The sequence below is a fragment of the Chlorocebus sabaeus genome, chromosome 17 (genome assembly GCF_047675955.1).
Source record: "Chlorocebus sabaeus isolate Y175 chromosome 17, mChlSab1.0.hap1, whole genome shotgun sequence".
Taxonomy (NCBI): domain Eukaryota; kingdom Metazoa; phylum Chordata; class Mammalia; order Primates; family Cercopithecidae; genus Chlorocebus; species Chlorocebus sabaeus.
In genome coordinates, this window is record NC_132920.1 from 44,556,214 (window position 1) to 44,700,392 (window position 144,179).

At 42.1% G+C, this 144,179-nt stretch overlaps 2 protein-coding genes across 2 annotated transcripts; both read left to right on the plus strand.

Moving 5' to 3' along the window:
- The first annotated feature begins 3,341 nt into the window (after window positions 1-3,341).
- Window positions 3,342-35,741, plus strand: SPATS1 (spermatogenesis associated serine rich 1). The gene is made up of 7 exons (XM_038006138.2): window positions 3,342-3,922; window positions 12,940-13,087; window positions 19,672-19,796; window positions 21,071-21,232; window positions 27,463-27,583; window positions 29,102-29,164; window positions 35,600-35,741. Exons 1-7 carry the CDS (start codon window positions 3,784-3,786, stop codon window positions 35,739-35,741), a joined length of 900 nt encoding a protein of 299 aa, XP_037862066.2. The 5' UTR covers window positions 3,342-3,783.
- An 11,283-nt stretch (window positions 35,742-47,024) lies between these two features.
- On the plus strand, window positions 47,025-108,943 carry CDC5L (cell division cycle 5 like). Its single transcript, XM_007972376.3, has 16 exons — window positions 47,025-47,327; window positions 49,708-49,811; window positions 51,850-52,011; window positions 52,613-52,740; window positions 55,483-55,582; window positions 62,505-62,723; window positions 65,022-65,166; window positions 67,120-67,308; window positions 76,531-76,679; window positions 80,244-80,406; window positions 82,025-82,189; window positions 83,707-83,787; window positions 84,409-84,651; window positions 87,598-87,795; window positions 104,166-104,378; window positions 105,118-108,943. Exons 1-16 carry the CDS (start codon window positions 47,283-47,285, stop codon window positions 105,220-105,222), a joined length of 2,409 nt encoding a protein of 802 aa, XP_007970567.1. The 5' UTR covers window positions 47,025-47,282; the 3' UTR covers window positions 105,223-108,943.
- The last annotated feature ends 35,236 nt before the right edge of the window (window positions 108,944-144,179 follow it).

Genomic DNA, 144,179 nt, shown 5'->3' on the forward strand with positions numbered 1-144,179 from the left:
ATGAAACCTGCTAGAAGTATTTGTCTTTCATGATTAAGTCGAATAACATACATTTGCTGATATGCAACTATGTTTCACCTACATATCCAGAAATTTTATATAGTTCAGTGAAATACTCCACACGTAAGCCCTGTGTGTGTGTGTAGTGGCCTGGAGTCCCAGGTTTCCTGAGCTCATTCAGACCCATGAGGACCAGGCTTGTGGAACATCAGGATCCTGGATTGTAGAGCTCAAAGGAGGGCCCTAAAGCTGGAGAAACAGTTGAGTTGACCTTAAGGACCTGGGACCACCGCCCCTCCCCACATCAGGCCTCCATGTTCCTGCGCAGGTTCTGCGGTAACCTCCAGACTGGGCTTGGTTTGGGGTGCTCAGCCAGGGGCCGGCAAGGGAACACTGAGGAAGCCTCCTTCTTGCCCAACTGTGCTCACCCTCCCAGCTCTACGGGCAGGATTTTCTGGGACCTTCAGGATCCTCAGCCTTCTGGGAACACCCAGCATCTGTCCCTCACCTGTGCTGCTGAGCTCTGGTTGTGGGGCTGCTGTGCACAGGAAGCTTCAGGTGCAAATCCTGGAAACACACCGGCTGTGTGGGGGGGCCAAGCTGATCAGAGGCAGCTCCGAGGGCCTGAGAACCCCTTAGCTGGCTCCAGTGCCTTGCCAAACCTTGGGTACAGCTGCCAGGGCAGGCCTGGTGCAGCAGGCATCTAAAACTTGCCCAAGGAGTGAGGGCAAGGTGGCCTGGGAGGTTGTAAGCTGCAGAGTAAGGGAAGGTTTATGAGTCACAGTTCACAGGACTCACCAAGGATGAGAAAGTTTTCCTTCTGTGACTCACTCACCTGCCTAGCAAAATCACCTGACCAACAGATAGATCTTGATATCTTGGAACCTGGTGGTTCAGGTTAGAGACCTGGTCTCTTTCCTCCTAGGAGGATGCAAGCAAGAGAGGGAGGGGCTCAGCTCAGACCATTGTAATCATCCATCCATCCACCCACCCACTCACTCATTTATTCATTCGTTAAACAAATGGTTATTGAGCATCTATATGTGCCAGGCACTGTGCTAGTAGCAGTGGATAAAACAGACAAAAATCTCTGCCTTCCTGGTGAGGCAGCATCTTGAGTCAAGCCGTTAATACTCACCTAACTATGCTGTTGCCCAGCTAACATTTCTATTACAAAACTATTACCTCTTCTACCATGGGATAAAGAGATAACGTGTTTTTTAAACTTTGATAAGGGGAAATGCTCAGGATATGCAGCCATCCCTCTGTATCCCTGGGGGATCGGTTCTAGGACTCCCCTCCCATACCAAAATCTTGAGCATATCAAGGATGTTCAAGTCCCTTTTACAAAATGACATAGTATTTGCATATAACCTATGCACATCCTCCTGTACAGTACTTCAAATCATCCCTAGATTATTTATAATACCCAAAACAATGTAAATGCTATGTAAATTGTTGCTATACTTTGTTGTTTTTATCTGTATTATTTTAAATTTTAATATATTTTTTGAATATTTCCAATCTGTAGTTGGTCATATCTGTGGATCCAAAACCCTCAGATATGGAGGGCCAACTTTTTTTTTTTGAGATGGAGTCTCACTCTCTTGCCCAGGATGGAATGTGGAGTGGCATGATCTCAGTTCACTGCCACCTTTGCCTCCTGGGTTCAAAGCAGTTTTTCTTCAGCACTCCAAGTAGCTGGAATTACAGGTGCCTGCCACCACACCTGGCTAATTTTGTGTGTGTGTGTGTTTTTAGTAGAGACATATTTCATCATGATGGCCAGGCTGGTCTTGAACTCCTGACCTCAAGTGATCCACCCACCTTGGCCTCCCAAAGTGCTGGGATTATGGGATTATAGGCGTGAGCCACAGCCCCTGGCCATCAACTGTAATCTTAAATTTTAAAAGCCCAATACAAGATATATATATATACACACACATATATATATACACACATACACACACACACACACACACACATAATGTTAACACATTTGTATACAGAAAAAGGGCAGAGAGGAAGCAGCCCCTAAATATCAGCAGGGGTGTAAATCACTAGCGGTATATGACATACACGTGCATAGAAAAAGGGCAAGGAGGAAACAACTCCTAAATATCAGTAGAGGAGATTGTGTTTTCTAGGAGGGCCACAAGCTCCCCTGTCCCCTGTGCTCTTCATACCGTATGACCATGTTGGAGAGGTGTGATCTAAGTTCCCTCTCCATGCATTTGTGACTGTGGAGGCAATACAACTTCTGCCTGGTCCTCCTGGGATGCTCACATTGGAAACTCAGACACTGGTGTTAGAAAGCACATGGAAAGGCCACACATGGGTGAACTGGCGCTAACCCTGCTGACCTCAGCTGACAACCAGCATGAATCACCAGACACATGAGTGAGGAAGCTCTTCTGTGACCTCTGACTGAGACCCTGTGAGAGACCTGAAGCATAAGCAGCCTAGCTTAGCCTAGCCAACCACCAGAATCAGAAATTAAAAATGAATGTTGTTGTTTAAAACTGTTAACAGAGTTCGGGGGTGATTTGTTATACAGCAATAGCTATCCAGAAAAAAAGTATTTAACTTCTATGTTGTGAGATCATGGATATTAACAATACTTTTCCATATTTTCCAATATTTCTATAATGACCATTTATTTCTCTTATAATCAGTAATAAAAAAGGGAAAATTTGGTCTAAACACGAATTTAGGGACTTAAACTAGACTTGGAGAAAAGCTTTCTATGCAAGATTTATTAGATACTGGAAAGGATGAGGAAGATAAATTTAAGTCAATATGATGGAAAGAGTGGTGGATTTGGAATGAGGAAACTTAGAAATGAATCTGTTTTCTGGGTGACCTTGAGCAAGCCTTTGCTAAAATTTGGTTTTCTATTTTGAAAAATGCAGCTGGCTGTTTAAAGAAGATAACATCCACCAGGGCGCCTGGCCCAGAAAAGACGCTCTGTAAGTGGTAGGTGGATCCTGTCTAATCAATGCCAATTATAACCAGGCATCTGCAAGCTTTGTGGAGGGCGCATCTTTCACTGCTACCAGAGCCTACAGTTCTAATAATGATAATTGCCTGGAAAAGAACCACAACTCTTTAAAAAAAAAAAAAAAAAAAAATTCCAAAACCACAAAGTGGCTTTTGCAGCGGTCCTTGCCTGTGACGCCGGGCCATGGCTGGAGCCCCTAGCTCCTCATCTCTCAGGAGTCTCCATCCCGTATCAATGGCAAGAGAGTCCGGGGGTGACAGACAGTGGGGCCGGCAGCCGAGCCAGGCAGGACGCTGCGCGCCGCGTTGCTGGAGCCGGTGTCCCGGCAACCCCGGAACGCGCCTCCGTGGGAGAAGCAGACGGACGCAGCGTCCCTTTTGCCCTCGGCTCTCGGTTCCTCGGCCTCGGCGTGCGTTCGGCAGGCAGTTCGGCTGCCAGTTGGTTTGTTGGTCCCGGCCGCATGCTCCGTGGAGGCCTCTGAGCACAGACCCGGGCCTCCCCTGGGGAAGGGGGTGGGAAGACTCTGAGGTGGAAAAGAAGGAGCTGGATGGGGGGTGCAGCAAGCCTGACTCGGGATGGGGGCGGACTTGCTGGAGCTACTAGGGCTTCCAAACCACGCATCGCCGGGGTGGAGGGAGGGAGGCTCCGGTTTAGAGGCCAGTCCTGCCCGCCTGACTTTCGGTGGCTTGTGGAATTTGTTTGTTTTAACTGATACCTTTCTCAAGAGGTTCTTTTCTTTGTCTCTGGGTTGCTTCTAATATTTAAAATCAACATGTGCACAGATGAGTCCATCCATGATCACTGGAAACGGTCCACGGGGCTGCCGTCTCCCCTCCATCTCAAGCGCGACCCGCGGCAGAGAGCTGGAGAAGGTTCCAGAAAAAAGGGACTCTGGCATGACCAAGGTGGAGAGGATCTACAGTTGAGTTCTAAGAAATCCAGAGCACTCACTGGGTGTGGAGTTGGTGGCCACATCCAAGTATACTACATCCGGGGGCGGGGGCAGGTGGAGGGCACCATCTGAAATTTAGAAGGAAGCTAGTTTGGGGGCATGTAAAAAGAGCTGCTTGAATAGTAGCTTATGTCTGTGCTAACCCAAGATTTGATTAGGCAGAGAGCACCACCCAAGCAGAGAGTCTCATACATTACCTCACTGGATCTCACAACAGTGGAGAAGTATATTACCTATGAGTAAAGGGAGCCAGAGATTTGACCTTCCCAGTGCTTGGGTTAATAAATGGTGAGCCTGGGATTTGACATGAGCCTGAGATTTGACGTGAGGCTGCCATACTCCCGAGCCTATGTCTTTTCATCTTTGCTCAGCTATTAGTAGGTTTGTGTCACTGTTTATTGGATGGGACAGTTTAGGTGGGAATTATGAACACTTTAAAAATTAAATAATGGCTGGTAGCTCCATAATTGGTTAAGGCCAAGGAGGATATTCAGGGGCACGTTTGCCTTTAGAGAACAGTGTCATGGCGCCTGAACAGCCACAGTCGTCCAGAAAAGCTTAGAGTGCGCCTGCGCTCAAGTTGTCATTTACTTGTTATTGGGTGAGTGGCCTGAGTGCTGCAAAAAGGGATTGTGAAATGTCCAGACTTTGCTGGATCATATCTTAGCTTTCTCCCTGGTCTTCTGTATTCTGGGTCTGTGATCTCATTCTCCTTCACAGTGGGGAGAAAGGAGGGAGGTACAACTCATTCCACCCAGCTATTAATATAAGCTGGGACCACAGAGAAGGAGGAGCTGGAGGAGTTAGAACTATTAATTGTCCAAGTGTGTCTGGAACAGCAAGGAGAAAAGGGTTCTGGGATTCTAACTTTAAGCTCCAGACCTTCCTGCAGTTTCCAGTTTGGTTTGGGGTAAAGGAAGAAGCTGCTGTTTTAAGGATGTCCTAGGGAGGATCCATGTTTTTGAGTTAGGGGTACCAGAAGGGCACCAGGTCCCAGACCACATTAATGAAAGACCCATGGTGTCCTTTCCTGCTGTGTAGGAGAGTCTATTCAGGAAGACACATCTGAGTTTAGCTTAATATGGAATCTATGGATTTCAGGAAGGAAGGGGCTCCACAAACCAATTGAAGATACGTGTGTGTGTGTGTGTGTGTGCATTTTTCCATCAGAGAACCGATTGCTTTCATTACTGCTTATGGGGGAGGGGATATAATAAAAAAACGGGTTAAAATTTTCTGTCCTTGATCCTTAGGCCCATTATGAAACAGATAAGCAGGGGTGGGAAATAGTGTTTGGTTAAATGAATATCCATGTTAAACAAACATGGCTTGATGTATTATTTTTCTCCCTGCCAGACAGAGCTATTGTGACAATCAGCTGAGATGACAAACATATGAAAGTGCTTTGGTTATGTAAGGTGTTATTCCTGCCTTAAAAAAATGGAAATAATTATCCTGAATTCCACAGATGGCAATAAAGAAACAGACTTTCTTCCAAATTCTCTTTTTTCCCTTGAATTCCTTTCTGGTTACAAAAACCTTCTCTTGGCCTTTAATTACATCATTTCTTCTTATTTTGTGGTGTTTTAGAACTTGTCAGAATTTTCTGGCTTCTGACTTACTTGACATTTATTGCACTTGAATAACAATTTTCATGATAAATGGTGAACCTTTCAAGCAGGGTGTATCTCCTTAGCGTGTTTGTTTCTCCCTACAGCCTTCTGGGCTATATGGGGGAGAGGGTAGCCATTGGGAGCTGGGCGTGGAGAAGTAATTGACTTGCTTGGAGTAGCTGGATGGTACTCTATGCAGTGGGAGCATCAGTATTAGTATTAGCATCAGTATTAATAAGTATTCAGGCTTGCAATTCCAGCTTCTCTTCCAGCTAATCTTCTTTTACCAGGGGAAGGGCGGGGAGGCATCTTGAGGACATGTTTAAGTGTCTCCAGCTCAAGTTTGAGGTTGAGTTACTCTTAGGAAGATCCTGTAGTCAGCTTGATCTAGAGAGTGTGCTGTTGGTCAGTTTAGCAAGAGATTGTTCTTCCCATCCTTGCCCATCAGATAAGCGTTCCCCATTATAGTGGCCACAGGCCACTTTCTAGATTGCTGCTGCCACAAAACTTTTTAAGCAAGCAAGGAAGTGTGCTAAAGTTTTAGGTGTGATTTCACTGCTCGCTGCTCAGGGACATGCAGTACATTTAAATTTTGCTCCTAACGCAAACAAACAAAAAACTTGGGAAAGGGCCCTCTCCGATACCATCCATAGAGCCAACCAATTCTTGCTTGGGTGAACTCTCAAGTCCTATAGTGGCAGTATACAATTACAATGTTTACATGCTATGAAAGGCAGCCACTGTTAAAACCTATGGGCAAAAATTACCATAAGTAAATCTTACCATAAATACCTCAGAACTCACGTGCAAGTATTGACATAGAGGACGTCTTTGGCCTTGATTTCATTTCTTCTCCACATAGGTGAATCCATTCTACATCTCCAGACATGCATTTCATGCCTTTTTCATAGATACATTTCTAGAAGTAGAACTATTGAGTCAGATGATGTGCACTTCTCATAGGCTTCGGAAGTTACACATGGCCAAATTGCTCTTCAGTAAGATGGGGACATTCCCACCGGCAATGATAGGAATTCCATTCCTCCAAGCTATGCCAACCTTGGGTGTTTGCAAATGGATAACAAATAATGGTATCTGATTTTAAGTTCAGTTCTTCAATTATTCGGATGGGGCCAGGTACAGTGGCTCATGCCTGTAATCCCAGCACTTTTGAGGTGGGCGGATCACTTGAGCTCAGGAGTTTGAGACCAGCCTGGGCAACATGGTGAGACCCCATCTCTACAAAAAAATACAAAAAAAAAAAAAAAAAAAAAATAGCTGGTCATGCTTGTGCATGCCTATGGTCCCAGATACTTGGGAGGCTGGGGTGGGAGCATTACTTGAGTCCTAGGGGCAGAGGTTGTAGTGAACCGAGATCACTCCAGCCTAGGTGACAGAGCAAGACCCTGTCTCAAAAAAAAAAAAAAAAAAAAAAAAAACCACAAAATAAACAACCACCCACTCCCCCAAATCCAATTATTAGGATGGATGCAATTTCCCCCAAACATATATTGGCTGTTTGTATGTGTTATTTTATTTTATCTTATTTTGAGATGGGGTCTCACTCTGTCACCCAGGCTGGAGTGCAGTGTCCATTCTACTATAAAGACACGCACACATATGTTTATTGCGGCACCGTTCACAATAGCAAAGACTTGGAACCAACCCAAATGTCCGTCAATGATAGACTGGATAAAGAAAACATGGCACATATACACCATAGAATGCTGTGCAGCCATGAAAAACGATGAGTTCTTGTCCTTTGCAGGGACATAGATGAAGCTGAAAACCATCATTCTCAGCAAACTAACACAAGAACAGAGAACCAAACACCGCATGTTCTTACTCATAAGTGGAGTTGAACAATGAGAACACATGGACACAGAGAGGGGAGCATCACACACTGGGGCCTGTCAGGGGGTGGGGGGCTAGGGGAGGGATAGCATTAGGAGAAATACCTAATGTAGACAACGGGTTGATGTGTGCAGCAAACTACCATGACATGTGTATATCTGCACATTTTACACACATACCTCAGAACTTAAAGTACAAAAAAAAGCTCGTAATTTGTCATGACTACTCTTTTTTATTTCTATCATGTATGTTACAGATTTTCCCCCAGTTTATAGTTTGCTATGCAAGTTTTAAGTTTATATTTAAAGAGGCATATTCAAATCTATGCCTCTTTTCCTTTATTTTGCCTATATTTGATATCTTTCTTGGCAATAACTTCTTCACTCTAAGATTATATAAACTTTCACTTTTTTTTTCAGGTACATCTTTAATTTCAATTTTTACATTCAAATCTGTAAGTCATCTGGATTATTCCAGTTTGGGATAAGAAAGGTTTACTTTTATTTTTATTCCAAATGGTTAATTAGTTGTTCCAGCAATATTTTTTGAATAACCCATCCTTTCTTCACCAAGATAAAATGCCACTTGTTTTCATATAAAATTTTATTCTACTTATGTTTACTATTTTGTTCTATTGATTTGTCTGTTAGGGTTTTTGTCAGTACCATCTCGATTATTTGAACGTTAAACTACATTTTATAAATTATACTCCATAGCTATGTAACCGTGAACAAGTTATTTGACATTTCTGGAGCTTAATTTCTTTATCTGTAAGTTTATCTCATTTTAATTATAATTATGGTCTTCTTTTCATTTCTATTATTATTACTATTATTTTTGTTTTTTGGGGGATGGAGACTCACTCTATTGCCCAGGCTGTAGTGCAGTGTGGCGTGATCTCAGCTCACTGCAACCCCCGCTTCCTGGGATCAAGCGATTCTCCTGCCTCAGCCTCCTGAGTAACGGGGATTACAGGCATGCACCACCATGCCCGGCTAAGTTTTGTATTTTTGGTAGAGGCAGGGTTTCACCATGCTGGCCAGGCAGTCTCAAACTCCTGACCTCAGGTGATCTGCCCGCCTCGGCCTCCCAAAATGCTGGGATTACAGGCCAGGCCCTAATATTACTTGTATTTAAAATTTTTTCTTGAACCTTGTTTATCACATTATTAGCTTTTGCATGAAGCCAAAGTTCTGATAATCTTTATTTTAATCTTTTATGATTTTATTCCTTAAAATTTTTTTTTGGGGGAAGGGTTACTCTTTTTTTTTTTCTTATTTCTTAAATTGACAATTTATCTCATTCATTTTGGAATTTTTTATTTTGAACACTATAATCCATCAATTCTTGGATAGACAGTTTGCATCTTTGAAGTAGGGACTGGATGTTACCAGGTCTGTGAGCCGAGCAGCAGGTAGGATGTGGTTGTAATAATTTTTGCTGTACGAGCACTGAAGCATGTAGAATGTGTGTTCACAGCTTGGAAGAAAACTCCAGAGACAATAGAGAAACACTTTTGCGCGGTGTCTGATACCTGTAATACCAGCACTTTGGGAGGCTGAGGCAGGCAGATCATGAGGTCAGGAGTTCCAGACCAGCCTGGCTAAGAGACCAGCCTGGCCAAGATGGTGAAATCCCACCTCTACTAAAAATACTAAAATTGGTCTCAGCGCCACCGTGCCTGTAATCCCAGCACTTTGGGAGGCTGAGACGGGCGGATCACCTGAGGTCAGGAGTTTGAGACCAGCTTGGCCAACATGGTGAAACTCCATCTCTACTAAAAATACAAAAATTAGCCAGGCATGATGGTGGGCACCTGTAATCCCAGCCACTTGGGAGGCTGAGGCAGGAGAATCACTTGAACCCAGGAGGCACAGGTTGCAGTGAGCTGAGATCGCACTACTGCACTCCAGCCTGGGGGACAGAGTGAGACTCTGTCTCCAGTAAATAAATAAATAAATAAATAAATAAGCAAGCAGAACGCCGTGGCATACACCTGTAATCCCAGCTACTCGGGAGGCTGAGGCAGGAGAATTTCTTGAACCCTGGAGGCGGAGATTGCAGTGAGCTGAGATCACTCCATTGCACTCCAGCCTGGGCGACTCGGCTCAAAAAAAAAAAAAAAAAAAAAAAAAAAGAAAGAAAAGAAAGAAATGCTGCATCACTCAACTCACATTTTAATTGAAATCTTAGGTCAGTATTAGGTGGAAAATGTGGACATTAGTGATTGAGTTGAAAGTGATTTAGTAGTCAGACTTCTGAATGTGCATAAGATTTAAGAATGCCTTAACCAGTCTATTTTGCTTATAATTTCCTTCTTTATACAGTGCATGAGTGATATGTGATTAAAATCTATAAGTAAATCTAAAAGAATGCCTCAATAAGTATAAAATAAAAATTCTAAGTGATGAAAACGTGTCATAGTTTAATTGGCAGCCTTTGTTCTTTGTGATACATAAAATAACAATGCTATTACAATTGATGATGCCTTATATTCAGTGAAATACAGCATGTGCATTTAAGGTTTCAGATTTCTAATTACCGCTTTAGTTGAATCCCACAAGTTTTGATATACAGTACTTAATGTTCATTGATCATTAGGCACCTCATGATTTCCATTACAATTTATTCTTGTATGTGAATTATTTAGAAGCGTGGTTTGAGTTTCCAAGCTTATGGATACTTTTTGGCTGTCTTTTTATTATTGATTTCTAATTGTATTGCATTGTGGTCAGAGAGTGTGGTCTATGTATTGTTGATACTTCTTTTGTGGCTTTGTATATGGGTGGTTCTTCCTTTGATTACTGGGGACCTGTCCTCACGTCCTCACAGCTCTGCTGCTTTCCTGCCACCTCCCCTGGGCTTGGCTCTATCCCAGTTACACCTTAAGCAACCAGTTGGCCCTCACTGTGCTGGGGGCTGCTCTAGGCTCTGGGGCATATTCCAGAGCAGCACTTCCCACACTTGGCTGACCCTAAGAATCACCTGAGGTGCTTCTTAAATATCCTGGCTCCCAGACTGTAGGTCTGAGTCAGAGGCCTGGAGTCTGCATATTGAACAAGTTGCCCAAGGGGATTCTCATGACTGGGCAAATTCAGGAAGTTCTGTACAGTTGGGAATCTGGAAGTGGAACGGGATAAAATACAGTGATGGAACTAGACTTAAAGAAGGAGATCACTGCCAAACGTGAGCCTAAATGAAGAGCAGGGGTGAGGGTAGGGGCTTATTCAAAATGCAGGTTCCCAGGCGTCACTTGGAGAGATTCTAATTCAATAAGTCTGCGATGGAATTTGGGAATCTGTATTTTAAACAGGCTTCCTAGGTAATTCTGATGCAGATAGGCCTCGTGCCATGTCCTGAGAAGTCCCAGAGTGAGAGGATTTTGAAGGGAGGAAATAGCTCAGCTGAACTTTAAGCTTTGTAAAGTCACAGGCAAAGTCCTCTTAGGAGTGAAAGGTTTGGTGATAGATTGGGACTTGATAAGAGTGGGAAAGATATTATTCGCTTGTGATATGAAATTTGAGAGGAAATGGATAAAAAACTGTCTGAGTAGCAGTCCTGCTGCTAGATGGTGGGAATTTGCATCGTTTATAGTATACAGTCATATCAACAGGTTCTGCATCAGCAGATTCAACCAACTGCCCATAGTAAATATTCAAAAAGGAAACAACAAGGCTGGGTGTCATGGCTCACACCTGTAATCTCAACACTTTGGGAGGCTGAGGCGGGTGGATTGCTTGAGGCCAGGAGTTCGAGATCCGCTTGGCCAATATGGCGAAACCTTGTCTCTACTAAAAATACAAAAATTAGCCAGGCGTGGTGGCAGGTGCCTGTAATACCAGCTACTTGTGAGGCTGAGGCATGAGAATCACTTGAATCTGGAGGTGGAAGTTGCAGTGAGCTGAGATCGTACCACTGCACTCCAGCCTGGGTGACAGAGTGAGACTCAGTCTCAAAAAAAAAAAAAAAAAAAGGAAAAGAAAAGAAAAGAAAACATCAGTATAACAACAAAAATAATACAAATAAATATATAACAACTATTTACAAAGCATTTGCATTGTATTAGGCATTACAAGTAATCTGGAGATGATTTATAGTACAACATACAGGAGGATGTGCATATGTTATATTCAAATACTACACTGTTTCAGATAAAGGATTTGAGCATCTTTGCATTTTTGTATTGCGGGGGTCCTGGAACCAATCCCCTGTCAATACCAAAAGATGACTCTATATGTGTGAAGCATGATACTGTGTAGGTGGAATAGTAGTCAGTCTAAAAATGTCCTCAAGAATCAGAGAAGTTTGACTCTTATTTCTTACAATTTTCTCATTACTAGAGGTTACATTGCCATCTATTGAGCTTCAGTGCTCTATGAAATGATGCATAAAGAAATATGCATAATCTTTTCATTGGACTTTTTATTTTTGTGGCTGGATGAGGTACATAACTGTAGGAAATGATAACAGAACAAATTGACTTTCATGACGTGTTATTAGTATAGGCAGAGTGAAGATAATGGGTACTCGTCTCTGTCTGACACTCACTGGTTTTCAGGACTCCCTTACTTGTAACTGTGGGTGGCTGGGGAGTTATAATTCTTTTTCATTTATTCACTCAAACATTTATTGAGCACCTGCTTTGTGCCAGGCACTGTTATGGATGCTAACAAGATGAATAAGAACTGTGAGGGGAACCCACAGAAATTTTTGAGGGCGTTCTTTGGGTTGTGATCACCATTATATTCATCAGTTTTTCTATGAACAAATCCTTTGGAAAATTATATTGAGATGCCTAATACAATGTACAGTGCTATACAGCTCACTTCAGATCCTAGGTCTTCCACTTAGTTCACAGAATGTGAACTGTGGGTAGGGGCAAGCAGTCTAGTACAGGGGTTAGGATCTCAGGCTTTAGTGTCATAGAGCTGTAATCAAATATGAGCCTAGATGTTTTCTTTTTTCTGAGACAGAGTCTCTGTTGCCCAGGCTGGAATGCAGTGATGTGATCTCGGCTGACTACAACCTCTGCTTTCTGGGTTCAAGCAATCCTCCCACCTCAGCCTCCCAAGTAGCTGGGATTATAAGAGTGCACCACCATGCTCAACTAGTTTTTGTATTTTTGTAGAGACAGGTTTCACCATTTTGACCAGGCTGGTCTCTAACTCTTGACCTCAAGTGATCCACCCACTTTGGCCTCCCAAAGTGCTGAGATTACAGGCATGAGCCATCGTGCCCGGCCTAGATGTTTACTTTTTATGTGATCATAGGCAAGTTTAACCTTCTCAGCCTCAGTTTTCTCAACCATAAAATGGGGATAATAAGGAATACCTATGCCTGTTGATTGTTATAGGGATTAAATGGGATAACATGTATAAGGTGTTGACATAATCCTCAGTGCAAGGTAAATGCTCAGTAAATGTTAGCTGTTTTAAAAATTTATTTATAATCTAGAAAACAAAATAGGGCAGGATGTATTTTCAATAATATAATTAGATGGTGATATCTCTGTGTTGCAGGTGCTAACTGCAGTGATTTTCTGGAATCTAAGGGATGTTTTGCCAAGACAGCATCCTCTGGCAAAAGTGTCAGTTCCTCATCTTCTGTGGAAACAGGCCCAAGTGTCCGTGAGCCTCCAGGCCTCCCCAGAGTGTCTGCTTACCTAGAGTAAGTAAGGGTCTGGTGTAGAGCTGTCACTGTTTGGGGGATATTCTGACCAAGAAGCCAACAGTCTGAGAGGTAGCATGGTATGCTTGGCAAGAGCATGGATTCTGGAGCTAGACTGTGTGGGTTCAAATCCCGGTTCTGCCACTTAGTATCCGTGTGAATCTGAGCAAATTACTTCACCTCCCTGGGCTTCAGTGTTCTTATCTGTAAAATGCTGATGATAGTTTATAGGATTGCTGTGAGGATTAGTTGAGTTAATACCTGGAAAGAGCTTAGAAGACTTCCTGGCACACAGCAAGTTCTGTGTAAGTGCTTGCTATTATGAAGTTCAAAAATAAGTGAAACTATGTATTTTTGGGATATGTACATATATACATGGGTGGTAAAACTTAAAGAAAAGCAAATAAATGATTATCGTAAGAGTCACAATTAGGATAGTGGTTACTTTTCCTGGAAAGGGACACACACAGATGGTTTCTGGGGAGTGGGGAAGAGAAGGACTGGCAATGTTTTGTTTCTTTTGTTTGGATAGAGACAGGGGTCTCGCTCTGCCACCTGGGCTGGAGTAGAGTGGTGTTATCTTGGCTTACTTTAACCTCAAACTCCTGGGCTCAAGCGATCTTCCCTTCTTGGCCTCTCAAAGTGCTGGGATTGCAGGTGTGAGTCACAGTGCCGGGCTAACGTTTTGTTTCTTGACCAGGATGTTGGCTTTGTATTTAGTTGTAAAACTGTCTTTATGCTTTATGTACTTTCCCTGTTTATATTTCTTTTCCAATAAAAGGTTTGAAATGCTTTTCTAATAATTTTTGTTACAATGAAAGTAATTTAAGCTTATTGTAGAAAATTTGAACAGATGAAAACAGTATTAAAAATAAAAGTCACGGCCAGGTGCGGTGGCTTGCACCTGTAATCCCAGCACTTTGGGAGGCCGAGGTGGGCGGATCACGAGGTCAGGACATCGAGACCATCCTGGCTAACATGGTGAAACCCTGTCTCTACTAAAAATACAAAAAATTAGCCGGACGTGGTGGCGGGTGCCTGTAGTCCCAGCTACTCCGGAGGCTGAGGCAGGAGAATGGTGTGAACCTGGGAGGTGGAGCTTGCAGTGAGCCGAGATCGTGCCACTGCACTCCAGCCTGGGCAACAGAGCGAGACTCCGTCTCAAAAAAAAAAAAGAAAAAAAAAGTCACATGGCCGGGCATGGTGGCTCACACCTATAAACTATGCCCAGCTAATTTTTAATTTTTTTTTTTTTGTAGAGAAAGAAAAAACTATTATAGTTTCATACAGAGTAGTTTCACTGTCCTCAAAAATCCTGTGTGTTCCATCTATTCATCCCTTCCCACCCCTCCCACCCCATGGCAACCACAGATATTTTTACTGTCTCCATAGTTTTTTCTTTTCTGGAATGACATATAGTTGGAATCGTATAGTATATACCCTTTTCAGATTGGTTTCTCTCAATAATATGCATTTAAGTTTCCTTCAGGTCATTTCACCCCTTAATAGCTCATTTTTTCAATGCTGAATAATATTCCATTGTCTGGATGTACCATAGTTTATTTATTCATTCACTTACTGAAGGACATCTTATAAAGGCAGCTTTTTCACTGAGCAATATGTGGAGAGAATTTTCTCATACCTGTGAGTGTTTTTCAAGAACACAGTTTTCAATGACTACAGCGCTGGAATGTCAGATGAATAGACCACAATCTAACCAGTGACCTATAGTTTTAAAGAGTTGCTATTGTAAATAGTGCTGTAATGCATATCCCTCTACATTCGGCTTTTGCCCATCTCTGGTTATATTATAAAAGTAAATTCCTAGAAGTGGATTTATTCAGTCAAAGTTAAGGGAAGTTGCTCAAGTGATTCTTTATATAATAAAATCTGCTCCAAGTGGACTTGCTGCCCCCAGCACTAGACATGGAAGAGACTGGCATAATCCTTAAGCTCTGCCTCTTTAGGTCCTCTGCAACAGATGTATACCACTAGCAGCAGCAGTGGGTCCATGTGTTGGGAGGGAAAGAAAGCCCAGACTGTGAAGTTCACATCCTGTGGGATGGGGAACTGGGTGATTGCGCCAGTTCTGCATTCCTAATTCCCACCTAAATAAGTCCCCTTTATCGCTCATGATACCTGGGTTATGGAGGACCTAACTCAGTCAAAGCGTGCGTAGCCAAATCTAAAGCTCCAATCTAGACATAGCCTCAGGCTTTAGGTTGATAAATTGAACTGCTTTCTAGATATCTCCACCTGATGTCCCACAGGCCTCCAAACTCAACGTGCCTTGACTGAACTTCTCATCACCCATCCTCACAAACTAAATCCTTCTGTGTTCCTTGTCTCAGTTGATAATCTCGGTATTCATACAGCCCCAAAGGTGTAGATTGACAGGTCATACTTGTCTCCTCAGCTCATCCAACTGGGGATCAAGCCCTGAAACACCATATAAGTCCATCTCTTCTACTCCATCTGTATTACCGTGGTCCCACTCAAGGCCCTGATCATCTCTCACCTGGACCACTGTAATACCTTCTTGAATAGTTATTTATTGGTGCACAACAAGTCACCCTAACTTAGTGACTTAAAACAACAAACATTTATTATCTCACATTTTCTACAGGTCAGGAATCTGAGTATAACCTAGGTGGGTGCCTCTGGCTCAAGGTCTCTCTCACAAGATTGCAGTCAAGGTGTTGGCCAGAGCTGTGGGCTTATCTGAAGACTCAACTGCCGGGGGTGTGGATCCATTTCCAAGCTCACTCATATGGTTGGTGGCAGGATTCACTTCCTCACAGGCTGCTGGGGCTGATAGTTCAGTTTTCCACTGGCTGTTGCCCACAGGCTTCCCTCAGTTCCTTGTCTCTGCAGAGGGCAACTCACAACATAACAGCTGTCTCTCCTCACAAGCAAGCAGGAGTGCACACAAGAAAAAGCCACAGTCTCTTTGTAACCTAACCTGGGAAGTGACATCCCATAACGTTTACTATTTTCTCTTTGTTGAAAGTGAGTCAGTAGGTCTAGCCTATACTCAAAGGGAGAAGATTACAGGAGGGAATAAATGCCAAGAGGCAGAGATCATTGGCAGCCATGTCAGAGGCTGCCTGCTACACTCTCCTAAATGGACTCCCTGACTTAAGTTTTATATTCTCAAAGTTCATTCCTTTTATAGCTTCTAGAGTTTTCTAACCACATGTGACCATGTCATGTTCTTGCTTACTATTATTTAATGATATCCCATTAAAGTTTGATAAAAAAGAGTCCCCCCTCATATGAACTGCAAGTTCTCCAGATCTGTCTCCTTCTCTTCTCCAGTTTTATCTCCAATACTCCTGCCACAACCACATCAAATGTCATAATTTCCCTGATGTTTTTTCCTTCTATGCCTTTGCTCACATTGCCTCCTTTGCTTGAAGTGGCTTTCTCCAATGGCTTGCTGTGTGCACATATTGTAGAAGCCGCTCGGCTTCCACTGACTTTCCAGTGGCGTCATCTATGCTATTCTCCTTTTCCTGGGGAATTGATTTTCACTCCTTCCTTACCAAGTTTTTTTTTCTTTTTTTTGGATGGAATTTCACTCTCCTGTTGTCCCGGTCGGAGTGCAATGGCACCATCTCAGCTCAATGGAAACTTGGCCTCCTGGGTTCAAGTGATTCCCCCTCCTCAGCCTCCTGAATAGCTGGGATTACAGGTGCATGCCACCACACCTGGCTAATTTTGTGTTTTCAGTAGAGTCGAGGTTTCACTATGTTGGCCAGGCTGGTCTCGAATCCCTGACCTCAGGTGATCCACCCACCTCGGCCTCCCGAAGTGTTGGGATTACAGGTGTGAGCCACCATGCCCGGCCCTTCCCTACCCAGTTTTTAAATATTTTAACACAAGGTCTTGCTATGTTTCCCTGGCTGGTCTCAAACTCCTGCCTACCCCATTTTAATGAGTATTCTGAATAGGAGCTACCATCATCTTACTTGTCTCCACTTCCTGATTGTGATTGATTTAAGGGAGAACGTGTGATCTAAGCTGAGCCAGTGAGTCCTTCCCTGAAATTTTTCACATTGGAGATAGGGGTAAAAATTGGTTGGAAGACATGAGAATTTGAATCTGGGCTGTCAGTGGCCTTTTTGCTCTCGTGAAGAAGCTCGTCTGCAATTGGCAAAAATGAAGCCAAGGTGTCAGGATAAGCAAAAGAGAGTGACAGTTATGAGACATTGAACCCCAATTCCAGTTGTCCTCAGCTGTACTCTCGTGATGGAAACTAACACACCTCCAAAATTGCTTATATTCTGAATCAGGGGTGGGGGCACTGAGTTATTGGTCCTACCTACATCACAGGATTGTTAGCAGGGAGCAGACAAGACGAGCAATATGAAGTTGCTTTGATGCCATTTAAATATGAGTGATGCATTGTTATGAAAAAAGATCCTTTGACTTGATAACAGATCATTGTACCTGAAAACACTGTCCAAGGCCAGGTCTCAGACACAAAGCCATTTAAACCAGAAGTGATTGCATTTTCTGCTGACACCTATAAAAGTTTGTTGTGGGTCTTTATAAACTGCTAGGAAGTTCAGCGCTAAACATAATGCTCTATTATTGTAATCATTTCAGTCTAGGTTTGTTTTTGATTATTTATTCATCTTATCTATATACTTATTGATTTTTTATTTACATTTAATGGTTTTATTAAACATGCCTTTTTGGTAACAGATTTATTTAAACATAATTCACATACCATAAAAGTCACCCACTTAAAGTGTGTACACAACTTGATGGCTTTTAATGTATTTGTCAAGTTGTGCAACTATCACCACAATCAATTTTAGAACATTCTCATCACCACAAAAAGAAATCCATACCCTTTAGCAATCATTGCCCGGCACCCCCCATCTTTCTGTCCCTCTAGTCTGAGACAACCATTAATTTCCTTTTTGTCTCTATAGATTTGCCTGTTTTGGACATGTAATATTAATGGAATTATCAATATGTGGTCTTTGGTGTCTGGCTTCTTGCACTTAGCATAATGCTTTCAAGGTGCATACATGTTGTAATATATATCATTCCTTTCTAAAAATTGTGGTAAAATATATATGGCACAACAGTTGCCATTTTATCCATTAAAAAAACGTTTTTAAAGAGATGGGATTTCACTCTGTAGACCAGGCTGGAGTGCAGTGGCATAGTCACTGCTCACTGCAGCCTCCACTTCCTGGGCTCAAGTGATCCTCCCTCCTCAGCCTCCCAAGTAGCTAGAACTACAGGTGTGCACCACCACACCTGGCTAATTAAAATTTTTTTTGTAGAGATGAGGTCTCACTATTTTGCCCAGGCTGGTCTCAAACACCTGGGCTTAAGTGATCCTCCTACCTTGGCCTCCCGAAGTACTGCCTGCCTGATTTTATCCATTTTAAGTGTACAATTCAGTGGCATTAATTACACTCATAGTGTTGTGTAACCATCACTATTGTCTATTTTCAGACATTTTTGTCACTCCAAACGGAAACTCTATGACCATATAGCAATAACTTGCCATTCTCCCCTCTCCTCAGCCCCTGGTAACCCGTAATCTACTTTCTATGAAATTACCTATTCTAGATATTTCATATAAGTAGAATCACATAATATTTGTCCTTTTGTGTCTGGCTTATTTTACTTAGCGTAACGTTTTCAAGGCTCACCATGTTTTAGCATGCATCACTACTTCATTCCTTTATTTTTTTCTTATATTTTTGAGACAGGATCTCACTTTGTTGCCCAGGCTGGAGTGCAATGGCGAGATCTCTGCAGCCTCCACTTTCTGTGTTTAAGCGATTCTCCTGCTTCAGTCTCCTGAGTAGCTGGGATTATAGGCATACACTACCATGCCTGGCTAATTTTTGTATTTTTAGTAGTGAGGGGGTTTCTCCATGTTGCCCAGGCTGGTCTCGAACTCCTGAGCTCAAGTGATCCATATGCCTCAGCGTTCCAAAGTGTTAGGATTACAGGCAGAAGCCACCATGCCTAGCCACTTCATTAATTTTTAAGGCTGAATAATATTCAATTGTATGTATTATGTACCACATTTTGCTTATCCATTCTTCTCTTTATGAACACTTGGCTTGTTTTCAGTTTTTGGCTATTATAAATAATGCGGCAAAGAACATTCACATGCAAGTATCTGTTTGAATCTCTGTTTTCAGTTCTTTTAGGTGTATACCTAGAAAGAGAATTGCTGAGTCTTGCGGTAATTCTATGTTCAACTTTTTGAGGAATCACCAAATTATTTTTAAACACTTTAAAAAAATCAGTAGAGATGGGATCTCACTATGTTGTTCAGTCTGGTCTCAAACTCCTGGACTCAAGTGATCCACCTGCCTCAGCCTCCCAAGGTTTTGGGATTACAGGCGTGAGCCACTGAATGCCCATCTTTTCAATAAGTTTCAGTCCCCTTAAATTGTGAATACATAAATGATATGCTCAAGGACTTTTTATAGATGAGTAGTCCCAGTTCTCACAAGTGAGGGCAATTCTAGGGTAAACTATGTGAGATCAGGCTGTAACTACCAGTTTAAACACGTGGAAGAATCTTTCTGCTTTCTTTCCAGCACCACTGCTGACTTGGATCAGAAACCCTCCTCCTCACATTCTGGTTACTCCTCGGAAATGTCATTGCCTCAAGTCCAAAAGGATAAGTATCCTGAGGAATTCAGCCTGCTTAAGTTGCAGACAAGTAAGTCACAGACCCTCCTCCACATGCCTCTGTGCCCCAGGTCTTTTCAGAAGTCTACCATACTGTTGACCACCATCACTGAAGGCCCACAACTGTCAAGCATTTGACATACTTTATCTCAAAATTCACAACACCTCTGCCAGGAAGCTATTATATGTTTTTCAAAAATACAATGCCTTTATATAAAACCCATTAAAATACTGCAGAAAGACATTAAAATAATATAGAAGTATATAGAGTATAAAAACCCTTCCCCAATGTTTTCCAACAATATCCCTATTCTGCCTCATAGCCGTGAAGAGTTGATATATATTTTTCCTGTATTTTGAAATGTATATGTGTGTGTGTATATACACACACGTGTACATATATAGATGTAAAATAAATGGGTTAGTATACAAACTGGTATAAATAGATCATGGACCTCTTTCTGTGCCGATACATACAGATCTATGTGGCTAATATAGACATACCCATTTTACAGAGGAGGAAACTGAGGCTTTGAGACATTCAGTCATCCATAAAGCCACATGGCCAGGAAGTAGAGCGATGGGATCAGAACCCAAACTTGCTTGCCTCAAATCCTGTGCTCTTCTTGGCTATCCCAGAGCCCACATTTCTCAAGCATCCCTAGAACTGCTAGGGGATCTTTTATTCTTTAAAGTCACTGTTAGCAATCTTACAGGAAAAGTATCAGATGATAAAACAAAGGCATTGCAAGGTCCAGAAACTAGCCTGAGGTCTCACGGAAGCTTTTTCTCATTTGAAATGATCACAGGTACATTTCCCAGTCTCACCGTAGCGCATGTGCGTGCTATTGTTGCAGCCAATACCATGTTTCATCCACTTGAGGTGCCATGTGGATGGCACTGGCCTAACCATTTGCTGGTTGATGGCATTCTATTTTTCCTACACAGTTATCAGAGGGAAGATTGTATCATAGGTACTTGGAAGACTGTATCTGAGCTTCCCAACCAATACTCAACTGCCAAACATAAAGTTGGCTTTATTTTTGAAGGAGAGGATGAAGAGGGCAAACAAGCAAACAAAAACAAAGAAGGCCTCTTAGGTAGCTCTCCCCCCACTTCCCTTCCTTTTGTGTCTAGTCCCACAGAGTTTCACACTGTCTCTGATGTAGAACCAAGGGATTGATTATACACATTAATTAAAGTTGTATAGCCAGATAGTGCCTGGGGAGTTTTCATCGCTTTTTGTCATCCAGTTGCATTATGAGGCTGGGAGCAGCACTAATGGAAGGCTTTGGTGTCTTGCAGAAGATGGGCATCGTCCTGAGTGGACGTTTTACCCGAGGTTTAGCAGCAACATCCACACTTACCATGTCGGAAAGCAGTGCTTCTTTAATGGACTCTTCCTCGGCAACAAGAGGTCTCTGTCAGAGAGGACGGTGGACAAGTGCTTTGGGAGAAAGAAATACGGTGATGTTTCTTTCTGGGTCTTGACTGTGCAGTCCCCGAAAAACTCTCAAGTTTAGTGATTCTATAGGCCTTGCGTTCTGTAGCTGGGGGCAGCCCTGTAGAGTCACCGTGTTCCCCTAGTGCAGCCAGGAAGACAGAAAAGTGAAGGGGACAGTTGGCAGGCTGTACGTTTTGGCAAAGAACTCACAACAGATGCTGATCCACATTTTCTTTTTTCTCTGAATTTCATAAAATGCAAATGTGACATTTAAGTCATCAGATAAGTTCTCTCAGATCCTTATTAATAGAAACCTCCATTGAAGTCTGAAGAAAAGAATTTATGTTCCAATTAGATGCTGCCTGGCATACACATTTAAATTGTACTTTATATTCTCCACAAGGAAAACATCCCATAACCCTCAGCCTGAAGTGCATGTTTTTATTTTATTGCTGATTTAATTAAAAGCTATTGAAATGAGTATATATCTACCTGTGTATCTATATCTCTTTGGTTTGTAGCTCAGTGAGTTATTTGCCCCAACCTACTCATAATAGACTTACTGAAAGACCCTCAAAAGTTGCTGAGTACCAACGGACCATTTATGACACATTTTTCTATATAAATCCCTGTGTAGGAGGCAACCATTGCTCCCGAAATAAATAGGATTGCTGTAGCAGGAATACAAAGAGAAAGAAGTAGACTGTTCTCAGTTTTGAGTTTTAAAATAGACTTTTAAACTCACAGCAGAGACAAATAGTTTTGAGAATTGAGGCTTTTATTTATTTGGGTAGAAAAATACATGGAAAGCCATACTAAATGAGCTGGGAGAGTGGTCATTGATATGGGAATCTGTGAGGAGTCCTGCACCTTGCACTTTTTTTTTTTTTTTTTTTTAAAGACAAGGTCTTGTTCTGTGGCCCAGGCTGGAGTGCAGTGCCACCATCTTGGCTCACTGCGGCTCTGAACGCCAGCCCCCTAGCCCCAGGTTCAAGCAATCCTCCAACCTCAGCCTCCAAGTTGCTGGGACTACAGGCATGTGCCACCATGCCTGGCTGATTTTTCTATTTTTAGTAGAGACAGGGTTTCTCCATGCTGCCCAGGCCAGTCTCAAACTCCTGGGCTCCAGTGATCAGCCAGCCTTGGCCTCTCAAAGTGCTGGTATTACAGGTGTGAGCCACTGCAGCCAGCCTACCCTGCACTCTTGAGCTGCAAGTACCTATCACAAGTAAATGGGATTATCATAATGACCCAAATCTTAATCTTCACTTATCACTGCCCTCCTGGCTCAAAAGTAAGCCACCTTATCCTGACCTACCTACCTTCCTTCCTTCCTTCCTTCCTTTTTCCTTTCCTCCCTCCCTCTCTCCATCCCTTCATTTCTTCTTTCCCTTCTTCCTTTAGGGTTTTATAAATACTGAGTAAATGCCATGATATATTTATGAAATATTTGTTGACTATATAGAATGAAATATAAGATATACTTATATTATACTTGTGTTCTTTTACTCCATTTAAGACATAAAATATTAACTTTATATTTGAAGCCTCCAATATCCTCTTCCCTGAATATTCCATCTTTCCTCCCCCAGCTCCAGTGGTAATCCATATTTTTTTAAAGAAAAACTTATCAGGTAAATTTTCAAACAATAGCATAATGAAATCCGATGTACTCATCCATTTAGCTTCAATAATGATCAATACCTGGCTAACTTGTTTCATCATTACCCCTCCTCCCAGGGATTATTTTAAAGCAAATTTCAGACATCATATTATTTCATCTCTAAATATATCATATGTGTCTCTGAAAAATAAGGATTATTTTATTAACATAACCACAATTCCATGTCCTAATATCATATTTAAAAAAATCAACAGTAATTCCTTAATATATTCAGTGTCCAAATATCCTATTATTTCATAAATGCCATAATTTAAAAATATTTTGTTTGTTTGGATCAGGATTCAAGTAAGGCCCACAGATTGAAATTGGCTGGTATGTGTCTTAAGTTTCTTTCAATATATAGGTCCTCCCTCCTTTTTTCTTGCAATATGTTTGGTGAAGAAACTAGGCCTTGTCCTGTAGTGTTGACCATGATCAGGACTTTGCTGATTACATTACTTGGTATCATTTAACAGGTTCCTCTTTCCTGTGTACTTCCTGTGAAGTGGTAGTTGGATCTACAGGCTTGATTCGTTTTAGTATGATTACTTCTTAGGTGATGTACAGTGACTTCTTTAAACATCAAATGCAATGGTCTTTTTCCATTTCTTCTCTTCCTTGATCTCACTGCAGCACTCGATACTGTCAGGCTTGACACTGGACACTTCTTCCTTTGTGAAATTCTCTCCCCACTCTTTCTTTTTCTCCCTTCTTTCCTTCCTTCCTTCCTTCCTTCCTTCCTTCCTTCCTTCCTTCCTTCCTTCCTTCCTTCCTTCCTTCCTTCCTCCCTCCCTCCTCCCTTCCCTCCCCTCCCTCCCTCCCTCCCTCCCTCCTCCCTTCCCTCCCCTCCCTCCCTCCCTCCCTCCTCCCTTCCCTCCCCTCCCTCCCTCCCTCCCTCCCTCCTCCCTTCCCTCCCCTCCCTCCCTCCCTCCCTCTCTCTCTCTCTCTCTTCTTTCTTTCTTTCTTTCTTTCTTTCTTTCTTTCTTTCTTTCTTTCTTTCTTTCTTTCTCTCTCTCTCTCTCTCTCTTTTTTGACACAGAGTCTCACTGTGTCACCCAGACTAGAGTGCACTAGCATGACCTCAGCTCACTGCAACCTCTGCCCCCTGGGTTCAAGCAATTCTCATGTCTCAGCCTCCTGGAGTAGCTGTGATTACAGGCATGTGCAACCACAGCCAGCTAATTTTTGTATTTCACTAGAAATGAGGTTTCACCATGTTGGCCAGGCTGGTCTCAAACTCCTGACCTCAAACACCTGCCTTGGCCTCCCAAAGTGCTGGGATTACAGGTGTGAGCCACCACTCCCGGCTGCTACTCATTATTTCTTGGATGAGATGAAGAGGCAGGCTTAGGGACTGCCAACCAGCTGCCATTTTAAACTGGAATGCAACTCATTATTATATAAAAAAATCAATCAAAATATCTTTAAATAATGGTTGAATGTGATCCATCAGCCATAACCAGGATATTGGCAGAGTTCCCTAAAGGCCTAGTTGTTGCCATAGAACAAAATGCCACCTATGATTGTAGGTGGTAGGGAAATAGGTCTGAAAATATAATTTTCTATTGTGTAGCTCTTCCTACAGTATTGCATATTGTATTAGTCAGAATAGGATAGATTCTGCCGCAGTAACAATCCCTGAAATTTCAGCAGCTTAAGCACTAAAGTTTGCTCCTTTCTCTTATAAAGTCCACTGTGGATCCAGCAGCTCTCCAGGGCAGTTCCTTTCCAAGGATCCTGTCTGCTTTTATCTGTGACCTTTCCATCTCAACCTGTGGCTTCTAAGATTGCCATAGAAGGGGAAAGAGAAAATGCTGGAAGGTTTTTCACTTCAGCTCCTTAAATGCTTCTTTTTAAAGGTGGTACATATCATCTCTGCTCACAATCTATCAGTCAGAACATGGCTCTACCTAAGTGCATTGGGGCACTGACATGTGGGGCAGACTAAGTTATTTGGTGAACAGTTCACTCCCTCATATGGTTATTTGTCTCTAAATGTATGTGTCCCATTTTCTACCTCCTGAATGCCTTTACATCCAGGAAATTGGATGGTCTGTATAAAAACAAACAAGCATTAGAACTGATCGTGCGGTGTTATGGGTCCATCAGCTATTGATGCATCGTGGCCAGCACTTTGGGCTGACACCTGTCTTGGTGAGCTATCCAGAAATTATACCAAGGCCCCATATGGTACCTAATGGCTTAAACAAATGTGTTATCTCAGAAGTGTTGCTTGGGAGGTTTTCCCCCTAAAAGTAACACCTTATGCAGATACCACACCATTGGCTCTTTTTCTTCCTCCTGATGTTATCTTGTGATATTTTATGATAGTCTATTTTTTTTTTTTTTTTTTTTGAGACAGAGTTTCACTCTTGTTGTCCAGGCTGGAGTGCAATGGTGCAATCTCGGCTCACTGCAACCTCTGCCTCCCAGGTTCAAGTGATTCTCCTGCCTCAGCCTCCTGAGTGGCTGCGATTACAGGCATGTGCCACCATGCCCAGTTAATTTTGTATTTTTAGTGGAGATGGGGTTTCACCATGTTGATCAGGCTGGTCTCAAACTCCTGACGTCAGGTGATCCACCCACCTCGGCCCACCCAAAGTGCTGGGATTACAAGCGTGAACCACTGCACCTGGCCACCATAGTCTATTTCTGGTGTTCTCCTTAGACCACCTATATCATATTCAACTTGTGAGTTTATTAAAAATGCTGGTTCTGGGAGCTACTAGAGATCTTCTGAAACAGAATTTCTTGGGTTAAAGGTTGCATTTTAAACAAGTTTCCTAGGTGATTTTCAGGTGTGCTAAAATTTTGGAACCACTCTTCTATAGTATATGGCATTTACTGCCTTGTAGTGTTACCTTCATCTTTACAAATGTCTCCCCATCTAGATAAGATTCCCTGGGGAGAAGTTTATACCTTAGCTATATAGTAATCATACCTTCCAGAGTAAAAAATAATTGGGATGAGGGGTATTAGGTTCTGATTTCAAATAATAATAATTGCTACTATTTCTTGAGTGCTTGTTATGTGCTCATATCATTATTTAGTATTCATGATAACTCTGCAAAGTAGCCATTTGAAATAAACAGTTTATACATGAGGTTACAAAGGCTTAGGAAGGTTAAATAAATAGCTCAAGGGCACAGAACCAGAAATTGCAGGAGTGAGTATGAACTCAGGTGCAACTGACTCCAAAGTCCAAATCCTTCCCACCACCTCTTGTTAACACCTGACTCTTGTCAGTGCCCTGGTTTGGGATTCAAAAGGTTTTGGATTTACTGTATGCTTAGTTAATTAATTAATTAAAATTTTGAGACAGAGTTTCATTCTGTTTCCCAGTCTGGAGTGCAGTGGCATGATCTTGGCTTACTGCAACCTCCGTCTCCTGGGTTTAAGCGATTCTCCTGCCTCAGCCTCCCGAGTAACTGGGATTACAGGCGTGTGCCACCACACCCAGCTAATTTTTGTATTTTTAGTAGAGACAGGGTTTCACTGTGTTGGCCAGGCTGGTCTAGAACTCCTGGACTCAAGGGGATTCAGTATATATTTTAAACTTCCACTCTCTCTGCTTTGAATCCTCAGCATCTCATACCCAGCAGGCACTCGATGCATGGGTGTAGCTGCGTGGGTGTGTTTCACTACACAGAAGAGCTAATCAAAAGTGTAATACAGTCAGTTATTGAAAAGGTTTTTGAAAGAGAAAGATAAAAAATTAAATACTACGCTAACCCAAGAACTCCCATCTGTCACGCTGATGGCTTTTCCGAGTTAGCTAGAAGAATCTGGGTGTGTGGCAAAGATGGAGGTCATGCTTCCAGCCTTGTGTCCCTGCTTCCGAGCCCAAGGGTGGTGAGTCTCGTAGTCCAGGCTTGTTCTCTTAGGAGATGCATCTGGTGTCAAGTGTGTGGGTTATTTATTTTATTTTTAATTTTAAGTTTTTAATAGGCCATTTTAAGGACTTTAGGTATGTGGGTTTAAATGATCACCCTGCACTAGGCAGATGCCTTCCACTCCCGTAATTAGTTTCTTGTTCCCGGGGCTTTAGCAGGGGCTGAGCTGGGTGTACAAGCCTCTGCTGAGTAATCTTGCTCTTCTCCAGGAAGCCACCTCCCACTGCTGCATGGCCCCAGTCCTTGAGGCAGAAGGAGCAAGACATCCTTAGTTGGTTTCCTTCCCAGACCCAGTCAGAGAGGCAGAGCCCCAGGGACATGTGTTTCTTGGGCTTCCTAAGACTCAGGGATTCAAAGTGCACTAATGCTCACGAATCAAGAGATTATTAGGTCACAGATTTTTGGATCATTGCAAAGAGACCTCTGATTCACCTTATATTTTAAACCAAAGCACTCCATCTGAGTCTAACAATTCTTTTCCAGGGTGAGGTAGTTATAACAACACTTTTTGGAAAATGTCCCAAACAGGCTCATCTCCTTAAGGCAAGATAATCACAAACAGAACTTTGAGAAACTTCTATGTAATTTATAACAAATTACTAAAATATCCTATTTCTATTGTCATGCCAATACTTACAGCAAATCTGTGGATCATCTTCAGCCCTTGTATGATTTTGTTTTCAAACCTTCTCCACAGATATTGATCCCAGGAATGGAATCCCAAAGTTAACTCCAGGGGATAATCCATATATGTACCCAGAACAGAGTAAAGGCTTCCACAAAGCAGGATCAACGCTCCCACCAGTGAATTTTTCAACGTAAGTGTATGTTAATACTAGCATTATATAGTTAACTTTAAAGGAATTGTGTCTCTCTACTACACAGAAATTATATTTTAAAAGGGATAGATGTCAACAAGATGTGATTGGATGAAAATTCCTTGAAAAGCTCATCTTTAGTTAATTAGTGTCTGCACAGATGCATGTGTATAATTAAAATTGCACACAGGACTTGGACTACAAAAAAGCGGTTGTTAATTTTGTTCCTATCTCTATTATCACAGATTTGAAAGCTTTTAAATGTTCATACTGAATCAGATTGTTGGCCATAGTGACTACTATGTGGGTGGACTTAAACTTGGAAATAAACTTAGACCAAAGTGATGGAGAAAAATGGGAGGATCATTACATTAAAAGAAAAATAGTTGGTGTATTACTTTTTTTTTTTTTTGAGAAGGAGTCTTGCTCTGTTGCCCTGGCTGGAGCGCAGTGGCGTGATCTCGGCTCACTGCAAGCTCCGCCTCCCAGGTTCACGCCATTCTCCTGCCTCAGTCTCCCAAGTAGCTGGGACTACAGGTGCCTGCCACCATGCCCGGGTAATTTTTTGTATTTTTAGTAGAGACGGGGTTTCACCATGTTAGCCAGGATGGTCTCGATCTCCTGACCTTGTGACACACCTGCCTTGGCCTCCCAAAATGCTGGGTAGTTGGTGTATTACATTTAAAACATTGTTTTAAAAAAATTAACCATGTGAAATATAATGATGCTGACTAAAAATGATCACAACTAAAATCTGTGGGCCGGGGCGGTGGCTCACGCCTATAACCCAGCCCTTTGAGAGGCCAAGAGGGGCGGATCACCTGAGGTCAGGAGTTCCAGACCAGCCTGGCCAACATGGTAAAACCCCGTGTCTACTAAAAACACAAAAATTAGCTGGGCACGGTGGCAGATGCCTGTAATCTCAGCTACTCAGGAGGCTGAGGCAGGAGAATTATTTGAACCTGGGAGATGGAGGTTGCAGTGAGCCGAGATTGCAGCACCACACTCTAGCCTGGGCGACAGAGCGAGTGAGACTCCATCTCAAAATAAACAAAATAAAATAAAATAAAATCTGTGGGCCAGGCACAGTGGCTCATGCCTGTAATCCTAGCACTTTGAGAGGCTGAGGCTGGAGGGTTGCTTTAGCCCAGGCGTTCCAGACCTACCTGGGCAACATGAAAAAACCCCTTCTCTACAAAAATACAAAAAATTAGCTGGGCATGGTGGTGCATGCCTATAATCCTAGCTATTTGGGAGGCTGAGGTGGGAGGATCACCTGAGCCTGGAAGGTTGAGGCTGCAGTGAGCTGAGATTGTGCCACTGCACTCCAGCCTTGGGGACAGAGTGAGACCCTGTCTCAAAACATAAATAAAATAAAATTTGCAGTTCTTACAGTTTTGAAGTCCATATTTGAAAATTAAAATCGGAAAACAGGACATTCTATTGAATGCAATGATGTATTGATCTTTTTGCTGTAGATGGCATACCAGTTTTATGATCGCCATTTCTGTTTTTCAGAGTACCTTATGAAAAGAAATTTGATACATTTATTCCGCTTGAGCCTCTTCCACAAATTCCCAAGTGAGTTCTCTTACCATGTTTTGTGCTATCCCATCTTTATGAAATATCAATTATTTTATTATTTCTTCCTGCGGAGGAGCAGGTAGATAACCAGAACACAGGGCCCTTTTGAATCTCAGCAGAAAGGTGGGGCAGTTTGTAAGGAAGGCATTTGGATAGACACTCTGTAGAGTCTGCAGTTGGGATGGTCACATATTCAACAGACGTAACTGACAAACTACCAGATGCCATGTGTTGTGCTAGCCATGCACGATAGGAGAGTTCACATGGAACAAAAAGACAGGGTTCCTGATTCCTAGAACATGAGTATTTTGGGAAAGAAAGACACACACTTAAATGATTGCAACTGGGGAGAATGGTTAGAGTTTCAAGAGGCAGAAATAAAGCTAACAGAGCACTTCTGTGTTTGAGGGAAATATCATTCCTTTAATTTCATACTTTTGCTTCACTCCATTCTGAACCTCATGTATTTACCTAAGCTGGTTTCTGACCGATAAAGATATATTTTCTTTTCTTTCTTTCTTTTTTTGACTTTCTAATACAAAGCAGGCTCATATGAGTGGGCATGTGTCCCAGGGTCTGACCCACTCTGGAATTCAGTGAGAATAAAAGCCTTTTATTCCAAACTTGAGATTTTTAATGTCTTTATTATGTTGCGTTGTTACTTATGGCACATGATTAGGGCTTCTCATGTCTGTACTTTACATTTTTAATAAACACTATTCTAGAATATTCCAAATAATAGCAATTGCCTAAATTTCATCATCATCCTACTCAACTATTTTAGCTTTTGTACATTACCTTTCATATGCAAATATGTTTTTACATGTATAAACCTGAGAATACCAATTAGTCAGGTTTTCCTAAAAAGAAAGGTTAATTTTTTTTTTTTTTAAAGAAGTATAAAGCTGGCTGGGTGCAGTTGCTCACACCTGTAATCCTAGCACTTTGGGAGGCCAAAGCAGGGGGACTGCTTGAAGCCAAGAGATTGAGACCAGCATGGGCAACATAGTGAGACCCTATCTCTACAAAAAAATTTTTTTAAAAAAATTAACCAGGCATAGTGGTATGCAACTGTAGTCCTAGGTACTTGGGAGGCTGAGGCAGGAGGGTTTCTTGAGTCTATGAGTTCGAGGCTGCAGTGAGCTATGATTGTGCTATGTACTCCAGCCTAGGTGACAGAGTGAAACGCTGTCTCAAATTAAAAAAAAAAAAAAAAAAAGAGAGAGAGAATTCGATCAGCATATTCCTCTGTGCTATGGTCAGTAAGACAATTGGGAGACTTGGACCCTTTCCTCAGGGACAGTCACCCTAATGAAAAAGTCTACTAACCAGTTAGTCATGGCAGAAGCAACAAAGGCTTCTGTTACTGGATTTAGCATTTATTGTTTCCTAGTTCTCTATTTTGTTCTGTAGTGTCTAATTTGCTGTTAGTCCCATCCAGTGATTATGTATTTTGATCTTTAGAAATTCTATTTGATTCTTTTTCATATCTGTTGTTCTTTCCTATTTTCATGTTTTCCTTAAATACTTGGACATACTAATAACTGTTCAAAGATTTTTGTTTGCCAGCCAGGCGTGGTGGCTCATGCCTGTAATCCCAGCACTTTGGAAGGCCGAGGCGGGCGGATCACGAGGTCAGGAGATCGAGACCATCCTGGCTAACATGGTGAAACCCCATCTCTACTAAAAATACAAAAATTAGCTGGGTGTGGTGGCACGTGCCTGTAGGCAAAAAAAAAAAAAAAAAAAAAAAAAGATTATTGTTTGCTAATTCTATTATTTGTGTCATTTCTGGGTGTGTTTCTGCTGACTGATTTTTTTCCTGATTGTGGGTCACATTTTCCTGCTTCCTAGTATGTCTAGTAATTTTTATTTGGATACTGGACATTATAATCTTGTATGGTTGAGTATTTGGATTTTGTTGTCTTCTTTTATTTTTTATTTTATTAATTTTATTTTTTAGACGGAGTCTCACTCTGTCGCCAGGTTGGAGTGCAGTGGCGCGATCTGGGCTCACAGCAACCTCCGTCTCCCAAGTTCAAGGGATTCTCCTGCCTCAGCCTCTGGAGTGGCTGAGATTACAGGCACGTGCCACCACACCCAGCTAATTTTTGTATTTTTAGTAGAGAGGGGGTTTCACCATGTTGGCCAGGATGGTTTCAATCTCCTGACTTCGTGATCCACTTGCCTTGGGCTCCCAAAGTGCTGGGATTACAGGTGTGAGCCACTGCGCCCGGACTCGTCTTTTTTTAAAGAGTGCTGGGCTTTGCTGTAGCAGGCAGTTAAGTTACTTGCCGTTTGGTTTGATTCTTTTGAGGCTTGTTTTCAAGCTTTGTTAGGGCATGTCTAAAGTAGTCTTTAGGGATAGTTTAACTCCATTACTAAGTAAGATGTGGCCCTTTTAGAGTCTCTACTGAATGCCTTGAGTGACCAATTTTGAGTCTTCATTTTAATTGGTAGGAACTAAAATGATTTTTAGCCCTTTGTGAGCCCATTCAGTTCCCAGTCACTCTACCGTCTGATCTTGTGGAGTTCTACCCTACACATGTGTGTCTTAATATTCAGCAAAGACTCGAAGGAAGTGCCATGTGAATTTCTTAATTTCATTTTTTTGTAGAGTTCCTTCTTCCCCAGAACTCTGCCCTGCAGCTTCCAGCCCTCCAAGACTCTGTGAACTCGGATCTTCGGCTCCTCAAACTCACAGAGAATGCCATGCTCTGTGTAGGGTTGCTCATCCTACGCTGTGGTCTTGAATGCGCCGCCAGGCAAAAGCTGGGTGATTCCAGGGCTCTTTTCATTTGCTTTCCTTTTCTTTAAGATCACAATCCTGCGCTGCCTGTTGTCTCATTCTGAAAACTGTTATTTCTTACATTTTGTCCAGTTTTCTACTTGTTCAAGTCAGGAGAGTAAATCTGATCCCTGCTACTTCATTATGGCTGGAATTATTATCTATGAATATAAATGTTATTATCCATCATCTATTAATAAAAATTGTAGTTTTTTTCCCAAGTTATTTGATGAATCAGTTTTGTACTATTCCATCACTCTCATCAAAGTTATTCATATCTTTAAATAGTGTAGTAATTGTGCTTGGAAATTTAAGAATGTTAAATCTGCAAATGCAACAATCCACCTTTAAAATAAGAACAAAACCTGATAACCAGAACCAGATAAAGTTGCCAAGTCTTCTCTAATTAGCTAGTGACAGAGAGAGCCAGAATTAGAATAAAAATTAGGGAGGTAAGATTACTTATTGAAAAGGTCCCTATAATGTGCAGTACATTTACAGGGATTATTTAGTCAACTCAGCAGATATTCTTTGAGTACCATTTATGCACTTGATCTACAGGAGAAATGGGAAGGTGGTGAGGTAATGGAGGCAGGGATCACAAAGATGAATAAGATATGACATTTGTTTCAAGGCTCATTGTCTGTTGTGGGGAGAGACCACTAGATGAGTAATCATAAAACAATTGAAAGCAAATATGATACAATGTGTACCTAGAGGAAAGACATGTGGGGAAGTTGGGGACGTGTTGCAGAGGAGGTGGTATTTGATCTGGCTCCTAGATGAGGCATTGCAATTAATGTATCTTCCAAGGACAAAGTATTATGGGATGCATCTACATTAGGTCACTTAATATTTATTTTTACATTTCCATGTGAGGCCGAGACAGGCGGATCACGAGGTCAGGAGATTGAGACCATCTTGGCTAACACGGTGAAACCCCGTCTCTACTAAAAAATACAAAAAACTAGCCGGGCGAGGTGGCGGGCGCCTGTAGTCCCAGCTACTCGGGAGGCTGAGGCAGGAGAATGGCGTAAACGCAGGAGGCGGAGCTTGCAGTGAGCTGAGATCCGGCCACTGCACTCCAGCCTGGGCGACACAGCGAGACTCCGTCTCAAAAAAAAAAAAAAAAGAAAAGAAAGTGTATTCCATTTAGTCAGGATGGAAAGTTAGATACATACTCAGAAGATTGGCTTTATTGGTTATGTTGTTTAGCCCAAATATTTCCTTATCTTTGTTCACTTGGCCTAGTTTGGATTGAGAGTTAGTGTGAGAGTTAGGGTGTCTGAATATTAGCATTTCGACTATTTTTGTTGTTAATTATGTCTTTTAGCATTATAAAAGTATCTTTATTTTTCTCATTTAATATTTTTTGTCCTAAAGTATACCTAGCCTGTTATTAAGATTCTAATTCTTACTTTATTTTATTTGCATCTGACCTTTACCCATTCTTTCTGCCCATTCTTTTGCTTTTGAAGCACTTTGCTTTTAGTGTAGAATTGGATTTTGCTCTGTGAGCCAGCTTGAAATATTTTGTTTAATTCAGGTGAATTAGGCCACTTGCATTTATTGATTAGACTGATATATATGATTTCAGTTCTGTTACATTATTTGCTACTTTTATTATGTGTACTGTATTATATTTACTGTGAATGTTTCAGTGTTTTCTTTGATTGCTTCAAAAAAGGTTGAAAAATGCTTTCTTTTGATATTTAGAAATGCTTGTGTTCTTATTCTAGTAGTTCTTTGTGCTAGTATCTTTATACGTTGCTCTTAGTCCTGCTTTTCTTTTCTTTTTTTTTTTTTGAGATGGAGTCTCACTCTGTCACCCAGGCTGGAATGCAGTGGTGTGATCTTGGCTCACTGTAACTTCCACCTCCCGAGTTTAAGTGATTCTCCTGCCTCAACCTCCTGAGTAGCTGGGATTACAGGCATGCGCCACAACACCCGGCTAATTTTTGTATTTTTAGTAGAGACAGGGTTTCACCATGTTGGTCAGGCTGGTCTCGAACTCCTGACCTTGTGATCCACCTGCCTCGGCCTCCTAAAGTGCTGGGATTACAGGCGTGAGCCACCACTCCTGGCAGTCCTACTTTTCTTATTTGGGCTTCTACTACTTGGCTTGTTGGCTTTAAGTGATAACTTTGACTTTCACCAATTACCTATTTGGTAACCATCCTCTTCTTTCCTGCAGGGACTTCCCTACCCCCAGCAGTTTTATAAGGGCATTTTGCCAATTGTGGTATATTTCTCCCCTAAAGCACAAGAATTCTAGCTTCCAAAAGATGAAAACATTTTGCACCTCCCTGCTCCAACTCATCCCAGAGTCACACTTCCTACTACCTATTGGACCACACACAGCCCAGAAATGCCCTTTCAAGTCTCAGTGGCTCTGGGAAGACTCTGGGTGTCTGCATTAGCCAAGGTCCCAGCAGAAAACAGAAAGCACACTCAGCTGGGATTCTGAAGACAGCTTAAGGAAAGGGACTACTTATGGGTGTGTGGGCAGGGTTGGGGGAACCCACATGGGAGGGTGAAGCACCCAGAGGCTCATGACAGTGGGAAGCGTTACTACTCCTGGTTCTGAGCAGCAAGAAGAGGGATCACGGTTTGCAGAACAGTAAGCACTGGAACTCTGGGAGAAGGGTTGCCCAACAGGAGCTGTGGCACTGCCAGAATTGGGGTACCTTGGGAGATAGGACATCAGGGGAGGAGCTAGGTAAGAAATGCCCTAATTTCTGTCCACCTTCTGATCTCCTGTTGGTGCCATCAGCCAAACCCAGCTCAAAGGTGGAAGCACGGGGTGGGGACGGTGGTTCATGCCTGTAATCCCAGCACTTTGGGAGGCTGAGGTGGTAGGATCACCTGGAGTCAGGAGTTCAAGACCAGCCTGACCAACATGGTAAAGCCCAGTCTCTACTAAAAATACAAAAATTAGCTGGGCATGATGGCATGTGCCTGTAGTCCCAGCTACTTGGGAGGCTGAAGCAGGAGAGTCATTGAACCCGGGAGGCAGAGGTTGCAGTGAGCAGAAATCGTACCACTGCACTCCAGCCTGGGTGACAGAGCAAGACTCTGTCTCAAAAAACAAAACAAAAAGAAATGTGGACTGGATGTAGTGGCTCACACCTGTAATCCCAGCACTTTGGGAGGCCGAGGCAGGTGAATTACCTGAGGTCAGAAGTTCGAGACCAGCTTGACCAACAAGGTGAAACCCCGTCTCTACTAAAAATACAAAAATTAGCTGGGTGTGGAGGCATGTGCCTGTAGTCCCAGCTACTCAGGAGGCTGAGGCAGGAGAATTGCTTGAATCTGGGAGGTGGAGGTTGCAGTGAGCCGAGATTGCGCCACTGCATTCCAACCTGGGCAATGGAGTGAGACTGAATTAAAAAAAAAAAATAAGTGGAAGCACGGAGGAGACCAGGTGATACTAGCTGTAAGGTCAGCCTCTTGGCAGAGAAGGGCTGAACAAGAGCTGGGTTTAAGGCAGGGGCCAATAGTGAACAACTAACGTATTTTATTTTGAAGCTGGTCTCCTAAATTGGAGGTCTTTTTACTTTTGGAGCATATAATGCCTTATCCGCTGTTGGTGTTTGTAAATTTTGCATCAAACTGAAACTCAGGGTGTTGTCTTCTTACCACAGCTTGCCCTTCTGGGTGAAGGAGAAGGCCAATAGTTTGAAGAATGAGATACAAGAGGTTGAGGAGCTCAACAACTGGCAGCCAGCAGTGCCCTTAATTCTGCTCCTTCCTGGTGGGTTAAAGAACCTTCAAAGAATAGTGTAAAAACCGGAGGAGTCCACCGGGCATGGTGGCTCACTCCTGTAATCCCAGCACTTTGGGAGGCCGAGGCGGGCAGATCATAAGGTCGGGAGTTCAAGACAAGCCTGATCAACATGGTGAAACCCCGTCTCTACTAAAAATACAAAAATTAGCCAGGCGTGGTGGCACACGCCTGTAATCCCAGCTACTCGGGAGGCTGAGGCAGGAGAATCGCTTGAACCCAGGAGGTGGAGGTTGCAGTGAGCTGAGATTGTGCCACTGCACTCCAGCCTGGGCAACAGAGCGAGACTTTGCCTCAAAAACAAACAAACAAACAAAAAACAAAACTGGAGGAGTCCAGAAGAACAGGCTTTTGAGAGGCTTCACAATGGAAAGGAGGGCAGGCAAAGTATCTCCCGGAGTGGATGTGTCTTCTGTCCTGAGGTGGTCTCATGGGCAGATGTCATAGCCAAGCATTGAGGGTTGAGTGTATTGGTTGAGAATTGTTAGTTTTGTAATGGAAGAAAACCTTTAACTCCATGCCTCTATCCACAGGTGCTTTGGACTTTCCAAGACAATCCTGAGCATACACAGGCCCACAAAACATGTGCTGACTGCACTCTGGCGAGCCTTTTCCAGTTGATGGTTTTTCTCATGTGACTGTTCTAAATTCAATGTTTGACCCTTACGAGGAAGTGTTGTGCTTTGCTTTTTTAAAACTTTATATTTTGAAAACTTTCACATTTACAGAAAAATTGCAAGAATTGTACAACAAACACCTGCATATCCTTCACATAGATTCTATCAATGTTAACATTTGTTCAAACTTTCTCTCTCTCACAATATTACAATTACCATTTTGCTGAACTCTTTGAGAGTGAGTGGCAGATATTGTAATGCTTTACACCTGTATACCAACATACCTCAGCATGTATCTCCTAAGGTCAAGGATGTTGTCTAACAACCACAACACAAATATCAAACTCATGGAATTTAATACTGATAAAATATTATTAATATTTAGTCCACATTCAGTTTTAGTCAATTATATTTAGTTTTCTAAGGATGCCCTCAAATCAATCATAAAATACAGACATTATGTGAGTGTCTTAGCCTGTTCAGGCTGCTATAACAAAATACCATAAACAGAATGGCTTATAAACAATAGGAATTTATTTCTCACAGTTCTGGAGGCTGGGAAGTCCAAGCTCAGGGTGCCAGCAGTTTCAGTGTCTGCTGAGGGCCAGCCTTCTGGCTCATAGACAGTACCTTCTTGCTGTGTCCTCATATGATAGAAGGGGTTAGCTAGTCCTCTGGGGTCTCTTTTACAAGGGCATTAATCTCATTCATGAGGGCTCTGATCTCATGACCTAATCGCCTCCCAATGACCTTATCTCCTAATACCATCACCTCGGGGATTAGGTTTCAACATATGCATTTTGGGGTGGGGAGGATAAACATTTAGACCATAGCAGTGAACTTTCATTGCTTTTGGTAAAACCATTTTCATTTTATTAATACCTTTTGGAATGTTTCTCTAATGTTAACTTGGCACATGTCAGAAAAGCATGAAGGCTGGATCTATACCAGGTAAGTAATACTGTTGCCCTGTAGCTGCATTCCTCACTCCAGTGTTGCCTATCTACAATAGCCAAGCAGGGTGAGAGCTCAGTGACCACCAGTCATGAGTTTTAGGGCCTCCTGTCAATCAGACAAGAAGCAACCATTTGGAGGAAAAGGTGAAAACAAAAGCTGCCTCACAGGCTCTGACACAGTCAAACTAACGGCTCTTGGCATTTTTATAGCCAATCCCTTTCTCCACTAGGGAACCCCATTGACTGACTAATGAGGGCTGCAGATCTAGTCTCCCCAAAACCTTAAAGTGGAAAGAGATTGGGGCCCATGCTGAGACTTAACGTGTCTATGACATGAGCATGATTTATTTCCCATGTCTGTTGTTTCCAGTCACAGCCAAAGTGAATGAAGCAGGTTTAGAACACAATACATTTAGCCAGGTGTGGTGGCTCATGACTGGAATCCCAGCACTTTTGGAGACCGAGGCAGGCGAATCACTTGAGGTCAGGAGTTCCAGACCAGCTTGGTCAACACAGCGAAACCCTGTCTCTACTAAAATTACAAAAATTAGCCAGGCATGACGGTGGGCGCCTGTAATCCCAGGTACTCAGGAGGCTGAGCCAGGAGAATCGCTTGAACCCAGGAGGTGGAGGTTGCAGTGAGCCAAGACCATGCCATTGCACTCCAGCCTGGTCGACAAGAGCGAAACTCCATCTCAAAAACAAAGAAACAAACAAAAACCACAGTGCATTCATGGCACCTTCATATGTGCCTCTAGACTAACTGGCAGAGAGCATGGTGCCTACCGCCAGCTGCTGTGCCTGACCACTCCTTGGGTTAACATCAGCATACATCTGTGCTAATCCTCTGGCCCCTGGGTCACAGGCCCACCCCTGCTCCTAATATAATAATTAAAAAGAAAACCAAATAATTTTTAAAAAGACAAAGGCTGCCAAGAGATTTTTCCAGAACACATTAACTTCTGAAAAAATAATAATTTTTTGTGCCTCTATTACTTAAATATAAAAAAGTCTTCCTTCCCTCTAGTCAACAACAACGTCCCACCCCTAAAAAAAAAGTCAACTGCAACCACCATGTGGGTTAGTAATGGAGGACACAATATAGAACAAAAAAAGATTCTGCAGAGATTTCCTGATGGGATTATCTAGGTGGCACAGGAAACTGCTCTCAGAAAGTTCCCTGGTGTTTTGGAAGGAGGGTGTCCTACACCATAAATATATTAAGAAAAACAACTGGCTGGACAAGGTGGCTCATGCCTGTAATCCCAGCACTTTGGGAGGCCGAGGCAGGCAGATCACGAGGTCAGGAGATCGAGACCATCCTGGCTAACGCGGTGAAACCCCGTCTCTACTAAAAACACACAAAATTAGCCAGGCGTGGTGGCGGGTGCCTTTGGTCCCAGCTACTCGGGAGGCTGAGGCAGGAGAATGGTGTGAACCCAGGAGGAGGAGCTTGCAGTGAGCCGCGATTGTGCCACCGCACTCCAGCCTGGGTGACAGAGCGAGACTCCGTCTCAAAAAAAAAAAAAAGAAAAACAACCAAAATATAGTTTTAGAAGGTTTGGAGTAGTCTCTAGGTTTCAAAGAGGTCTATATAATTCCTAGATGCTGCTCTAAGTAGATATGATTTGATTCCTTTTTCTTTTAATCCAGGCCACAGAAACCATGAGTAAAAACAAAAACAAAAGCAAAAAAACCCCACACAACTGTTAGATGATTGAACTTCTGGAGTTGCAGGACTACATTTCATCCCCTGAAAATCAGGGAAGTTTTCACTGGATCTGGTGTTCTCTGTGGGTACATCTCGATGGCCAGGCCTTATTCCATGGCACCTCAACAGCTGGCAGGGAGAGTTCCACTGCCAACTTCGGACAGCATCAGTATGTCTGCATGTGTTGGGGAGATAAAGGCATAGAAAAGGCCACTTGGGAAAAATATGTGCATATCACAGCTGTTCCAGCTTTTGCTTCTTTCCAGCTGTTCCAGCTTTTCTTTTGCTTCTTTCCAGCTGTTTCAGCTTTAGCTTCTTTCCGCTACAAAGAGGTTGAACCTGTTAGATGTAAAGATCCCCTTCAACTTACTGTAGGGTCTTTGGTAAATAAAAACACGTGTGTGTGCAGAGGTGCGTGTGTGTTCATTTCTTACTTTCAGTAACTGAAGTTCAATAGAAATAAACTATATGTGGCACTTTACAAGTAAATTTCTTGGTGTGCAATTTTACATTGCGCAGAGGTATTCTAATTTTGGATCCTGGGATAAATGAAAAATGGCCTCTGTGGACATGAGGAAACATTGTATTATTCAACTAGTGGCACCAACATTCAAATCCGTGATCTCTGAACTCCAAGTTACCAAAATGTTAAGATAGTAGGATATCAAACTTCTAAACTTCCACAGGGAATTTAGGAATATACTGTAGGAGTCCACTAATTGTCCACATTTCTAATAGGAGACACTCAGTTTGGTTAGTTTTGTTTTGTTCTTAGGCATCTGGGTCTCAAAATCTAGGCAGGTAAGCACATTGTTTACAGGACTTGACTTGGTGAAGGATTTTAGAGTTGGAGCCCTTCAAGATCATGTCCCTGTCCTGAAGAGGCTTTTCTTTCCTGGCTGGGAAATCAGGAGAGAGTACTTGGGTATATAATTACCTCTACCCAGAACTGAGCCACATGCCTGATGCGGGATGGTACACCTTTTTACAGGGTCTACAGGCCAAGTTCCTGGCACACTCTGGGAGAGGATGTGGGAGCCCATTTGAGATGACCGGTGTCCTTCCCATGCTGGGGAGCCCCAAGAGGGACTGTGGCCTGATCCCACCCTCAGGAATGGGGAGGCCACTACTGGCTGACCTGGGACCCAACACTGAGCCTCCTAAATCCATGCTATAATGCTTACATGAAAAGTAAACATTTCGTGGTGTGCATGAAGGGCCCTAGCCTTGTATCACATAAGCAGCCAAAATATCCCAATGTCTTATTTTCTGAGGAAATGTGTCTGCCTCCCCCAAATGTGGTGTGGGGGCAGTAGACAGATCCAGCTTCCAGTGGTGAAGCAGTGAGCAAGTGTATGCTCATCTGGCTAGAAATCTGTTCTTTTGTCCAGGCACAGTTGGGGCTGGAGTAATAGTTGGGTTTCTGTTAGACAGAATGGAGTAAGGAGCATAGTTATACTAAATATTCTTTGTTCTTTATTTAAAATTCATTTAACTGGGACCTCTGCTTTTTTTTTTTTTTTTTTGAGAAGGAGTCTCACCCTGTCGCCCAGGCTGGAGTGCAGTGGTGCCATCTCAGCTCACTGCAAGCTCCGCCTCCCAGAGCCTGAGTTCACACCATTCTCCTGCCTCAGCCTCCCGAGTAGCTGGGACTACAGGCGCCCACCACCACGCCCGGCTAATTTTTTGTATTTTTTTTAGTAGAGACGGGGTTTCACCATGTTAGCCAGGATGGTCTCGATCTCCTGACCTTGTGATCCGCCTGCCTCAGCCTCCCAAAGTGCTGGGATTACAGGCGTGAGCCACCACACCCGGTTGAGCTCTGCATTTTTATTTGTCAGAACTGGCAACTTACAGTGCACATGGCACAAAGGAGATAGATTTGAGGGCTAAGTAGGAGGTCAAGGTGGTGAGACTCTGGGATAACTTTGGAATGGGTGGCGTAAAAATATAGGAGAAGGAGAAATGGCAAGTGGATAGATGATGGTGTTGTTGCCAGGGCCATCTGGACCTCATGTATCATCTTTGTACAACTAGAGAATGATGCCCTCTTGGTGGACACAACCCTGTGGATGAACAGCTTGGTGAGCTGTGTGCAAGCTGGATTTAAACCCCCATGTCCTTGTGCAGTGAACTTCTTACACAACTGTATGCAGCAGTCTTGTGCTATTCACTGAAATGAGGCATGCTGGGGATGTACAGATTTTTTGGGAGGAGGTCAGTGTTCGGCAATTTGACGTTGAGGAACCTGTGACACTGGCAGAACTGTCTAGGGTGTAGCTGGGCATATAAACCTGGGGTCTGGATATATGCATGTGAAAAATAAAGCTCCTGTGAGAAATGTGTATTCTAAGCCTGTGACATGTAGATGTAGGGGCTAGATGTAAATTACACAATTGGAATATCCATCCCAAACTGAGCAATGAGCTCAAAAGGACCCTTAAACCTCAGGGCCTGAGCAAAAGCAAATTCTCTTTGGGATCACTTCACTTCAGGGCACAGGGGACTCCCTAGAGAACAGCAACAAAGGTGAACCCCTGAGAAAGAACTATAAAACCACAATTGGATCCACCAAAGGAATTGTCAACGGATGAAACTCCATTAGCTTTTCCCAGTGCTGGCTGAGGAATTTCTAAATGGGAAGGAGGGGCTTATGGATGGCAATCTGGTGGATGGGGTGGGGCTAGAGGACCTGTCTTGAAATGATATCATCATGCAATGCGTAATGACATTTTGATAAACTCTAAACTGCATATATGATGGTGGTACCATAAGATTATAATACCATATTTTTACTGTATCTTTTCTTTATTTATTGTTTTGCCGATGTCTTTTTAAAACAATTATTAGAAGACATTTTACTGATAAATGTTTTTACTACACCTTTTCTATATTTAGATACACAAATGCCATTGTGTTACAACTGCCTATGGTATTCAGTACAGTAACATGCTGTATAGGTTTGTAGCCTAGGAGCAAGGGGTTATATATACCATATGGCCTAAGTGTGTAATAGACTACTGCGTCTAGGTTTGGCGTGAGTACATTCTATGACGTCCTCACAACAGTGAAATCGCCTAACGATGCATTTCTCAGAATGTATCCCTGTCATTAAGTGACACACGACTGCATTTGCAAAGCAGGATAATATTTTTATGTAAATTATTATGCATGCTTATTTGGGGAGATGGTGAAGATTGTTGAGAGTCATTAACCCTGCCTCTAAACTGCCTTGCTGTTGCCATAGGCTTTTGCCCCTAATTTTAGCCCTTTCCTGCATAGTTTCTTGGTGGTAAAAAAACTGGATGAAAGGGAAACTAGAATTTCGATTGCTTTCTCTGCTAAGTAAATGTCAATCCATTCATAACCAGCTCCCCAGAGAGGGGTGAGGGATAGGGAAATGGGGACAATGCAACCTAAAAATCCTCCTGCTAACATCTCTGGTTGCCCTTTGTAAGTCGAATGGACTTCTAACCTCTTTTTCCTGAGCCAGAGTTTCTCAAATTGTGTTTCCTGAGTGTCAATAGATATATAAGAAAAAAGGTTTTTAGGGTCAAATTAGTTGGGAAACGCTATATAGTAAGTCCTCACTTTTATCATTGATAAGTTTTTGGAAACTACAACTTTAAGCAAAAGGATGTATAATGTAATCAATTTTACCATAGGCTAATTGATACAAACAAGAGTTAAGTTTCTATGGCATATTTCTGGTCACAAAACATCACCAAACTTCTAAATAAAGACAAAAACCCTCCTAATATTGAACAGTGAAATAAGTGTAAGCAGCCGGGCGCGGTGGCTCAAGCCTGTAATCCCAGCACTTTGGGAGGCCGAGATGGGCGGATCACGAGGTCAGGAGATCAAGACCATCCTGGCTAACACAGTGAAACCCCGTCTCTACTAAAAAATACAAAAACCTAGCCGGGCGAGATGGTGGGCGCCTGTAGTCCCAGCTACTCGGGAGGCTGAGGCAGGAGAATGGCGTAAACCCGGGAGGCGGAGCTTGCAGTGAGCTGAGGTCCGGCCACTGCGCTCCAGCCTGGGCGGCAGAGCGAGACTCCTTCTCAAAAAAAAAAAAAAAAAAAGAAATAAGTGTAAGCTATGCATACATTTAAGAAAGATTAGGCTGGGGCACGGTGGCTCACACCTGTAATTCCAGCACCTTGGGAGGTCGAGGAGGGCAGATCACTTGAGCTCAGGAGTTTGAGACCAGCCTGGGCAACATGGTGAAATCCCATCTCTACAAAAAAAATACAAAACTTAGCCAGGCATGGTGGTGCACGCCTGTAGTCCCAGCTACTCGGGAGGCTGAGGTTGGAAGATTGCTTGAGCCTGTGGGGTGGGGGTAAAGGCTGCAGTGACCCAAGATCGTGGTACTGCACTCCAGCCTGGGGCACAGAGTAAGACCCTGTCTCAAAGAAAAGAAAGATTAATAAGAACAAGATAAGTATTCCCGCTTATTCCAGTTCAGGGTGATAGGTGGCCAGAGCCTATCCCAGCACAAAGCAGCAATCAGCTCTGCACAGGACACAGGACACCATCCCATTGCAGGGCACACTCACACACACCCACATTCACTCAGACTGCAGGCTTGCAAATGAACCTCACCTGCACAGCTTTGGGATGTGGAAGGAAACTAGGGTATCTGGAAGAAACCCACACAGACAGTGGCCCTGGCTTCAAGTGGATTTTTTTTTTTTTTTTTTTTTTTTTAGATGAGGTCTCACCCCGGGTGGAGTGCAGTGGTGTGATCACGGCTCACTGCAGCCTCGACCACCCAGGCTCAAGTGATCCTCCCATCTCAGCCTCACAGGTAGCTGGGATCACAAGTGTGCACCACTATACCCAGCTAATTTTTCATATTTTTGTAGGGACGGAGTCTCACTATGTTGCTCAGGCTGGTCTCAAACTCCTGGGCTCAAGCAATCCTCCTGCCTTGGCCTCCCAGAGTGTTGGAATTACAGGCATGAGCCACTATGCCTGGCCTCATCAATGTTATCATGAAACGATCTTGCACAAAATGATGTTATTCAAGGATTTGCTGTATTAGCAAAGGAGTGTATTGGCTTCCTAGGGCTGCCACAACAAAGTACAATAAACTAAGTACAATTGAAACAAGATAAATGTATTCTCTTACAGTTCTGGAGGCTGGGAGTCCAAAATCAAAGTGTCAGCAGGGCTGGCTCCTTCTTGGAGCTCAGAGGGAGAATATGTTCCATGCCTTCTCTGCCGGTGGCTGCCAGAATCCTTGGCATTCCTTGACTTGGACCTGCATCACTACAGTCTCTGCCTCCTTCTTCCCATGATATTCCCCCTGTGGGTCTGTATCTTTTTTCTTCTCCACTTATAAGGACACTAGTCATTGGATTTAGGGACACCTACTCCAATATGATCTCATTTTAACTTGATTACATCTGCAAATACTCTATTTCCAAATAAGGTCACATTTATAGGTATAGCAGCGGTTAGGACTTGAACATATCTATTTTGGGGGAATACAATTGAACTCTCAACAGGCAGAAACAGATTTTTTTCATCTGACAGCTTCTTACAGGTTTTAATTTCAGTGAATCTGCAAGAGGGGAGGACATACAAACCATTTTTTTTTTTAAAAGACATATTTTATGTAACTGGTGTTCTAAGGAACATGTTTGGGGAAAAATGCCTTGGGTGAGTGAGGGGACTATTTAGCAGTGGCCACTTACTTTACCAAAGATTCGCAGTGACCGACCATATAGTCTGGTTCCCTGATGGTAGATGCTTCTTATGGCTGTCCCTCAAAAGATTATTGGCAGTCCCTGGAGCCTCTTTGTAAGGGTTCCCATACCTGGCTGGTGAGACTGTAGTAGTATGATGGGGGAGACTGGCCAAGCAGGGCATCCCGGAGGACAGTGTGTTTGTGTTCTGATGTTTGTGGCTACAGTGCTCTGGTTTCAGACATCCTGGGACTTCCATGATGTTGCATTTTCTGAATTCTGAAAGGGGATATACAATCTGATTCAAAGGTGAAATGAGGGACAGTTGACAGGGCTGTTTTATTTGGATGAGTAGGTTGTACAATGCATGTCTCTAGGGGTGGAATTCACAGTGTGGAGATGGTAGATCCAATTTTCTTGTAATAGAGTGTCCTGTTCTCAGAACGCCAGTATTTTGTGACAATTTTCCAGCAGGTGGCATAAAATGTCTTGAGGAAGGGGCACCTTTTTCTAGTTCTCACAAAGGTGACATATGGTATAGAGGTGGCCCTGAATGGAAGGAGAAGCCATCATCAACTCTTGGAATGTGAGATCTGAAAGGCCTCTGAGAGAGTATTGATCCATCTCTGGAATTGTTAGGACTCTTGCTTACAAATAATAGAAACCCAATTCTAACTGGCTAACACCAACAGGAAACTAATAATCAGAATGCAAGAACAGGAATGCAGCTGGGACTCAGGAGCATGCTGGATCCATGTACTCTGACATGGTCAGGACTTCATTTCTCTCTTTACCTGCTTTTTTCCCTTAATCCAAAACATGGTGGTAGACAACTCCTGGGTGTCACATGGTGGATGTTCAGCAGTCAGCAGAGACTGACCTCCTCTATGCTCCAGTGTTAAACTCTCAAAGACCTAGTATTTGATAGCACAACAGGATGACTATAGAAAAAAATAATTTAATTGTACATTTAAATTAACTGAAATATTATAACTGGATTGTTTGTAAAACAAAGGATAAATGCTTGAGATGGATACCCCATTTACCCTGATGTGATTATTATGTATTGTATGCCAGTATTAAAATATCTCATGTACCCCATAAATACATGTACTATGTACCCACAAAAATTAAATATAAAAAATTTAAAAAAACTGCCCCGTTACAGGAGAGGTCCAAATGAAAACACTTTGTTTGAGTTTAACTGGCCACAGGTCCGATGATTTCCTATCCACCACACAGGTAAATAGCTCAAGGGCGGGCTGCCCGCCAGCATAAACCTTTGAGTGGCAAATACTACCAGGGTGGCCACGGAAAATGCCCTCTTGCCGACCATAATTGTACAGAATGTGTGTAAATAAAAGCTAAAAGGAAAAAGAAAGAAAATTCTTTAGCTTTTTCAGAAGAGGCAAACGGAGAAATGAAGAAATATAAAGAGTTAGGCACTACAAAAATACTAAATACTATAAATAGGGCATTTCCCAACCCACTAAATATTTTGATATTTTCCAGGGATGGAGCCAGAGATGTTCTGGAATGGTGAAGAAGGAGACTGCATGAATAATTGGGGTGGGATAGCAGAGAGTTTGCCAATCCCTACCTCACTGGGTTTTAGTTATGTTTCAGTTAATCCGCCTCATTTATGAGGCAGGTATTGTTAGTTCCACTTTTCAGAAGAGGATACTGAGATTCAGTAAGGTTATTACCCAAACGTACGAGAAAGTTAAGATTTCACAAGATTTCAACCCAACTCGAGTTTTCTAATACCAGTGCATATCAATGGTATTATTAATCCAGACTGAGCGATGAATTAAAAACTCTGACGTGACGCTTCTGCGGGTTTCTGGAACAAGCATGCATCACCTGGGGACGGGGTGAAGTTGGCGTTGCCCTCCTTGCAATAATAGATGCTATTGTGTTGGAGCAGTTATTATGGATCAGATACTGTGCTGGGTCTATGATCTCATTTAGTCCTTACGACAATCCTGTGAGGTTGGCATTACTATGTTCTCTATTTTACAGGTTAGGAAACTGAGCCTTAAATAAACTACTGGCTTTTCCTGAGTATTCTGTGAATAAATTCCTATTACTGAAATACTTAAAAGAGCTAGATTAATAAATTAACAAAGCCCTCTTCGTAGCAACTGTGCTGAAATTCCACACGCGTGTCGTTCCCAGCCTCTGCCACTCGGTGACGTTACGATCAATCCCACCACTTTGTTCCCAGCCAAGCTCCACCGCCGCTATCTCGCGAGAGCCGTAGTTTCTTCCATTCGGTTTTGGACATGCGCGGGGCGTAAGGCGCTTTGGCCAGAGTGGTTTGATGGTTTTTTGTCAGTCTTCCTACCGCTGAGCTTCCACAAGACACTTTTTCCCTTTCAGCCACCCCAGATCTCGCGAGACTTGCTTACTGCTTTCCTCCTCCCACCTTGCGCCTGCGCAGGTCTTCAAAGCAGAAGGTCGCGCTTGGAGGAAGTGGCGGCTTTGAGTCCCGTGGCCCAAGCGCCGTTACTACTTCTCGGAAGCTCCTGTCGGCTGCTTGCCGAGATACCCTGCCGCCAAGATGCCTCGAATTATGATCAAGGGGGGCGTGTGGAGGAACACCGAGGTAAGTCTCCTTTTCCCGCCGTCCGCTGCCCTCCGCTCCCCTCTAGCAGCTTGTGCGCACGCGCGTGGAGCTTGGGTAGGCGAGGAGGAGACCCTGTGGGATCTGCGTGGAGGGCAGCCTGGGGGCGGGCCCGCGGGGCCCTTTCCGTGTGTCGGGGCCCTTTCCGTGTGTCCGGCCCCGTGTTGTGCAAGCGCCAGTGGGACAGGGACCGTGATGTAACCACCTGGCTACTTAGCTCCAAGCTTACTTGTTAGGCCCTTAGTGAACTTTTGTTGACTTGAATACGCCCCCTCCCACCCCCGCGTCCCTGGAGGAACTCAGAGTTCCATCTCAGCGAGATGGTCCCCTGGGGCATCATCCACTCCGGGCATCACGACTCTGTCCGATACTCAGAAATAAAGAAGTTGCCGTGGCCACAACTTTGTTTCTTCATTGACTTCCTTGCAGAGGGGAAGCAGTTTGAGTACCAGGTTCAGAGAGCCTGTTTATGCCCGCGTCTCTCTGGTTACCTGTTATCAGGGTATAACCTATCTGCCATCCCGACAGATCCCAAGGTCTGGCTCTTTCTGTCACTGCCTTTGCCTGGATGGAAGCCAGAAAGGAAAAACTGCTTAGGATAGTCTCTGCTTCCAGAAACGTAGTGGATAGTGCCATTGGTTAGCCAAAGGGCAGTAGAGTGGGAGTGAAATAGAAATTAGATTTTAGTGCATTTTGTGTTCAGAGTGTACCGAATTTATCAGTTTCTGGAGCACATCATATCTTTTCATGCTCCGTGTCTTTTTTTCGTTAAATTTTATGCCTTCTTTTTTCTACGTCTTTTGCCTTCCTAGCACTTGACATCTTTATGATCATCCTTCAAACGTAGTTCAGAAACACTTATTGGAATCTTTGTAAGAGTTGGTTGCACCCCCGGTATTCTCATGGTACCTTTTTCTTCCGTTTGTTAAAGCTTGCTTTGTCTTTTTGTAAGCATCACATCCTCTATGTAGTACTGGTTAAGTTTCTGAACTTCTGAGAGCCTCAGTTTTCTAATTTCTCTAAATTGGGATAATAATACTTACCTCACTCGAGGATTACACGAGTTAATACGTTTGGAATATTTAGAACAGAGTAGGGCACATAGTAGCCTCTGAGTAAGTGCTGGTTGCTCTTTCACCTCACCAGATGGCATTGCGAGAGGACCAGGTCTTGGTATCCCTAGAACCTAGGACAGTAACCAACATGAAGTAGGTTGCTTGACAGGTGTTTGCAGAATGAATCAAGTAGAGTAGGTATCTGCTGTATCTGTTTAGTTGAAAATGTGTTTAAGTGTAGTAGTACTGCAACCGAGTTACAAATACAGACAGTGAAAACTGCCTCAGCTTGCTCCGAGGGAAGCAGTCTGTTTAAATTTGAGAAGAGACGATTTCTGAGGGAGAGACAGATAAAAAATCAAGTAACAGTAGGATTCCTATGCAGTGGTCAAAGCTCTGCAGTCTTTTTAAAACATCTTTGATCATGGGAGATGCAGAGGATGGAGTGGGGTATCTCAAGAAGCATGTACCTCAAATGCAATGTGGCCAAAAAAGCCTAGAAGTAAAATCGCCCAAGTACATGCGTCTATGACTCCATTAACCTTCTTGTCTGTGACTTGGCTTGCCAGGCTGCCTTGAGATTGGTGCATTCCACGTTGTGATGGTGAAATGGTATCCAGAGGCGGGGGGTCTCTGGAGGGTCTCTGGAAGGAGAGCTGACTGGTGGGGTTGGGGTAGAAATATTTAATTCTTAGGTTAGACCTGAGATGTGGATTCTTGGGTCATAAGTGGGGTTAAGGGACTGGCGGGGAAATGCCATGTGTAAACTTGAAACAGGAGGCTTGGACTGGAGAATGCATTCACCAGAGTCCCAACTTGCTTCTTGAGGCCTGGATATGTCCTGTTTGATAAGACCTTTCCCGAAGACCTGTTTCAAGGCAGATGTTGCGGAAGTGTTTTTTGAGTGACTATAAATGAATGAGTTATATCTTTTTGTTGTTGTTGTGTTTTTTAGTTGTCCTTTTTGAAGAGAAGGACAGCCACACGTTGAAGAATACTTTTTCTTAATCTTTGTTGTAAAGTAGGGTTTCTCAGATTGGGCTATTCCCATTCCCGATTTATTGAAGAGTGTGGTGTAAGGGTGGGTAGATGTCTTTCTAAGGGATTTCTTCTTAATTTCTTAATTCTTGGTTGCTGTTTATTATTATAGTTAATGAGGTTTTCATCCTTAGTCTTTTAACCTAGGGGGTGTGAATGTGCATGTTATGTGTCTGTCTCTCCAACAGCCCTATCAGAGTTAATTTAAATTTTGTGTTTTCTCACTTTGAGTTTTGTGACTGAATGTACTCTTTGGCAAATTTTTTTAGGATGAAATTCTGAAAGCAGCGGTAATGAAATATGGGAAAAACCAGTGGTCTAGGATTGCCTCATTGCTGCATAGAAAATCAGCAAAGCAGTGCAAAGCCAGATGGTATGTACCAGTTTAATAAGTGGAAAACAGAAAAGGAGCTTAATTGTGATGATGGAAAATGTCAGCTCTGTGAACCTTATCAAAGAAAGCAGACATCATGATATAACAAGGCATGGAGTGGGAGATGGAATTTGGATTTTTGACTTAGCTGTCACTTTCTTCCTGTGTAATCTTAGGCAAGCCATTTTTCTATCCCTCTCCCCTGCCCTTGTTTTCTCCCAATTAGGGATAATAATACTTGGTCTTAACTGATAGAGATGTGAGGTGTCATCTAAATGGGTTAATGTATTTGAGAGTGCTTTGTGAAGCATGCAAAGTCTATTTTCAGGGACAGATGAGCCCCAGCTTGTAAATTAATTGTGTTCTAAATGTGCATAAGTTAGCTGTTTTAGAACTTACTTTCTCAAAGAAATAAGTGATAATGGCTGATTTTCCAAAAGAGCCTATAGTAGTTGAGTTTCCTCATAATGCAGTTGAAATATTATATATTTTATAGTTAATATGTTATATATTAAGCATATTTAATATGTTATATATGTTAAAACATAAGCCAGCCCTGAGCCTGTGGTGTCACCTTTTTTTTATTTTTATTTTTTGAGACGGAGTCTCACTCTGTTGCCCAGGCTGGAGTGCAGTGCCGTGATCTCGGCTCACTGCAAGCTTCGCTTCCTGGGTTCATGCCGTTCTCCTGCCTCAGCCTCCCCAGTAGCTGGGACTACAGGCTTCTGCCACCATTCCCTGCTACTTTTTTGTATTTTAGTAGAGACGGAGTTTCACCGTGTTAGCCAGGATGGTCTCAGTCTTCTGACCTCGTGATTCACCCGCCTCGGCCTCCCGAAGTGCTGGGATTACAGGTGTGAGCCTCCGCGCCCGGCTAGTGTCACCTCTTAAATGATAGGATAGTGGACACGTGAAGCTATTTAGTGTGTTCTTAGCATGAATTATTTAGCACCATCCCCCAACTCATGTGGCGTTAGGAAAATACTTTGGATTGTACAAGAATGACCTAATTTCCTCGGCACCTGTGTAGGGGAAAGGATCAGAATGTAGAGATTGGCCAGGTGTGGTGACTCACATCTGTAAGCCTAGCACTTTGGGAGGCCAAGGCTGGGATCACCTGAGGCCAGGAGTTTGAGACCAGCCTGGCCAACATGGTGAAAACCCCATCTCTACTAAAAATACAAAAATTAGCCAGGCGTGGTGGCTACTTGGGAGGCTGAAGTGGGAGGATCGGTTGAACCCAGGAGGTGGAGGTTGCAGTGAGCTGAGATGGTGCCACTGCACTCTAGCCTTGGTGACAGAACGAGGCTTTTTTCCATCTCAGAAAAAAAAAGAATGTAGAAATTGCCTGTTAAAGAGGAATATGATTTTTAGGCTGAAGAAATGGTTCCGATTTCTGTTAGTCTTAGTGGTACCAGTTCCCGCTCTCATATTTGGTAGGACGTAAGTCCTGTTTGCCTGCCTATCATCCAGCTAAGTAGACTGGATGGAAAAGGTGTGCTGGGTGGGGAATTAGGAAAGACGGAGGGGATGTCGTAGTAGTTTTACTTAAATTTTAAAACATATCGAATGAAAGGATACGGTGAATTTAGTGAGTGTAAGTCAGATGCTTAAAGAAATAAGCCTTGGTGTGAGAACCAAAGCATGAGAAAATAGTATGAAAACTGGAAACACTGTAAAAAACGTGAGGTTGTATTGTCTTCCAAATATTTCAAAATTTCTAGAAAAGTGTAAAAATAAATAAATACAAATGATAGTTGAGAAAGAAAGCATATGATCATGATACAGTGAAGTAACCTTTTTTAACCATTACTAATCTTGCATAATTAAAATAAAATAGAATGTGATGAGATGGGGAATATTGGCTGGGGTAAGTGTGACCACACAGCAAATATTCTGTTGTCAAAAAGAACAGTTTTAGTAATTGAAGGATGAGAGCATTTGTTTTTCAGACACTAGAAGTCAGTGTATCCATTGTGCAAATTCGATGTTTATGCCGGGTAACTGACTAATATATAAAATGATCTATTTTTAATAGGTATGAATGGCTGGATCCAAGCATTAAGAAGACAGAATGGTCCAGAGAAGAAGAGGAAAAACTCTTGCACTTGGCCAAGTTGATGCCAACTCAGTGGAGGACCATTGCTCCAATCATTGGAAGAACAGCGGCCCAGTGCTTAGAACACTATGAATTTCTTCTGTAAGTGAATCTTCAGAAAGAGCATAGAATATATGTATATGTTCTGAAAGAGGCTGAATAAACTTTGAGTATTTTTTCTCTTTAAACTTTTAATTATGGATATGAGTAAAGCCAAAGCTAAAGCCATTGGATAATATTTTCCAAATCTCAGATGGTTGATCAAAATTATGCCTTCTATTGTATACTTCCTAAAATAATTTAAAAGATTTATACAAGTCATGCATGTTCATCATAGAAAATCCGGGGAAAAAATAGTAAAAGAGCAAATAAAAGTCACCCATAATCACACTGCTAAGAATTAACTACTGGAACATTTTGGTTCTTTACTAGTAGTTTTTTTTTTTTAAATTTGTATGGCTGTACTGCATTTGTGACTAGGATCTGTTTGGGTCCTATTTCAGAGTGGTTGAAACCAGTCACTGAAAGTAACAAATTTTAATATCATTTCTTTCAGATGAAGTGATAGTAAAAAGGCTTTATGTTGTTAAAGCCCATCCACTGTTTTCTTAGGGGGGAAAAAGAGTGTCAGAACTTGGAAATCTGGTAATTTTAACACTAAATGGTATTATAGTGTGAGTAACTCCTCTGGGCTTTTTTCTAGGGATAAAGCTGCCCAAAGAGACAATGAGGAGGAAACAACAGATGATCCACGAAAACTTAAACCTGGAGAAATAGATCCAAATCCAGAAACAAAACCAGCGCGGCCTGATCCAATAGATATGGATGAGGGTGAGTGTATGCTTTGAGGAATTTATTTCTTTGGTAACTGTAAACTCCTCTGGCCTTTTTGTAACTCTTTTAGTTCCTTTCTGAACTCCTCTACTTTAGAATTCTTTTTTTTTTTTTTTTCTGAGACAAGGTCTTGCTCTGTTACCCAGGCTGGAATAAAGTGGCACAGTCATGGTTCACTGCAGTTTTGACCTCCTGGGCTTAAGCAGTCCTCCCACCGCAGCCTCCTGAGTGGTTGAGACTACAGATTTATGCCACCATACCTGGCTCATTTTTAAATTTTTCTGTAGAGTTGGGATCTCCCTGTGTTACCCAGGCTGGTCTCAAACTCCTGGGCTTAAGCTATCCTCCCTTTTCTGCCTCCCAAAGTGTTGAGATTATAGGTGTGAGCCACTGTACCTGGCCCCCAATTCTGTCAGCGGTGTTCTTATTCTAAGTATCTTTCCAAATATGTCCAGTGTTTTCTGTTATAGAGTAGTTGCTTTTTCTGAACAGTGCCCCTTCATCTTCTGTTTCTTAAGTTCAGTTAATTAAGCAGTGTTACTGGGTGTGGTGGTGTGTACCTGTAGTGCTAGCTGCTAAGGAAGTTGAGATGGGTCGATCTCTTTAGCCCAGGAGTTGAAGGCCAGTCTGGGTATCATAACCTCTTGAGCCTAGATAGAAGTTGGAGGCCAGCCTGGGCAACATGACACCCTGTCTTTAAAATTGATAGTGTGATTCTATTGTGTAGATTTTTCAGAGGCTAGAGGTGAGCCCTTGAGGATTCTGTTTCTCATTCCTATTCCACAGAGACAGACAACAAGTCTCAGTCCTCCTTTTAATTACTTATTTGACTATAGGCAAGTTATTTATTCTGTGTGAGAAGGCAACACTGTGAGACAGTGATGGAGACTTAACAGTGATTCTGTGAGGTATTGAATCAGGGATTCCACAATAGAAAGTATATGGAATCAACTTAAGTGTCCATTAATGGGTGAATGGGTAAAGAAAATGTGGGCTGGGCATGGTGGCTCACGCCTGTAATCCCAGCACTTTGGGAGGCTGAGGTGGGCAGATCACTTGAGCCCAGGAGTTCAAGACCAGCCTGACCAACAAGGTGAAACCTTGCCTCTATAAAAAATACAAAAATTAGCCAGGTATGGTAGCGCATGCCTGTAGATCCAGCTACTGGGGAGGCTGAGGTGGGAGAATCACTTGAGCCCAGGAGGCTGAGTTTGCCGTGAACCGAGATCAAGCTACTGCACTCCAGCCTGGGCAACAGAGCAGGACCCTGTCTCAAAAAAAAAAAAAAAAAAAAGGTGGTACACACACACACACACGAATACTATTTGGTCATAAAAAGCAATGAAATCACGTCATTTGCAGTAACATGGATGGACTAGAAGTCATTATGTTAAGTGAAATAAGCCAGGCATAGAGAGACAAATACTGCATGTTTTCCCTCATATGTGGCAGCTAAAAGCGTTGATCTCATGGAGGTAGAGAATAGAGTGATAGATGCCAGAGGCTGGGTATGGTGTGTGGGTGGGAGAGTAGGATGAAGAGAGGTTGGTTAATGGGTACAAACATAGATGGAAAGAAACAAGTTATAATGTTTGATAGCAGAATAATTGGGTGACTATAGTTAGTAATGATGTATTACATATTTCATAGTAGCTGGAAGAGAGGGCTGAAATAAATACTCAAGGTGATGGATACCCCAGATACCCTGACTTGATCATTATACATTCTATGCATGTAACAAACTCTCATGTGTACCCTATAAATGTGTAAAGTATGATGTATCAGTTAACAGAATCAGGAATTGGATTTTCAACCCGTGTGTACCACCTATTAGCTGTTTGACCTTACACAAATCATAAAATCTCTCTGAGCTTTAATTCCCTTTCTTGCTAGATGGGGAATCTTAATACCTGCTTTACCTTAGCAGGGTTGTTGTGAAGCCCTCAGTGAATATTTGTTGAGTTTCTGAAATGTAAACTTTGAATGTAGTGGTTCCCAAAGGCAGACTGTGGCTAGGCCGGCTGCATCATTATCACAGGGGGAGCATTTAAAAATAGAAATATCAGGGCTTCTCCTGTGTCTACTGAGACAGTACATCTGGGGTGGTGTGGGAGGCAAGGGAAGAGCAGTTATCTTGGAATCTGAGTATTTTACAAGTTCCCATGTGATTTAATTGGACAGCCTTGCATAGGAATTGTTCTAAGGCATCAATAGTGGCATGTATTATTCTGTTCTATAGAGCCATGAAAAATGTATTGGAGGAGATAAATTGTTCTGAGGGGGAAAAAAGTATCTAATGATAGCAATTCTCTCATAATTAAATAGTTTTTACCCTGTTTCACAATTTGTGCTGTGCCAGTTAGTTGATGATAATGAAGGATACAATAATTGTAGCTGCTGTTTAATGAATACTTGCTGGATGCTTTACATACTTCATTTTACTTAGCTCTTCTGAAAATCCTTGTGAAATAGGAATTGTTATTCCAATTTTATAGGGAAACATGCTTAGGGAGGGTAAGTAAGTGACTAAGGTCACATAGCTAGCAAGTGGTGGGCCTGATTTTTAACCTAGGTTCTTTGACTTCAAAACTCAAGCTGTTTCCATTATGCTACACCATAAAATCAGTATTTATTTTTTTCTCATTTTGAGCAATAGAGTGTCTGTCTCTTACATACCTCGCTTCTAAAGTATGTAAGAACTAAGAAAATACTTAGTTTTTCTTCTTTTAATTTTGGCAGATGAACTTGAGATGCTTTCAGAAGCCAGAGCCCGCTTGGCTAATACTCAGGGAAAGAAGGCCAAGAGGAAAGCAAGAGAAAAGCAATTGGAAGAAGCAAGGTATGTGTGTATATAGGAATAAAAAGCGAAGTGTTTTTCTCCTGTAACGATCAACACAGAATAATACTTCTGTGACCAGATATGTGTTTTGTTTTGTTTTTTTCCCGCCCCACCAGCAAGCAGGCAGTCAATTCTGCAGTGGATAGCTGGGTGTCCTCTAATTCAGTTAATTCTAATACTGTCTTTCTGGAGATAGCTCCATATCTTACAGGTTGAGGACTTAGTCCCACAAGACTGAACCCCAGTTTTGATGCTGACCCTAAGCCCCAGGTTATTTTGCTTGTGTTTGTGACCATTGAGCCAGGTTCCACTGCCCCCTCCTCGGGTTCCATTCATTTGCTAGAGGGCTCACAGAACTCAGGGAAACACCCACATTTACTGGTTTATTACAAAGGATATTTTAAGGATACAAATTAACTTTCACATGAAGAGACACATAGGGTGAAGCCTGGAAGGGTCCTGAGTGCAGGCGCTTATGTCCCATTGAAGCTGGGGTATGCAACCCTCTCAGCAAGTGGGTGTGTTCTTGTTCACCTTTTTGGAAGCCCCCATGTATTTGGCTGCTCACAAGTTCTCCAGACCCTGTCCTTTTGGGTTTTTATGGAGGCTTCATTAAATAGGCAAGATTCATTACATCATTGGCCATTGCTTATCAACTCAATCTTCAGCCCTTCTCCCCTCTCCTGAGGTTGGAGGTGGGGAGCTGAAAGTCCCAACCCCTCTAGTCCTGCTGTGGTCTTTCTGGTGACTGCCAGCTATCAGTCAACTCATTAACATGCAGAAAGACACTTATCACTTGGAAGAGTCCCAGGATTTTAGGAGTTGTATTGTTGGAAACACGGATGAAGACCAAATACGTTATTTCACAGTGTCACAGTGTGCTTGTCTCCATTCACAGTTCAATAATTATTCTAGGCATCCTTAGGACCAATAAAACTGCATGATTTATTAACCCTGTTAGGTGAATGATAATTGGAATTGTCCAGTTCCCATTTCACTAGTATTCTTTACCTTCTTTATTTCTCTGAAAATATCTTGTGTTTTTTTCTCCTAACCATTTCAGAATAGTTACAGAAAACCATATTTCAAAAAAAATTTAAGCTATGGCAGAAGTAATGCCCAGTTTATCCAGTATGTTGAGTGTGTTCTGTTGGCATATGAAACCTTCATTTGTTGTAGCTATTTTGGAGTCAGATGACTGTAGGACGCACAAGATTATGTGTCTTTTGTATGACTGCCAATTAGTTACTTTCCTTGATTGGTATTGGAAAGGCACTGGCTGTGAAACAGGAAACTTGGCTGAACAAAGAGGGAATTAATGAGCCTAGAACCAAATTTTAGGTCCTCATAGAAATCTGTATTTAAAAAGTAAATGAATATATATTACACATTGTCTTTCACCCAGGATTTTCTTCTCTTTCCCCTTTTTCCTTTTGGCTAAGTCCATGATATCAGTTCTAATAGCCCAGAAACCAGGATGACGACACTTAAAGAGCAAATCTGGACTGCGTAACAGCTTATTAGCTTCTGAGATTCAGGCCCTAGAATAACCTCTGTATCCTATAGAGTGCCCCTTGTGGCCCCCAGGTTGGCCTGCTGGTTCTTCTTGACCTGATGACTGGCATTGTGTTGTAATTAATGGCTTTGAAGTGCCAGATCTTGGGATGGAGGATTTTTTAAAGCCTCAGGATGCATGTTGACAGAGCTGGCCCATTGCTAGCCTAGAATAGTTAGCTTATTTGGGGGTATTAGCTGCCTGGGACAGTAAACAGAAACCAAGAGGAGGTACTAACTTTTCTACCATTCTTGGCCACCTCTCTATTCTGTGTACTCTTTAGAGTTAGGTACTGTGAGTAAGGTTGAAAAAAAATCACTTTTCCATTTTTATCCATAGTTGTAGGGGACCAAATTTTTAGAGCCCTTTAACCATGTGGTTTGGGCCAGGGACACAGCAAATGCATATGTGAAAAATCTCCAAGTGTGGCTAGCATTGATTGCTTTAAATAAAATTTGCAGATTTTAATTTACCCTATAATTTCTTGTAGGCATTCTTGTAGAATCTACACATCTTTATAAGTTATATTGTAACAGGCTGGATTGGCCTCTATGCAAAGTGCAGTACAGGGCTATTTGCTTTAAAATGTTAAATTACAAATCTACCTTACAACTTAAAGCAGTTTTTTATTGATTATAAAAGTAACACATTTTTCCTTCCAGTATTGTTAATGTTCTCATTTTGGGACATAGGTGATATAATGCTATATGGCTTGGTTATATTCATTTAGCATTATGATGTAAAGGTTTTCTAATGTGGTTTGAAGTCTTTATTTCCATTATTTATAAATGAAATTACTTTACAATTTGAAATATATTTTTCTAAACCTTTCTCTCTCTCAACATAGATGTGCATTTATGTGTATATATGTACACAAACATTTATACAAAGTTGGATCATACTGTAGTTCTAATGAGAAGTCAGCTGTAAATCTTACTGAGATTTCCTTGTAAGTGTTGAATGATTTTTGTCATACTGTTTTTAATTTTAATTTTAATTTTTTTTAAGAGAAGGTCTTTGTTGCCTAGGCTGTAGTGCAGAGTTCACTGCAGCCCTGAACACCTGGGCTCAAGCAGTCCTTTGCCTTAGCTCCCTGAGTAGCTGCATCTACAGATGCACACCACCATTCCCACCTAAATAAAAAAAAAATTTTTTTGTCGAGACGGAGTCTTGCTGTGTTGCCCAGGCTGGTCTTGAACTCCTGACCTCAAGCTATTCTCTTTTCTTGGCCTCCCAAAGTGCTGGGATTGCAGGTGCGAGCCACTGTGACTGGTTTGTCTTACTGCTTTTAAATATTCTCGTCTTTGACGTTCAATATTTTTAATATGATGTGTCTGTTTGTAGATTTCTTTTTGTTTGTCTTACTTGGAGTTCATTGAGCTTACTGGATATGTAGATTAATGTTTTTCAATAAATTTTTCAAAATTTCAGCCATTATGTATCTGCAAATATTTAATTCTGCTACTTTCACTTGTCTCCTTTTGGTACCCCTGTTATGCTTATGTTGGTGCATTTAATAGTGCCACATATTTCTCTGAGGCTCTATTCATATTTCTTCATTCTTTTTCTCTGTTTAGATTGCATAATTGTTACTGCTCTGTCTTAAAGTTTGTTAATTCTTCTGCCAGTACACATCTACTGTTGAGCCTCTTCAGTGAAGTTTACATTTCAGCTTTGTACTTTGTTTTGTTTTGTTTTTTTTGAGACAGAATCTCGCTCTGTCACCAGGTTGGAGTGCAGTGGTGCGATCTAGGCTCACTGCAAGCTCCGCCTCCTGGGTTCACGCCATTTTCCTGCCTCAGCCTCCTGAGTAGCTGGGATTACAGGCACCCGCCACCACGCCCGGCTAATTTTTTGTAGTTTTAGTAGAGACGGGGTTTCACCATGTTGGCCAGGATGGTCTCGGTCTCTTGACCTCGTGATCTGCCCACCTTGGCCTCCCAAAGTGCTGGGATTACAGGCGTGAGCCACCGTGCCCAGCCTGTACTTTTTTTTTTTCTTTTAGACAGCTTTGCTCTGTCACCCTGGCTGTAGTGCAGTGGCATGATCTCTGCTCACTGCAACCTCCACCTGCCGGGTTCAAGCGATTCTCCTGCCTCAGCCTCCCTTGTAGCTGGGACTACAGGCGTGTGCCACCATACTTGGCTGATTTTTGTATTTTTAGTAGAGAGAATTTCACCAAGTTGGCTAGGCTGGTCTCAAACTCCTGACCTCAGGTAATCCGCCCGCCTCGACCTTCCAAAGTGCTGGGATTACAGTGTGAGCCACCACGCCTGGCCACTTTATTTTTTTTTAAATTAAATAAATTTTTTTTCATTTTTGTTATTTCATTCCCTTTCTAAGTTAGCTGATCAGCTTTGTGCTTTTCAATTTGAGAATTTCCATTTGTTTCTTTTTAAGCATTTTTATCTCTTTACTCATATTCTCTATTTGATGCAACATTGTTATCATACTTTCCTTTACTTGGTTTTCTTTTGTTCTTGGAACATAATGGCTACTTTCAAGTCTGTTAATCTGACATCTGGTTGCACTGTCAGGCAGTTTCTGTTGCTTGCAGTTTTTCTAGCATTTGGGTCATTCTTTCCTGTTTCTTTGCATGTCTTAAATTTCTTGTTGGAAACGAGACATTTAAGATGATATATTGTAGCAATTTTGGGTAATTCCCCAGCCTTCATTTATTATTTGCTTGTTTACTTGTTTGGTGACTGGTTTATTTTATTTTATTTTATGTTTTTGAGATGGAGTCTCGCTCTGTCACCCAGACTGGAGTGCAGTGGCATGATCTCGACTCACTGCAACCTCTGCCTCCTGGGTTCAAGTAGGTCTCTTGCTTCAGCCTCCAGAGTAGCTGGGATTACAGGCACTCTCTACCGTGCCTGGCTAATTTTTATGTTTTTAATAGAGACAGGGTTTCCCCATGTTGGCCAGGCTGGTCTTGAATTCCTGACCTCAGATGATCCACCTGCCTTGGCCTCCCAAAGTCCTGGGATTACAGGCATGAGCCAGCGTGTCTGGCCAATTTTAGTCTATCTAATTCTTCCCTTCCCTCCTGTGAGAAATGTGAAGCATCTGATGTTGCTCCCCAGGGAGGCAGTCTTGTGTATGCTCACAGACACCCTGAGATGGCATGGTTTGGGCAGGGCTCTCTTTGACGTTCCTTTCCCTGTTAAGTTTTGCTGATTGCCAGCTGTTTGCTGTGTTTTCAACAATGTCTTGGGGCATAAGTTGCACTACAAATTGATCCAGTCAAATTTGGGCTCCTTTCAAGGGACGCTTCCTGATGTCAATGTTTGAGATTTATTCTCACCCCGGGAGGGCTCCTCCCAGCTCTTATTCCCTGTTTGTCTCTGGCAAACTAGTAGGCCTACAGATTCACTGATATCTCCATTGAGTCTGTCAAGTTTTTTCCCAGCTTGCCTTTTACCAGAACTTCCACTGTTTTTGAGAGTGCCCTTAGGCTTGAACTTCTCTACACTCTGTTGCAAATGAAGTCCTTTTGTTTGAGGAGAAATGTGGAGCTCAGTTCTATGTCCTGCTTCTTCCCCAGGGCTCTGACAGGGCATGTCTCCAAGTGACAGCCCTACTTTATTAGCTGAGTGTTTGGTGGGAAGTCGGGGATGGACAGCAGCCCAAGGTTTCCTTGGCTTGCCCTCCCTGTCCACGCCCAGTGTGGAACCCTCACAGGCTATCAGGGCTCCAGTATTCTCAGCAGCATTGTGTCCAAAGCTAGGACTTCTGTTTGGGTGGAGGAAGGAAGGCTGCTTCTCAGCCACTCTTGATGGAACTTTGCCACCAGAAATACTGATGTCCTGCTCCTCCTGGAATGAAAGCCCTTCTGCTGGGAGCTGGAGGGTAGAAGGAGCCCTGGGTTCTTGGCTGCACTTGTGTGGAGTGGTGTCTCTGTTTCTCTGAGCTGGGGGGAAGGAGGGAGTGGGTCTTGATTTAAATATTATATTCTCGTGTTTCTTACTGAGTTTAAGTAGATTTTCTTGATTTAATGTTTATATAGTTGCTGTATCTGCTTCAGATCCTCTTCAGAGACTTCAGTTGGTTGTTTTTAAAATATATATAATTTTTACCATTCTTCCTGGGTAGTGAGTTTATGGAGTTCCTCATGCTGTCATGCTGGAAGTTACTCATAGATACTGTTTTGTAACTTGTTTTCCATCTTTAATATTGTGAATAGCTTTTCTTATGAAATCATTACAGTTATAGCAACATAGGAAGATTAAAAAAAGTAAAAATTAAATGGAATTCCACTCTCCAATGACTATCATTATTAATATTTTTGTGGACGTGCTTTGATAGATACGCATACAGTTCTTACGTGTTGCTCTGTAACATGTCAACTTTCTAACATTTTTTACACAGTGGTATGTTCTGGGCCTCTTTCCATGTCAGAGTAGATTTATAGCCTTTTAAAAGTTATGTACATGTCTGTATAATGTCTTATAAATTCATTTAATTTCTTACTGATAGATGTTTAGATTGTATCCAGTTATCCACTATTATAAACAGTGCTTAGTGAACAGCTTTGTAGTTAAGTCCTTGCTCATGGTCTAACTTATTTCCTTAGGCTAAAGACTAAGGAGTGAAATTACTGCTCAAAAAATATGAAAATCTTTAGGCTGTGAATGGGTATTTCTAACTTCTCTTTGGGAAAAGATGCACCAATATACTTTTTCATTATCAGTGAAGCAGACTGTCCATTTTTTGCAGCCTTGCCATTAAAACAAAGAACTGAATGGTATTAATTAGATATGCACAAATGTTACTTGTTAATTTAATTTGTGATTCTTTAATTGTTAAGTAAAACTTTCGTCATTTTAGCTGCCTGCATTGTTTACTTTGTGAACTGTTTCCTTTTGCTCTTTTTACACCCTTTGAGTGCATTTAAAAAAAAAAAAAACCTTTTCTTTATATTTAATCATCATACTAGTTGCAAATATTTTTTCCTAGTATTTGCCTTTTAATTTCATTTATAAATTTTCATAGTGCTACAATTAGAAGTTTTGTATCTCAAAGCTATTCAGTGTGCAGGTGAGTGGACTAAAAGGAAAAAAAAAAGCTGTTGATTTTTTTCTTTTGCCATTTATTTAATTTATATTTGCTAAGTACATTTCCATCCAGAAATAAGATATATATTTACTTGTAGTTCCTTTTGGTTTTTCTTTTTGCCTTATTGTGTGCATGTGTGTGTGCACCTTTAAATTAAAACTAGGATTTGTTTTGGTGAATGATGTGAGGTAATGATTTAAATAAATATTTCTTCCCTAAATAAATAGATAGTGTTTTTTTAACTGTATGGGATAATTTGTCCCTGCCACATGGCGGATGATTTTCAGAGTGATTTTGCATTCTTTTCAGACGTCTTGCTGCCCTCCAAAAAAGAAGAGAACTTCGAGCAGCTGGCATAGAAATTCAGAAGAAAAGAAAAAGGAAGAGAGGAGTTGATTATAATGCTGAAATCCCATTTGAAAAAAAGCCTGCCCTTGGTTTTTATGATACTTCCGAGGAAAACTACCAAGCTCTTGACGCAGATTTCAGGAAATTAAGACAACAGGATCTTGATGGGGAGCTAAGATCGTAAGTTGCCTTTCTGATTTTGGAAATGGAAAGGAATAGTAGGAGGAGTCTTACGAAGGGCGAAGTATTATCCTTGTCAGAGCCAGATTTTTATTATTTATTTAAAATTCTTTTAAAATTAATTTTTTTTTGAGACAGGGTCTTGCTGTGTTGTCCAGGCTGGAGTACAGTGGTACAAACATGACTTACTGAAGACTTGACCTCCTGGGCTCAAGCAATCCTCCCACCTCAGCCTCCTGAGTAGCTAGGCCTTCAGGTGCACACCACCACACCTAGATAATTTTTTTTTTTGTTTTGTAGGGTGGGATCTCCTTTTATTGTCCAGGCTGGTCTCAAACTCCTGGGCTCAAGCGATCCTCCTTGAAGTGTTGGGATTATAGGCATCAGTTACTGTGCCTGGTCTAGATTTTTATTAGTACAATGTGGCCTACATATGGTTTTATTTATTTAATGGATTCATCTTTCTGAGAAAATCAGGGACTCTGGCTATCATGTTTTTAGCACAGAATGCTGTTTTGGCTCTTAAGTTGAAGTGCGTGACTCTTAATTGACTGTTTACTCTTTGAATCACATCTTAACTTTTAGGTACTTTTATGAGTAGGTTAGTTTCACTGGTGGCTGAGGAATCTGTCAAAATTGAGTCTGGTTTTTTAGTCTTTAAAAAAATTTGTTTTTTTTTAAGACAAAGTCTCACTCTTTCACCCAGGCTAGAGTACAGTGACATGATCACAGCTCACTGTATCTTCCACCTCCCAGGCTCAAGTGATCCTTCCACCTCAACCTCCCAAGTAGCTGGGACTACAGATGTGTGCCACCATGACTGGCTAATTTTTTATTTTTTGTAGAGAGGTGGGTCTTGCCATATTATCCATGCTGGCCTTAAACTCCTAGGCTCAAACTGTCCTCCCTTTGCCTCTCTCACAAAGTGTTGGGATTACAGGCATGAGTCACCACGCCCGGCCCTTTTAGTCTTTTCTAGTGAAAAATTTTGTTTTTATTAAGTTGAAATTAAAAGAAAACACTACTGATCCTTTCACTCGATGGGATTGATACACTTTTATAAAATCTTTATGTTTTAGAAGATAGCAGATTTTCCCTATTTCTTGAGATTTTTAGTTTCTTTAAATCTCATCTGAATATTGTAGGGAAAGTATTTTATGGTTGTCAAGGATTTTTTAAAGTTTTCTGCTCTGTTGACCTTTAATTTCTGTTGATATGAATTGTTACAAAACAACAGCTATCAGCTGTTGTAAAATAGGATTTTCTTAGATGTACTTCATTGTATTTATTCCTCAAATTAGGACTTTGCTTTAGGTAGGCTGTACAAATAAAGAGACGGAACAGGAAAACTATTCATTTGGAAGGAGTACTAAGTGGGGGAGGCAAGAAAGACGCAGAAGGGGAGGAGGTATTCCTGGAGCTTTGAAAGACTGCTTCGAGCCTGTCTTTAGGCTTCTTAATCATGTTTAGATGTCGCTTGTCAGTATTAAAACAGCCTTTTTAAAAAAATTGTGAATTTTAAGAGTCATGACAATTTAGTAAGTTTTAAAGGGAAATTTAAATACTATATTTTAATATTATTTCTTTCATACACATAGTCCTTTTTACATACTTGTCATACTTTTTCCTATGTGCACACACATTTTCATTGAATGTTCATAATATAGGAATAGTTTTTCTTTTGACATTATGTGGAATGTTTTGCTTATCACAGTCTTCATACTTATATGTTTTAATATTTAGTACTTCAATTAGGGTATGTTATTAATAATTTTATTGCTATTCTGAGTTTGCTTTTATCTTGAATATAGTAAGTAATGGTGTAGGGGACCACTTAATGCATATTGTTTTTGCCTTTTTTTAGTTCTTTTCTTTTCTTTTCTTTTTTTTTTTTTTGAGATGGAGTCTTTCTCTATCGCCCAGGCTGGAGTATAGTGGCAGGATCTCAGCTCACTGCAACCTCCGCCTCCCAGGTTCTAATGATTCTCCTGCCTCAGCCTCCGAGTAGCTGGGATTACAGGCACACGCCACTACGCCTGGCTAATTTTTGTATTTTTAGTAGAGACGAGATTTCGCCACGTTGGCCTGGCTGGTCTCGCACTCCTGACCTCAGGTAATCCACCCACCTTGGCCTCCCAAAGTGTTGGGATTACAGGCGTGAGCCCCTGCACCTGGCTTTTTTAGTTATTTTCTTAGAAATGAGGTTGTTTGTTCAAAGGGTATGAGTATTTGTATGAATTTTAATGTTTTTGCCTATATGTAACTTACAAATGTCTTTTCTACCTTGATCCATGACAGTGAAAAAGAAGGAAGAGATAGAAAAAAAGACAAACAGCATTTGAAAAGGAAAAAAGAATCTGATTTACCATCAGCTATTCTTCAAACTAGTGGTGTTTCTGAATTTACTAAAAAGAGAAGCAAACTAGTACTTCCTGCCCCTCAGGTAATCTGATAAAAGCAAATTTTTCACTATGTGAATTTATATGCTTATATCATTTATTCAGCAAATGTTTGAAGGCCTGTGTGCCTGATTTGTGCTGGATGCTCTTAAGAAATTCACAGTTTAATGGGTAAGACACACATAAAAACAAGTAATTGTGGGCTGGCTGCGGTGGCTCACGCCTGTTGTTTTAGCACTTTGGGAGACTAGGACGGGCAGATCACCTGAGGTCAGGAGTTCAAGACAGCAGGAGTTCCTGCCCAGCGTGGTGAAACCCTGTCTCTACTGAAAATACAAAAATTAGCTGGGCGTGGTGGCACACACCTGTAATCCCAGCTACTTAGGAGGCTGAGTCGGGAGAATCACTGGAACCCTGGAGGTGGAGGTCTCAGTGAGCCAAGATCGTGCCTCTGCACTTCAGCCTGGGTGACAGAATGAGACTCTGTCTAAAAAAAAAAAAGAAAAAGAAAAACCCACAAGTAATTGTGGTATAGTATAATAAGATAGCTTCAGCTTCTCTGTATAAATTATTGTATCAGGTCTTAACCTCTCATATGATGGTTTGGTAAGTAATCGTCAGCTCTTAACATTTTGTCAACAGGTTAGGATTTTAGGCTGCTTTTTTGTAGCTGACAAGGGTAAAGGTGTGGTTTGGCTTTGTGGACTTTAAGCTACCTTCTCCCAGGGAATGTTTTGTTGTGTTATGCTTGTCTTTTTTGAGACAACAGTTACGAAAATCAATGTGGGAGTTGTGGAGAAAAGATACAAACATTCTTTCATTCAGCTTATTACAGGCTGTATTCTTTTTACTTATTCTAGTTGATCTGAAACATGGGACCTTAGAGTAACCCTTTTTTTTTTTTATGAGACTGAGTCTCGCTCTGTCGCCAGGCTGGAGTACAGTGGCGCCATCTAGGCTCACTGCAACCTCTGCCTTCCGGGTTCAAGTGATTCTCCTGCCTCAGTCTTCTAAGTAGCTGGGACTACAGGCGTGCGCCACCATGCCCAGCTAATTTTTGTGTTTTTAGTAGAGACAGGGTTTCACCATATTGGCCAGGATGGTCTCGATTTCTTGACCTCCTGATCTACTCGCCTCGGCCTCCCAAAGTGCTGGGATTATAGGTGTGAGCCACTGTGCCTAGCTAACCTTTTTTTTTTTTTTTTCTGTTTTGAGTAGTACAGCTTTGTAGAATTGGACAGATTTAATGGTGCAGAAGAAAGGACTTAGGAGACCAGAAGAACTCTTTTCCCCTGTGAGCACATTGGCTGCATCAACACAAGATTCTTGGGCATAAACTAATTTTGTCGTATCCTGACATTCCTAGTGGGGATATTTATTAAATTGAAATTTTGTCTTTAATTTTTTTCTTAGTACACCTTAGGATATTTATTTTGGTAAAATTACTAACACAACACCTTTAGATTTTCTTAGGGATCTTGTGGCTCACTGGACTATTTCTGTGCGATATTTTAATTGGTTTTCAGTCTTCCTCCTCCAATTTTGTATAAATACTGCTATTTTACATTCTTGGTACATTGATACGTTGATTTGAAAGAATTTCAGTATAGAGATACAGCCTTTGTAGCTTGATTTTATATCAAATGTGAATTTTCCCCTCACATTCTGTAAGGAAGACTTTAAAGTTATATTATGGAAACTTTTCAAAGCCACAAAAAAGATGAGTACTACCGTGAACCCCTGATACTAATCACACAGCTTTAGCAATTCGTTTTTCTGGAATATGGAAATTTAAAGATGTGTCAGCTCTCAGTTAAAATAGGGTTTTTTTTTTTTTTTTTAAAAAGACAGTTTTGCTGTGTTGCCCAGGTTGGTCCCGAACTCCTGGGCTCAAACAGTTTGCCCTCCTCGGCCTCCCAGAGTGTTGGGATTACAAATGTGAGCCACTGTGCCCGGCCTCAGTTAAAATGTTGCTTACTATAATTGTGTCCTTTTAGATTTCAGATGCAGAACTCCAGGAAGTTGTAAAAGTAGGCCAAGCGAGTGAAATTGCACGTCAAACTGCCGAGGAATCTGGCATAACAAACTCTGCTTCCAGTACACTTTTGTCTGAGTACAATGTCACCAACAACAGCATTGCTCTTAGAACACCACGAACACCAGCTTCCCAGGACAGAATTCTGCAGGTAAGGTGTCACGTAGTAGAATGAGCCTTTTACTTTGTTTATTGTCCTTAGAAGTATCATGCGGGAGAACTAAGTGGTTTGGTTGTGTTTCTTTTAGTGTAAATGGTTTGAAACTGAGTCCTGAATGCATAGATCTTGCAACATTTCTGTAGTAGAGAAGCTAAATAGATTCAGCAATAAGTTTTATTTTCTCATTTATTAATTTGTAACATTTTGAAGCCAACCCTTCTACCTTCATTAGTCTTTTGTACCTGTCAGTAAAGCATAGTTTTGTAAAATTTCGCATTGCCTACCAATCCTAGGAAGAAATACTTCCTTGCATTTCTGTACTTAGCTTCGCATAGTGTGCCTGCAATTCTGCTTTCTTCCCTCTCTCTAACACATGGGGTAGACACAGCTTTGTGTGTTCCTGGGGTATCTGTATACCAGAGAATATCCAAACCTACAAAACATAGTTGGGTCTTTTGGTACTCTTACATCTCATTTCCTCGTCTCTGATAGTCAGGAATATAATTTTAAGGTTTTGATTCAAGGCAAACGATTGTGTAAGGCTTAGCAAGAAAAACAGTTGTGCCCCTCATCTATAGAGGTACTTGTTACAACCCTTTGTTTTACTTTTACCGTTTAAGATTTGGGCATTTACTCGTTGACCATTTTCAGTTTTGGGCATTATCTGTTGTTTTTCCATATATAATTTGACATTTGGCTTTCACACCCTCTGTGTCCGTCATGCATACATTTTCTGTTCCCCTATTGTCTGTTATAATTTGGTTAGCTTTATATTCTTGGTTTATCTTACAACTCTGTAAATCCTATTCATTGCTAAACCATGAATTACCTTATAATTTGTGTAAGTTATACAAATATGTAATACTCTTACATATAGTATGTAATCTATAGCATACCATTTTGCTTTGCGGTATAGTATTTTGTTTTTCTTGGAGTTAATACTTGTTTTATTCAGTTGCTAAGTTTTTTGACTAAGCCTTAATTCAACTCTAGACTACGCTGGCTGTGTCAGTTTTCTCTAACCTGTGCTGACTTCAGATATTCTTATCTCTTTGAAGAAGTCTTTCTTAGAACTTCCGAATGTTCTTGCCTGGAGTGATTTTTCTTCAGGGCTTGTTTATGGCTTGTTCTTTTGATTTCCCTTCACTGTCACCCTAGAGAGTCCCTTGGATCCTGTCTTTTCGGGCTCCCATGCCTTTGGCTTTCTTGGTTTACTCCCTTGTTCAATGAAGATTATCATTCAGTAGCTTTCAGAGAAAGGGTTCATAGGAGGTAGATTTTTTTTTATTAGTTTTTTTATTGATAAGGAAAAATTGTATCTATGGTGTACAGTATGATGTTTTGATATATATATATACCTTATGGAATGGCTAAGTCAAGCTGTTTAACATGTATATTACTTTACGTATTTATCATTTTTTTGTGGTAAGAACACTTAAAATCTACCCTTAGCAATGTTCAAGTATACTGTTATTCACTATAATCACTGCAATGTATAATCTCTTGAACTTATTTCTCCTCTCTTACTGAAATTTTGTGTCCTTTGACAGACATCTCCCTGGTTCCCTCACCCCTCAGCCTCTAGTAATCACCATTTTACTCTTTTTCTGTGAGTTTGACTTATTTGGATCCCAAATAAATAACATTTGTTACAAATAAGTAAAATTTGTCTTTCTGTATCTGGCTTATTTCATTTAATGTAACGTCCTTCAGTTTCATGCATCTTGTCACAAATGACAGGATTTCTTTTTTAAGGCTGAAAAGTATTTTATTGTGTTTATATACAACATATTTTTTAATTCATTTTTCCATTGATGGACCCTTAGGTTGTTTCCCGAGGTAGAATTTTTCAAGATCTTGCATATCTGTCAATTACTAATCTACCCTCTTGATTGATAGTATAACTGGGTATAGAATCCCATATTGCAGTGGTTTTTGTTCACAGTATTGAAGGTAGCGCTGCAGGGTCTTCTGGCTTCCACTGTTGCTCTTGAGACCTCCTATACTGTTCAGTTTGTTAAAAGGAAACCTAGTTTTTTCTTTTCTGGAAACTTATATTATCTTACATGATTTATGATGCATGTTTCTTCGTGTAGGTCTTTTTCAACCACTGTGGATCTTTTCATTCTGGAGACTCCTGGCCTTCAATTTTGTAAAATTATTTTGAATTAAAATTTTTTTCTCCCTTTTGTTGATCTCTTTATGAACCTCCAAGTTTTCTATTAATTCCTCTGCAGTTTTCTATCTTACTGATTTTGATTTATTTGTAGGTTTTCTCAATTTTTTCTTTATTTGGTTTTTAATTTACTATCATATATGTAATGTTTAAGTGCTTTTTAAAATTTTGTTTGGTATTTTTTTTTTTTTTAACCATCTCTTATTTCATGAGTATCTTATGTCTCTGAGGCTGTTAATGATGGTTTTGTTTTTACAAGTTTTCTTTTCCTTGCATAGTTTCTAAGTTTTTTGTTTTGTTTCCTTTCTGTCTTTCCTGATGGATATTTCCTCAAATGTCTGGTGCTCTTTGCCTGTGTCTGGAAGTGGGTGGGGGGCAATCACAAGATGATTGGAAACTCTCTGGGTGTGGGTAGGGCTCTTTGACTCTTGGCTTCCCTGGAGACTGATATGGCTGGGATGTTTCATTGGGGAAATTCTTGATGTCAGTGTTAGTCCTTTTGGGTCAGTGTTAGTTCTTTTTGCTTAGGTCAGATTCCTCAGAGAAGTAATTTCCAGTCTCCTGTCTACAGGGTATAAAGTTGGCCAGCCTCTGGGGAAAAAGTTGGGGAAAAAGGCTGGATGTCTCCAATCTAAAATAAAAACTTCTGCTTCATTTCTCTATTTTCATAGTGATAATTTTGCTCTTAACTCTTGGTATTCTCTGGTTTAGAAATCTTTTTTGTACTGTCTTCAGAGAGTAAAGCCCCTCTGTCTTTTGTAAATCCTGAGAGACAGAGAGAGGGGAGGGGTGTATGTGTGAGACTAAAAATCTCATAGATGTTGTTTTTTATTATCACTCTCCCTTTTCTTCTCTTTTTATATTGTTTCATGAAAGTTTACGAATTTATGGCACACTAGTTATTAACCAGCTCAAGGCTTTGAGGAGGTCTGAACATACGGTTTCTCAAGTAAAGAAGTAAAATATCTAGCATATCAGAAGCTTTAAAAACAATAATGTGATCTTGCATTTATTTCCTTGGACTCTGAACACAAGTAAGGAATGTGTTCTAGGGTGTTCAAGGCCAGGTAAAGTGTCAGATAAGCCTGTTCAGGCAGGCTGGGAAAGAGAAAACCTAACTACTCACAGAGGAAACATGGAGGGAACTAAACAATCCAGAATACAGACAGGAATCCACTTAAATGATATAGACCTGTTAATAAGAGGGGGCAATAATGGCTATAGATATTGTAAGAATCCCACTAGCCATCTCCTCCTGGTGGCCCTGAAGTGATGGAGATGCTTCTGATAGAGGCTCTGTCAGTGTTACGTGGCTTAGTATTGCTTGTGCGTGTGTAGCACTTATCCAGCCCTTTCATTAAAATACAGAGCGTGCTTTCCTGGTTCTGTCGCTTTATCCACGCCTCAGCCTTTCAGATGTCTCCACTTCTCTGACAGATAGGAATAACCTGTCCCCCATTTTTTTTTTTTTTTGAGACGGGGTCTCACTCGCATCTCCCAGGCTGGAGTGCAGTGGCACAATCATGGCCACTGTGCCCAGCCAGTTTCTTTACTTCAAGTAGAGACAGGGTTTCGGCATATTGCCCCAGGCTGGTCTCGAATTCCTGGGTTCAAGTGATCTGCCTGCCTTGGCCTCTCAGAATGCTGGGATTACAGGCATGAGACACTGCACCTGACCCCTACTTTTTTCAGTGGTGCTGTTTGAAGAAGTTTGCAAGTGTGATTATTCACACTTGAAATTAAAAAAAATACATAGTTTTTTTAATTTTGGGAAAAAATTACATTTTACAGTAATATAAGGGACATTTAATGGAACTCCTTTCATGGTTTTTAAACAGTTTTATTGAGATATCATTCTTACAGAATTCACCCATTTTTATTGTATTTACTGAGTTGTATAGCCATCACCACAATCAATTTTAGAATAATTTTATCATCCAGAAAAAAAACCCCTACCCATTCCCCATTCCCCTCAAACCTGCCAAGTTTTTAGGCACTCATTAATCTACTTTGTATCTCTATAGAGTTCCCTATTCTGCACATATATGTAAATGAAATCATATAATATGTGATGTTTTGTGACTGGCTTTTTTCACTTTGCATAATATCGTCAGGGTTCATCCATGTTGTAACTTGTATCAGTACTACATTCCTTTTTGTCGTTGCGTAATATTCCATTGTATGAATATACCATGTTTTGTTTATCCACTTGTCAGCTGGTGGACAGTTGGGTTGTTTCTACCTTTTGACTGTTAGGAATAATGCTTTGAACAGATGCTTGTGTGGACATGTTTTTTTCCTTTCTCTTGCGTATATACCTAGAAGTGGAATTGCTGGGTCCTGTGGTAACTATGTTTAACTTTATGAGGAACTGCCAGACTGTTTTCCAAAGTCGCTGCACCATTTTATTTATTTATTTTTGAGACACGGTCTTGCTTTGTTGCCCAGGCTGGAGTGCAGTGGTATAATCATGGCTCACTGCAACCTTGACCTCCTGGGCTCAAGCGATCCTCCCAACCTGGCCTCCCGAGTAGCTAGTACTACAGGCATGCACCACAAGGCCCAGTTAATTTTCTAATTTTTTGTAGAGATAGGGGTCTCACTGTATTGCCCAGGCTGGTCTTGAACTCCTGACCTCAAGAACCTCAAGTGATCCTTCTGTGCCTCAGCCTCCCAAAACGGTGGGATTACAGGCATGAGCCACCGTGTCTAGCCCGTTGTACGTTTTTATTAGGAATGTATAAGGGTGCTAATTCTTTACATCCTCACCAACACTTGTTTTCTGTCTTTTTGATTATAGCTTTCTTGTAATCAAACAGATCCTAGTTGTGAAGTGGTATCTTGTGTTTTTGATTTGCATTTCCCTAATAGCTAATGACATTTCGTGTGCTTATTGGTCATTTTTATATCTTTGTTGTTGTTGTTATTGAGACAGGGTCTCACTCTGTCACACAGGCTGGAGTGCAGTGGCGCTATTGTGGCTCACTGCAGACTCAACTTCTCAGGTTCAAGCAGCCCTCCCACCACAGCCTCTCAAGTAGCTGGGGCTACAGGTGCGCATCACTATGCCTGGCTAATTTTTTATTTTTGTAGAGATGGGATCTCACTATGTTGTCCAGGCTAGTCTTGAAGACCTGGGTTCAAGCAATCCTCCCACCTTGGCCTCCCAAAATGTTGGGATTACAGGTGTGAGCCACTGTGCCTGGCCTGGCCTGTGTGTGTGTGTATATATCTATTTTTTTTTTTTAGAAATGGCTATTCATATTCTTTACCCATTTTTAAATTGGGTTATCTTTTTTTTTTAATTAAAAAAAATTTTTTGTAGCGACAAGGTCTTGCTTGTGTTGCCTAGGCTAGTTTTGAATTCCTGGCTTCAAGATTCTCCCACCTGAGCCTCCCAAAGTGCTAGAATTATATACGTGAACCATTGCACCTGACTGGGTTTTTAATAATGTAAGAGTTCTTTGTATATTCTGGATATAAGTTCCTTATCTGATATAACTTGCAGATGTTTCCTCTCATTTTGTAGGTTGTGTTTTCACTTTCTTGATGTTCTCGTTTGCAGTACAGAAGGTTTACATTTTCATGAGGTATAGTTTAGCTGTCTTTTTCTTTTTTGCTTATGCATTTAATCTTACCCAAGAGATTCTTTCCAACCCTGGGTCCTGAAGAGTTACTCCTATGCTTTTTCTTCGGATTTTATAGTTTTAGTGCTTACTTTCAGGTCTGTGATCCATTTTGAGTTAGTTTTTGTATGTACTATTAGGTATGGCTTTACCTTCATTCTTGGGCATGTGGATATCGAGTTTTCCTAACACAATTTGTTGTTAAGACTGTTCTTTTCCCATTGTATGGTCTTATTAGCAGCCCTTAAAAAAGTCAATTGACCATTAATGTAAGAGTTTATTTCTGGACTCTCAATTCTGTCTCACCGATCTGTTATCTATCCTGTGCCAGTACCACACTGTCTTAATTCCTATAGCCTTGTAGTATCCTTCTGTGTTTTTAATACAGGCTTTTTAACTGATTGTTAAAGAATATTGAAGTAATGAGTGAATGTTAACTGAAAGAGTAGTAGTTATTTTGAAAAAGCACAAAACAGGTTTAGAACCTGAGCCATATACAGTAAGTTTGGGGCTTGTAACTTTGGATTCCTCTTCTAAAAGATGTGGGGTAAGTTATATATTTGTTGGAATTAGGTTTAGCTGTAACAGAAAACCTCTAACAGTGGCCTAAATAGAATAGAGATTTGTTTCTGTTTCATGTTCTAAATGTTGAGAGATAAATCAAACGGGCTTGTGTGGCACTCCCTGGTGTCAGGGACCTGGGCACCTGCTTTTTTGTCCTCCCGCATGTCAGGTTTCTCTTCTTAGTTTCTCCCTGTGGCAGGTACAGTCGCTGCAGGGCCAGCCATCATGTTTGCATATAGCCTGTAAGAAGGAGGAAAAAGGGTACACCCTTTCCCTTCTTAAGAACACATCTCTTGTACACATCATTCTGTCTGTCTTGCTGACCAGAACTTAGGCACACATGTCCTAGCTACTGGGACATGGGATATTTGTTCTGGGTAGCCAGGTGCCAGTTAAGAATTGAGGCTTCTGTTACTATGGAGGAAGAGAATGGGTGCTTGGTGACAAGGAGAAGTCTCTGCCACAGTAAAATAAATATCTACTAGTGAAAATGATTATGATTGGTTGAAGCCCTTTGGAACCTCTAAGATGAACTGACAGAAGTTGAGATTTAGTCTAGTCTGTGACATATTTTTATGTAAAATTTTGATAAATTTAGTTTTCACTTTGTGAGCTTTTATTGGTTCAGTGTCTCTGTTCTATGTGTGATAAAGGTGGTACCTCTGGCTGCTGTTGTGTGTAGCTAGGGATAAGAGGAATTTTGCTTCTTTCTCTTGGCCTCCTCTGATCTAGTCTAGGATACATCAGTCAAGATTTAATTAAGGAAACAGAACCACTATGAAAATCATGGAATAAGGAATTTGTTAGAGGAATTAGTCCCATATACAGTTATGAGAAAAGCAGGGCATTAAAGGTCTGAAAAGGAGCGTTAAAGATCGGAGAAAGGTCACCAGCCCTGGTTTGGGGTGAGTCCTAGCTTATAGGGAAATCTGGAGGCTAGGCATGGAAGTCTGGAGGGTTGTTGGCTCTTTGTCACTACTGTTTCTGTGAGTTTGAAGCAGAAGTCTGGTCACCAGGGCTGCCTATAAAGGAGGAGAATTGGATATATGGAGCAGTGGGGTGCAAGGACACACTGAAACTCGCCAGCTCCTCTGCAAGTCTGTCACTACCTCTAACCAATGACGGCCATCAGAGCATAGTGGTTGCTACTTCACCTCTGTCACCTCTGCTTCTCCTTCTGCCTCTACCTCTGTTTTACTTTTGATGAACTCTAACTCGGTACCAAGAGGGAAGAGGATTCTGGGAAACATCCCAGTGTAACCAGGTCGACAAAGGATAATTCACCACATAGGAGATAGCTCTCAGATGCCCCGGCATTTTACTGGACCAAACTCCCCACTCCTTAGCCACACCATTTTTGGGAGTGTTGCCTATTTGTAATTTTGGCACATATGATATGTCACATGTCACCCACTCTTCCAGGAATATATACTTTTGCCATTTGATTCTTATTTCTTCTCTTTCCTGTGCAGAAGTTCTAAGCCTGCATATGTTTCTTTCTAGTAAATGCTTTATATTTGGAAGAGCAAAAAGGACAGACACAGGGCCTTTGATAATGTAAAATTCAAGGTTTTTTTTTTTTTTCATGAGTAAAGATACACAGAATAACGGAATAAGTCTTTGGTTATTTTCATTTTGCCTTGAAATTTAGTGGTTTAGTGCATTTTGCTATGCTTATGACTTCTGTGAGTCAGGGATTCAGACAGGGCACAGAAGGAGTGGTTCGTCTGTGCTCCGTGATGTCTGGGGCCTTAGTAAGGAGGACTCAGCAGTTCTGTGTGATTTGATGCAGAGGGGATAGAGTCATTTGGAGGTGTTGTCTTTCCATGTCTGGTGGTTGATGCTGGCTGTTGGGTGGGTGGGTCCTCAGCTGGGAATGTGGAGTGAATCTGCATATGGTCTTTCCATGTGGCTTGGGCTTTCTCATAGTGTGGTGGTCTCAGAACAGTTGAACTTCTCACATAGTGTCTCAGGGCTCCAATATGAGTGTGGTGGGAAGCTGCGTAATTTTTTCTAAACTAACCTTGGAGGTCAAGCATTGTCACTTTTGTTGTATTCTGTTGGTTACAGGTGAATCACAAGCCCACCTAGATTTATGGGGAGGGAATATAGACCCGACCTCTTGATGGAAGGAGTATCGTGGTTGGATTTTAAGAACAAGAAACATGAGAGAGAGAAGGTTGTGACCATCTTTGGAAAATAAACTCTGCCACAGGCCCTAAGTTGGACATTAAGAGATTTATGGGTACAAAGATAGCACTGAGGACGGCGTTATAATAGAGGGACTAAAGAGAACATGGGCAGTTCTGCCTGAAGAGATCAGGCAAGACTTCTAAAAGTGACCTGACCCCTACAAGTTGTTTTCTTGTGCAGTGGAAAGGTTGCTTGGGAGTATCTTAAGTTTCAGTAGAAGAAACAGACCTCAGAGACACTAATGAAGACTGGATAGAGAATTCAGTGGTGAAGCCAGACTAAAACCTAGGCATTCAGACATTTGGCCTAAGCTCACACTGGGAAATTTGAATTCTTGTATTTCATGATTATAGAGAGGTTTGGCACAGGTAATAGGAGAAGTTTTTGGGTAATAGTAATTTCATATGTGAGGCCACAAAAGCGCAGCTCTACACATAAAACTTTATTTGATATATAAAACTTCTGATGTGATAGATTGATAGAAGGAATGGAAACATTGAAATCTGACATGACTGGTATTCATTTTCTCTTGGTTTTCATTGAGAAAATGAGTAAGAATTCTGCCTTCTTCAAGATTTGTATAGTAGGACCAGAAGAGATTCTGCAAGCCTGTCTAAACTGTTAACCGTGCTTCTTCGCCTGCTTGTTTATCAGGAAGCCCAGAACCTCATGGCCCTCACCAATGTGGACACCCCATTAAAAGGTGGACTTAATACCCCGTTGCATGAGAGTGACTTCTCAGGTGTAACTCCACAGCGGCAGGTTGTACAGACTCCAAACACAGTTCTCTCTACTCCATTCAGGTATTGTAAATGAACATGTTTTTTATTTTAGAAAAATGTGAATTCAGGGACTTAGCATGTTTGCTTTAGTAATGTTTATGGAGAGTGAATACTTATTGTGTTGAGTTTTCCTCTTTGATTTCTTCTTCACAGTAATAAATAATAGTGTCTGGGAAATGGTTAAATACTGTGGAGTGCCTCTCCCTTTTTTTTTTAAAGATGGAGTCTCGCTCTGCCACCCAGGCTGGAGTGCAGTAGCACGATCTCAGCTTACGGAACCTATCTGCGTCCCGGGTTCAAGCGATTCTCATGCCTCAGCCTCCCAAGTAGCTGGGATTACAGGCGTCTGCCACCACACCTGTCTAATTGGAGTGTCCTTTTGCAAAACTTCGGATCCTATCATGTTATTTTTGAATACTTTGTGTTTGATTTTAGAGTAGATTGATTCATTTTAAATGATTACTTTGTGAATTTTATTAAAATTGTAATCCTTTTATGTATTGCTTTCCCTCCAGCATTTTATTATGAAAATTTCAGGCATTTAGAAAGGTTGAAAGAATGTGTGGAAGTTATCAGTATTGAAATGGAGTCACTTAATGTTACATTTTAATGAAAAAGGAACCCTCATGCGTATATGCCCATGACAGAAATTATTCCAGGGATCTTCTGAAAACCACACAAATTCCAGATAAGTTGCTTCTGTGAAGATGTTGCCCTACCAACAGCCAGTACAGGTTGAGCATCCCAAATCTGAAAATCGAGAATGCTCCAAAATCCAAATTTTTTTTTTTTTTGAGACGGAGTTTCGCTCTTGTTGCCCAGACTAGAGTGCAATGGTGCGAACTTAGCTCATCACAACCTCTGCCACCTAGGTTCAAGCAATTCTTCTGCCTCGGGCTCCTGAGTAGCTGGGATTATAGTCTTGCGCCACCATGCCCAGCTAATTTTGTATTTTTAGTAGAGATGGGGTTTCTCCATGATGGTCAGGCTGGTCTCGAACTCCTGACCTCAGGTAATCCACCCACCTCAGCCTCCCAAAGTGCTGGCATTACAGGTTTGAGCCACTGCGCCCAGCCAAAATCCAGACTTTTTGAGCACCAACATGACACTCAAAGGAAATGCGCATTGAAACGTTTCAGATTTCAAATTTCCTGATTTGCCATGCTCAACCAGTAAGTATAATGGAATTATCCCCAAATCTGAAAAAAATCCCGTATCTAAAACTCTTCTGGTCCCCCATTTCAGATAAGGGATACTCTTATGTATACCGGCAATGAAAACAAATGCCACCTCCTGTGATAAGTCCCCGTAACCAATGGTCTTTGTTTCAAAACAGTTTACGTAGACTCCTCCCTTGTATCTTTAAAAACTTCTCCTTTTGCCCCAGCACTCTCAGGTATACCTATGGTCTGTTATAGCACACATATCCCACATTGTAATCCCTTGCTGTTCCCAAATAAACTCTTTGTTTTGGAGACCCAGTCTCTCACCTGTTGAAGTTGACAAATGGTAAAGTGAACATCCATATACCTACCACTTAGATTCTAAGATCGTTAATATTTTACTGTATCTGCTTTATTGCATATCCATCCACCAATCCATCATATTTTTTAATGAGTTTCAAAGTAACTTGCAGATATCAGTTTGCTTGATCCCTAAACACTTCCACATGCATTAACTGGAATTCAGTATTTCTTTATAACTCTTTTGCTTAGTTTTAAGCTGCTGTTTTTTAAGAAGAATCTTTAAAATACAAATGTTATGGAAGCATGTAGTAGTAAAATGGAATTGGAACTTACAGTGGTTGGATATATTTGGGGTTTACTTTGAATTTTAAGTGTTAAGATATGTCCTCCTACTGGTTATTTAGTAGAAAAAGCACTTCAGGCTATTACAGGTGTCATGACAGCAGAACCAAGAAGCATTGACAGCCAGGCGTAGACATTTAACACTTCTTGAGTGTCTTATAAGAGAGCGTAATATCTCACTTCCTATGTTTAGTTGGCCCTCTGTGTCTGAGGGTTCCACATTTGTGGATTCAACCAACTGTGGATAAAAAATATTCTAAAAAACTCAAACAGTACAACAATAAAAAATAACACAAATAAAAATACAATGTAACAACTATTTATATAGCGTTTACATTGTATTGGGTATTATAAGTAACCTAGAGATGATTTAAAAGTACATGGGGGCCGGGCGCGGTGGCTCAAGCCTGTAATCCCAGCACTTTGGGAGGCCGAGACGGGCCGATCACAAGGTCAGGAGATCGAGACCATCCTGGCTAACACGGTGAAACCCCGTCTCTACTAAAAAAAAAAAAATACAAAAAACCAGCCGGGCGAGATGGCAGGCGCCTGTAGTCCCAGCTACTCGGGAGGCTGAGGCAGGAGAATGGCATGAACCCAGGAGGCGGAGCTTGCAGTGAGCTGAGATCTAGCCACTGCACTCCAGCCTGGGTGACAGAGCGAGACTCCGTCTCAAAAAAAAAAAAAAAAAAAAAAGAAATACAAAAAAAACTAGCCGGGCGAGGTGGCGGGCGCCTGTAGTCCCAGCTACTCGGGAGGCTGAGGCCGGAGAATGGCGTGAACCCGGGAGGCGGAGCTTGCAGTGAGCTGAGATCCGGCCACTGCACTCCAGCCTGGGCGACAGAGCGAGACTCCGTCTCAAAAAAAAAAAAAAAAAAAAAAAAAAAAAAGTACATGGGAAGATGTGCATACGTTATATGCAAATACGATGCCGTTTTGTATCAGGGACTTGAGTGTCTATAGATTTTGGTCCTGGAACTGATCCGCCGATCCCCTGTGAATACCTAGGGACAACTGTATGTCTTGTCTCTCACCTCGATTGTAAAATCCTTGGGGGGCGGGAACCACGTCTTATGTGATAACACCTTACTTATCAGGAATAGCTGTCTGGCAGCGTCACCATTCTGCATCTCACCAATATACAGGAAATAGGCAACCAGGGAAAAAAAAGGCTTTGAATATTTAAAATATAGGTTGCTGCAAATTCTGTGGATCTTATTCCTAGGAGAATCTCTTAGGCCTCCCTCAGGAACTTACTCATGTTTACATGTGATTCCAAAAGTGTGGTGTTTGGTTTCTAAACAAAATGTAAAAGGAGGAACTATTTAAAGTGTGTACTTTGGTAATAATGACAGTGACAATGATGTGAGAACCAACAGCTTGATAGGGAGGGTAGGAGACAAATATACACCAAACTCAAAGAGTCATCTGGGGTCATTGAGTGTGGTGGCCCACCTCCCTGCCCGCTGCATGTTCCTAACTGCCCTAATGTGCCAAGAAAAAGTTGAAATAATGTTTAGTGGGCGCAGTTTAGGAAGGCAAGAAAATATCAAATATAGTGATTATTTTAAGTCAATAAAATAAAAATACCATGCTAGCTAGACCAAACATTGATTTTAACCTAGAGATCCTAACAAAACCAGCTAGACAGAATTTCTGAAATCTTTATTCCTTTTTTTTTCTATATTTCCTGTGAAATAATTTATGTGAAAAACATTTGAAAGCACAATCTAAATATAAGTGGCACTTCTGTTAATTGGGATTCCTGTCATTCTAGGACTCCTTCTAATGGAGCTGAAGGGCTGACTCCCCGGAGTGGAACAACTCCCAAACCGGTTATTAACTCTACCCCGGGTAGAACTCCTCTTCGAGACAAGTTAAACATTAATCCTGAGGATGGAATGGCAGACTATAGTGATCCCTCTTATGTGAAGCAGATGGTAAATGTCAATTCCCTTTTAATACTCTTAAGTTTTTTTTTAATATCTCATGGGTGCCAAATTAAAATTTCTCCTGTTAGTGCATATCACGTATACCTTAAGAATCTAAACACCTGTGGATGCCAGAAAAAGAGAATGATCTGTAAGACTTGATGAAAGGGAGTATTTTGGGCTCAAAACCCATCTTTCTTTATGCTTACTAGGTTTGTGAATATTGATGTTTGTTGTTGATTTCATTGAAGTTTTCTTCAGCAAGGTGAGGTAGAAAGCTAATTGTAAAAGTTAAGTTTTGCTTCTGCCTGTGTTATTGCATTTATTACTTTGCTCTTGGGCCTTATTATCTAATGCCACAGAAATCATTGTGAAATTAAAAAGAAAAAAACTTCTAATTATACTGGCTTGTCTTCAGTTTAAAATTAATTCTAACTTCATATATATATTTGGTTGATTTATATATGTTTCTTAAAGTTCAAATTGATATCAACTAAAGCCAACTCTGAATGGATACATAAGAATTAAACAGATTAAGAACCTCATGAGTGCAGAGTGTGCATTTGGACATTTGAGGGGATCTAAAGTTGAATATAGATGTCCTTTGTCCTGAGGAAATTTATATTCTGGGGAGATTGGCAGTACTAAACTAAGTCCAAAAATAATTGTAATATCAGAACAGAATAAGCCCTTTGAGTAAAGCCAATGTGCTTAGGGTAGTTAAAGAAGGGAATAATCACATTTGTTGGGTAACAGGAAAGCCTTATTGGAAGAGGTATGTTCCGAAGGAGGGTGGGGGCTGTCCCAGGTGGAGACTACAATATGAGTAAGCACGGAGGATGTTTTAGACATAGCAACTCATCTGTTCCTCACACCTGGTACATGTAAGTACTGAGGATGGACTGGAAAACCTCTGGGTACCAGGAGGGTTTTTTGGGAACCAGGACTCTACTTTCTTTCGTCTGCATGGGATTTAGTGTTTTCATTAACAATAAACATATACATACAAATTCAAGTATCTTTCAGAGTGGGTTTTATTAGTCCAAGGACAGAGTAACTTTTGAACCTGTTCTTTTCATTTGCTGTTAACTTTCGGTGTCAGAAATGTGTTCCCTCAAATGAAAATTATAGTGGTCTTTTTTTCTGCCCTGGCCTCAAACCTCCTGTTGGAATATCCCAGAGTATCTTCAGTGATCACAAGTGAAAGTTTTTGATTGGTCTTAATGTTGGGAAGAAGAGGGGATAGAAAATAAACAAAAGCCTTGTCTTAGCTCTGAAGTCAGGATTATTTTTCTAGAATTAATATTAGGCTGATTTTTTTTGAGACTTTTTTTCTCTGTAATTTTTAATTTTTGTGGATACGTAGTAGGTGTATATGTTTATGGGGTATATGAGATATCTTGATACAGGCATGCATGTGTAATAATCACACCATGGAAAGTGGGGTATGCATCCCCTCAAGCATTTAACCTTTGTGTTAGAAACCATCCAATTATTCTCTTAGTTATTTTAAATTGTACAGTTATTTTGACTAGACTGTTGTGCTATCAATTTTTAAGAGACTCATAAAATTCTGGTTTGAATATTTAATACACATGAATTGAGAAGGACCACTTCTTTTCTACAGGAAAGAGAATCTCGAGAACATCTCCGTTTAGGGTTGTTGGGCCTTCCTGCCCCTAAGAATGATTTTGAAATTGTTCTACCAGAAAATGCCGAGAAGGAGCTGGAAGAACGTGAAGTAGATGATACTTACATTGAAGATGCTGCCGATGTGGATGCTCGAAAGCAGGTGGGTAACTATACTGAAAGAAGCGTGAGTTCAGCTGAATGTGTCAGTAGGCTTGAAGAATGAAGAACAGCCATTAAATGTCTCAAGATCTCTACCTAGTTCTTTTTAATATTGAAAAAACTTCTGAAGTAAATAATTTATGTCATTAATAATGTATCCTCACATAATTAATATACTCACAATATTTTGATGGACATTCTTAAAAATATATGGAAATTTAAATACATTTTGTCAAATTCATTATGCTTCTCTAAAATACATGTAGGTAGTCTTTTGGACATTGCTTCAATCTAGCAAAGAAAAGATGTTATTGTTTAGTCTTAAAAACAAATACATCTTGGTCTCTGGGTGGTACGATGGTATGAGCCTGTAGTCTCAGCTACTCAGGAGGCTATGGTGGGAGGATCCTTTGGGCCCAGGAGTTTGAATCCAGTCCAACATAGTAAGACCTGTATCTAAACTGGAGTTGGAAATTTAGAGTATGTCAGAATAATATTAGTAACACTTTCTAGTAATATATCTTATACGTAATTACTTTCTCATTTGCACATAACAGCACAGTGATATAAACAGGATTGGTATTACAGGTTGAACATTGCTAATCCGAAAATCCAACATCTGAAATGCTCTAAAATTCAAAACTTTTTGAGTACTGACGTGATGCTCAAAAGAAAATGCTCATTGAAGCTTTTTGAATTAGAGTTAGTATAATGCAGATGTTCCAGAATCTGAAAAAATCAGAAATCCAAGATACTCTGGTCCCAGATAGTTCTAATAAGGAATACTCAACAAGCTCAGATGAATTCAGGTCTCATGGTCTCAAGGTCTCAACTTTCTCAGGTCTAATAGTGGGTAAGTGGTGAAACCTAAACTAGAACTGATATTATATGACCCTTTTAGTAAGTCTTGCTGTAGTCCATTGCTGAATGATTTTAGGTACCTTTAATCTCAGGGGATTGGAGTGAGAATGACATCAATGGAAATAATATTTTAGAGGGGACCGATATGAATGTGCTTTTCAGTGGGAACAGAGGATGATACTTTTTGTGTTTAATTCTCAGCTACTTTGAGTTACATTTACTCCTTCAGAAATGGCGTGAAATTTTAATGTGTTATCCCACATTATTCATAAGAATCAGGAAACTACATTTTTTGGCTGGCTTTTTGAATTAAGTCAGTAATTTTGGAGTGAAAGGGAAGAAAGTTGTGTTGTGGGAGTCTCTTTGGAGTTTAGGTTTTCCATTTAGATGAGAGAAGTTTGTTACGTGATGGATGGATCCATGAAAATTTGGAGAATGCTCTAGTAGACACTGGAAGCTCTTAGTTTCTATTATAATGAGAGTGAAAAGACTGATTCATTTCTGTTGCCTTAGCATTGCCTTTCTACAAACTTAAACCAGTTTCTAAACTTTAGCTATTGAACACACATGGTCTTACATACCAAAGTGTTTTTAGCTTTATTGAGAGATATCAAATACGCTATAGCTGCAATAAAGGATATAAAAATCATTTTTTAGGCCATACGAGATGCAGAGCGTGTAAAGGAAATGAAACGAATGCATAAAGCTGTCCAGAAAGATCTGCCAAGACCATCAGAAGTAAGTGTTAGAATTTCTGGTTTAGGAAGTTTTAAGTTTCTTTTTATATGATTGCTGCTTTTTACATCATTCATAAAGACTATAAAACAAAATTTCATCTACTTTCTGGAATATAGCAAAGTAGTTCTCAAACCCAATCTTTAAAATGTTTCACTAGTACCAGAATTTAGAAGGAAAAAAGTAGAAATTGCTTTTGAAAATGTAAAACTGCTATTTTGGCCGGGCGCGGTGGCTCAAGCCTGTAATCCCAGCACTTTGGGAGGCCGAGGCGGGTGGATCACGAGGTCAGGAGATCGAGACTATCCTGGCTAACATGGTGAAACACCGTCTCTACTAAAAATACAAAAAACTAGCCGGGCGTGGTGGCGGGCGCCTGTAGTCCCAGCTACTTGGGAGGCTGAGGCGGTAGAATGGCGTGAACCCGGGAGGCGGAGCTTGCAGTGAGCCGAGATGACACCACTGCACTCCAGCCTGGGAGACACAGCGAGACTCCGTCTCAAAAAAAAAAAAAAAGAAAAGAAAGAAAATGTAAAACTGCTATTTAATTCGTGCTGTAACAGGTAATAACATTAATATATTGCAGTGATATGTTTGGTAATTGTATTTGTTTTAACATTTTAGGTAAATGAAACTATTCTAAGACCCTTAAATGTAGAACCGCCTTTAACAGATTTACAGAAAAGTGAAGAACTAATCAAAAAAGAAATGATCACAATGCTTCATTATGACCTTCTACATCACCCTTATGAACCATCTGGAAATAAAAAAGGCAAAACTGTAGGGTTTGGTACCAATAATTCAGAGCACATTACCTATCTGGAACATAATCCTTATGAGAAGTTCTCCAAAGAAGAGCTGAAAAAGGTATGATTGAGCTGGACTATTTCTTCTTGAGATTTAGGTATTTGTTAGGTGCTGTGTATCATGGACAAATAATGAACTTATTTTTCCCCATTGGTATTCATAAACAACTGAAATATATGATTAGGAGATACACGTTTAGATTGTTATGAAGAAGACATACTTTAAATACCTCCATCCCCCATGTTCGGTGTGATAGACCTTTATCAAATAAACACCTGCAGGGTGTTTTTGGTTCATGGGTATTAATGGCTTGGTTGACAGTTGTTACAGTTGCCATTTTCTGTATTCAGCTCTGCTATCCCTGAATAAAAATTAGATGCCTTTAGTACCTGAACCTCACTTATTTAGAATAATATGAAGAGGTAAGAAAGACTAATATAAACATGTTTATAGATTAAACCTTTTACCTATTGAAAAAAAGGAAGTATTTTTTTTACTGACTATATTCCCCTCACATGATTTCCCCCTACTCTTTTGGATAAGGACATGAAGACATGATTTCTTGTATGAAGTCTATGTCTGGTCTTTTCTTCTGTACGCATTTTATTCCTTCTGTTTTGACAGAGCAAACAACTGATTGTAAATAGAAGTCTCCATAATTGTATAAGAAGATACAGTGGGTCTCATAGTTGGAAGCAGAGTGGTCATTAGTTTAAAAGTCTTTTTTTCTTTAGTCTTCAGCCCTGAGGAGCAGTGATAGGCCCATGGATTTGGAATGAGCTGCTGCATACTTAGAATGAAACAAACAAGATTCTTACAAACTCTCCTGCCTTCCCTCCTGCATTTTTCCTCTTTCTTCCCTTCTCACAATTTCTTACTTTGTACTTTCTGTATTGCATAACTAATACATATTTATTATAGGATTTTTAGCAAATAGAGGAAGGAGGGTTTCAATTTATATTTCAACAACTTGGCCCTGATTTCAGAGTAACTTTGAGTCACTAATTTTTTAGTAAGTGCAATAGGGAAACTGACATTGTTGAGTTGCCTCCTCTGTCGAGCACATGTAATCATTGAACTGGGATTGAAAATCAGCCTATGAAATTGATACTTGCACAGTTTCCTCTTTTTAAAGTGAAAATATGAGGGGAAGAGGAATTTAGGAAATAAATTTTCCTAAATTATATGTATGGAAACCTGAAACAAGGATCACGTTGTTGCTTTTGGAGATTCTGTAGAGGATAAACCCTAACACAGTTTTTGAAAAATAATAATTCTAAGTATTGGTCTGAAATTGTTTGAAACAAAGTAGCTTAAATATTCTCTCATATTTTATTTATCTGTGTATATTTCTCTTTGTTCCAAAAAGAATTTGAAGCAGCTATTTACTTAGCAGATTATGGATAGTTTAAAGATAACTTACCCATATTCTCTCCTAAGATCTGAACTTGTAAATTTTTATTGTGTACAGTTTCAGAGTGAAATAGCATTTCTCTTTTAATAAAGTGTCATATTTTCTTTTTCTTTAATATACTTTCTTTAAGGTATGTTAAAATTGATTTGTTTCCATTATTTCCCTTAAGAGTTATTGTTTAAATGTCCATTTTTTCTCCTATAGAGATGATTTTCCATTTTTTTGTTAAAATTGTTTATTGATCATTTCTCTTGATTTTATGGATTTTGATATGTTTATTTTTATTATTACTAGAAAGATTGAAAGCCTTCTGTAAGGCACAGAAGGTGGTTCCCAGTTTTTCATAAGCAGTGAAGCAAAGGGCTGGGAAAAAATTCATATGCTTATGGAATTCTTTGTGTCTGGCATTGGGCTAGGCTCTATAGTATATTGTTCACTTAGTCCTAATAACAAACACGTCTGATCTAAGGTCAGCACCATAATTGCTTGAGAAATGGGCTCAGATAAATTAAGCAAACTCAGAGAGCTGCTTAAATGGTGAAGCTGTGATCTGAACCCAGGCCTGTCCAGCTTTCCCTCTCATTCTGTCATTTTACACTATTTTCTTTAGTAGTGAACTAAGCTGGTTTATGATCTATCATCTGATTCGTGCCCCAGTTTCATTTTCTGGCAATGTCAGGGGCATTCCTTCAGAATGAGAAAAAAAGGCACGTGACAAAAAGACGCCTAGCTCCCCTTTACCATCACATGAGGTCCTGCACGTACGGTGGAGTGGGAGAGTGGAAGGCGCACACCCATTGGTGCCAGTTGTATTCTGCCTCGTCTGCCTGCTAACGATGTGGTCTTAACAAGTTGTTGAATCTCTATGAACCTTAGTTTCATTAGCCTTTTTTTTTTTTTTTGAGACCAAGTCTCGCTCTGTTGTACAGGCTGGAGTGCAGTGGCGTGATCCCAGCTCACTGCAACCTCCACCTCCTGGGTTCAAGTGATTCTTGTGCCTCAGCCTCCCAAGTACCTAGGATTACAGGCGTGTGCCACCACACCCTGCTAATTTTTGTGTTTTTAGTAGACATGAAGTTTTGCTGTGTTAGCCAGGCTGTCTTGAACTCCTGGCCTTTTTATCCACCCACCTCAGCCTCCCAAAGTGCTAGGATTACAGGAGTGAGCCACTGTGCCTGGCCTAATTTCATTAGCTTTTAAATGAGGTTAATATTGGCTAATTTGTAAGGTGATTGTGATCTTTGGATATAATGTAGGTAAAACCTACATTATAAACTAGGTTTTAAACCTAGTTTCTCACACACAGTGGGTACCTGAGAAGTGATAACTGCTGTTATAGTGAGTGAAAGCAAAGGATGTTTATACTTTCGAGGAAACATGGATGCTTGACTTTTAAAAAGCAGTCTGCATTGACTCAAAGGCTTCTGAGGCTATTTTTCCTAGGTATTGTTATCACCGCTTCCAAAAAACAACCAATCACATCTCCTTGGCTTTGGCTCAAGGAAGGAGGGAAAAAATTAGTCTTCTAAAGCTCTCTGGATATGGCAAGTGTTTGTAGTACTTAAACTTACTGTAATTATTATTGTAAACAGGCCCAGGATGTTTTGGTGCAGGAGATGGAAGTGGTTAAACAAGGAATGAGCCATGGAGAACTCTCAAGTGAAGCCTATAACCAGGTGTGGGAAGAATGCTACAGTCAAGTTTTATATCTTCCTGGGCAGAGCCGCTACACACGGGCCAATCTGGCTAGTAAAAAGGACAGAATTGAATCACTTGAAAAGAGGCTCGAGGTTGGTATCCTTTCAAAATTTTAATTGTAAATGTACTTTGATTGAGATAATCAACCAGATAATGCCACTGGAGACAATCTCAGAAAAATACACCTGCCGGGCGCGGTGGCTCAAGCCTGTAATCCCAGCACTTTGGGAGGCCGAGACGGGCGGATCACGAGGTCAGGAGATCGAGACCATCCTGGCTAACACAGTGAAACCCCGTCTCTACTAAAAAATACAAAAACCTAGCCGGGCGAGGTGGCGGGCGCCTGTAGTCCCAGCTACTCGGGAGGCTGAGGCAGGAGAATGGCGTAAACCCGGGAGGCGGAGCTTGCAGTGAGCTGAGATCCGGCCACTGCACTCCAGCCTGGGCGACAGAGCCAGACTCTGTCTCAAAAAAAAAAAAAAGAAAAATACACCTGAGGTGCTTATTGCCTTTTTGGTTCTTGGAGAAAAGTACACTTAAGTGTTGGATCTTCCTTGGCCTTGTTCGTTGTTTTTGTTTATTTTATTTTATTTTTTTAAAGAATTGTTGACCTTCATGACTAAAGAGTACCCTGCAAGTTGACCAGAGGTCAATCAGAACCTTTAGATGTGGGAGCAAGGAGCCAAGAAACCAACACTAGTTACTCAGAACAGTGCAGGTCATTGCTAGCATAGCCTGTTTTCTCTAAAAAGGAATCTCAACAGTACCAAGGAGTTTTATTTTTATAGCAAAGAGAGCACATTTGCAAAACTTAAATACAATTCTGTTCATCCTTGGATTACTGTGAGTTTGAGTTAGGGAGGGCAGAGCTGGATTCTCTAGACAGTGGCTTCCATGATTTTCCATGTCTGTTAGTATGTTGAAAACATACTAGATGCATATATTTTCAACAGGACATGTGGTTTCTTAATTTAGTCTTCATATTTTGAATTCCAGAATCTGTGTAGGCATTTTGCCAATGGCATGTAATTGTGGTTCACAGGCCACCAGGCTGCCTTGTGCATTTTTTTTTTGAGACCGAGTCTCAGTCTGTTGCCAGGCTGCAATGCAGTGGTGCAATCTCGGCTCACTCCAACCCCCACTTCCCAGGTTCAAGCGATTTTCCTGCCACAGCCTCCCTAGTAGCTGGGACTACAGGCACGTGCCATCACGCCCAGTTAATTTTTGTATTTTTAGTAGAGACGGGGTTTCACTCTGTTGGCCAGTATGGTCTTGATCTCTTGACCTCGTGATTCACCCACCTCAACCTCCCAAAGTGCTGGGATTACAGGCATGAGCCACCGCGCCCGGCCACGCCTTGTGCGTTCTTAATGGTAATCTTTAGGGGCATTTCTAAGGCCAAGGTGGGATGGGAGAGAAGGGGTACTTCAGGCAGTCATATATAGAAAATGAGCTTGGTTTCCTCTTCTATGTGATTACCAGTTTCTCTTTACAAAAAGCACATTTGAAAATATTTTTATTTAGGGTTAAAGCCAGAAGTAGTAAAATCACTTGGGGTGGTTGGGGCTGTATGGGGCTGGGGAAATGAGCAGGAAAAAGCAGTATCTTTTAATTTGAGTTATTCTGAGTTTTAATTTAACCTTTAAGATCACATATATATAGGCAGCTGATGGTTAATGCCTGTGAACCTCTTTTTTTCTCAGTTAGTGAGAAATGACTGATTCTGAAGTAATTCTCATCTTGGGTAAAATCTTAGCAGTTCAGTGCTGCTAATTATTCGTGTTACCAACTTCCAGCAGGGTGTGCTGTTGCTCTGTGTTACGGTTCAGCGTTAAAGCCAGGGAAGATAGAACATCAGTGGTTAAATTTTAAGTTATAGTTTTTGGTTGTGTAGACTTCGTTTCTTATAAATGGTAGTTAGCAGTGTAATTGTGATCTAAGGTCAGCATCATCACTGATTGAAAAGCTATTTGGAAAGCTTCTTTGTATCATTTATATATAAATACTTAGGTTTCTTATTTAGTATGAAAATCTTCTCATTTGAGGGGGGTAAACGCTTTTTGCCGCAAATGGCAAGGACATTCTGTGCTTTTTAAAATGGTAGAAAATTTTTTTCTCCCTAAATCTCATTTACTTTGTTGAGGCCCTAACTTTCATGACAGCAAATAAATGTGTCACAGAGTGAGTGGTGCCATAAAGTACAGTAATTTTTATTTCTGTGTTGAATTGGTCTTATGAATTTTAAAGGGAAAAATACTGAAAGAACTACTCCTGTTCTTTTGGAGATTTATTTGGGTCGTTTATGAGCAACCATTAAAAACATGTGGTTCTCTTTGTTCAGTTCAGTACCAGGAACTGAAATCTTCCGTTGAACTATTTTTGTTGAAGGATTGGTGATTTTGGAGAATATTCATAAAGCAGTCTGAAGTCATTTTTCTTTTCTTGACTCTTGGATAACTTACTTTATTGTTTACCCAGCTAGTTACTTTTAAAGAATACTTAATCAGGTCCTTTAATTTAGCAAACTATGCTTATTTCAAATGAAAGTTCATGAAATCTTTTAAAAAAAGAAAAGCAGCTCAAAGACCCGAATAAACAAACCCCCATTTTATTTGTATCCATCCCTAATTCAGAACTAGGTTTCTTTTAGCTTGTTTTAGTTTTTGAAGACACAGTTCTACTGGTTTGAAATACATAAATATTTTATTTCAGTTGTGGTAATTCTTTCATTTCTGTTGATTGCTAAATTATAAACATTATTCAAAGTTTGTTGTGGGGAAGGAACTCCAGTTATATTGTATAAACTAAATGCTGTACTTAAATTATCCTTTCCACTCTTAGGTTCAGGAGATAAGCCCTCCTCTGTAAGCACTGTATGCCATGGCTGCCAGTGTGTTCGATTTTTGCTGTCATGAACTTTGGAACCGTGAATCTAAATTACGGCCCTATCACTGCCTATCAAGCAAGATGAAATCCAGCTTTGTCGTGGCTGGTGTCTCCTGAATGGATTAAAAAAAAAAAATTCCCTGAGGTTTACATTGGAGGTAGTCTTTGAGCCATTCATTACTCAGGATTAATATTTGAAACTTTAGCACTTAAATGAAAATCCTTAAGATACTCATTTAAAACTAATAGAACCATCTCAGATTTTATGTAGAATGTGGTAGAGGATGTGTGTGAGCAAGGAGTTTGTTAAATAAATAGAATCAGAATGTAGTTACAGGTCAGAAATAAGTGGAAAAGGCTTCTGAATTGTAACCAAGTCCATGTATTTTATTCTGCTTTGGAGGCAGAATTAAGTTTAGAACCTTGCCAGACTTTTGTGTGTAAAATAAGACAGCAAGAGCAAACACAGCAATGACAGTTAATATAAGGAAAGGAAAAGTTATGAGAGCATACCATGCTGAGGCCATTTTTACATGGTGGCAAAAAGCCCAGTGTATTTTAATAGCTTTAAAGGCACTAAGATACATTGTACGGGAGTAAAGTGATTGCTATTTATAGTGGTATCCCAAATTAATAAGAAAAACTTTTATTTCTTTTCAGTGTCATTTTTTTTTTTTTTTTAAAGGGAGGGATGGCTGTAATTCAGTGTAGAAAACATTTTCACAAATGGTTAAAAATAAAAGAGCTTTAGTACTTTTATTTATTCACACGTTCAGTAATTATTACTGCCTATCTACCATGTACTGGACACTGTTCTAGGTCCTGGGGATAACAGCAAGGAACAAGGCAGACAAGTTCTCTGTGTTTGTGGGCTTCAGTTACCTGGAAAATGCTTAATGTAGAGAACCTCATTTTCTGATGATGCCAGATAAATGAGTCATTACTGTATTTGGGAAGTGCAAATAGAATTTGAAGTGTTCTAATTTGTTTCTACTTTAAGTGGAAATAGGAAATCATCTGAAGACATAATTATTTTGAGTGAAATAATTTCCAGTAGGTGCAAAAGTGAAATGAGAAGTCTGAATTTAGGCCTGCCATTAAATTTAATAGTATTCGAAATAGTATCTAAACTGCTGTGTTGAGGAAGTTTGGCTGAAAAGTGGATTTTGTCATGTTAGCTATAAAAATGGAAAGGCTTTCCTTAGAGATAGAAAGTAGGTCCAGAAGTAATACTACTTCTCCCTGTAATTTACTGGCACAGTCAACTGTAGTCAAGAAATATTATATAACATTGACTTCTTAGAAGTAAAGTAACTTAAAAAACACAGATAACACACTTAAAATCCTTTTCAGTGTATTTGTAGCTCTTATGGGGACCCCAACTTGTCTGAAGGTTATATTTCTGCAAAATTGGCTGCACAGTAGATCTCATTTTCTCAGTGATTTTCATTATAAAGTCAGATATTTTTACACAGGAAAAAATTTCCTTAATACTTTAAAGAGGGAAAACTTAGGGCAAGGATTTAGTTAGTAGACAGTTCTGGGTAGAGGGCTGTATGTTGTCAGATATCAGCAGGTTTATGCTTATGTTGCCTTGTGTAGGGGTGGGGGAAGTGACCTGTGGTACAGGAGAGGAGTTCACAGTACTTTGGAATACTCTCTGTTTCCCAAATTCTGTTCTCTGCCATGACCCTTAAAGGCACTGACGGATTTCGTAGTTGTCTCTGGTAAGAACTTTATGAGCTGGACCAGAGATCTTGATATGACCAGGTTGCTTCTGTTATGCCTTAACATGAATTGAATTTGTTTTATGCAGTTGACGTGTTTCACTTCCTAATGTATGCGGATGTAAAGTGCTCTTGTATTGCTTTGTTCGTGTATTACTGTCCTTGGAAAGGTTTTTAGTAAGGTTTTGCCTTCCTGGTTAGCATACTTCTCAGGGATGCAGTCTGATGGTTGCTAACTCATAGATGCAAACAATAATTACTTTCTTGGACCTGCATCTCATCAGAGTAGAGTAGGTTCACTGATAAAAATGCTGGTAAGTGGTATAGAGATTAAAGGAGAATCACTCATGGACTCCTGTTGTTTGCAAACGTTTTGGTGATTGAACCACATCTTGACTATTATATGGGATCATATTGCTGAATGATGGACTGGCAAGTGGAGCTCCCATTGACTGTGTATTTATTTTGGGTATCCTTAAGCCTGTTTTTCCAGTGGGATAAGGTTATATTCTGGGCCCCCAAGCAAGAGTTTCAGTGAGGGGTGCTCTTAATGTTTCTGAAGCTCACTGTAACAGACTTTTACTGAAGACAGTATTGGAGACCCAAGGATAATGTGTTTATTTTGGAATTACTTAAGCTTAGTAACCTTAACAAACTTAGTGAGCTTGAAAGTAACAATTACACTTTTATAAGTCCCATACAGCTCCCTTTTGTAATGACCCGAGGAAACACTTAGGTTCCACTGATTCATCTCGTGGGGACCATCAGTTTTCCATTGGTCTCTGGCCAGTCTTTTTTAGACAGTTTCTCTTCTATGCATTTCAAAAAATAACATTTCTAGGCGTCTTTCTATAAATAATACCTGTACTTTGTAGAAGTTTTAAAAGAAATAGAAAACATAAAGAAGAAAAGGAACCTACTATCCAGACATAATCACCTTAAACATTGTAGTGCATATATGCACACAGTCCCCCACATACTTCCATATATCTTTTTTTTTTTTTTTTTTTTTTTTTAATGTTTGGGTGAAGGTGTTTAAAACTAAACTGGGATCATCATATTCTACATTTTTCATTTAATAGTTGTAAATATGATTAAATACTAGTTATATTCCACCCTACTTCTAAAAAAGTGGTAAATGCAACCTTTTTTCTATAAATTTTTTGAGAGATGTTTGTTTTCTTATAGTTTTATAGCTTGTTAATAAAAGAATTTAGAATTTTAAAATACAAACTGAGGAAAGGAAAAACTTCTCAGGTGTCAAAATTCTTATAAGTGGGTACATATAGGTGAGAGTCTAAATCAGGGAAAGAATGATGGGCAGAATTGCTAATTAAGGTCTTATTTCTTGTTTACATGTGTCTAGAATAATTTATTTTCCGGGGAGCTGTCTGATGGCATTTAAGCCGTTCAGTTCCACAGCTTAAATTTTTTCAGGCATGTTTGCATTTCAGGGGCTGAGCCAAGGAGGACATTCGGTTTATTAGCAGTGGTGTGGCAAATGTATTGGACTTTAAGTGGGGCCCAACTGCATGGCATCATCCCCTGGTGGCTGTGGCCTAGGGCAAGCCACAGAGCCACTCGGTGACGATGCCAGCAGTTGTGCCCTACTTAACCTCTCTGGGTCTTATATTTCCTTATCTCTAAAATTGGGTAATAGTTTTTTTTTTTTTTTTTTTTTGAGATGGAGTTTTGCTCCTGTTGCCTAGGCTGGAGTTCTATGGCACGATCGCGGCTCACTGCAAGCTCTGCCTCCAGGGGTCAGGCAATTCTCTTGCCTCAGCCTCCCGAGTAGCTGAGATGACAGACGTAGCTGAGATGACAGACGCCTGCCACCACGCTTGGCTAATTTTGGTATTTTAGTTGAGACGAGTTTCAACATATTGGTCAGGCTGGTCTTGAATTCTTGACTTCAAGTGATCCACCCACCTTGGCCTCCCAGAGTGCTGGGATTACAGGTGTGAGCCAGCCGTGCCCGGCTGAGTAATCGTTTTGTTTGATGGAAGTGTGAGTTTGAGATAATGTAAGATTAAATGAGATACTGTGTGATTAGCGAATAGCAGATTTTAGTAAATGGGAATTCTCCCATGTCTCTTCAAATCTATATCATCCTTAGAGTTTCCTAATTGGATTATACTTGGTTTGATACTATGAGGTATTAGGAACTAACCTCACTTTAAACAATCAGGTGGCTAAGTTTTTATATTCTGTAAATTTTGAGGAAAGTCTGAAATTCGAGACATGGGCTGATTTTAGGAGAGAGATCGTTGTACTGAGTGAGGCTTAAAACTCAGATTTTGGTTAGTGTAAATAGATTTTTTACATCATTGTGGATTTTAATCTAACATTTCATGTATACATTTTGGTGTGTTGAAATAGTTGACATACTTGTAAATTTTAATGTCTCATTATATTTCATTACATTGGTGTTTCATGGTTTGTGATGTATGGTCTTGAGAAAGTAGCCTTTAGAGTAGATACAGTATTGAATTTGACTTTTAAAATATCTTTTGACCGGGCGTGATGGCTCATGCCTGTAATCCCAGCACTTTGAGAGGCCAAGGTGGGCGGATCACAAGGTCAGGAGATCGAGACCATCATGGCTAACACGGTGAAACCCTGTCTCTACTAAAAATATTTTAAAAAATTAGCCGGGTGTGGTGGCGGGTGCCTGTAGTCCCAGCTACTTGGGAGGCTGAGGCAGGAGAATGGCATGAAGCCGGGAGGTGGAGCTTGCAGTGAGCCAAGATCCCACCACTGCACTCCAGCCTGCTGACAGAGCGAGACTCCGTCTCAAAAAAAAAAAAAAAAAAAAAAAAAAAATTCTTTTGTTACGAGAATTTTCAAATGTACCCCAAAGTGTACTGGTGTAATGAATCTTCATGTATTCTTACCCGGCTATGACAGTTATCAATCATAGCCACTCTTGTTTCCCCTATTATCCCCCCTTCCACTATTACTTTGAAGCAAATTTGAAGCAAATTTTAGATACTGTATTATGAAATAGAATTATGATGCGTAAAATTTGTCAGCTTGGTCTTCCTACCGATTTGTATGTGGATATATTCTTAACTTCTTTCTTTGAATTGAAGTTTACCCTTTCATATTTGATCAAGTCAGCTTTAATTGTATCAAGTGTCGGTCTACTTTAAATTCCTATTAGTGATAGTGAACTTCATTTTATTTAAGACTATTAGAAATTTTGTGCCAGTACATATTTAAAGCACAGTGTGGTGGCTTCTAAAGCAAGGTGTCCATCAGGGCAGTTGCTAGTGCTTGTTTTAAAAAACTAATTTAGAAATCTGAATCTGGTTAAATCTCAGTCTGATTTTTCCTTTTTCTTTGAATTTTAGGAAATAAAATTTTGTACTGTCTTACACCTCAGTGTTGTTTCTGTGTGTGGATGGGTGTTGGGAGGAGCTGGGCTGATTTAAGCTAGTCCTGTCCCTGTATGCATGTACATTTCATGCGTGAGGTTTGTTGGCTCGAAAAAGACCAGAAACTGTAGGTTAGGATTTTTCCTTAAAGCATATTGAGCAATCATAGGTTGAGCATTTTACAAAGCATGCAGATATCTTCCTTCATGTTTTAATAATCAAATGACAGACATACGATAACTTAAGTTCAACTTGAATATTAAAAGCTGTATTCCATTTCTTCTTTATATGTTTAATGACTGTATAGTTATTTGGCTAAATTAATTTTTTTCTGTGCTTAATTTTTGTACAACTTATGTTCATATTTGCTTGGAACTTCAGCACAATATTTGAGCCAGCAGACTTACAAAGCTTGAGCTAAATGAAATAAAATGATTGGCATTAAATGAAAGCTAACAACTTTGAAGTTTTAAAATCTCTGATGGTTTGAGAATAATAAGTGACTGCACTGGATGAGGTGAGGTAGTTCCAAGATACAGGGTACTGATAATACTAAACATACCTTGATGACTAAGCAGTTTCTGAGTATGGATGTTATGCTGTTACACCAAACTGGAAATGGACTATCCACAGAGCACAGTGTATAGATAATTGAGTTATCTTAATGAATGAAAATATTAATTCATATGACTAATTTTTAAAAAGCGTTGTATGTATTAATTTGAAATTATTTGCTCTTAAGGTTTTGGAATGTGTGTTTGAATCCAGATATGATTGGAGTATGTAATAATGGGTATTCTTAGAACATGCTGAATTGTTTTTCTTTTTTGGAGATAGGGTCTTGCTCTGTTGACCAGGCTGGAGTACAGTGACGTGATCATGGCTCACTGCTGCCTCCAACTTCCCAGACTTGGGCGATTCCTGCCTCAGTCTCCCAAGTAGCTGGAACCACAGGCATGCGACACTATGTCTGGCTAATTTTTGTATTTTTTGAAAGACAGTGTTTCACTGTGTTGTCCAGGTCGGTCTCGAACTCCTGGGCACTAAGCAATCCACCTGCCTTGGCCTCCCAAAGTGCTAGGATTACAGGCGTGAACCACTGTTGCCTGGCTGAACATGTTAAATTATAGAATAAGGAACTTGAGTATAACTTGATGGATTTAGTTGCTCATATGTTATTGGAAATGAGGACTTTTTGGTAGATATAGTTGAGAAAACAACTGATACCTAGCTTCTGCAATGACTCTGGCTGAAACAGAGTTTGACATCCTAATTGCCTGTTAGAATCTTATGGGAGCTTTTAAGGACACAAAGATCTGAGGCCATTTAAATCAGAGTCTCTTGAGTTAGAGCACTGGTGAGTTTAGCTGTGGTTGAAAACCACTGGCTTAAAAAGACATACTCCAGAAATATTTGAAGTGGAAAAGAGTGAGTACGAATTATCATCTTCTCCCCTTAATGGTGTCATAAAATTTATGTGGCAGAAGTTTTTTTTTTTTTAACTCTAACTCCATCCCACTACCACCTTTCTAGAACTTATACTTAGAAAGTACTGCTTTTGATTTCTGGGGAAAAATATTTTTGCATTTACTGTACAGAAGAATTGAAGATGAGGATTTTTTTTTTCTCCTGTGGAGGTAGTGTTTCTATTCCCTGTATACCTTATGTTTATAATATCCTTACTGAGATATAAATTACATACCATAAAGTGAAGACCATTTAAAGTGTGTAGTTCAGTGGCTTTTAGTAAATTCACACAGTTGTGCAACTATTAGAACATTTTCATCACCTCAGAAAAAGATTCTGTATCAGCAGTTACTCCCCATTCCCCCCAACCTGCCCACTCCTAGGCAACCATTAATCTACTTTTTGTATCTGTAGATTTGTCTATTTTGGATATTTCACTTAAGTGGAATCATATAATATGTGGTCTTTTGTGATGGGCTTCTTTCATTTAACATAATGTTTTCAGAGTTCATCCATGTGGTAGCATATATTAGTATTTCTTTTTCTGGCTGAGTACCATTTCATTGTGTGGATAATACCACAGTTTGTTTATCCATTTGTCAGTTGATGGATATTTGGGTTGCTTCAACTTTTACCTATTATGAATAATGTTGCTATGAACATTTGTGTACAGGTTTTCGTGTGGACATGTTTTCATTTCTCTTGGGAAATGCTAGGAGTGCAATTGCTGGATCAAATACTTAGATACTTCCTTCACCTTATTTGAACTTCAGGGTTAGAAAGTCTTCCCATAGAGTTGGGAAGCACCATGAGTCCATGTTCTAACACTATTTTTACACTGTAGGACAGAGGTCCAGTGTGTGTTATTTGGTCTTGTGGTCCACAAGGGGCAAACTCCTCACTTAAAAGAAGGACCAACTGTTTTTCCTTGCTGTGTTTCCAGGAAAGGGTCCATGTAGACTTATATTGAAGTTGGAATTTTAATGAAATTTTTAAAGCCTCATCCTTTTACCCCTTAGTTATTAGGGAAAAGAGCAAAATGTTTGAACTGTTAGTATCTGGAAAATAATCATCGTAATCAGACCTGACATTTGTTGACTGCTTATTCTTGCCAGGCACTGGGCAACTGAGGCTTTTTATGTCTATGATCTTATTTAAGCTTCATAACTTGTAGCAATGACTGCCATTTTACTGATGGAGAAATGGAGACACATAGGTTAAATAACTTGCATCAGTTCAAAACACCTGGGCAGCAGTGCCGGGTTGTACGAGTGACTCACTCTTACCCCACTGTATTGTGCTGCCTGCCCTCAACCAGTATATCCTGGCTCCCTTAGGAGACATATAATCATTGCCATGGAACATGGTTTGATTTATCAGAGGTTCATTTATAAAGGACATTAACAGTTTTCATGAATTTATTGTTCAAGTAAATTGCAGAGGAATAAAAGCTTAACTTTTATAAAAATCTGAAGAAATGAATGATTTTAAAGGAACTTCTTCATTTAAATTAATTTTAGATCCATCTCATGTTTGTAAGGCACATACATGCAGTGTTACTCCTCTGCCTCCACCTCCCATGGGCTTATTTGACTTTGATTTTTTTTTTTTTTGAGATGGAATCTTGCTCTATTGCTCAGGCTGGAGTGCAGTGGCCTGATCTTGGCTCATTGCAACCCCTGCCTCCTGGGTTTAAGTGATTCTTCTCTCTCAGCCTCCCGAGTAGCTGGGACTACTACAGGTGTGTGCCACCATGCCTAGCTAAATTTTGTAGTTTTAGTAGAGTTGGGGTTTTGCCATGTTGGCCAGGCTGGTCTCGAACTCCTGACCTCAGGTGATCTGCCCGCCGTGGCCTCCCAAAGTGCTGGGATTACAGGCATGAGCTACTGCACCTGGGTGCATTTTTTAAAGTTCTGTTTTAATTGACATATAATAATTGCATATATTTATCGAGTAAGATGTGATTTTTCCATACACGTATGTGAAGTGATTAAATCAGCTAATTAACATATTAATCCTCTCAAATATATACCATTTCTTTGTGGAGAGAAAATTTAAAATCTATTTTTTTTTTTTTTTTAAATGAAGGCTTGCTCTGTCGTCCAGGCTGGAGTGCAGTGCTGCGATCTAGGTTCACTGCAACCTCTGCCTCCTGGGTTCAAGCGATTCTCCCACCTCAGCCTCCGGAGTAGCTGGGACTACAGGCATGTGCTACCTTGCCTGGCTCATTTTTGTATTTTTTGTAGAGATGGGGTTTCACCATGTTAGCAGGGCTGGTCGTGAACTCCTAACCTCAAGTGATCTGTCCACCTCAGCCTCCCAAAATGTTGGGATTACAGGCGTGAGCCACCATGCCCAGCCTAAAAATCCCTTATTTTAGCTATTTTGAAATAAACATGATTCTGTGATTACCATGCTGTGTAATAGATCACCAGAACCTATTCTTCCTGTCTAACTGAAACTTTGTACCTTTGACCAACATCTCCCCTTTCCCTGTCTACCCTTTACCGCACTATCCTATGGTAGCCACCATTGTACTCTCTGCTTTTATGAGATTAATGCTTCTAGATTCCGTATACAAGTTACATCGTATGGTATTTGGCTTTCTGTGCCTGGCTTATAGTAGTTAGCAGAATGTCCTCTGTGTCCATCTGTTGTTGCAAATGACAGGATTTCCTGTTTTTTAAAGACAATAGTATTCCACTGTATGTGTATACCATATTTTAAAAATCCATATCTTGGCTGTTGTGGATAATGCTGTAATGAACATGGAAGTGCAGACATCTCTTTGACATACTGATTTCAATTCCTTTGGATATATATACCCAGAAGTGGAATGGCTGGATTGAATGATAATTCTGTTTTCAGTTTTTTGAGGAACCTCCATACTGTTTTCCGTAATGGCTGTACTAATTTACAATACCACCAACAGTGAACAGGGGTTCCCTTTTCTCCACATCTCTTGCCAACACATACTGTTTTTCATTTTTTAAAATAACCAGTCTAACAGGTGTAAGGTAATACCTTATTGTGGTTTTGATTTGCATTTCTTTGATGATTAGAGATATTAAGCGTTTTTTTTCATGTACCTGTTGACCACTTGTATGTCGTCTTTTGAGAAATGTCTATTCAGGTCCTTTCCCCATTTTAAAAATAGGGTTACTTGTTTTTTATTGAGTAGTTTGAGCTTTTTTGTTTGTTTGTTTTTTGGATATTTTGGATATTAACCCCTTATCCAGGCTGGGGCGTGGTGGCTCACACCTGTAATCCCAGCACTTTGTGAGGTCTTGTTCTTTTTATTGATTAAAAAGTTCTTGTTCTTTTTATTAATAGCCACTATGCCTTTTATTTTTTATTTTATTTTATTTTTTTGAGATGGAGTCTTGCTCTGTTGCCAGACGGGAGTGCAGTGGCGCGATCTGGGCTCACTGCAACCTCTGCCTCCTGGGTTCAAGCGATTCTCCTGCTTCAGCCTCCCAAGTAGCTGGGACTACAGGCGCCTGCCACCGTGCCCTGATAATTTTTGTATTTTTAGTACAGACGGGGTTTCACTATGTTGGCCAGAATGGTCTTGATCTCTTGACCTCATGACGCGCCCGCCTCAGCCTCCCAAAGTGCTGGGATTACAGGCGTGAGCCGCCGTGCCTGGCCCACTCCATGCCTTTTGATTGGGGAATGTAATCCATTTACAGAGTAATTATTAATAGGTGAGGGACTTAACCAGTGCCAATTGTTTTCTGTTTATAGATCCTTTGTTCTATTCCTCCTCGTGTGTGTGTGTGTGTGTTTGTGTCTTAATGGCTTTCTGTAGTGGTATGCTTTGGATTTTATCTTTTTATCTCTTGTCTGTTGGTTACAGACTTTTGCTTTGTGGTTAGCTTGAGGCTTACATAAAAGAGCTTATATAACAGGGTATTTTAAGTTGATAACTTAATTTCAATTGCATACACAAACTATGCACTTTTACACCCCTTTCTCCCATATTTTATGTTTCTGATGTTATACTTAAAATTTTTATATAATATTCCCTTAACAAATTGTTGCACTTTAGTTGTTAATAGTTTTGCCTTTTAACCTTTATACTAGAGATATAATTGATTTACTCACTGCCATTAGAGTATTAGAATGTTTGGATATGACAACGTACATACCACGCCCGGCCTGGATAAGGGATTAATATCCAAAATAAACAAAAAACAAGTTTTGTACTTTAATATATTTTCATGTTACTAATAAGTGTTTTCTTCCTTCAGCTTGAAGAACTCCTTTTAGCATTTCCTGTAAGGCAGGTCTAGTGGTGATAAAGTCAGTTCTGACTGAGAAAGTCTTTATCATCCATTTGGTTTTGAAATATAGGATTGCTGGGTATAGTATTCTTGGTTAGCAGTTTCTCTTGCTCTCTCTTTCTTCTCTTTCTTTTTCTTCTCTCTTCTTTTCCCTTTCCCTTTCCTTTTCTCTTTCCCTTTCCCTTTCCTTTCCTTCTCTTGCTTTTCTTTTTGATTTTTAAATATATCATCCCACTCCCTTCTGGCCTGAAAGGTTTCTGCTGAGAAATTCTCTGATAGTCTTATGGAGGTTCCTTTATACATGGTGATATGCTTTTTTCTTGCGGTTTTCAATACTCTGCCATTAGTTTTTGACATTTTAATTGTGATGTGTCTTGGTGGGTCTCTTTGAATTTATCTTATTTGGTGTCTTTTGGGCTTCCTGGATCTGGCTTTCCATTTCCTTCCCCAGGCTTGGGAAGTTTTCTGCCATTATTTCTTTGAATATGTTACTTGTTCTTTTCTCCTTCTGGCACCTGATAATGCATAAGTTGTTCTACATGATAGTGTCCCATAAGTCTCTTAGGTCATTCTTTTTCATTATTTTTTCTTTTTGCTCCTGAGGTTAGATGATTTCCAGTGACCGGTCTTCTAGTTTACTGATCCTTTCGTCTGCTTAAACTAGTCTGCTGTCGAACCCCCATATTGAATTTTTCAGTTCAGTTTTAGTAGTTTTCAGATCTATGTTTTCTCATTGGTACTTTTTAATACTTTCTTTCTCTTTGTGGAAGTTCTCAGTTTGTTCTTGCATTGCTCACTTGACCTCGGTGAGCATCTTTGTGACCATTATTTGGAATTTCCTATTGGGTAAATCATATATCTCCAGTTCACTTGGGTTGGTTTTTATTGCTTTATTTTGTTCCTTTTTTTTTGGGGGGGGGGGATATATTTTCCTATTTCTTAATTGTTCTTGGCTGTCTCTGTGTTGGTTTCTGTGCATTACATGAGACAACTGCCTCTCTCAGACTTCTTAGATTGGCCTTGTGTAGCAGAAGGATCTTGCCAGTCCATCCAGCTAGAGATTTTAAGATACCCTTTAAATCTTTGTATTTGTTCAGGCTGCTGTCTCTATTCTTGGTACTATATTCCATCAATACCCTGTAATCAGTCAGGTAGAAGCCAGATGCTTCGATGTAGCTGGGAAGGTTGAGGTGTTGGGTATGTGTCCTAGTTCCTTCTGTCATCATGTTGAAGATAAGTGCTTGATTCTTCCACTCTCTCTACACTAAGCCATCTCTGTGGCAAATGCCTATGCTTGTGTTGTGGCTGCACTCTGTGATCCTGGTGAGATAATCTGCTGGAAGTGGGCTCGTAGTATGTCCACCTCTGTTTTCTGTGGTTTAGGGAGATTCAGGAATGCAAAGCCCTGTCACTTCCCAGAGCTTAGGTTGTGAAGAGTACAGTCCCTTGTCTGTGTGGAGCTGTAAAAGTGTGGCACGCAGTCTGTAGACAAACTCCTTTTAGGAAGAATGAGTAGGCCTGGAATTATCAGTGGGATGTGTTGGGGGAAAGGCTCAGGATATGCCAAGTTCCTGCTCAGGCTGCCTGAGAGGTACTGTTTATCTCCCGCATTAGCTCTCTGATGCAAGTTAGAGGCCAGGCTGTCAAGTAGCCACTGGAAGAGTATGCGGTTATAAACCCTTTCTGGAGAGAAAATGAGAGCTGCATGTTCCAGACTCTTCTTCACTGCTCCCAGAGAGTGTAGCCCTAGAAAGTATTTGCACACCTGTTTAAAACCACCTCCTTGTTTTTTGATCTAGAGAGACATGCATATGCTTAGTCTCTTCCATTACCAGATCTAGGAGATTTAGGATATAGTCCTTTGGGTAGATGCTGTGCAAATTGAGGCATTTGATGTGTGGATAAACTCCTTCTAGGAGGAATTGGTAGGCCTAGAGTTACTGCTGGGGCAGACTAGGGGGAAAGGCTTGGAAAGTGTCCAGCTGCTGCTTAGGCTGCCAGAAGGCTACTTTTGCATTCCACTGTCCCATTAACTCCCCCATGCACGTTAAAAGCCAGGCTGTCAAGTAGCCACTGGAAGACTGTGCCATGAGCCCCTTCCAGGGAGAAATGTGGAGCTTCATGTTTTTGGCTCCTTCTCTGCACTGCCCCCAACGGGTGCAGTCCCTGAAAGTACTTGCATGCTTGATTAAAAGTATCTCTTTGTTCTAGGGATGTCGTGATCTAGGAAGACTTGCACTAGATCCCTCAGCTCCCAGAGCCAGGAGATTTAGGATGCAGGCCCTGGGATGGAAACTGTAAAAGTTGGGGTCTTGATGTGTGAACAGACTCCCAGAAGTACATTTTTGGGATATAGATGATGAAGATGGCTTGTAGCTAGTCCCAAAATAAATACGTTGAATGATAGCAGAAGTCATTTTCAGAAAGTAGGCATTAGTTTTTCCCCTACTGTGACATTCAAGCCCGCTTTGAGGTTCAGTCATGGGTCAAATTATTATAAATAGATTATAGATTATTTGGTACTCACCTATAAAACCCTTTAGGTGCAAGATAAATCCTTCTTAAGCTTGATTTTTTTTTTTACAGTAGTTGAGCTATAAGGAGTTCTAGTGTATTTTTGCTTTGAGGCACATACATGAACGAATGGTACCTTTTTAGCCCTTTATTTAATAGCCTGCTTTTCTCATGTATGCTGATGTGATCTTCCCCTGCTCTCTAGATAAACAGGGGTCACATGACGACAGAAGCCAAGAGAGCTGCAAAGATGGAAAAGAAGATGAAAATTTTGCTTGGGGGTTACCAGTCTCGTGCTATGGGGCTCATGAAACAGTTGAATGACTTATGGGACCAAATTGAACAGGCTCACTTGGAGTTACGCACTTTTGAAGAACTCAAGAAACATGAAGATTCTGCTATTCCCCGGAGGCTAGAGGTAACGTTATATATTGAAGTGTTGCTTAAAAAGAGTGCTGCAAAGAATTATCAGGGCTGTCCTCTTTTACTTCTCCTATGTAGGCTGTCTCTGAAGTTGGTACTGTCAGGCTTTTAAAAATGAGAGCCTAAAGTGTTTGACTTTCTAATCTAGAATTGCCTCTGTGTAGATGGATAGACTAGGCAAGTTGTAGATACAAAGGCCTTCCTTTATCATGTTCTGTTTCGTACGTAGATACACTGTGAAATGGAATACTTAGCCCTTGTAATTTGTCCCCTTGAAACTTGATTACATCCCATTCGTGTAGCTCTGTGAGGAGAAACTAAACCAATATCTTTCTGTTTTATAACTTAGGTGGCTGGGAACATAGCTAGTCCTTCCAAACCATCAAATTCCTTTGACCGGATTTGGATTCAATTTATCTCCCAAATGTGCATAATAGCTCCTGTCCAGCTAAAGGGCAGCCGGGGCTTCTTGAAGTGCATTTGTGGGTATTGATAAGATAGTAGTGGTTTGTTTATTTGAAGTAGCAGCAGGATTTCATATGACCAAATCAAAGAATGGCTGTGATACTGGTTTTATAGCAAAAGTATTTGATATGTTTGTTTCTCTTTGAGAAATTTTTACTTCTTAAGAATCATGATTTAACTCGGCTGGTTTTTAAGATAGTAAAGTACTGTAGATTTTTTTCAATATAGTTACATCTAAAAGAATTACTTAATATTTTTGTTTCTTTAAGTGTCTAAAAGAAGATGTTCAGCGACAACAAGAAAGAGAAAAGGAACTTCAACATAGATATGCTGATTTGCTGCTGGAGAAAGAGACTTTAAAGTCAAAATTCTGAAGTACAGTTTATATTCTGTCACAGGATTAATTGCCAGTTTTCATACTCTAGAAGGCTGAAACTGATGTTTATCTTCATTGACAGATTTACCCACCATCTTTGGTTTTTCGGTTGTTTATTTTAAATGATACCAATCTTACACATTCTGTGTATAAAGACCTTAACTCCACAGGACGGACATTTTAGAGTTTAAATTATTAAGGCTGTCATTCTTTTAGCAATGTCATATTTGCAAACTTTTTTAGTTTTGGCCTTTAATTTAAAAAGCCTAATTTTAAAGTGCTGCCTGTGAGTAACTCTTGAATAAAAACAAAATATAAAAAATTGAGAATGTAGCCTTTTGTTCTAAGTAATTAGATACTTAAGAGTGCCCGCAAACCAGCAGCTGTGTACTCTGTGTCATATTTAATGAGTAACTCTTGGGTAATCAAAATGGTGATGCAGTATCTTAAACACTTAAGAGGCAGTTCTTTGTGGCTTTGTTAGTTTTAGCAAAGAATGGTCATTTCTGTATACACTGACAAGTTAGATTAACTTTTTAGTACTTCAATTTTTTTTTTTAAATATCACTTTAAAGAAGGTCTCTTCTCCTCCAGCTACTTAAATAATTTATGGATCAGGGCTTAAAATATTTAATTTTCCTTGCCCCATTATTTTCTTGTAAGTATTTTTTTGACAAAGGCATTTTAAAAGTTAATTTCAAGAAGGCCATCAAACTTAAAGCTCTATGTTTAGCGTAAGAAGTCAATTACATCAGTGTAGAATTTGGGGAATGGATAGAGGTGGAGAGATTTAATTTTATAATAATTCATATAAATTAATTTAGTGTACAGTATTAGTTGGCTACAAGCTCATTATAGGCCAGCAATGTTTTGAGATGACCAAAAACATTTGCCCAGTCTTAGAATACTAGAAACTATAGGAAGGGAAGGGATTCATTCATTCATTCATTCATTCATTCATCAGATATTGAATGTATACCCTGTGCCAGAGTTTTAAGAGAGAGAACAACGAACAAAATAGGCCTAGTTCTTGTTTAGTAGAGCTTATAGTCTTTTGAGAATAACAGACAATTAAAATCCAAATGTTTATTTGGTGATTCTTATGTGTCAGACACTTAAGTGTTGGAGATAAGCAGTTGTTAAGACAGAGTTCTTGCTGTCATGGAGGTGACATTAGTGGGGAGGAGATACTAAATATGTACAGGGAAAGTATCAGACCATGAGTTTTAGATTCTGCAGAGGAAATTAAAGTAGGATGATTATGAGATAGTGAATGACTGGCTATTTTAGACTGGACGATCAAAGAGACCTCCTGGAAGGCAGCTATGCTCACCACTATACCACTGCACTATACCACACCATACCACTATAAGCTGCATGGCCAAAGAGACCTCTTAAAGAAGTAACATTTAAGATAACATGTGATTGACATTTTAGAATGGGCCATCTTTGTGAGATTCAAGGAAAGAGCATCCCAGGTGGAGTGAATAGCAAACATAAAGCCTCTTTTGTATATTTGAGGAAAAAAAAGAACTATGTGGCTGGAATGTCAAGAATGGCATTTCTGTATATAAGGCCTGGTTGTATAGAGCCACATAAATAAGGCTATAATAAGGAACTTGGATCTTACTTTAAATATGATAAGAATCTATGAGAAGATCTAAGCAAAGGAATGACATGATCAGATTCGGTTTTAGAAACATCACTTTATCTCCTTAACTGGGTAAGATCTCACCAGGCTGGGAATAGGGAAACCAGTCCATATAGGAGCCTGATGCAGTAATCCAGACAAAAAAATAATAGTGATTCTAACTAGGGTCCAGGTAATAGTAGTGGAGATATGTGGAGAGGCATGATAGGTGTATACTTAATAGTCTTATCTGACTATAAATTCATATTTTCCTGGTATGTAGTCACTTAATTCAAATACTTTTTTCAGTAAGTTCTGGGTTTTCTAGGAAAAACTTCAGTGTCATCAGTGAATAATGATAGTGGTTCTTCTGATAGTTCTATTTCACCTTTATTGCATGTTTTGTTAGCAGAAATGTTTAGGACAATGTTAAATAACAATAATGATGTTAGACTTTTTTTCCCCTCATTTTAATGGGAATGTCCGTAGTTTTTACTTTTAAGTTTGCTGTTGGGAGTTAGATATGTCTTTATCTGAAAGATAGTGTCTCTTTTTTAATTTTTAAAGAGTCTGAATTAGAAATGGCTCTGGAACTTTAAAAAATATACCATTCGGGCGTCTATTAAAGCATTCATATAATTTTTCTCATTTGATGTTCTGATGAGCTGTATTAATAGATTTTCCCACATTAAATCATCTTTGCACTCCTGAAATCAGGTAGATTAATTTTTAAAAAGTTTTAAAGGATTTATAGTTTATTTGCATTTTTTGTAGACATATGGATTTAAAAGTCGATCTAATATTAATAAAGGCTCACTTTGTTCTTAAAATTTGAAGTAATGCACAAACTTATAGCCTAAAAAAATTGGCAAGAATTACAAAATATCAAAACTGGCGCATCGTAAACTGCATATGCGTTTGCCAGGTAGCAGTGCCACTTGAAATGATGAACAGACACACTGTTATCCTTTGTTAGTATCCTGTAAAGCCCAGTATTCTTTACCAGCACCACACAGCCATTTTGGTTACTATTTTAACATTCACACTGAGGCCAGGGGTGGTGGGTCATGCCTGTAATCCTAGCTCTTTGGGAGGCCAAGGTGGGAGGATCATTTGAGCTCAGGAGTTCAAGATTAGCCTGGGTAACATAGTGAGACCCTGTCTCTATTACAAAATAATCACAATAAAAATAACCTTCAATACCTTGGTATTGTTCACTAAGGTATTGGTCATTAAGGCATTCATTAAACTATTGTTAAAATTTTGTTAAGCATGTTAAAGTCTCGGTAACTTTGGGATAGAAATAAAATGTGATAAAAAGCTGAAAGAAACCACCACAAGGGAGAGTCCTTTTTGAAATATTGGAGACATAATGCTGTCTAATAAAAAAACGAAATCAAAGAAAAACTACACTGCAGTGATTGCAGACTTAATGTTGGCCAACCATGCATCTTCCCTAGAAATGCATTTGAATTTGATTTACTAATCTTTATTACATTTTTATATTAGTGAGATTGGTCTTTTGGGCTATTGTACTTTTTTTTTAAGTGGAGTCTTGCTCTATCACCCAGGCTGGAGTGCAGTGGTGCAATCTCGGCCCACTGCAACCTCCGCCTCCTGGGTTCAAGTGATTCTCTGCCTCAGCTTTCTGAGTAGCTGGGACTACAGGCATGCACCACCACACCTGGCTAATTTTTGTATTTTTAGTAGGCATGGGGTTTCGCTATGTTGGCCAGGCTGGTCTTGAATTCCTGACCTCAGGTGATCCACTACCTTGGCCTCCCAAAGTGCTGGGATTACAGGTGTGAGCCTCCATGCCCGGCCTGGTTATTGTATGTTGACATTGGGATTTTGCTAGCTCTCTAAAGTAAATAGGATAACTATATATCTTTTTCTGTGCATTAAGCAATTATAACATCTGAATGATTTGTTCATGAAAGGTTGAAAGTCTGTACTTGTAGAACTTTTGAGTTCACAGTGCTTTCTGGAAATAATTTCTTTGTAACTGTCAGTTTCTTTTGTGACTATTATGTTATCTATTTTTAAATTTAAGCAACTTTAAATTAAAAAAAATTTGTTTTAAAATATATTTTTCCTTTTATGTTTATTATTTAGTTAATTTAAGTAATGTATACTTTTTAAGAAATACTTTTATTTTGTTTAAATTTAAACCTCTGTTGTTAGCAGAAAATTCTAATAGCAATCTCTTTTCTATTAACTTTGCCATTTCTAAGTTCTAGGAAATTTATCTTCTCTTAATTCTACCGCTTTTTACTTGACTAGACTTGTTAAGGATACACCTTTTCTGTTCAGAAAACTAGTGTTTGTTTTGATTTGCTTATCGATTGGGATTTTGTTTTAAAATATGTTAATTTCTCAATTTAGGCTTATTTTGTTTTCTGTAGATTTTTTTGACTAACTTTTTGAGACTGATGCTTATTTTTTGCTTGTATACAAACGAATGTGTTGAAGGCTTTTGAACTATCTCTTAAGTTCAAATATATTCACATCCCAGCCATTTTGACATGTAGTAGTCTTGTTTTCTAAGTAGTTTATCATTGTGTTTTAAATTTCTGGTTCAATAATTAAGTCTTTCAAAATATCTGTATGGTTGGCTTAAAAAAATTTTTTTTTCTAGTTGTAGGATTTTTACCTTGTGGAAAAAAAATAAAGTTTATGTAGTTTCTGTTTAATTGAGGCTTGGGGGCCTAGCATCTTTAAAAAGTGTTCTATGGATGTTATAAATGAAGATTTATTTAGTTTGTATAGGACAGAGGTGAATGTGTGTTTATTCAGCCAATTTAATTATTCAAATTTAATGTTCTTATTGTTGTTATAGATACCCTAGAATAATAGTGTTTTCTTAAAGTCTCCGATTATAGTTATTTCTCTCAATTTCATTTGTTTCTCTAGAGCTTTTGCTTTGTGTATTTTAATAGTGTTATTTAGTATATAAATACTTGTGTCTGTTATATACAATTCATAAAGAAGACTTCATGGCCTAAAGCTATCCTTTTTGTTTTGTTTATGCTTTTTGCCTGGAATTTTACTTGCTTTGTTATTAGAATTTCTCCTTTCTTTGCTTATATTTGCATGATAAATTGTCCTTTTATTTTCAGCTTTCATATATAATTTTTAGTTGTCTCTTAAACAGCATATCTTGTTGAATTTTGTATTTCAAACCATTTGGAGAGTCTGGGTTTTAATAGGGTGTCTGTTTCATTTATGCTAATTAATGACTTTAGTCTTCTGTAATCATGTCTTATACTTTCTCACTGATGTCCGTAAATGGACTGTAATTTCTTGGTTTTAATTTTTTTAGTGATTTAGAAAATATACATCGTCTTTTAAAATCTTACAAATAATTATGGTATCATTCAGGGTTTAGGGATCTGTTCAGGAGAAAGAAAGCAAACCGGTAATTTGAACAAGGAAGACTCAATATGAAGATTACTGACCAGTAGTAGGGAGTTAACTACTAAGAGGGACAAAGACATCTCTAAATAATACAGGAATGGCAGATGTAGGGAGCAGCTGCTACCTGTAGACAGAGAGTAACCGAAGAAGGACTTGGAAGAGCCCTTTTCCCGCCTCCTCAAAGGCTGGGATTCACATCTCACTGAAGAGAGTGTGGGTGCAGAAGTTTGCTGAGGTGCCAGGGTGCCAGGGAACCTCACTAGGAAGTCACTTGCTGAGGGTGCTGGTGATAGTTGGAGGAAACCTGCCTCCTGGGTCATTAGCAGAACTCCAGAGCGCCCTTACTACTGGGTTTCCCATGCCTCCCCGGCAGAAAGAAGTGCCGACAGTGACACAGTAGAAGCAAGAAGGAAAAGCGCCGGAACCAGAAGTGAAGCCCCTTCCACTTGTTGTGTCCCTCAGTGGCTGTGCTATTGGATCCACTGGCAAAACGGAAACGTTTCTAGGTTACAACTCCTGTTTCATAAAGCAGGGTGAATTTCGAGCTGGCGCACTAACCGTTGCTTTTCAAAATCACACTGAAGCCTGTAGTTTTCTGGACTCCTGAGTAAAGAATGAAGCAGTGGTTTGAGCCAATTTTAATTCCTTTAGCAGCTCCTTTACACTGTGGTCAGGGGACAGCTTATGTATGTTTTGGGGGGATCTCTAGGGTATGCATCCTATTTCATTATTTAAGGCTGTTTATTTCATCTGGTGGCGCTGGTGGCCAATCTTTGCCTTTGGTTCCAAGTTTTTCACCTCTGCCTGGCCTCTTGGGCTTGGATTATTTGTTGAAAGTGACTCCTTGGTTCCTCATCCTTCCTGCAGTCCTACAGTATTTCTTTGGGTCTCCTCTGCATATTTGCTGCCAGAGATAAGGCCAAGGAGGGAAGTTCAGGCAATATTACAGTAGTCCCCCCTTGAGGTTTTACTTTCTTGAGATTTATAATCTGCAGTCAGCATGGCCCAAAAATATTAAATCGAAAACTCCAGAAAGAAGTAATTCGTGCTTTTTAAATTACACACAGCTCTGAGTGGTGTGATGAAATCTGTCATGGTCTCACTCCATCCTGCCCAGGAGGCGAATCATCCCTTTGTCCAGTGTATCCGGGCTGTGTATATTACCGGCTCATTAGCCAGCTCTGTTATCAGATCAGAAAGTACAGTTACTCATCACTTGATGGGGATGATACCTTTTGAGAAATGTGTTAGTAGGTTACTGTCGTGGGAGCATCTTAGAGTGTACTTACACAAACCTAGATGATACAGCCTGCCACACACCTAGGCTACAAATCTGTACAGCACATTACTGTACTGAATACTGTAGACAGGTGTAACAGTCATAACTATTTGTATACCTAACTATATATACACCTAACATAGAAAATGTACAGTAAAAATATGGTGTTAAAGATTAAGTGGTACACCTGTATAGGACACTTATGTGAGTGGAGCTTGCAGGACTGGAAGTTGCCCTGGGTGAGTCAGTGAATGAGTGGTGAGTGAATGTGAAGGCTCGGACATTACACTACTGTAGACTTACAAACACTGCACACTTAGGCTACACTAAATTTAAAAAGTAAAGTAATTGTGTTATACTTTATGACAGCTATGACATCACTAGGTGATACAAATTTTTCAGCTCTGCTGTAACTTCATGGGGAGGTTGTGGTACATGTTGTCTACTGTTCACCAAAACATTGAAGAGAGGTTAGTAATCTCAATGATTAATAGACTAACATTTTAGAGATAGGCTTAAATATTTCAAAAGCTTTGTTCTGTCTCAAGATTTTTTTCTTTGAAAAAAGAAGATAGTAACTTAGTAATAAATGCGTATTAAAATTGCCAGTTATAAGAGACTTGTTAATGTACCATGTAGCGCTGTGCTGTCCTGTATGGGAGCCACTAGCCACACGTGGTGGTTGAGTGCCTGAAACATGGCTGTTGTAAAATTTGAGGTATGCTATTAAGTGTAAAATACCGGATTTTGAAGACAATATGAAAGTAAATATAGCTCAATTTTTTTTATATTGCTTACATGTTGAAATGAGAGTATGACTGGCCCTTGAACAACATGGGTTTGAACTGCAGAGTTTAATTAAACAAGGATTTTCTTTTTCCTCTGCCATCCCTAATACAGCAAGACCAGTCCCTTCCCTTCCACCTCCTTCTCAGCCCACTCAGTGTGAAGATGATGCAGATGAAGACCTTCATGATGATCCACTTCCACTTAAGGAATTCTAGATATATTTTATCTTCCCTAATGATTTTTAAAATAACATTTTCTGGCCAGGTGTGGTGGCCCACGCCTGTAATCCAAGTGTTTTGGGAGGCTATAGTGGGAGAATCACTTGAGGCCAGGAGTGTGAGACCAGCCTGGGGGTGAGATGGAACTGGAAGGTGTGGAGAAAGTGAATCCTTGTGTACTGTTGGTGGGAGTGTAGATTAGTGCAGCCATATGGAAAACAGTACAGAGGTTCCTAAAAAAGTAAAAGGTAAACCTACCATATGACTCAGCAATCCCTCTTCTGGGTATACACTCACAGGAAATGCAATCACTACTTCATAAAGATATCTGGTCTCTCGTGTTCATTGCAGCATTATCCACAATAGGAAACACAGAAGCACAACTGTCCATCGACAGATTAATGTGTAAACACACACATGCACACACGCACGATGTAATATTCTGCCTTAAAAAAGGAGATCCTGCCATTTGCTGTAACATGGATGAACTTGGAGGACATTATGCTAAGTGAGATAAGGCAGACACGGAAAGAAAAATATGGCACCATCTCACATGAAATCTAAAAACAAAAAGTCTAATACATAGAGATGAAAATGGTGGTTACCAGGGATTCGGGGAGTAGGAAATACCTAATTCAAAGGTTGCAAAGTAGCAGCTCTGTAGGATGGACAAGTTAGCCATCTAATGTACAGTATAAGCACTATAGTTAATACTGAATTGTACTCAGAATTTTTGCTAAATGAGTAGATTTTAGCTGCTCTTGCCACACAAGAAGGGTAATAATTGTGAGATGATGGTTATGTCAAACTTGCTTCACTATAGTAACGATTTTTACTATCTATATGTATTTCATGTATTTCATAACGTTATGTTAAATAAACACAAAATTTATAAAACAAAGGATATGTGGGAGATGGTTATTTGATTACTCCAAGGTGAGCTCCCTGCTTCCCCACAAAAATGGTCAGGTCTGTCAACTATAGTTTGGGTTTTAAAACTCTTCATCTGAGACAGGAGAGATCAAGAAAACCTCCCCAGATGTAGGCTTTGCTTGCTTGAGAAATCTAGAAGTTAGTTTTTTTGTAGTGACAGGATCTCTCTCTGTTGCCCTGGTTGGTCTCGAACTCCTGGCCTCACGGGATTCTCTTGCCTCAGTCTCCCAAAGTGCTGGGATTATAGGTGTGAGCCACCGTGCCCTGCCTAGACTACAGGTTTCAAACGTCCGTAGAAATTTCCATTGTCTTCCCTCAAAGTTCTCTTAATTGGTTCTGAAAACCTGGTGGAAGAAAAAGGAGGATGGCAGCTGCCCACATTATTTTTTGTAGAGACGGGGTTTCCTCATGTTGTCCAGGCTGGTCTTGAGCTTCTGACCTCAAGTGATCCACTGTCCTGGGCCTCTCAAAGTGATGGGATTACAGGCTCCAGGTCACGTTTTATTTTAGTGTTCAAGTGGCAGGGAACTGAGAGGCTAGGTGGGAGCAAGCCACCGCCTCTTTGCTTGCTGAGTTAGGAGGAGCCCATGTGGATGAACAGCTACTAAATGTTTCAGGGATTACACCTTGGGGAATTGAGCCCTGGAGAACTGAGCTCCCAGGGAAGGCAGGATCTTAGCAGTGGTAAGTGTGCAGATGGGACAGGCACCAAACTAGAGGGATTATTTTTTTCCAGCTTCTTCTGTAGAAGGTGTCATTTTCTGGGGGTGAGATGTAACAAGAAGGTGAAACTAAGAATCACGACATGCAGACTCTGTGAGCTACAGACTGGGGTTTTCTAAATCACCTATTGGGGTTTTTTCCCACTATTGCTTTTATGGTAATCAATTATTAATATTTTGTTCTTTAATAAAAATCGGTAATAAAGGGATATGCTGGCTGGGCGTGGTGGGAGGCTGAAGTGGGCGGGTCGCTTGAGGCTAAGAGTTCCAGAACAGCCTGGCCAACATGGGGAAACCCTGTCTCTACTCAAAATACAAAAATTAGATGAGTGTGGTGGCACGCACCTGAAGTCCCAGCTACTCGGGAGGCTGAGGCAGGAGAATTGCTTGAACCCTTGAGGCGGAGGTTGCAGTGAGCTGAGATGTGCAGTGCCATTGCACTCCAGCCTGGGTGGCAATGTGAGACCCTGTCTCAAAAATAAAATAATAAAATAATAAAATAAATAAATAAAATAAAATAAAAATAAAGTGACATGCTTGTATGGTTAGTTAAGGAATTGGTGGGACATCTCTTCCAAATTCCATCTGCTCTCTGTCCAGGACCCCTTGGGGTGTGGCCCTAAACTCCGGAGCCAGCTGGCCCCGCCCACCGCGGCTCCAGTGCCATCTGGTGGTTAAACAGAGGAATGGCTTTTAACCGAGGGACCAAGAACTGGGTTAAATTTTATTTTATTTTTTTATTTTTATTTATTTTTTATTTTTTGAGACGGAGTCTCGCTCTGTCGCCCAGGCTGGAGTGCAGTGGCGCAATCTCGGCTCACTGCAAGCTCCGCCTCCCGGGTTCACGCCATTCTCCTGCCTCAGCCTCCCGAGTAGCTGGGACTACAGGCGCCCGCCACTGCGCCCGGCTCTTTTCTATTTTTAGTAGAGACGGCGTTTCACCATGGTCTCGATCTCCTGACCTTGTGATCCGCCCGCCTCGGCCTCCCAAAGTGCTGGGATTACAGGGGTGAGCCACCGCGCCCGGCCAAAATTTTTTTGACCTTCAAATCTGAGAAACAGTACATGTTCATTCTCGACTGTCACCACTATTTTTAAGCAAACTTGCTTTTTTAAAAAAAAAAAAAAAATTATTTTGAACTAGATGAATTCCAAAACAATATCAGGTCCTAAAATTCCTGGCAGATAATGAAACAAAAGCAATGTTTTTGCTTGATGACAAAACCATAGCAAGTAAGTGCAGGGAAAAACCTAAACCAAACCAATGCTCTCTGAAAAACAGGTTCATTCGACCTGGGATTTAAGCCTCCCGAAAACAGATTGACCACGTAGGGTGGGGCTCGCCGTATTTACTACTGAAGCCTCAGCGTCCAGCCCTAGTGGGGGCTCCATGGGTGTGGAGGAGGCAATGAGTCACTGGGATGTAACTTTAAAGAGCCACATCTTTGGAGCTGTTTACTGGGATTGTTTTGAATGCCTTCAGCGGTGCTTGGAAGACTAACCTGCAGTCGGGGCCCGTAATAGGGTTGGAGAAAAGAGGCTGAGGCAGGAAGACCGTGGGAAGTTATTGCAGGAGTCTACGAGCAGGTAATGAGGGTGGGGTAATGGAGAAGGAAGCAGGGGTGTATTCAAGAGCTTTGGGGAGGCAGAGTGGAAGGTGTTGGTGCCTGGATATGTCTCTGATGGACAATGATGATACCTCTGACAGAAGGTGGCATGATAAACTGATTTTGGAGAAAAGATGAAATGTTTACTATTAGTAGAAATGTCAAGCAGGTGTTGGAAAATACGGATCTGGAGGTCAAGAGGGCGGTTGTTTTTGGAGACTGATCTGTACATAGAACAAACATTGTAGGTACCTCTAATTCTCATGGCTTGTGTTGAGTAATCATCTGACATACTAGGGATGAGGTTAAACCCGCCTATTCCTTGTCTGATATGATCCTCACAAAACAGAAGTATAAGTACTCGATTGTCTTCCTCTTACAGATGGAGATCAAGCTTGAAAGGGCAAATTCGACCCATTTCCTTCCTACCAGAGACTAAATTAAGTAAGAGAGAGGAGGAAACAAGAAGAAAGAAACAGATGAAAAATCAACATGGTTACTGATAAAAGCAGATAGGGCTTAGATTCATGCTAGCAGTGGCTTCCTAGAGCGCCCACCACCCTTGGGCCTCAGAGCTCCCCCTTATGGGCCAGGGTGAGTTTGCAGAGTGGACTCCTTCACCCAGGCTGATGCCTTATTCTGGTCAAGGACGAGAAGAAAAGAAAAGAGAGGCCTGGGACTCTAGGCTTTTGGCTGTCACCCACCAGTCTGGTTACTCCTACGTCTCTGGGCAAGAGGCCAGGGGAGTTTAGGGAAAACCCCTCTCTTAGAAAGCAGAGGAATGGAGAAGGAGTGTTCTCCGTGCCTTCCCAATACGATTCAGCAACTTGCAGAGGGCGCACATGAATGCAGATGCTGCATTCAGAAGACAAACAAGACGCGATTCCTGGCTCAGAGGAGCTAGGTCGCTCTGCAGGCAGGGAGGGGAGGTCAGGTGTGACAACACGGTGACAATATTATGTAGCAGGTTGTAAAATAGAGCTAAGAGTCAAGGGCCACGGAATACAGGCAGGAGCTGCAGCCTGGACAGGGCAGGTGGCACATGTGGGGTTGTGTTTGTTGTCCTGAAGGGCAGATGGGTTTTTACCAGCAAGAGAGGAGAGAAGCTCATATAGGTTGAGGCATGAGTAAAGGGATGGTGATGTGAACAGCCACCGTGGGTTCCCCGGGGTGGATAGGGCAGGGAGAAGTTCAGGATTTCAGGGCTGGACTTGATGCTCATCATTCGTTTTGGCCTCATACTATGTGCACTGTCTTGGCATGTTTGTGGAATCTCCTCCTTGCTTCCTACCATAGAAGCTGCAAACTTGCTCTCCCTGTCTTCCTGGCAGTGAAAGCTCCCCAGTCAGGTGCTGCTGGATTTGGCTCAGGAGCCAGGGATGCACAGGAGCCCAGGCTGTGTGGAATCCACACTTTCCAGCTCAGAAGGACCCATGCGTGCAGTTTCAGAGCCAGCCGTCACCACTGGAGGAATGTCCAGCAGAGGTGGTGGTGGCGCAGACCTCGGGGTATCTACCCAGTGGGCACAGGACTGATTCTGCAGGGTGTCTTTTGGACATTGTTCCGGGTAACACAGACACCATGCCTGGTTCTCTGGGCCTGCCTGACAGAGTGTGAGCTATCAACTCCCTTTGTGCTGAGACTGGTCAGAAGTGGTTTCTGTGGCTTGCAACCAAGAATTTGGGTGGGTAGACCAGTAATACCCATATGGGGCAGTGGGGATGGACATGCAGGAGGCAGTGAAGCCAAGTGAGATTATATATTGAGTGATGGGGATACCGAGCCCCCTGCTTCCTTGTGTGTGCCTAAAAGATACTGTAAGTTCTACTTCTTCCATGGAGCCTTCCTGATGTCCTCGTTTCCAATCAGTTACTTCTCTAAATTTTCATTGTATGAAAATTTCATACAATGAAACAGGGCCCAACAATTCTTTATTCTTCCATTTCCTCATAGTTGATCTGACACTCTTGACCTAATCTGGGCAAATAAAATCCTCTCTACTGGGAATCTGGAGCTGAAAGAGAGAGTTCAGTTTCCCTTAATGGCGGCATGAATGTGTAAAGTCAGGAGCAGAAGAGCTGCCACGTTTCCTCATGGGGACGGAGGAACCAAGAAAGCTGTCTCCAGAAAGGGGCAGAGATGAGATCTAGGGAGAATTCTAGTGGCTTCAGTCTTGCTTTCAGGATCTTCTTGAAAACTAGCTGCAGACCTCCCTTGGTTCCTGTGAGAGCCCCTACACATCAGCTAACTTGTGTTGGTTTCTTCTTTTTTTTTTTTTTTTTTTTGAGATGGAGTTTTGCCCTTGTTGCCCATGTTGGAGTACAGCAGTGTGATCTAGGCTCACGGCATCCTCCACCTCCTGGGGTTCGAGCCATTCTCCTGCCTCAGCCTCCCAAGTAGCTGGGATTACAGGCATGTGCCATCATGCCTGGCTAATTTTGTATTTTTAGTAGAGACAGGGCTTTCATCATATTGGTCAGTCTGGTCTCGAACTCCTGACCTCAGGTGATCCAGTGGCCTTGGCCTCCCAAAGTGCTGGGATTACAGGCATAAGCCACCGCACCTGGCCTCTTGTATTGGTTTCTGTTTCTTGGAACCAAACCATTCTAGCTAGTGCCAAAATGAAAGACTGAAAAAAAGAAATGGTGGAAAGCTGTACTTAGAGGACAAGGAGAGTTTCCAGCAGAGGCGTAAGGAGGAGGAGTCAGCATGGGCAAAGGACTGCTGGAGGCCAGCTTACAGGGGAGCAGAGAGCAATGCAAACCTGAGCCATGGGGGCAGCAGTGGTGGTGAACAACACGCTGACAGGTCTAAGAGGCGCTAAGGCGAGGGCAACAACTTGTGGGGAGTTAGGATCAGGCAGCGTCAGGGATGACCCCAGGTTTCTCACCTACATAGGCATCCAGGAAGAAGATTGTATATATAAATCTCCCAAAGCTAATCTCTCAGGGCTTCTGAACTACAAGTTTGTTTGTTTGTTTGTTTTAGAGACTGGATCTCCCTCTGTTGCTGAGGCTAGGGTGGCATGATCACAGCTTGCTACAGCCTCAATCTCCCTGGGCTCAAGCAATTCTCCTTCCTCAGCCTGGGAAGTAGCTGGGACTACAGGCATGCACCACCATACCTGGCTAATTTTTAATTTTTTTGTAGAGATGGGGTCTTGCTATATTGCCTATGTTGGTCTTGAACTCCTGGCCTCAAGCAATCCTCTGGTCTTGGCCTCCCAAAGCACTGGGATTACAGGTATGAGCCACCATGCCCAGTCCTATCCTATAAATTTGAATGGGTTCTGGCAACTTCCCAGAGGTCTGCAGATTGCTGGTTGCAGCAGGTGAGTTTATAAAGCAGAGCTGAATTCCTAGAAGGAGATAGGCTCCAAGATGCTCGTTTCAAGAGAAGCTAGCCTTCAGCAGGCAGGGTAGACCCGAGAGCCAGGGCTGGAAGATGCGGACACTCTCTGTGAGCTTCAGGGCATTGAGGCCTGCGGGGTCACTATGCGCCATGGCGTCAGCATCACCCAGCTCCGCTGAATGGGAATTTGCCTTTTAATACAGGTGGCATGCAAGGACGTGGAAGTTTGGGAAACACTGCTGGAGCCTCACCCAGGAGCTGCCTATACATGAAGGAGAAGCTTGTTTTTCTCCTGGCTGTCCTCTGCTCTCCAGATGGCTTGATTAATATTCTCCTCCCTGCAGAGCTCTTCCTGTTCAGAAGGCAGCAACTGGCCCTTCCTTCGATCACTCATGATATTAACAATTTGTCCGTTATTTGCAACCAGTGAAAAAAGCCTTCTCAAAACATGGCCTGAAACTCATGGGGCATATGTGATAACTTACTCAAACCAACCTGATACTTATTTAATTTCCCCGCATAGTCCACTCCAAAGAGTTTTTAAAAAGTAATTTTCTGAAATCTTTGGATAGGCCATTTGTTGCACTATAAGACTTTCCCCCCGGAGGGATTTGTGATTATAACTGGAATGAGAAAGCTCTGTTATTAGAAATAATATTTGGTCCTAGAAAGCTCTAAAGGCGTTGGGTGGAAGGGGGAATGTAGAAAGGGCAGGGGAGTTGGGTGAGGGAGGGGAGAACAAGGGCTCTCGCTGTACCTACAATTGCCACGTTTGTGCTTTGACAAAGGGTCAGAAAACCCAAGGAAAAATCAAAGTTCAGAAAGGTTCTGGTTCTTCCAGAACTTTGCTGTCCAATATGGTAAGCGCTAGCTATGTGTAGCTATTAAAATTGGAATTTAAATTAGCTAAATTTAAATAAAAGTAGATATTCCGTCCCTCAGTCACCCTAGCCAGCTTGTCATCACAGAAAGTTCTGCTGGACAGTGCTGTTCTAGAAAGTCACATAGGGCTGTAAGACAAGCTTGTCTAACCCGCAGCCCGCAGGCCACATGTGGCCCAAGATGGCTTTGAATGAGGCACAGCACAAATGCGCAAACTTTCTTAAAACATTGTGAGATTTTTTGGCCATTCTCAAAAAGCTCATCAGCTATTGTTAGTGTTAGTGTTAGTATATTTTATGTGTGGCCCAAGACAATTCTTCTTCCAATGTGGCCCAGGGAAGCCACAAAAGATTGGACATCCCAGCTGTAAGACATACTGATTACTAAGTTGTAGTAACTTATTTCTGGTTCAAAACTGCACTGTACATGCCACAAGGGGCCTCAATGTTCAGTCTTCCCTGAGCATGGGTGAGTAAGTGTGCCTTTTTACTCTGCCATGCTTTGAACACCGTCAATTAAATGGCAACGGTGTGGCCATTGCTGCTGTGGAATGTACAAGGAGCTGTAGGCCACATAGTGAACCCCAAACCAGAACACCCGGCTTCCTTGCCTGTCTCGTGCCACCCTGGACAATTGGTAAAATCTTGATCTCTTTATTCAAAGACACTGTCTGTCACCACCTAGCAGGGTGCTGGTGGACTAGTGAGAAAATGCAGCTGTGAATTGCACACGTGACTTACAGGATGAAAACCCTTTATGAGGCTGGGGGCAGTGGCTCCCAACACTTTGGGAAGCTGAGGTGGGGGGATTGCTTGAGCCCAGGAGTTCGAGATGAGCCTGGACAAGACAGTGAGACACTGTCTCCACAATAACTATTAAAAAAAGAAAACCAAAACGTTTATGAATCCTCATTTAGTTAAATAAAATAGCAACAACAAAATTAAACAACAGCAGAAAATACACTTCTGTCTCCTGTCTCCCTACACTTCTGGAGATGTGCATATTATTCTCTCCAGGGGAAAAATCACTGGTGTATGTGGTGGAGGTAAGTTTTTTGTTTGTTTATTTGTTTTGAGACAGGGTCTTGCTCTGTTGCCCAGGCTGGAATGCAGTGGTACCATCACGGCTCACTGTGGCCTTGAACTCCCAGGCTCAAGCGATCCTCCCACCTCAGCCTCCAAGTAGCTGAGACTACAGGTGCATGCCACCATGCCCAGCTTTTCTTAAATTTTTTTAGAGACATGGTCTCATTATGTTGCTCAGGCTGGTCTTGAACTCCTGGGCTCAAGCGACCCTGCCACCTCAGCCTCCCACGGTGCTGGGATTACAGGCATGAGCCATAGTGCCTGGCTTGTAAGCTTCTTTTTGAAACTATATTAGAATATGAGATGTACAAATTTAATACTGCTTTTTAGATATAATTTTAATTGGCTTGAAACTAACCTTGATGCAGGCTGTTTTACATAGCAAAATCTTAGTTTGGCAGCTTAGCAAAATGATATTTTAAACACAAAGGTATTTTCATTCTCATATAGCTGCACATTTTACGTAAGGAAGGGTTTGCACTTATGAAATGTGTGTGTTTCCTGTCTGAAATTCAAAGCGCCCTGGTCCCTGCAGTTTCTTCTGCGTCCGTGAGGGGAAAACTCTTTCTCCTTTGACTCATTTCGTCAGCACTGCTGATTGGTTTCCCTCATACAAGTAAAACAGCATCTGAGTTAACTCGAAGTTTTTGCATTGGTCTTTGAAAGTATATTCCAACATATTTCAAACTCAGCCGAGAACACATCTTGTAGATATTATGTGAACACAAATACAAATTCCTGAGGCCCCTGAAGGGGATGAGATAGATAAGGAATGCCTACGTTAGGATCAACATTTCAGAAAATGTTAGGACAGAGCACAGTTTGGCCCTGCTTCTATAAGCACCCACTTCTCAGTCTTGCACCTGCTTCACCATCTTGTGGCTGGGGATATGGGGGTCACTCTCAGAGTCATGTCCTCCTGACACCATTACAAACAAGCTCTGAAAATGATGATATATCTGAAAACCTGGGCACTCTCCTGAAGCGCGTAAAAGAGATTGTTCACTGTATTTGAGTCAATGTGGAGTTCACCAATTGGCCCGGGCCCTCTCATACATTTGAAAAGCTTAGAGTGAGTTTATAAAGCTTGATTTCTCTACATTTTCTCAAAAACATGATCAGGGCACATATTACCACCTCACTGAGCTGGCAAGAAGCCGGACAGCAGCTCTGAGACTGTCTTAGCACAGCGGAGACAGAGGGGAGCAGGGCAGAAGAAACCCATCAAACCCGGCAACACGGAATGCAATTAGAACAACTGGGAAAGGCCAGCACGGTGGCTCACACCTATAATCCCAGCACTTTGAGAGGCTGAGATAGGCAGATCACTTGAGCTCAGGAGTTTGAGACCAGCTTGGGCAACGTGGTGAAACCGCATCTCTGCCAAAATTACAAAAAGTAGCCAGGTGTGGTGGTATGAGCCTATAATCCCAGCTACCGGGGAGGTTGAGGTGGGAGGATCGCTTGAGCCTAGGAGTTTGAGAACACCCTGGGCAATATAGGGTGTCCCTGTCTCTACAAATAATTAAAACATTTGCTGGGTGTAGTGGCACACACTTGTGGTCCTAGCTACTCAGGAGGCTGAGGCAGGAGGATTGCTTGAGCCCAGGAGTTCAAGGTTGCAGTGAGCTATGATTGCATCACTGCAATCTCCAGCCTGAGCAACAGAGTGAGACTCTGCCTAAAAAAAAAAAAAAGAAAAAAGAAAAGAAAAACCTGGGAAACACTCTTTGTTCTTTAAGTGAGCAATTCTACATTTAGGAATTGTTCTGGAAGGGAAATCTATCATTATTGCATTGTGATCACAAAAGACTGAAACAACCTAAATGTCCTTCAGTGAATTAAACTCATGGCAACACCCATGCGATGGAGGATGGTGCTGCCTCCACCCTCAAGGTGAGGGTGCCTCCCGGGTCATCCCCTACTTCAGGCTAGTCTCCTCTCCATCCTCTCACTGGGTCCTCTCCATTCTCTCCCTTGTCCAAATCTGGCTGGGCTGGCTTCAGCCCACCCTCTGCCCAGAACCCCTGTGGAAGGGCAGCCCTACTCTCTGCTGACCGGCAGTCTGTGGCTTTCACATCGCATCGTGGTTTCTTCCGGTGTCACGTCTTGGCTCCTTAACTAGGTCATAAGCTTCTTTAGATCACGCCTTCTGCTTATCTGCCCAGAAAGGGGACCACTCGCTCAGCCTCTGTCTCTGTCTCTCTCCCTCTTGTCCCCCAGCATGTCTGGTCACAAAACATCAGGACCCCTCCGCAGTCTCCATCCCCAGTGCCCACACAATGGATGGGCTTCACCTCTGGAAATTACCAATTACTTTTGCTGCTCCACACAGCAGGGGATGGGAAGAGGGGGAGACATTGAGGGGGAACTTCTCAGGAATAAGAACATGCTCTGTTCTCAGAGTCAGAAGTCCTGGGTTTGAGTCCTGACTCTGTTATTTTTAGGCTGTGTGACTTGAGACAAATTACTTGGCATCTCTGACCTTGACTTCCCTGTGTGAAGTGCAGCTGTTACTGCTCGAGTAAAAGGGGTCGTGAGGTTGTTTGCCTCTGAGCCCCCAAGTGCCCGCACCTGGAAAGCTTTACTATCACCCAGGCCCTTCATGACTCTGGGCCGTAGTTCATAGAGAAAGATACCAGGGGTGAGCCTCACACCAGATTCAGGGCCACGAGTTTGTTTGTTTTGACCAAAACTTGGTACTTGGGGAGGAAGAGAGGACTTGAGCGCCTGGAGACTCATCATTCCATGCGGTCTTGTCTCAGACGTCCTTGGCATTGGTTTATGTCTCATATCTGGTTCATAGTTGTGCTTGGTGAACCAGAAGTGTAACCCAAATAGATCACTCTGCGGTATTTAAAAAAATTAACAGGAAGAGGCTGTGTGGGGTGATGAGTGTGGATGCACATTTCAGTTTTAGTTTTCACCCATTTAGCACACATGTTATGAAAGCCAGTCCAGGAAAACATGCTTCTGTCACTGGACAGTCAGCTGAGTGATGTCCCTTCCCGTCTAGTTGACCTGGGTGCAGTGAGGGTGGCACTTGTCATCCCCTGGTGTGGTCAGTGGAGTGGAAAGAGCTTTAAGTTCCTGCAGGTTCTATCATGAAGGAGCTGTGTAACCTTGGACACGTTACTTCACTTCTCCAAGCTTTAGTCTCTTCACCTTTAAAGGGGGGCCCTCCTTTACTGGGTCTCCAGAAGGTGAAATGGAAAGTATCTAGGGCCGTTCCTGGCACGCGGCAGGCCTTCAGTCGGTGGCAGGCATTACTGTCATTTAAAACATTCAGACACGGGAAACAGAAGCAAACCACTGTTACTGCGGGGTTTTCTGTTACAGCTGAACTAAATTCCAACGAATACACTTACTTTACAGATAAATTCCACACTTTGGAAAGGAATCCAAAGTTACAAGCCCCACATTTCCTACACATGGCCTAGCCTCTAAACCTGTTTCATATTTTAGCAAAATCGCCAGCACTCTCCCAATGGACATTCTCTGCAGTCTTTAACAGTCTTCAAAGCCCATATTAAGAAGGTGGAGTGTCTAAGTCCTGGCCAGTGGAACAGAACAGGAATGATGAGTGAGAGAGATGTGTTCTTAAGACGGGAGAGGCTGTACCCTCCTCCTTCTCTTCTGCCAGCTAGAGGCAGACACTAGAGGTTCTCAGCCCTGTGGCCACTGTATCTGCCACAAGGAGACACTGGGAAGAGAGGCCAGGCATGAGGGAGGGCAAGACAGCAGGGGCCCAGGTCCCCATACACCAGGGAGTGCCATGCCAGCTCAGGTTGACCATCTCTGGACTTTCTGAATGGGCAAAGATATCCCTAAAGAGTGTAATTATTTCCCGCAAGGCAGAACTTAGCATTGCTGGTGGTGGAACCAGGCCGTCAGGAGCGCCTGATGAGGTTGGGCCACATGTGAATAGTGGAGAGAAACAGGAATAGGGAACACTCCAGCCAATATTACTTTTCATGTAAAGTAAAGCTCTTCATTAAATAACAGTAAAAGTCAAGAGAAAGATTTAATTACTACCTTTGTATTTATAAAACTTTGCTTTATATAACTTGATGTAACTATGGTCAAGATAGGACAATATTTAAAGAAATAAAAGCACCAAGGTACAAAGTCAGCACAAAAAGTTGTGCTGATTAAGGGAGTAGTGTCATCCCCAAGGGCAGTATCTGGCAGTGTGTCCCAGACCCTGCCTTTGACCCTGAACTGCTTAACATTCCAAGCATTCACTTGCATGAAAGCCTGAAAAGCACACTTACTACATTCCGGGATGATTTGAAGCTGGTCAGGAGAGCTCATGTTTTGAAAAGTATTGCAGGATGCAAAAAATATTTTGACCAAACAGAATGATGAGCTGAGTGTAACAGTATGAAATGAGATGACGACGAATAGAAGAATCTGACTGATTCGGGGCCTGGATACCAATGGCCTCCGTATAAGACTAGTAGGGGACTTGTGTTCAGTTGTGAACTTTGGGGGAAACAGAATCATCAGGGTGAAGAGATGGGAGTCGTGGTTGGGCAGAGAGCTGGTGGGGCGTGGGAAAGCGACGTAAGAGCCCCGTGTTAGGTGCCTAGGGCTGCCGCAACACGGTGCTGCACACTGCGGGCGGAAACAATAGACTTTACTGTCTGTCCGTTTTGGAGGCTAGAATTCCAAGGTCAAGGCGCCATCAGGGTTGGCTCTTCCGGGGGCTGTGAGGGAGAACTTGTTCCTTGCCTCTCTCCTGGCTCCTGACAGTTCGCTGGCAATCTTTGGCATTCATTGTAATGTAGCTCCATCATTAACTTCTATGTAAAATACATACAAAGTCTCTGTTTTCATCTTCACGTGGCATTCTCCCTGTGTGCTTGCCTCTGTCCACAGCTTCCCTTTTTTGCAAGGGCACCAGGTGTATTGGATTAGGGCCCACCCTAATGACCTCATTTTAGCTCGTTCATCTGCAAAGACCCTGTTCCAGTTAAGGCCACATTCACAGGTATTGGGGTTAGGACTCTAACATCTTTTTTGGAGAAGACACAGTTCAATCTGTAGCAAGCCCTTTCCCAATTTGAAGGGCTGTCACATGCAAAAGGCTTAATTTTCTTTCATGTGACCCCCAAGGAAGAGAAGCGGGGCCATGGAGGCAGATTCCAGTCCAGCAAGAAGACCTCAAAGTATTAACTCATTGTTTGCTGTGTAGCTCCAGACTTCTTTCCTCTCTCAGTTGTGCTCAACAGCCATTTTTCCCCCATTTTTGAAAATCTTTTCAAAAACAAAGATTTGAAACAAAGATTCAAATATATACCACTGACTATATACTTAATAATTTATCATCTAATCTGGGACACTTCTGAGAATGGTAACAGTGCGGGTGGTGAAAGCAGTCCAGCAGGACATACACTAACTAAAGACTATATAAATGGGTAAGAATTGGTCTGCTTTTCATTATCACCATGCAGCAGCAATCAGCAATTCTAAACTATATCAGTGATAACCTACCCCTCCTTAAAAAAAAATCTTTAATTGATTTAACTCCTAAACAATTGCTGTGGTTACTATTGTGCTAATATACCTGTAAGCTTCAAATTAGCTTGTTTTAATTTCTTACTTTTTTTTTTTTTTGAGAGCACTTTCGCTTTGTTGCCCAGGCTGGACTGCAGTGGCACAATCTCAGCTTGCTGCAACCTCCACCTCCCATGTTCAAATGATTCTCCTGCCTCAGCCTCCCAAGTAGCTGGGATTACAGGCACCTGCCACCACACCTGGCTAATTTTTGTATTTTTAGTAGAAACAGGGTTTCACCATGTTGGCCAGGCTGGTCTCGAACTCCTGACCTCAGGTGATCTGCCCGCCTCAGCCTCCCAAAGTGCTGGGATTACAGGCGTGAGCCACCGTGCCTGGCCTAATTTATTACCTTTTACTAAATAAACATATTTTACATGGAAGTTAATTAGACAAACACCCGGTTACACAGTTGACCTCTGGCATGCGCTACACACATTTTTTGTGTGTGTGTGAATAAATTCATAATTATTAAAAGTCATCAGGCTTAGGGAACAGCTCATGTCTCCAACCCCTGGCGGAGAACTCCTGGGTTTGTTTTTATTTATTTATTTTTTGAGACAGAGTTTCGCTTTTTGCCCAGGCTAGAGTGCAGTGGTGTGATCTCTGCTCACTGTAACATCCGCCTACCAGGTTCAAGTGATTCTCCTGCCTCAGCCTCCTGAGTAGCTGGGATTACAGGCATGCGCCACTACATCTGGTTAATTTTGTATTTTTAGTAGAGGCAGGGTTTCACCTTGTTGGCCAGGCTGGTCTCAAACTCCTGACCTTAGGTGATCCGCCTGCCTCGGCCTCCCAAAGTGCTGGGATTACAGGTGTAAGCCACCGTGCCTGGCCTACTCCTGCATTTAAACAACAGATTTGAAATAGACAATGATAACACAATGATCATCATAAAGATGAAAGGAATTGAGCTACTTTAATTGTCATCCTATGTGACCACTTGAAATTTTTATTTGTATTCAGAATTTAAACACTGAAACAGTGCAAACTGTGAATTGTAATATTTTTATTTGATAACTGAAAATTTTTCAACATGTAAAAAGTGGGATGTATGAAACTACGAATTATTCTGGGTATCAGATATGCTGAGTCAGGGTATTAGTTCCCAGTGGTTTAATCTGATGTATCCCATACTATGGTATTGGTGGTACTAATGCCACAATGGCCACAATGGTGGTAACAATACCAGTGGTGGTACATGTTGGTGGTACCAATACCATAGTATGGGACACATCAGATTAAACAATTGGGAAATCTGGGAAAACTGAGCTATCCCAGGCAAACCAGGACATCCCACTACTGACCAAAGATCAAAGGATGATTTTTGGGGAAAGAGTTCTTCCTTCTTTCTCAGAAGAGAAGAGGGAGAAGAGGGAGAAGAGGGAGAAGAGGTGCGTGGGGGAGATATAGTGACTCTAATGGGAGAGGGAGGACTATTAGGAGGGAGACATTTAAAACATGATCTGGGTATAGCTTTTAAAAATACACATAAATGTTTAATACAAATGCACTAGTAGTGGACATGCGGTTTGTGATTGGCTTTTAACAAAATGTTATATGGTAAGTTTTTGTGGAATTCATTTTTTTCTGCAATATTATTTTTAGTGGCTGTCATCTTGCTCCTAAATTCCCTTCTGTGTGTCTCCTTGCCTTATCTCCCCACCTCACACCATTCACAAGAATAAATTCCAGATGCTTTAAGAACTTTTAAAAATTTAGGCCGGGTGCGGTGGCTCATGCCTGTAATACCAGCACTTTGGGAAGCCGAGGTCAGGAGTTTGCAACCAACCTGGCTAACACGGCGAAACTTCGTCTCTAGTAAAAATACAAAAATTAGCTGGGCCTGGTGGCGCACACCTGTAGTCCCAGCTACTCGGGAGGCTAAGGCAGGAGAATCACTTGAACCTGGGAGGCAGAGGTTTCAATGATGAAACAACAACCTTTGGATGTTGCATCCATCAGTAGGGAAAGAAAAAATAAAGTGTGGGAGGGTCTCAAGAGGAATTGCTGTGCAGCAATCAAAAGCAACCACTGAGAAAAAAGAGGATACAGAATGATATACTTAGCAAGAGAGCATTTGTGACAATCTAATTCACAGGTGAAACTTTCTTATTATTGGTAGGGACAGAAGTTGATATGCAAATATTTAGCTGGAGTGATAATGTAAATTACACAGTTTAATAAATCCAAGATTTAAAAATATTCTCTTTTATTGTCTAAGTTCTGGCAAATTGGTTATCAAATACATCTTATAATTTCCCAGTTGTTAATTTTCAGGAATTGCTGGTGTGAGCTTCTGTTTGATATGGTGGACCCTCGGTAAGCGATGCGCTGTTTGATATGGTGGACCCTCGGTAAGTGATGCGCTGGTCTGGGCCATGCTTTGATACAGGAGATGGCAGCAAACTCTTCCAAGAATTTCCCCACAAAATTATAGGCATGAGGTAACTTTTAGCCTCAAGAAGCGGAAAATCTTTCTGAACATCAGCTATTGTAAGTGGTGTTGATTTCTTCCTAGCTTCTGCTAAACTAACGGCAGCTAAATAAAACATTTTCAAGGCCTTACAAAAATGTCAGAAGTTTCCATATATTCCATACCTCTATGAGTGATGAAATCATTGACATTTCTTTCTTGAAACGTCATATTTAATTAGATCAAGTCTAATCTTTCAGGTGGATGAGAGAAGATGCTCCCTGTGTGGGCTTTGTTGCCAGATTGCCTTGTTTTGAATTCTGATTCTCCTGCGTCAGTTTTGATTACCTCTGTTTTCAGGTTCCTTATTTGTAAAGGGGGGCGGTGATGATGGTGATGATATGGATGGTACTTAGGGAGGCAGGAAACACTTAAAATGGTACCTGGCAGTGAGCATCACTACATAAATGTCAGCTCTCATTTTTATTAAGTTTAGATTCTTAATGCTAGTGATGGGCATGGGCAGGTGCTTCAATGTTTTAATACGTGTTTTATTAAAAGAAGGTGAAATTCGACCTGGCGCGGTGGCTCACGCCTGTAATCCCAGCACTTTGGGAGGCCCAGGCAGGCGCATCACGAGGTCAGGAGATCGAGACCATCCGGGCTAACACGGTGAAACCCCGACTCTCCTAAAAATACAAAAACAAAATTAGGCGGGCGTGGTGGCGGGCGCCTGTAGTCCCAGCTACTCGGAAGGCTGAGGTGGCAGAATGGCGTGAACCCGGGAGGCGGAGCTCGCAGTGAGCCGAGATCGCGCCACCACTGCACTCCGGCCTGGGCGACAAAGTGAGACTCAGTCTCAAAAAAAAAAAAAAAAAAAAAAAAAAGAGAAGGTTAAGTTCAACAGGGACTGTGGAAAGAGGGACCTACCCCTGAGGGGACGTGGCCCTCAATGCCCCTACAGACTTGGGCCCGCCTCCTTCCTTCTGTCGCACGGGTGCCTCTGCTGTCAGAACCAGCAGTATTAACCAGCGCTGGACAAGTCACTGCCTGGCTACTTGCTCTCCCGCCCGGCAGAGCTCAGAGCCTGCAGTTCCACACGTGGCCATGTGAGGGCGATGCCAGGGGAGTGCCGATTTATGGGGCAGCCACAGCCTTTGGGTGTGGGGGTCGGGGGATGGCCGCACCACTGCCAAGGAGTGTCCAAGCTGCTGGGCCAAAGAGGCATGTTGGGATAGAATCTCGCGCAGGAGCTTCAGAGGTTTAGTGGGTGCAGGCAATCCCCAGTCAGGGCTCCTCAGCCAGGCCCTCTGGGACAGTAACCTAGGTGCTGGAGGCTCCGTGACAGATGTTAACTCTTTAGTTGCTGGATTGTAGCCAGGTGCATGAGCCCCCGGGAAAGGCTCGGGTGGCGAGGGCTGTTCACCAACCTGTATGTAAGAACTTAGATTTTTTTGCCAACTCATACAGCTGAGCACTACACAAACACAGTTCTCTTGTCATGGATATGTAATAAAAGCTGAATAGGCATGATTATAGCAGTTTGTGACTCGTAGTAATGTTCCCAGTGAAATTGAAGAATTTTTTTTTTTTTTTTTTTTTTTTTTTTTTTTTTTTTTTTTTAGATAAACTCTCACTCTGTTGCCTGGCTGGAGTGCAGTGGCATGATCTCGGTTCACTGCAATCTCCATATCCTGGGTTCAAGCGATTCTCCTACTTCAGCCTCCCGAGTAGCTGGGATTACAGGCGTGCTCCACCGCTGGCCTGGCTAATTTTTGTATTTTTTTAGTCGAGACGGGGGTCTCACCATGTTGGCCAAGCTGGTCTCGAACTCCTGACCTCAAATGATCCACCTGTCTTGGCCTCTGAAAAGGAGGAACTCTTAACTCAAGGTGGCGTGGATATGAGCATTGTTACTCTTTATACTCCTTTGTAATAAATTTAAAAAATTCTCAGAGACAATTTGGATCATCCAATGCATTTTTGAAAGACTAGAGTATATCTTTAAAAAATCAGCATAAACAAAACTACTAAGATGTCATTTGGCAACAGCAGCATTCTTTAGCAAAATTGCAAATTATACAAATTTTACCTTCCAAATTCCTCATTCTGGTCCCTGTGCCCTGCCCTGCCTGTTATCATGTCCCAGTGGCTGTTGCTGTTCCCCGTGGCGTAAATGCTGCCACTTGTGAGCTTCCTGTACAAAAAGGTGTGCTGCGACCTCTTCCTCATTCACCTGGTCTTCAGCTGTTTTATTCTTGATTTGGGGCTCAGAATTGTTCATTCCCTGAAGACGATCAAAGGACACGCACACATCCAAAGTTTCACTCTGCCATAGCGGAGGCTTCTTCTTATGATTTTATAAAAACTGCTTTTCAGAAACAAAAGTCAAGATGCTACATTTATAGAGGATTCGCAGCTTCTAGTCTGGTTTTAAAATGAAGTAAAAATGAAATTCAATTTGCAAATTTATTATTTGCTGACTAAATTATATCTTTTAATGTAGTATATCCAACTTGATATTAAATAACAAATGAATACATTGCCTCAGTCCAAAAAGGATCAGAGATAATGTCAAATGAGATGATTCAGTGAGCAAAAGATAGCACGAGTCATAAAATTACAAACTTACTTCATGCCTCTATCTTCGTGCTCTTTGTAAACAACAGCAAACTCCCTTTTCCCCACCCCATTTTTTTCTTTTACTTATCTTGTCTCCTCCAGAGTTTTGACATTTTCAAAACTGTACAGTTCCTGCTTAAAGAAATGAACAGCTGCTGGTGAAATTTCAGGTGCAGACACCCAGTTGGACAGGTCATTGGGGCCAGAGGTCCCTCCCAGGACTGGTCAGGTTGCTCTAGGTGGACAAGGGCATGCTTCTGGGAAATGAGAGGCCTGGTGCTGGTAACCTAGCATCAGTGCAGTTGCAGACTGCTGTTGGAGATGGCTGGGAAGGAGGGCAGCGGCGTGGGTTGAGGTCACGGAGGACGCGCAGGGTAGGCTTGAAGCTGGAGGGACATACTTTGCATACCAATTCCTTTTCTGGGTCCTGCCAGTGGTGAAACTCTGAGTGTGCTTGTCACTGATGGCATGGTACAGACCACCTGGTCAGGGGACAGCCCTTGCATCAGGTTTCCAGGCGGGCTCAGAAGCCTTAATGCTTTCTTTGGAAGATCTCTCTGCCATTGCTCCTGATAGGATAGATCAGCTGCTCTGTGGCTTGGTTCTTCTGACATCTCTCCTTTAGCCCCCTCCACCTGGCACCACCACCTCCTTTCCTCTTCCTGATAGGCTTTTAGAAACCTTCGAAGATTATTCCTCCTGCAGCATTTATATTTTATTTTATTTTTTTTATTTTTATTTATTTATTTATTTTTGAGACGGAGTCTCGCTCTGTCGCCCAGGCTGGAGTGCAGTGGCCGGATCTTGGCTCACTGCAAGCTCCGCCTCCTGGGTTTATGCCATTCTCCTGCCTCAGCCTCGCGAGTACCTGGGACTACAGGCGCCCGCCACCTCGCCCGGCTAGTTTTTTTTTTTTTGTATTTTCTAGTAGAGATGGGGTTTCACTGTGTTAGCCAGGATGGTCTCGATCTCCTGACCTCGTGATCCGCCCGTCTCGGCCTCCCAAAGTGCTGGGATTACAGGCTTGAGCCACCGCGCCCGGCAGCATTTATATTTTAAAAGGAGACAGTGGAGCAGACACTCTAACTCAAAGAATAAAATGAAAACTACTCTGTAATGAGCACCTACTGGGTATCAGGAGCTTGGGCAAGTGTTGCTCATTTAATCTTCACTACAACCCTGCAAGGTTTTGCTTCCCTAGTTAACAGATAGGAAAGTGGAGGCCTGGGGGTTGAGGGAGGTACAGTCAAGCAGTCAAGTTCACAGAGCTGGAGGCTCTCTGGTGGGGCTGGACTTGAGTATACTTTTGGTAGAGTCTCAGTCCCTAGGCCCCTCCTCATGACATAGCCCCCTCCCCTCCCATCCTGCTTCAGGGCCTGGGCCCAGAGCCCACCCGGGAGCCAGGACTCTTGCCCCTTGCCCGCGTCTAGGCTGCCGTGGGTGGCAGAGGAAGGGCTCTCTGGTCCAGGCTACCCTTCTGTGGCTTGAACAGGAAAAGACAAAGGTCCCATTTTAGAGCTGCAGTCTGTTTCCATGTCTCTAGTTGCTGAACCACCAGGAGGAAAAGCATTTGAGGTATTTCCATGGGAAATGGTAGCCAACAAAAGCGCTGTTGGGTGGTATTCCAGTTAATTGCAGGAAGGCGGGCAGCCCTCCAGGATATTACCTTTCTTGGGCTGGAAAGTGTTTCTTTGAAAAACGTTTTGGTTCAGCCGAGGCCTCCTAAGTTTTCGCAGATTTGCTTGTTCATAACTATGAAGAGAGTCACCAAGTCGGTCCTTCGGGGGGCGGGGTGGGGGTAAGGTGAAGGCAGCATCGCTGGGAGGAAACTACTCCGATGACAACTTTTTGCTAAATGGTGGCTGGAAAACACTGGATTGTATTTCCCCCGGTATAAATTCCTAAAGGGGGTCATTCCCCCGAGGCCTGCCTCCCCCAGACAGAAACAGAATCTGTGACCCTGAATGAAATGTCTCATGCCCCTGCAAAGGGGAGAGGGCAGGAAATGAAGAGAAGTGATCGCTCTTCTTAAACACACTTTTTTTTTTTTTTTAAACACTGAAAAGAAAAGCATTTGCAAAGGTGCATGAATCCAAGCGTGTTGCTCCTGACACATCGGTTTTGCATGTGCTTTTGCCTTTTCAGAATGTTTTCAATTCATAGCAGCCTTGGGAGGTGAGCAAGGCCTCCATCCATCTCTGCACCTGAGAGATGAGGACGCTGAAGTTAAATGGCTTACCCTGCAGGCCATCCCACTGGTAAGACACGGAGCTGGTGCATTCCATCAGTTTGTTGTGGCCACATACTCCCGGGCACCTCTTCTGTTTCAGCCCGGGGCACAGAAGGAAAGGAAAACGGGGTGGCCGCTGTCTTGCTGTGGATACACGTGCCTCATTTAAGTAGAAGGGTACAGAGCAGCCCAACACGAGGTACCGTCCTTCAGCTTTAAGCTGACCTGGAGCTCTGTGCAGCGACTGCCGCAAGTGGGCTGGAGTAGGGGGCACGCAGCACTTCCTGAAGGAGGCGCGAACAGCTGCTGAGACGGTGGACCTCTGCATGGGGTTCTTTCCACCAGGACCTCACTGAAATCTAGGTGCTGTTCCCCAAATGGAACATTGTAATGACTGCTGCCGATGATATGTTTTATATCTGCTAGTTGTTATAAATGCAAATATAGAGAAATAGGAAGTAAAAGATCCAAGTGTCATTTCCCCTACTCCTGGCAACCCTAATTGGCCCCTAACCCAAGATGAACACAGTTTGATATGTTAGGATGTCTCTTTTGGACATTCTCATATGCATACAAGCTGTATGGGCCTCTGCCCTGGCTGCTCAGAAGCTGACCAGTGTGTACTACATCAAAGGGCTCAGCCTCTGCAGGGGATAGGAGGTGCGGCTAGGATATTCTTCTCGCTGGCTCCCTCTGTGCCAGGTCAGACCCTCTGGTCAGAGGGCTGGTGGCAGAGCCTGTGGTCAGAGAGCTGGTGGGAGACCTCATGGTCAGAGGGCTGGTGGCAGACCCCGGGGTCAGAGGGCTGGTGGCAGACCCCGGGGTCAGAGAGCTGGTGGCAGACCCCGGGGTCAGAGGGCTGGTGGCAGACCCCGGGGTCAGAGGGCTGGTGGGAGACCTCATGGTCAGAGGGCTGGTGGCAGACCCCGGGGTCAGAGGGCTGGTGGCAGACCCTGTGGTCAGAGGGCTGGTGGCAGACCCCGGGGTCAGAGGGCTGGTGGCAGACCCCGGGGTCAGAGGGCTGGTGGCAGACCCTGTGGTCAGAGGGCTGGTGGCAGACCCTGTGGTCAGAGGGCTGGTGGCAGACCCCGGGGTCAGAGGGCTGGTGGCAGAGCCTGTGGTCAGAGGGCTGGTGGCAGACCCCGGGGTCAGAGGGCTGGTGGCAGACCCTGTGGTCAGAGGGCTGGTGGCAGACCCCGGGGTCAGAGGGCTGGTGGCAGACTTCACGGTCAGCGAGCTGGTGGCAGACCCCATGGTCAGGGGGCTGGTGGGAGACCACATGGTCAGGGGGCTGGTGGGAGACCACATGGTCAGGGGGCTGGTGGGAGACCACATGGTCAGCGAGCTGGTGGCAGACCACATGGTCAGGGGGCTGGTGGCAGACTTCACGGTCAGCGAGCTGGTGGCAGACCACATGGTCAGGGGGCTGGTGGGAGACCACATGGTCAGGGGGCTGGTGGCAGACCACATGGTCAGGGGGCTGGTGGGAGACCACATGGTCAGGGGGCTGGTGGGAGACCACATGGTCAGGGGGCTGGTGGGAGACCACATGGTCAGGGGGCTGGTGGGAGACCACATGGTCAGGGGGCTGGTGGGAGACCACATGGTCAGGGGGCTGGTGGCAGCCCTCTGCTGGGAGTCCTAGCTCCTGTCAGGTGGCCCCTTCACACATTTTCCCTCTCTGGATTCCCATAATAACCTCCTCCCTTTACCCTTCAGCCCTGCGGATGGTTACTGGCCCTTCTTCCCTTGTTGATTTCCTTAAACCCTGTAAGTAAACTATTGTCAAGTCACCCCACCCTATGTTTTTCAGAATCTTGACTGAGAATAAGCACATACATTGTTTTGTAATCTGCACGTGTGTATGTGTGGGTGTGTGTGTAAAAAGGAGTTATTATATATAAATAGCCTGTAAAGTCATGAAGTCCTGGGGGCCTCAGATAAATACTTAGAAGGATGTTACTGCATCACCCCATTATTGATTAGGAAACAGAGGCTCAGAGAGGGTGGGTAATCTGTTCACAGTCACAAAATAAACAGACGAGTGGCCATTCTAAGGCCAGTGTGCTATTTCACGGCACCCCAGTGGGTGGGTATAGGTTCCTTATGTAATCAGTGTGCTACGGATAAACATTTAATGTTGTATTCAGTTTTTCTCTTTGATATCAAGGCATCCCCAAACACAATACATGATTTCTTCTGGAAGCCTGAAGCAGGCACAGAGCAATGGGAGGCACAGAGGGTGAGACTGAGCCAGCTCTGAGATCTGGGACAAGCTGTTCTGCTTCTCCCAGCCTCGATTTCCCCAGATGTCTACTAGGAAGAGCATAGATCATTGGACTTTGAGGCACAGGAGAGCCTGAGATTCTGCCGAGATTCCTCATTTTTAAATAGCTGCTTTTTCGAGGCTGGAGTGTGGGCAGTGATCAGCTGGCCGCCAGGCAGGCGGCTGACCACAGGGTGCCCTTGCCCCCATGAGGCTTTTGTGGTACCACCCTCCCAGGCATGTCCCATCCTGCTCATGAGCTGCAGAGACATTTGCTTCTGGAGGAAGCACTGAAGATGAAACCAGATTTTAGCACTAGGATTGAAACAAAGAGAAAATGAAGATTCTGACAAAGTGATTGTTTTTAGAATTAAGAAGTGTTACGGGGGAAACGATGTGTTCTTGGAGCATTAGGGGAGGAAATAGGTAAATCCAGGAGAGGGTGCTTGCCACCGCAAGCTGGTCTAGCTCCCTGCGCCCTCAGCTCTGTCCAGGTCCCTCTTCCTCCTCGTTCTTGAAGGCTATGCGGGGCCCATGCTCCAGAGAGGACAGATGCCGCGGCCACTTGTCCTCCCCTCCCCAAAGACCCAGAGCCCGCAGCTCCAGCAGCATCTCCAGCCAGCTGCCTGTCTGCAGCCCACGCCCCCCAGGCCTGCAGGGTTGGGCGAAGTGGCCTCTCCTCTGCGGCCTACCAGGTCCCGAGCTTCCTTAGGGCTGCAGGCAACCGGGCTCCGGCAGGGAATGCGGAGCAAGGCGCATCCGGCGGCCAGCAGGTGTCACTGCTGCCCCAGAGACGGCAGGCCACGGCTGCGGAGACACGGTGAGCTGGAACAAACTGCTTTGTTCCCGCTTCACAGACTTTACCTTACAGCAGGGTTAGGAGCCTGTTTGCCTGCACCTCTGCGTAAGGGAAGGAGTAAAAGCCCTTCTCCTCCTTCCCTTCAGAGGACCCCACGGAGGCCTGCTGGGCTGCGCCCTCCCTCACTGGCCTGGCCAGGGCGCGTGGGAGCACCCAACAGCTGGGGGTCCTGGGCACCCACTGCCTGCCAGGCTCTGCCCTAGGAGCTGTGGGGCCCACAGCCCCATGGACTTCATACTTCTGCGGGGGCATGGGGCAACTCGAAGGGGTGTTGCTAGGTGTGACAAAGCGAGGTCCACCCTGGGTCTGGCACAATGAATCTACTTCCTGGCCGCGTCTCCTCACCCCGAAGGCTTCGCGGATGGTCTTGCTCCAGGCTGTCAGTTGCTCCTCTGAGTGACGGGTGGAGAGGGCGCGGCTCCCGTCTGTGGGGCTGTAGGGGGACCAGCTGTTCTAGTTTGCTCATCACTGAGGAGTTCCTGGATGCACAGTTTTGGTGCTAAACTCAGAAAATCCTGGGCAACCCAACAAGTTGGTCATTCGGGCCAGGTACAAGCCACTTTTCAGGCATCACCTTGCTGAACCCACATTGTTGGTCTGTTATCTCCCCAATGTAAAGAAGAAACTAAGGTTGGAAGAGTCTAACAAGCTGCTCAAACTCTCCGAATGGGGAGAGAGGAGTGGACATTTGAATTTAGGACCACCTGACCCATGCTGTTTCTCCTGGATGCCTCTGAGATTGAGAGATGAGAAGTGGCATTCACAGGCGCAAATCCGTGATGCCCAAATGGTAGGCAGCTGTGGGCCATGGGCATGGACAATTATGCTGTGTGCTGTGGTGGTCGCCTGAACTGGGGCAGCAGCCCAGGAGTCCCTTGAGGGCATGGAGGTGTGAGGGGAGCAGCACATCAGAAACAAGGGATGTGGAACCCCATGGTCAGAGCACAGGTAGCAGAAAAGCACATACTGGGCCAGGCCGAGGGGGCACAGCCAGGCTGACAGGGCCTGGAAGGGAGATACCACCGCCAAGAAGGCCCCAATACCTGCGTGTGCCTCCTCCATGGCCCAGGTACTTTATCTAAAATATCTTTTAGGACAAGAACCAAACCACTAAGCCTGGTGAGCCGAGGACCTGGCGGTGCCTGGATGGGGGCTACGTAGGCAGTAGCAGATGCTGGTAGAAATTCACCCAGGCCCCCTTTGCCAGGTGGCCAGGAACAGCATCGGCCACTTCCACAGAGGGCCATGAAATGGTGTCAGCTTCTGACAGATGCTGGATGAACATTCAGCCTGAGCATGGAAGCCGAAATGAAGGGATTCGCCAAGTCCTTGATTCATTGGGTAAAATCAGCTCTTGTAGCAGCCAGGCAGCTGGCAGGCTGGATGCTGTGCTCAGGGCTACTATTATAGAGAGAAGACCCAGCCCTCCAGTGCCTATAGAAGAGAGCAACCAGCCCAGCAGCAGACAGGCCTTTCTGCAAGTCACTGCAGCAAGGATGAGTGACAAGCTTATCAGGACGGCTGGCCAAGGCACCAAATGCCTACTCCCAGGATCTGCACATGTCTGCTGGGCAAGGCTGCTGCTCTCTTGACAGGGAGAATTAGGAAAAAGAGCCCTTTCTGGATGGGCACAGCCTTCAGTAGTGCAGCTTTGTAAGTGGAGTTCAGTCCCTGCTAACCGTCTTAGCTGGACACATTTGTGCAGTGCATAAGCTGTACAACTGTACATGATGGTTCTGCCAGCAGAGGCTGTTTGTATCAAGGACTGATAACCCTTTTGCGGGCAGGAAGCAGGAGGTACCTGAGACCTGGGTGATGCCCTCCCCATCTGGTCCCTTCTGTGTTCAGAGTGGTCAACTCTTCCTAGGAAGCATCCGGGAGAAGTTATACAGGAGGAAAAGGAGGAGGACGGGTGCATTGGGTGAAGAAATATAAAGTGCAAATGCACAGAGGCATAAAACTTCCCCATTGACTAGGGAGTAGGGTGCAAGGTGGGGACAGCAGGAGATGAGGTAGGCAGGGGCTAGCGTTAGAGGCCTGGTCTTCTGCAGGCTGTTCTCTATTTGAGGCTCAGGGAGGTATGTGCCAGGCTAGAGGGAAGAGGGCAGCAAGGGAGAGCCAGGTGGGAGGTAACCTTCCTTTTCGTAGGCTCCTCTAGAGGCTTATTTCCATACCACATCAATGATATTCCCAGAAACCTCCAGCAATAATTCTGAGCTCTGTCTTCTGCCCATTGTGCCAGCTTCTGCTGGGAATCTTGGAAACAGAAGTTGGAGCCTTACTCTTAAGCAGTAATGCCAAGGCTAAAAAGGGAAGTCATGACCACACACATGTGTCTGCTGGGACTAACTGGGGACAGAGGGTGCAATGGGAAGTTGGGAAGAGTAAGCCGCTGCCGCTGTGCTTGGGGTGGTCTAGGAGGACTTCTCATACCCTGCCCTCTCTTGCGCACACCTGGGTGTGAGCACAGTCTCCAGCCCTCACTGGGGCACTGGGTGAATCACACCCCCTTCCTTAGTTCCTCCACCTGCAAAAGGGTATAGCAGCCCCCACCCACCCAGGGCCCAGGGCATAAACTGCCCCGATGCCTTGATTATTTACTCTTCCTCCTGGTGGGTGGCAGCATCTCAGAGGCCAAGTCTTGCATCACCCACGTGTGCAAGAATACAGGCTGAGGTTTGATTTGCCAAAAAATTTAACTATTTTCCTTTCCTCTTAAGTTCTGGTTTCTCCTTTTGGAAGGTGCAGGAAAGAGGCTGGAAAGGCCCCCTTGACTGCTGCTGATCGGGAAGCGATGAGAGTGTGTGGACAATGGCTGGTGGGCCAGGCTGGCTGTGTCCCAGGGGCCGAGCCCCATGCTGGGCTGTTCTAACAAGAACTTGAACTGAACCGAACCGTGACCCCCAAATTGGAAAACACTGCCCTGATTCACTGAACCCGAAACCGAATCCAAATATTATTATTTTTTGACTGAACTCTGAATTGAACTAATGTTTTTTCTTAAATACCTACCAAACCAGTTCGAACTAGACACAAACATATGTGTTTTCTGAAACTATTGAACCTGAACTTCAAAATAATCTCCTATCCGAGGGCAAAGTGAGACTTTATTTACTTGAGAGTGTTCTGTTCACAGCAGGCCAATAAAGCCTCCTTTATGGCAGAAGTAGCTTTCATTTGTTCAGCGCTTTCGTTTTACTTTTCATTTTTAAAAACCGGGGTGTAATTTACATATAGTGGAATGCATTGATCTTAAATGTATATAGCTTGATCAGTTTTGACGAATTCATTTGCCAGAGGAACTCGGAGGAACCCCAGTCAAGAGCTAGTGTCTTTACATCAGTCCAGAGGGTTCCCTCTGCCCCTGTCCCAGGCCGTTACAACCCCCACCAGACAACCACTGTTCTGACTTCTGTCTCCTTTTGCTTCTCATTTGAGGCTTCTGAACAATCTCCCATGTCCACCATGGAAAGATAGGAGACTCTAATGTGATGATACCCATTTCTTCTTTTCTTTTTTCTAATGTTTATTTTAAGTTCAGGGGGCGTACATCTGAAGGTTTCTTACATAGGTAAACTTGTGTCATGGGGGTCTGTGGTACAGATTATTTCATCACCCAGGTATTAAGCCTGGTATCCATTAGTTATTTTTCCTGATCCTCTCCCTCTTCCCAGCCTCCACCTTCTGATTGGACCCAATGTGTGCCATTCCCCTCTATGTGTCTGTGTGTTCTCAGACTATAGCCATTTTATGGATAAGGGAATAAAGGCTCAGCTAAACAGAAATGGCTTGTCTGAGCTCACAGAGCTAAGTATTAGCAGTGTTAGACCCAGCCAGGTTTCTGGTCTTCTAGCTCCTTCTTTCCATCTCAGGCCGTCTGCCGAATTAGATACCAATAATGGATCCATGCCTCCATGGATTTCCTAGGGAACACATCCCACCTCTGGGCTCCAGGGCACGATGGGCTGCACTCACCCCACAAGCAGGGTGGTTTTACCTATTCTTAAAGACCTCTCAGCAGAGAGCTTGGCGTGTCTCGTTCCGGGCTGAGCCACCCCAGCAGACGGGACATTCTCTTTGGGCCTCAGTGCATCCCTCTGGCAGCAGCCTGCACTGGGGCGTCTGTCCCTTGTCTCCAGCCTGCCTGTGTGTGGCTGTCTGTCGGTGTCTCTGGCTGCCTGTATGTAGACAAACTGTATTTGACCCCCGAGAAGCAATGTCTGTATCCCCTCGCAGCCGAGCAAGAGAACATTGACTAGGTTCCCAGGCTGGGTTTCCTGGGGAAACATTTTCCAGAGCCTACAACAATGTTGTATTTGATTTGATTCCCCCCCTTCTTTGCAGGCGATTGTGTGGTTTGGGGTGTTTTGCTCCTAGTTATAATCCAATAAAGAGCAGCTGCTGAGATTTTTCCAAGAGTGCCGCTTTCAACCGCCCTCGTTGAAAACGCTCTAATTTATTTCAGTCGCTTGTGGGAAAACCAGCCTTAGCTCAAAACAAAGGCGTCCTGTGCTGATGTAATTGCCCCAGGAGTTTCTCCTCAGTGCTTCGGGCCTGTGGATGCTCACCAAGGAGACCCGGGAAGAAGCCTCCCTTCTCAAGGGCTGAAGTTGTCTGGAGGAACCTCGTTGTCTTCTAGCCTCTCAGGAGGACGCGGGAGTCTCAAAGCCCATTGTGGGTTGGGGCCAAGATGTTCTCCATGGCTAGCCAATTTCCTGTGGCTCTCAGGGGTCAGTTCATCAGTCAATCACACCTTAGTATGAATTAATCTGATTTTTTTCTGCTTATGTACTCGGGCCCTGTCCACTGAGGGGCTAGCACTGTGAGTGAAAGGATTGATTAAGAGAGAGTTTCTGCTAAACAGACCTTCAGTGGGACCCAGGCTTAGGGGAACCTATGGTAGGGTTCTGGGCAGTTGGAGGTGGGGGAATGGGAAGAGATTCCGAGTAGGCATTGGAGGGAGACCTCCAGGGTCAGCTTGCCCCAGGCCATTCAGGTTTGCCTGTTCTGTCTCCCGCCTATCAAGGCACCACTTGGGCCCTAACTGTGGTGATTAAAGAGGGCCTCATCAGTAATTAGGTTGGATTGCGCACAAATGTCTTTCTTCTTGGGAAGCACAAGGGCCTTCTGGACTCTAAATTTCAAAATGGCAGCCCCATGGCAGAGTGATGTGTGAAATGTTTTTGTTACTTTGTCAACTCACAGATGGAACTCTGATCGAATTACACCTGGTGGTGCTGTGTGTTTGGCTATAACTGTATTTCCAGGTGAGTGACTCTAGGGGTGTGCTTTGGGGTTGGCTATCTCCAAGGCCCTGTTCTCCGTTTCATTTGCAAAGCGATTTTCATAGAGCCATGGAGATCTCTTTCTTTCCAAGTCAGAGGAAGTCACATGCCAGGGAGCATTTGCCTGTGAAGTGTCCTGCTTTGCCCACAGGCTGCCGTCTGCCTTGCCACTCCCTCCCTTAGAGCCATCTGCAAGGGCCAATCGAATCAAGTTTACAGAGTCCTGCACAGGCAGGAGCAAGACCTCTTTCGGCCTTGGATTTTTAGCAGTTAGTTATAAAGCGCTGGCATGGCGTAGACACAGAAGAGTTCCAAACGCTTCGAAAGTGCTGTACAGATCTCTAGGATTCATAGCCTTTGGAGATTCTGGCTTAGTCCATCTGATGCGAGATTCAAGCATCTTTATTTTTCTTTCAAAATATCTTCAGTATGTATGTTCATCTAGAAAATTAAGAAAATGTCAATCATCATGGTTCCCTCCTTCAGATACTCTCATTGAACATTTTTGCAATTTTCCTTCCAGGCTTTTTTATTGTGCATACATTTATATTCGGATCAGTGCTGCACACTCAGTTTGGTCTCCTTTTCCTCTGAGCATCACGAGTATTTTCCCATGACATTTAATATTTTTTGAAAGCGTGGTTTGTATCGGCCACACATAAGGGAATCTTTGTCTGCCTGTCTGATTATTTCCTCGAGATGGGTTCTCAAGTGTGTGAGAAAGCTCTAGAGTAGAGTTTTAAACACTTAGCTTAGCTCATTTCCTTGTGCTGGATTCTACTCCCCAGTGTATCCACCCCCTGTCTCCTGCCAATACGGAACATTTGCTCATTTATTTTCTTAGTTTTAGAATCACAAAAGCAGTGCATACTGAAGCAATAAGGAGTATATGAAACAAAAGAACCCAGTCTTTCGTTTCCCCTGCGATGCCTATCCCCCAGAGACTGGCATCATCAGTTTGGGGTATATCTTGGAGCTCCTTCCTCTTCAGCCTTCATTTTATTTTTAATACGTTTCCCAGATGCTGCATGGGCAGACTGGGAACTATTGGTGTGGGGGAAAGGACAGCCTGGGAACCTGAGAACCCGAGAGCTGCCCCTGCCCCCCAGAAGGTGAGCACAAATGTCCTGGACCTTGCTTTCCTCTTTGCAGTGCAGGCGTAATGATATCTTTGCTGTCTGTTGGTAAGATTGTTCTGAGATTTGATTAACCAGCTATAGCAAACAAACAAAACAAGAATGAAACAAACAAAAGCAAGTAGGATGCCTAGTTAAATTTGAATTTCAGATAATGAATAATTTTTGAGTATTAACATGTCCCGTACAGTATTTTACCTGCATTTTATCTGGCAGCCTACCTGAGATGAACATGTAGAAGGGACTTTGAAATGGGTTCTGGCAGAGGGTCCTGGGGCCCCAGCTGGCTCCTTCCTTTTGGTTAGAGAGGGCTCCTTATTTTAGGGGAGATCAGGGCTTGTCCATCCTTGGACTTGAGACAGTCCCTCAAGCACTGACAAGCGGCAGGAAGGAGGAGCCTCTTCAGCAGCGGGAGGAAGGTGGGGGTGCACCATGGTTTACTGAGCACCTACTGTATGCTAGGCTTTTGGTAAACACTCCGTCTCCTTGTGTGCCCAACTGCTTGTTGGTGCTGAGCCTGCTCCTGACTTCCAGGCCCTCCCAGTCCTCAGCCCCCCATTCCTCAGCCTGAACCCATTCCCAATTCCTGCCTCACCTGGCAGCATATTCGGAAATGCTTCTTGGACTTGAGCCCTTGCCTGCCTGCCTGTGCCCTCAGGCAGCCTGACA

Bases quoted from the DNA above. Each gene is read 5' to 3' on its own strand.
- CDC5L (XM_007972376.3), top strand. From the start codon at position 47,283: ATGCCTCGAATTATGATCAAGGGGGGCGTGTGGAGGAACACCGAG. The intron at 65,167-67,119 runs GTAATCTGATAA...GTGTCCTTTTAG, and splicing joins TAGTACTTCCTGCCCCTCAG to ATTTCAGATGCAGAACTCCA. The intron at 67,309-76,530 runs GTAAGGTGTCAC...CTTGTTTATCAG, and splicing joins CCCAGGACAGAATTCTGCAG to GAAGCCCAGAACCTCATGGC.
- SPATS1 (XM_038006138.2), top strand. From the start codon at position 3,784: ATGAGTCCATCCATGATCACTGGAAACGGTCCACGGGGCTGCCGTCTC. The intron at 13,088-19,671 runs GTAAGTAAGGGT...CTTTCTTTCCAG, and splicing joins AGAGTGTCTGCTTACCTAGA to CACCACTGCTGACTTGGATC. The intron at 27,584-29,101 runs GTAAGTGTATGT...TCTGTTTTTCAG, and splicing joins CCACCAGTGAATTTTTCAAC to AGTACCTTATGAAAAGAAAT.